Source organism: Pseudophryne corroboree, chromosome 8 (genome assembly GCF_028390025.1).
Source record: "Pseudophryne corroboree isolate aPseCor3 chromosome 8, aPseCor3.hap2, whole genome shotgun sequence".
NCBI classification, from domain to species: Eukaryota; Metazoa; Chordata; class Amphibia; order Anura; family Myobatrachidae; genus Pseudophryne; species Pseudophryne corroboree.
In genome coordinates this window covers 375361615-375505793 of record NC_086451.1, presented here as the reverse complement: position 1 = coordinate 375505793, position 144179 = coordinate 375361615, and the positions used below count along the sequence as shown (strand labels likewise).

General features: G+C 45.9%; 1 protein-coding gene and 1 long non-coding RNA gene across 3 annotated transcripts in view; both read right to left on the bottom strand.

The window, feature by feature from the left end:
* LOC134947825 (uncharacterized) overlaps window positions 1-45629 on the bottom strand; it is a 64279-nt gene extending 18650 nt beyond the window's left edge. The window contains exons 1-3 of one of the 2 annotated variants that reach the window (XR_010182801.1): window positions 45568-45629; window positions 22729-22778; window positions 21960-22012 (exon numbers count right to left, since the gene is read on the bottom strand). This is a non-coding gene — a long non-coding RNA (uncharacterized LOC134947825). Of the gene's footprint in view, window positions 1-21959; window positions 22013-22728; window positions 22779-34351; window positions 34512-45567 lie in introns of those variants that run through there. The other variant, XR_010182802.1, reaches the window with a different exon arrangement.
* Window positions 45630-66433: 20804 nt separating this feature from the next.
* On the bottom strand, window positions 66434-124916 carry LOC134949169 (zinc finger protein 614-like). Its single transcript, XM_063937591.1, has 8 exons — window positions 124639-124916; window positions 118648-118757; window positions 102459-102518; window positions 101936-102083; window positions 86906-86995; window positions 84922-85029; window positions 83705-83797; window positions 66434-69748 (listed from the first exon to the last, which is right to left on the bottom strand). Exons 2-8 carry the CDS (start codon window positions 118723-118725, stop codon window positions 68880-68882), a joined length of 1446 nt encoding a protein of 481 aa, XP_063793661.1. The 5' UTR covers window positions 118726-118757; window positions 124639-124916; the 3' UTR covers window positions 66434-68879.
* Between the last annotated feature and the right edge of the window lie 19263 nt (window positions 124917-144179).

The following is a 144179-nucleotide window of genomic DNA, read 5'->3' as shown; positions in this document are numbered from 1 at the left end:
GGGATCCTCAGACCTGGGCATTCGGTTTAAGAGCAGAGGATCCTGCGTTGTTGTCAGTAGACGCTTTCTTTAAATCTTTAGGGCTTTTGTATGATGACCCAGATAGAGAGGAGTCCGCTGAAAGGCTGCTGCGCGCTCTCAAACAAGGTAGAAATCCTGCAGAGGTTTATTGTACTGAGTTTCGCCGTTGGTCGAACGACTGTGGCTGGAATGACCCAGCCCTGCGCAGTCAGTTTCGCCTCGGCTTATCAGAGTCTATTAAAGACAGTCTCCTCCAGTACCCTGCTCCTGAGACTCTCGATAAACTCATGGAGCTTTCTATTAAGATTGATCGTCATCGTCTCAGAGAGCGGAGAGCTGAAAGAGGAACATCTGTAAGGTCAAATCCTTGTGTTTATTCCATTCCAGAAGACGTCGAGGAGCCCATGCAGATGGGTCTCTCCCGGCTGTCTCCTGAGGAAAGGACCAGAAGGCAAAATTCCGGTCTTTGTTTGTACTGTGGTGGTAAGGGACATTTTGCTCGTAACTGTCCGAACAAGTCGGGAAACGCTTTGACCATGTGAATTGTGAGGGGGTTCACCTAGGTCTGCAGCTTATCTCCTCGAATAACTCTCTTTTAGTCCCAGTTAAGGTTTCCTTTGACAGCCTCAGTTCTTTGGTGTCGGCTTTTGTTGACAGTGGAGCTGCAGGAAACTTTATGGATTTAACTTGGGCAAAGGCCTTAGGCATTCCACAGTTACCATTGGATATGTGTGTCACCATGCATGGCTTAGATGGGAGTCCGCTTTCCAATGGGGTTATTACCCACCGTACACCTCCCGTAGTACTTACAGTAGGAGCCTTACGTTCCGAAAATATCGAATTCTATCTAACACATTGCCCAGCATTTCCAGTTGTTCTGGGTCACCCTTGGCTGGCCTTTCATAATCCCACCATTGATTGGCGGTCCGGGGAGATTTCCCAATGGGGTGCATTTTGTGCTAAGGAGTGTATTTCGTTTCCAGTCAGAGTCGCAGCTATCATTTCAGAACTCATTCCTGGGGAATACCAGGAGTTTGCTGATGTATTCTCCAAAGGCAATGCGGACATTCTGCCTCCCCATCGGCCTTATGATTGTGCTATTGAGCTAGTTCCTGGTGCCGCATTGCCAAAGGGGAGATTATATGCATTGTCCGGGCCAGAAACTTCGGCTATGAATGACTATGTTCAGGAGAGCTTACAGAAAGGATTTATTAGACCAAAAAAATCCCCTTTAAGTGCTGGGTTTTATTTTGTGGAGAAGAAGGATGGCTCGCTTAGACCATGCATAGATTTTAGAGCCCTGAATAAGATCTCAGTTAAAAACACCTATCCTTTGCCGTTGATTTCTGTACTCTTTGATCAGTTACGTTCTGCTGTGATTTTTTCTAAAATTGACCTGAGAGGAGCTTACAACCTCATCCGAATTAAATCTGGAGATGAGTGGAAGACAGCTTTCAGTACTCAGTCGGGTCACTACGAATACCTGGTGATGCCGTTCGGCCTGTCTAATGCTCCAGCAGTTTTTCAAGACCTCATAAATGATGTGCTCCGTGACTTCTCAGGGAAATTCGTGGTCGTTTATTTAGACGACATCTTGATTTATTCTGAATCGATGGAACAACATATCACCCAGGTGCGTCTGGTTCTTCAAAAGTTACGTGAGAATCATTTATATGCCAAGCTGGAGAAGTGTGAATTTCACGTCACGGAAGTATCTTTTTTAGGGTACATAATTTCCCCTCAGGGATTTTCGATGGAACCTAAGAAGCTCCAGGCCATCCTTAATTGGGCGCAACCCACCAATTTAAAAGCAATTCAGCGCTTTTTAGGGTTTGCGAATTATTATAGGACGTTCATTCATTCTTTTTCTGGCCTGGTTGCTCCCATTGTAGCTCTGACAAAGAAAGGAGCGGATCCTACCAACTGGTCGCATGAAGCTGAGTTATCCTTCCAGGCCCTGAAACAAGCCTTTGTCTCAGCTCCAGTCCTAAAACATCCTAATCCGGAATTGCCCTTTGTTGTGGAGGTTGATGCCTCAGAAGTTGGAGTGGGGGCCGTCCTTTCTCAAAAGGATCCGGAGTCTCTGGAGTTACATCCTTGTGCCTTTATGTCCAGGAAATTCTCCTCCGCTGAATCCAATTATGACGTTGGTAATTGGGAGTTACTGGCGGTAAAGTGGGCTTTTGAGGAGTGGAGGCATTGGCTGGAAGGAGCAAAGCATACTATTTCGGTATTGACTGACCATAAGAACCTGCAATACATCGAATCAGCTAAACGGCTTAATGCCCGGCAGGCACGTTGGGCATTATTTTTTACTCGTTTCAAATTTATAATCACTTTCAGGCCTGGTTCCAAGAATACTAAAGCTGTCACGTAGCTTTCTTCCGGTTCACAATAACAATCCTGTTGTTACCCCAATACTTGCATCTTCGGTCATCCGGGCAGGCCTCACACAGGATTTATTTACCCAGTTAAACCAGCTTCAACATCAAGCTCCTAGATTTACTCCTGCTGGTCGTCTTTACGTTCCTGAATTTTTGAGAGCTACTGTTTTAACTGAATTCCATGACAACAAAGTTTCAGGGCATCCGGGAATCACTAAAACATTGGAGTTAGTCTCTCGCTCAGTATGGTGGCCTAGTATTTCTAAAGACGTTAGGGAATTTGTTTATTCATGTCAGGTTTGTGCACAGCATAAGGTTCCCCGTTCCTTGCCTATAGGGCAACTTATGCCCTTAAGTGTCCCTCTCAGGCCATGGTCTCATATTTCCATGGATTTTGTGGTTGACCTTCCCCTTTCAGCTGGATTCCGAGTCATATGGGTGGTAGTGGACCGTTTTAGTAAAATGGCTCATTTTATTGCTCTTCCCCGATTGCCTTCTGCTCAAGGGTTGGCAGTTTTGTTCCTCCGCCATGTGTTCAGGCTTCATGGGTTGCCCACTGATATTGTTTCTGATCGGGGTCCACAATTCGTCGCACAATTCTGGAAATGTTTTTGTGCTTCATTAAAGATGAAACTGTCGTTAACATCCGGTTACCACCCACAATCCAACGGGCAAACTGAACGAGTTAACCAGTCATTGAAACAATATCTGCGCTTGTATTCAGCCAAACTCCAGAATGATTGGTCCGAGTTTCTTCCTTTGGCTGAATTTGCTTACAATAATTCTTGTCATTCCTCCACTAAAGAGTCTCCTTTCTTTTCAGTTTTTGGTTTTCACCCCAGAGCTAATTCTTTTTTTCATCATTCTCCAGTCTCCTCGCTGGCATTGACCTCCCATCTCAGAGCAATTTGGAAAAAAGTGCACCTTGCTCTCAGAAAAGCGGCCTTTCGAGAGAATAAATTTTCTGACAGGCTCCGACGTCCTTGCACTTTTAAGGTGGGAGATAAGGTGTGGTTGTCAACTCGCAACATCAGGCTTCGACAATCCTCGGCTAGACTGGGACCCAAATTTATTGGACCATTTCTTATTATTAAAAGAGTCAACCCAGTTGCATTTCGGCTACGTTTACCAAGATCTCTCAAGATTGGAAATATGTTTCACTGTTCCCTGTTGAAACAATACGTTTCTTCCAGTAGATTTCCTCGGAGGATCTCTCAGGGTAGATCTCCAGTGGATGTACAGGGACAACAGGAGTTCTTGGTAGAGAAAGTTCTTGATTCCAAATTGTCCCGGGGTCGGCTTTATTTTTTAGTTCACTGGAAAGGCTATGGTCCGGAGGAAAGGTCTTGGGTCCTAGATAAGGATCTTCATGCCCCTAGGCTCAAGAGGGCATTTTTTCGGGAATTTCCTCAGAAATCTGGCTTTAGGGGTTCCTTGACCACCTCCTCAAGGGGGGGGGGTCCTGTTAGGCGCCGGGGTCCGCAATGTCCTCGCGGCCCGGCGCCTAGCAACTAGGGACGCCGTGCACATTCAGCCGCCAGCTTCCTAGCAACGCTAGACGCCGGGCGCGCTGAGCCGCACGGACCCTAGCAACGGGGACGCCACGGGCGGACCGCGTTTCCCGTTGCAGGGTCTAGTTACACACGCACACACACTTGTCTTCTGGCCGTGCAGCAAGGCAGCTGCACGGCATTAATACCAATCAGGCTCTGAACAGCTGATTGGAGGACTCCCTGCTAAATACCTTCTCAGTGCTTCTCACAGACGCCGGTAATAGCTTCCTGCATGCTGCTTTGGTTTGCTGAGAGTCTGTTCCAGTCCTGCTGTATCCGGTCATTCCTGTCCTAAGAAGTCCTGTATCCGGGAGTTGTCATCTCATCCCAGGAAGTAGTTGGGTCCCCAGTAGTCCTGACTGATCACCTTTGAATATCGAGTGGTGTTTCGTGAGTTGCGGCTCTGCCGTGTGTTGCGGCTCAGCCGCTTAATCTTTACATATTTTGTCTTTGGAGCATTTGCGGAGGGTTCCGCTTCCACAAGTCCTCTCTGGAACTCGGCGGTGCCGGGTAGGAGAAGTGGACAAGTGGATATTTTGGTTGTCCTTTTCCCTGGCGGTTTTTCCGCACATATTCTAGTTTTTATTAGCTTGTAGCCCCTGGCCTGGTTGTTTAGTCAGAGGGCCCCTTGTTATCACCCTGTCTCGGATTTCCCTTTGTCTCTCATTAAGACCTGGGGGGGCATCGGAGTTGGGCAGACGTAATCCGCCCTTCAAACGCGGCTGCCATGGGCTCAAGCAACCATAGTCTCGCAGGGGATTTCTGACAGCACGGGCAAGACAACGGAGTTAGGGCGCCAGGGGCTATTTTCCATTCCCGCTCCCTTCGCCAGCATTACGTTCCAGTGCTCCGGTCCTCGCAATAAGATCTCCCCAGACCAGAGTGCTGGAATCATAACAGCATGTTTAAAGTGCTCTACTTTCTTAGCTCTACCACATCTGATGGGAGGCTATTCCACTTGTCCACTACCCTTTCTGTGAAGTAATTTTTCCTCAAATTTCCCCTGAATTTTCCTACCTCTAGTTTCAGTGCATGTCCTTGTGTTCTAATACTTTTTTTTTTCATTTGAAGAATGTTTCCCTCCTGGACTTTGTTAAAACCTTTTGTATATTTGAAAATTTCTATCATGTCCTCCCTTTCCCTTCCCTGCTCCAAATTATACATATTGAGATTTTTTAGTCTTTCTAAATAAATATTGTGATGAAGGCCATGCGCATTTTAGTTGCCCTACTTTGTACAGTCTCTAATGTATTAATAGCCTTATGAAATATATAGTAAAAAAAAAGAGCCAGCACTTCCAATTTCAATTTAAAAAAAGTTTATATATATATATATATATATATATATATATAAACATCATTCAAATTCATTGGGATTCAGGACTGATTGAGCATGAGGACACCCATTTTTGACCACCTTGGCATTTATACCCTATTGTTGCTGATCATTTGCTCTGATTTTTCTAATTGTTTGCACTTTATTGATTTTTGATCATGATGGTTTTATATATATAAACCTTTTTTGCATTGAAATTGGAGGTGCTGACTCTTTTTTTACTATATATTGCAATGTGATTTTTATGTGCCTGGCACTCCTATGATGGATTGTATTATGCGTGCAGCTGGTTCTTTTGTAAATATCCTTATGAAGATATGGCCTCCAGACTTGAACAAAGTATTCTAGATGAGGCCGTATCAATGACCTATACAGTGGCATTATTACTTCTTTCTTTCTGCTGCAACCAAGCATCCAACTAGACTTCCTTATTGCTTTGTTACATTGCTTACCTGCCTTTAAGTCACCTGAAATAGTGACTCCTAGATCCCTTTCATCATCATTAATTTCCAATATAATTCCACTTTTCAGTTGTACAATCCACAATATTTCCAAATGTATCAGGGATATTTATTTTCTTTTTTTTTTTTTTCGAATTAATATTTGGTATCAGTTATCCCTCACTAATTTAGTTATAAACTACTCTTCTGCTAAACTAATGTGAACTGTAAAAGGTACTAGGCGAGGGTGTCCATTGTCAAAGGGCATATGAAACAGTGCTTTCAAGAAATACTCTTACATGGGGCACAGTATGATACACTTGATACTTTGATACTTTTTTTGTTTTTAGATATCTTTATTGAAGACTACAGAGGTAACAATAGCAATAAAAAAACATGTAAAGGCTGTTGAATACAGATGCACAGACATATTATCCAGAGTAAATATCAAGTGCATTCAAGTCATAGAGAAGAAGGTCTTCGTAGAATAAGAAGATTGGCGTAGAAGAGGAATATAAGTACGTTTACAATGTTCCGTATAATATATATAGACATTGACTTTGCATTCTAATAAATATTATATCGTCAACCATTGTAACCGGTATTTTCATTTTTTTTTTATAATTATTGAGTAATACATAAACAGTGAAAACTATGATGTGGAAAAGGGGGAGTGAATAATAGAAGTCAGGGAAAGATGGGTAAGGGAGGGGGTGAGTAGGGGTAAAGCACCATTTCAAAGAATAAGATCATTAAATGGGATCACACTCAATCTGAGTGTATTCAATGTTACCGTAAAATAACACATTTGTATATAGCATGAAATAAGAGCAAATCCTAATACATGCATATTCATGAGGCATGAGGAACTTCCATGCGTTTCAAAAATCTGACAAATCTGTGTCTGCATTGACAGAGATTTGGTAGAAATATAAGGACCCCACTTTTTAAAGAAGTTGTCCGAGCCTAGTCTGAAATCTTGAGATACACCATATCTATCGTAATACATACTGTATACTTCATTAATTGTATATCAAGTTTCCTAAGAGAAGGAGGATATTTTGACAGCCAAGAGATAAGTATGACCTTCTTTGCCAGCATGACTAAAATTGTAAGGAAAAGAATTAGCCGTCTCTTAGTGTTATCTAATGTCCAAGGATCAAAATTAGCAAACAGCAACATGCTAGGGTCTAAAGACACCTGTAAAGAGAACGAGAAGTTAATAAAATGAACAATTTTATACCAGTATCGTTTTATATGTCTGCAGGTCCAGGTAGTTGTAAAGAAGAGTTGCGGAAAATAACCACGTTTTGGGCAAATACCTGATTCAGCATTGTCAAAATGGCTCCTTTGACCTTGGGAGATATATGCCCTATAAATTACTTTTAAATGAACTTCCTGTAGAATTGAACATTGAACCGTACGCATTACAGTGTGAAAATGTTTAAATAATAAATTATCCTGGGATATTAAAGGAATATCATGAGTCCAGGCTTGCGTGGTTGCTTTCCATATCAGAACGATTGAGGGTTTTATCAACTCCACATAGACTAGCTTTGGTTTGTAGCGTTGAACTTGAAATTTGGACATAATTACCGTTAGGGGATCAGGATTCAAAGTGGGGGGAGTTAATGCATGTAAAGAGAAGATATAATGATATAGCTGAATATATACGACGTAACTGTTTTTAGAAAGACTGTATTGTTGTTGGAGAGTTGAAACTGTATAATCTGCCCTCCTGGATCAAAAACTTGTGCAATATCTTTTATACCCTTAAGCCGCAGATGATGGAAAGCAGTGTTCTCCATTCCCAGAATGAACATGGGGTTTCCCCATAAGGGTAAACAGGCAGACCTATAAGGGCTATGCCCTAATTGGATGTTTACAGACTTCCAGGCATCATAAGAATCTTTGAAGAAAACATTATTATAAAGTGGTTTAAGGATATTCGTTTTAGGGGTATGTAGCAAAGCACCTGGGGAATAAGGGGCAAACAACGCACATTCAGCTTCAGAATTTGTATACGAACTTGACTTAAGCAACCAATCTAAGGCATAACAAATTAACAAAGCACCTGGGTAATAAGGAGCAAACAATGCACATTCAGCTTCAGAATTTGTATACGAACTTGACTCAAGCAACCAATCTAAGGCATAACAAATTAAAATAGCTTGGGAGTATTTGGCCAGGTCAGGGAGGCCCAATCCACCATCTTTCTTTTGCAATCTCAATTTAGCTTGGGAGTGTCTAGGTTTTTTAGTTCTCCAAATAAGCACTGAGCATATCTTTGAAATGTGTGAAATATCTATCATAGATAAACTCACCGGGAGTATTTGCATAAAGTATGTTAATTTTGGAAAAAGTACAGTTTTGATCACCTCCACCCTCCCAAGCAGGGACAAAGGGAGGTCTTTCCGTTTGTCCAAGAACCTCAGAGGAAACAAGGTGAGTTTCCTGTAGGAAAATACGGTCCATATGTAGCATATTTAAATACAGTAGGATCTGTTTTCTTTTTTGGGGGGAGTTAATGCTTCCCACATTCCAACTTTCAACTTTTAGAGCCACTAGAAGCCATGGGCACTTTAAGAATTTGATAGTGTGCGCTGGCTCCTCCCTCTATGCCCCTCCTACCAGACTCAGTCTAGAAAACTGTGCCCGAGGAGACGGATATACTTTGAGAGAAGGATATAAAAGGATAGTGGTGAGATTCCGAACCAGCACACACAAAACAAGAGGAAAGCCATGCTAACCAAACTTGAAACCAGGAACAGCAACAGCTGAACCAAATAAGACTACTTAACCATGTAACAGTGCAAGAAGTACGAAGCACCGGGCGGGCGCCCAGTATCTTCTACGGACTACGAGAAAAGGATTTACTGGTAGGTAATTAAAATCCTATTTTCTCTTATGTCCTAGAGGATACTGGGAATCCATTTAGTACCATGGGGAAGTACCAAAGCTCCCAAACCAAACTGAAGGCCCTCAGAGGCCAAAGTGTCAAACTTGTAAAACTTAGCAAACATGTTCAAACCTCACCAAGTGGCTGCTTGGCAGAGCTGTAAAGCCGATACACCCCGGGCAGCCGCCCAAGAAGAACCCACCGACCTAGTAGAGTGTGCCTGTACAGATTTTGGAACCAGCAATCCTGCCGTGGAATAAGCATGCTGGATAGTGAGCCTGATCCAGCGCACAATGGACTGCTTTGAAGCAGGACACCCAATCTTATTGGGAACATAAAGAACAAACAGCGAGTCCGATTTTCTGTGATGAGCTGTTCGTTTTACATACACTTTCAAAGCCCTCACAACATCCAAAGACTTTGAAGTAGCAGAGGTGTCAGTAACAAACGGAACCACAATAGGTTGGTTGATGTGAAACGCAGACACCACTTTAGATAGAAATTGCTGACGAGTTCTGAGTTCAGCTCTGTCCTTACGGAAAATTAAATAGGGGCTCTTGTGAGACAATGCCCCCAGCTCTGACACACATCTTGCTGAAGCCAAGGCCAACAGTGTGATGGTCTGACACGTAAGATATTTTACGTCTACTTCCTGTAACAGTTCAAACCAGTCTGATTGGAGGAACTGCAGCACCAAATTGAAAACCTAAGGGGCCGTTGGAGGCACAAAGGGAGGTTGGATGTGAAGAACACCTTTCAAGAATGTCTGGACCTCAGGGAGAGAAGCCAATTGTTTCTGGAAGAAAATGGACAAAGCCGACATCTGGACTTTTGTGGAGCCTAGACGTAGGCCCACATCCACACCTGACTGCAGAAAAAGCAGGAAACATCCCAGATGAAATTCCACCACAGAATATTGTCTGCTCTCACACCAAGTGACGTATTTTTTCCAAATACGGTGGTAATATTTAGACATAACCCCCTGCCTGGCTTGGATCATAGTTGGGATGACCTTGTCAGGGATCTCCCTCCTGGCTAGAATCAGCCGTTCAACTTCCATGCCGTTAAACGTAGCCACGGTAAGTCTTGATAGACAAACGGGCCCTGTTGTAGAAGATTCTCGCGAAGAGGCCACAGATCTTCGAGGAGCATCTCCAGAAGGTCCGCATACCAGGCTCTTCTTGGCCAGTCCGGAGCAATGAGTATTGCTTGAACCTTTTCCCTTTTTATACTTTTTAGAAATCTTGGGATCAGAGGAAGTGGAGGAAACAGGTACACCATCTGACAGACCCATGGAGTCATCAAGGCATCTACCGCCACTGTCTGTGGGTCTCTCGACCTGGAACAATACCGGTTGAGCTTCTTGTTGATACGAGAGTCCATCATGTCGATCTGTGGATATCCCCACCGATGTGTCAAGCACTTGAACACCTCCGGGTGAAGGCCCCACTCCCCCGGGTACAGGTCATGTCTGCTGAGGAAGTCTGCTTCCCAGTTGTCTACCTCCGGAATGAAGACCGATGACAATGCCACAGCGTGTTTTTCTGCCCAGAGGAGAATTCTTGACACCTCTGACATTGCTGCTCTGCTTTTCGTTTCGCCCTGTGGCTTTATGTACGTTACCGCCATCGCATTGTCCGACTGGACCTGAATGGCCTGCTCTTTAAGAAGATATGAGGCCTGCATAAGGGCATTGTATATACTGTAGCCCTGAGTTCCAGAATGTTGATTGGAAGGACGACTTCCTGACTTGACCATCTTCCCTGAAATTGCACCCCCTAGGTGACTGCTCTCCAACCTCTGAAGCTTGCGTCTGTGGTTAGCAGAATCCAATTCTGAATCCAGAACCACTGACCCTTGATTAGGTGAGAAGTCTGAAGCCACCATAGTAGAGAAATCCTGGCTTTTGGCAACAGATGGATCCTCTGGTGCATGTGAAGATGCGATCCGGACCATTTGTCTAACAGATCGAGCTGAAAGGGTCTTGCATGAAACCTTCTGTACTGAAGTGCCTCGTGAGAGGCTACCATTTTCCCCAGAAGGTGAATGCATAGCTGCACCGATATCCGGGTTGGCTTCAGGACATCCTGAACCATCGACTGGATTACCAATGCCTTTTCCAACGGAAGGAACACTTTCTGTGATTCTGTGTCCAGTATCATTCCCAGGAATGGAAACCTCCATGTTGGCTCTAGGTGAGATTTCAGAAGGTTCAGAATCCACCCGTGATCCCAGAGTAGTCTGGTTGAGAGGCCAATGCTGTCTAACAACCTCTCCCTGGATGGCGCCTTTATCAGATGAACGTCCAGGTACGAAATTATGTTTACTCCCTGTTTGCGGAGGAGAAACATAATCTCTGCAATCACCTTGGTGAACACCCTCGGTGCCATGGAGAGACCAAATGGCAGGGCCTGGAACTGGTAGGGACAGTCCTGCAGTGCAAACCGTAGTTAAGCCTGATGAGGCAGCCAGATCGGAATGTGAAGGTACGCATCCTTGATATCCAGAGATACTAGGAATTCCCCTTCATCCAGACCTGAGATCACTGCTCTCAGAGACTCCTTAAATTTGAACACTCATAATTATGGGTTCAACAACTTGAGGTTCAAAATCAGTCTTACCGAACCGACTGGTTTTGGTACTACAAACAAGTTGGAATAATACCCCTTGTTGTGCAGATGAGGTGGAACTGGAACAATGACCTGAGTCTGTACCAGTTTTTGTATGGCGTCCGGTAAAGTTATACTTGCCTCCTGTAAAACTGTAAGTAGTAATAGTGTATCTGCACACACACAATTAATTAGATAGAAGTTTGGAACAAAAGTTCCACAGAGAACCCCTATAGATTGTTGGTACGTACCATTCTTAGTGGGGGTGCTACCAACTACAGCTATAATGGATGCAAGAAGAAGAGAAAAAAAGGGCTGTACTATCGGTGTGCACTGATAGTACAGCCCTTTTTTTCTCTTCTTCTTGCCTCCTGTAAAACTGGTAAGCCTGATTTGAAGAATCTGTGAGGTGGGAGCTCCTGGAACTCCAGTCTGTAGCCCTGGGAAATAAGATTTATGACCCAGGGATCCTGGCACGAACTTGTCCAGATGTGGTTGAAGAATTTTAGCTGGTCTCCCACCCACCAGGCCTTGCGGTCCACCGTCATGCTGAAGGCTTTAAGGAAGCAGAGCTTGAACTCTGTTCCTGAGAACCGGCAGTTGCTGGTTTGCGTGGTTTACCTCTAGCGCCTCTGGTGGCTGTAGAAAAACCTCTGGTTTTGCCCTTGAACTTTGCCGTCTGAAAGGACTGTAAATTGGAAGCTGAGTAAGCCTTCCGGGCTGGGGGAGCGGCAGAAGGAAGATATGTGAACTTACATGCAGTAGCTTTGGAGATCCATTTGTCTAGTTCATCTCCAAATAAGGCCTCTACTGTGACTGGTAGGCCTTTCATGCCTTTCCTGGAGTCTGCATCAGCAGTCCACTGGCATAGCCATAAGCCCCTGCATGCTGACACTGCCATAGTAGTGGCGCGTGCATCAAGCAAGCCTATTTCTTTTATGGCTTCCACCATAAAGTTTGCAGAATCCTGTATAAATTTCAGGAGTAAAATAATCTCCCCCCTAGATAAGGGATCTAACCCCTCAATTAGGTTACCTGACCATATAGCAATGGCTTTAGTAATCCACCCACTTTTTCCCATTTTTTCCTATCCTCGGGAGGAAAAGGAAAGGATGAGAGTAACCTCTTAGGGATTTGAAATTTCCTATCAGGATTAACCCACGGTTCTTCAAACAGGGTTTTCAGTTCCTTTGACACAGGAAAAGTGACTGAGGAATACTTTTTTATATTAAAATAAGATTACTCACACTCCTCTGTCACCTAGTCAGGGATCTGCAGAACGTATTTGATAGCTTCTATGAGAGCCTTTATTCCCTGTGACAGAGTAACCTCCCCTACCTCTGAGTCCACCTCTCCCTCCTCTATATCTGACCCTTCCTCATCAGAGTCAGACTGCAGGATATGGGCTAAAGTATGTTTTTGCGGACAAATAGCAAGGGTCTGAGACGCTGGTTTGGGAACTGAGTCTCTTTTCATAAACTCATCCATAGACTGTCTTAAGTATTGCATCTCTTTCTCATTGCGGGACAATTTAGTAGAAATATTGGAAATCATTCCCTTAATGGAGTCCAGCCATGCTGGCTCAGCTCTGCTAGCCTGGGAAGGTGCACTACACAGAGTACACAGTAATGAGCCCCCTGGGGAAGAGGAATACTCTGCCTTACATGAAACACACTCTTTGCCAGACATATTGTAAATGTGACAGCACACACACAGGAAAAGGTTAAAAGCACAATTAACCCACAAAGAGCCCTTCCAGAAAGACACAGAGATAGTATGGAGCCAGCACACAGTACCCTTACAGCTAATGCCAAGCTTAGCCGGGTCATAGTTACATAGTTTGTGAGATTAAAAAAAGACAATCCGTCCGTCGAGTTCAACCTATTTGTTCTCCTACTCTGTATTATTTTCAGGAGTAATTTTATATGTTGATAAAGTCGCCCATTGTGTTGTATTTCCTCATTTTATTAAAACTATGTTACGTGATCTATCCAGCATAACCCTGTATATCCTTATCCATTAGGAATGTATCTAGCCCATTCTTAAAAGTATTGACCGAATCTGCCATTACTACTTTCTCAGGCAGGGATTTCCAAACTCGTATTGTCCTTACTGTGAAAAATCCTTACCGCCTCTGTGTGCGGAATCTCCTCTCCACTAACCTAAGCGGGTGTCCACGTGTTTTCTGTGCTGGTCTTAACAAAAACAGATCTCCCGAAAGCTCTGTGTATTGTCCCCTTAAATATTTATAAATGTTGATCATGTCCCTTCTTAATCTCTTCTTTTCTACTGTGAACATGTCAAGCCTTGCAAGTCTTTCCTGGTATTCCAGCGTCTCCATCCCCTTAATTAGTTTGGTCGCCCGCCTCTGAACCTTTTCTAGTTCCAGGATATCCTTTTTGTAGTAGGGTGCCCCAAATTGTGCACAGTATTCCAGATGGGGCCTCACTAGGGCTTTATTTAGTGGGAGTATAACACTCTCATCCCTTGCATCAATACCCCTCTTTATGCATTCTAGTACCTTGTTTGCCTTTTTTGCTGCTATCCTACATTGGGTGCTGCTGCTAAGTTTTTTTTTATCTATGTGAACACCTAAATCTTTTTCCAGTATGGAGTCCCCTAAAATCACCCCATTAAGTATGTAGGTGTTATTTTTGTTCTTGCTACCAAGGTGCATCACCTTACACTTGTCTGTATTGAACCTCATTCTCCATTTTGCTGCCCATGATTTCAGTTTAAATTAATTGTTCTGAAGAGACTCAGCATCTGCCTCCGAATTTATAACCTTACATAGTTTGGTATCATCTGCAAAAATTTACACCATGCTCTCTAGACCTTCTGCTAGATCGTTAATGAAAATGTTGAACAATAGCGGTCCGAGTACAGACCCTTGTGGCACACCACTTAATACTTCAGTCCAATTTGAAAAAGTTCCATTTACCACAATGCACTGCTCCGTATTATCGAACCAGTTACTAACCCAAGTGTATATTGTGCTCCCTAGCCCTAGTTCATGTAACTTATAGATAAGTCTCATGTGTGGCACTGTGTCGAAAGCTTTAGCAAAGTCTAAAAATATTACATCCACCACCTTACCCTGATCAAGGTTCGCACTGTTTCATAAAAGCCTAGTAAGTTTGTTTGACATGATCTATCCTTCACAGATCCGTGTTGGTTCCTAATAATAATCGTTTTGGCTTCAAGGATTATCTGTACACTATCCCTCAGAATACTTTCTAGGACTTTCCTCACTATAGATGTAAGACTAACTGGTCTATAATTGCCTGGTTCAGCTTTACTTTACTTTTTGAAGATTGGCACTGCTTCCGCTATACGCCAGTCTTTGGGAACCATGCCTGATGTAAGTGAATCATTGATGATTAAAAATAGAGGTCTTGCTAATTCGGAGTGTAACTCCATGAGAACCCTTGGATGAATACCATCTGGACCAGGTGACTTATTAATCTTAATTTTTTTCAATCGGTCACAGACTTCCTGCTCACTTAAATAAGCACTAAGCAGTAAGCAGTAGGACATTATCCTCTATTGGAAATACCAATGAAAAAAACTTGTTTAATGTATCCGCTATGTCGTTATCATTTTTATTAAGCCTCCCAGTTTGTCCTTTAAAGGGCCTATGATCTCCTTCTTCAATCTTTTGCTGTTGATATATTTAAAAAAAAATTGGGGTTTGATTTACTTTCCTTTGCTACTAGCTTTTCAGATTCTACTGTACTTTAGCCGTTCTTATTTCTTTTTTACATATTTTGTTGCAGACCTTATATTACTGGAATGACTCCGCCTTCCCATCTGATTTGTATTTTCTGAATGCTCACCTTTTTCTGCCCATTAATTCCTTAATATTTTTGTTAAGCCACATTGGTTTGTAGTTTTTAGTCCTTTGTTTGCTGCCCATGGGAATACATTTATGAGTAATCTCATCGAGCAGTGATTTTAACACCTCCCATTTCTCCGTAGTGTTTTTTCCTTGAAACAAAATTTCCCATTCAGTATCCCTTAAAGCACTCATCATGTCAAAGTTGGATTTGCTGAAGTTCAGAGTCCTAGTTGAATCTATATAGGACTGCTTATGAAAATTGATATTGAATGTGACCATATTGTGGTCACTGTTTCCTATGGGCTCCCCTACTATAATATTTGATATCAAATCCCCATTGTTTTTCAATAACAGGTCTAAGATTGCATTGTACCTAGTTGGTTCCTCGATTAGTTGAAGTAAGTAGTTATCATTTAGTGTGTTTAAAAACATATTACCCCTAGCAGTATCGCATGAATCGTTTGTCCAATTTATCTCCGGATAGTTAAAATCTCCCATCACTATTACGTAGCCTGATCCTGCCGCTTTATCAATTTGCTTCAGCAACATTTCCTCATCAGATATATTAATGCCACGGGGCTTGTAACATAGCCTCACTACTATCTTTTTCTTTCCCTTCCCCCTGCATGTAATTTAAACCCATAACGTCTCAACGGTTTTTACAGTTTCCTCATGAATATCCTCCATACATCAGGTTTTAAAAACAGCTTTATGTAAAAACAAAACCCCTCCACCCAGTTTGTTTGAGCTGTCTCTCCTGAACAGCGTATAACCCTCCATACTGACAAGTCATGAGATTCACCCCACCAGGTTTCAGTAATGCCTATAATATTGTACTGATTGCTTGTGGCAAGGATTTCTAGTTCCCCCTTTTTACCTGTTAGGCTTCTAGCATCTACATACATACAATAAAGATAAGTATTTCTCCTTGCACTAGGGACATCATTTTCTGTATGCAGTAACGGTGACCCATAAACGTCACTAGTCAGTGATCTGGCAATACCCTTGGTAATACCCTTATTAGTACCCATATTAATGGCCGTGAAGTCTGCTCTTTCCCTACCGCCTTCTCCACCCCCATTTGGTTTACTACAACCATCTTTACTATTCTCACTGCTTGACCAGTAGTTTCTAGCTAACCCCTCCACCCCAGACACCTAGTTTAAAATCTCCTCCAACCTTCTAACCATCCTTCCCGCAGATGCAGACTAAGTACCCAGATTGGTACAGTACACTAAAAATCACTCCCCCCCTGCTATGACCCCCTGTTACCGCTGAGGTAATCTGGAGTCACTCCGGAGGAGCTGCTCATCCCTGTCAGTCAGCGTCTGTGTCCACTGCAGAGGGAAAATGGCGCTGGTGAGCTGCTGGATCTGCTCATAGAGAAGCCCCGCCCCCTCAATGGCGCACGGTCTTTGCGCTTTTTTTATACTGGCTGAGGTGATTTAGTGCTTAAAATGGAGTCAGTCCCCTTTTAAGTCTGTGGTTGCAAGTGTGGGTACTGTGTACAGTGTACTAAGACTCAGTTCACCCGCTCAGAAGCTGTGCATCTGCACTGTGTACTGAGTTTGGAGACCCAGCCACCCCATGTAGAAGCCATGCGTCTCCGTACCCTCAAGCCGCCATAATGGCCGGCGACCTGCTAACTGGGACACCGGCTTAGTACTCACCACTCTTCACTCTTCTGGCTCTGTTAGGAGTGGCAGCGTGCTGCAGGAATGTACGCTCGCAGTGGTGGGGCTTGCAAATAGTTCCCTCAGGAGCTAGTGTCCTATCAGCAGGGAACGGGACCATTAACCCTTCAAGAGGTTGGGCCATCCCCCCTCCTAAGTCCCATGAAGCAGGCAGGCTGGTGCCAACCAGTCCTGCCTGGAAATAACAAACAGATAAAAGAAATGTTGAAAACTCTTCAGGAGCTTCCATAAGTGTGACCGGCTCCTCCGGGTACATTTTCTAAACTGAGTCTGGTAGGAGGGGCATAGAGGGAGGAGCCAATGCAAACTATCAAATTCTTAAAGTGCCCATGGCTCCTAGTGGACCCATCTATACCCCATGGTACTAAATGGATTCCCAGTGTCCTCTAGGACGTAAGAGAAATACTGTATATATATCACCATCCTGAAGAGCGAAAACATGAGCAGAGTTAACATCAGTCACAATCAGACAAATTAGCCTCAGGAGCAGGAGTTACACTGCGTTCCCACAGGAATGCTTCCACATCATGCACAGATAGTAAGTCCCTATAGGAAATCCCGTTGTATAAGCGTAATCTAGCAGGGATCAAACTTTTGACCGTCCTGTATTAGATGAGAGAAGAGAGGTGCGAAATCCTTCCTTGCCTTGGTTAGTTCCACTGAATAGTATGGAAATAATAGTATTTTATGATTGTCCCATTTAAGATTCCAATTCCTGCGGGAAGCTGTCCAGATTAGTTCTTTGTAAGCAAAGTTAAGAGGTTTAAAGATGACTACCATGGGTCTGGCGCCCTCTTGTGGATGTTGGGGGCCTAATCTGTGTGCTCTTTCGATTACCAGGTCAGAAGTGTAATACGATTACCAGGTCAGAAGTCGAGGAAGTGTAATACGAATAAAGTCATACAGTTCTTGTCCCATAACTGATTCCGGAAGCCTCAAGTTATTTTGCTGTGCACGATTTTCCAAATCTTGGACCCTGTTATGAAGGGCATAAATATCCTTTTCTGCTTCTGCTTTATTTACTAGCAGATGTTTTTAAAGTAGGGACATATGCAAATGTTTCATCCAGTCTGTGTTCAGTATGAAGGATTCTTTGTGATAGTTGCAAGATCTGCTTATTTATGTCTGCAGTCTGAGCTTTGAACAGCGCACCTGTGGCTTCTATAACTGCGCTGACCATGTCCCTGTATGTGACTGGGGCATCCATTTGCTGTGTTACCTTGTCAGCAACTATGGGAAAATCCGGTAAGGAATCCCCTTCAGAGGGATCAGTAAAATCATGTTGTGATGAGCTATCATCAGGGAGCTCGGCGGCAGAGTCATGCAGTAAAGTGTTGGAGTTGGCGTCCAGCGCCATCTTGGATTCAGTGCGGCACCGGTCCTTCTCCTGCTGTGAGCGCAATGCTTACTACCCGGCATTACGGTGAAGTACTTGTCCATACAGCAGCCTTAATCACTGCACCAGTGCTGTGACTTAGGTGTGTGTGGGAGGCTCTGGGGAGCCGTGAGATCGCTGAGAGGGTGTCCAGTCAGCGGAACTTACACGCTCAGCTACCGCTCATCGGGCAGCCAGAACCGGAAGTCACACTTGATACTTATATAAATTTATATTGTATAATCAGTATGAGTAAAATAAAACATTCCATATACTCTTTTTGCAGCTGTTAAATCTCCAGGTAATATCCTGGCATGTACCAAAAGAATATATAGAAAACATAAAACAGCGCAATTGGTGTATATTACGTGTTAATTTATTTACATGAAAACTTATTTTACTAAAATATACCTAAAAAAGGTCACATATATAAAGTACATTGCAAATGTATATAAATCTTGAGCTGGATGATTAGTTCAAGTAAAAGATATTTCATAAAGAACAATGTGTCTCCTTTGGCAAGAGAAGGTTTAGGTTTCCATATCCCTATGATTCCTTATGAGCAGTAAAAGGGTATATTGTTGTCATCCTAACATACGGGATACTGGCAGTCAGAAGACCTGGCGCCAGAATCCCAACAGCTGGCAGAATGCTGTCGCTGGAATCCCAACAGATGACATCCCAAATGTAAGTTAGAGTTAGGCTGTACTGGGTTCGGTATGTAATACGGCCGCCCGGGATGCCGAATGTCACTATCTCAACATCGGCATCCCAAGCGGTGGAATGCTGGCAGAGGGGCAAGCGCAACAAAGCCCCTTGTGGGCTCACTGCGCTCGCCATGCTGCAGGCACGGTGTACGCTCACCACAGGTTCTATTCTCCCTCTATGGGTGTCGTGGACACCCATAGAGGGGGAATCACCTACCTCGCCGGTATACCAACGGTGGTATGGCGCCCCCTTTGGGATCTCTGCATCTGTGTTGTGACTGCCAGGATACCGACAGTTGGTATGCTAACCACATGCCAAAATACTTACCCTAACAGTGTCGGGATCCTGTACATCGGGATGCTAACCAAGTATAAGTATTGGGGGATAGCTAAATACTTCAGTTTTGTCCCGCTCAGTGTTAGGACAATTCACTGATGTTCACAAAGTACCTTTTCCATGTGGGTAACCGTGTGATGGTTTGGTAATAGCCAGGGTGAGTCTCCTGCAGTTTCTTTCAGACCTGCAGACTCCCTTTGCATTTCAGTGCAGTCCCGTTCAGTAACTACAATAAATTCACTGGTGTGCAGATCGAGTATTTGTCTACGTGGAAATCCGCAATCAATTAGATCTTTGTACTCGTTTGCACGATACTTTTACTGCTCATTAGGAATGCATGGGAGGGGGGGGGGGAGTAGCCTAAACCTTCTCTTGGCAAAGGAGACACATTGTTTTTAATTATATATTTTACTGAACTAATCATCCAGCTCCAGGATTTATATACATTTGCAATATACTTTATATATGTGATTTAACCTTTATATATATATATATATATATATATATATATATATATATATATATATATACACACTTCTCAAAAACATAAAGGTAACACTAGAATAACACATCCTAGATCTGAATGAATGAAGTATTCTTATTAAATACTTTGTTCTTTACATAGTTGAATGTGCTGACAACAAAATCACACAAAAATGATCAATGGAATTCAAATGTATTAACCCATGGAGGTCTGGATTTGGAGTCACACTCAAAATTAAAGTGGAAAAACACACTACAGGCTGATCCAACTTTGATGTAATGTCCTTAAAACAAGTCAAAATGAGGCTCAGTAGTGTGTGTGGCCTCCACGAGCCTGTATGAACTCTCTACAACGCCTGGGCATGCTCCTGATGAGGTGGCGGATGGTCTCCTGAGGGATCTCCTCCCAGACCTGGACTAAAGCATTCGCCAACTCCTGGACAGTCTGTGGTGCAACGTGGCATTGGTGGATGGAGCGAGACATGATGTCCCAGATGTGCTCAATTGGATTCAGGTCTGGGGAACGGGCGGGCCAGTCCATAGCATCAATACCTTCATCTTGCAGGAACTGCTGACACACTCCAGCCACATGAGGTCTAGCATTGTCTTGCATTAGGAGGAACCCAGGGCTAACCGCACCAGCATATGGTCATACAAGGTGTCTGAGGATCTCATCTCGGTACCTAATGGCAGTCAGGCTACCTCTGGCGAGCACATGGAGGGCTGGTCGGCCCCACCAAAGAAATGCCACCCCACACCATTACTGAGCCACTGCCAAACCGACCATGCTGGAGGATGTTGCAGGCAGCAGAACGTTCTCTTTGGCATCTCCAGACTCTGTCACGTCTGTCACATGTGCTCAGTGAGAACCTACTTTCATCTGTGAAGAGCACAGGGCGCCAGTGCGAATTTGCCAATCTTGGTGATCTCTGCAAATGCCAAACATCCTGCACAGTGTTGGGTTGTAAGCACAACCCCCACCTGTGGAAGTCGGGCCCTCAAACCACCCTCATGGAGTCTGTTTCTGATCGTTTGAGTAGACACATGCACATTTGAGGCTTGCTGGAGGTCATTTTGCAGGGCTCTGGCAGTGCTCCTCCTGTTCTTCCTTGCACAAAGGCGGAGGTAGCGGTCCTGCTGCTGGGTTGTTACCCTCCTACGGCCTCCTCCACATCTCCTGATGTACTGGCCTGTCTATTGGTAGTGCCTCCATGCTCTAGACACTACGCTGACAGACACAGCAAACCTTCTTGCCACAGCTCGCATTGATGTGTCATCCTGGATGACCTGCACTACCTGAGCCACCTGTGTGGGTTGTAGACTCCGTCTCATGCTACCACTAGAGTGAAAGCACTAACAGCTTTCAAAATTGACCAAAACATCAGCCAGAAAGCATAGGAGCTGAGAAGTGGTCTGTGGTCATCCCCTGCAGAACAACTCCTTTATTGGGGGTGTCTTGCTAATTGCCTATAATTTCCACCTATTGTCTATTCCATTTGCACAACAGAATGTGAAATTGATTGTCAATCAGTGTTGCTTCCTAAGTGGACAGTTTGATTTCACAGAAGTGTGATTGACTTGGAGTTACATTGTGTTGTTTAAGTGTTCCCTTTATTTTTTTGAGCAGTGTATATTAGTAAAGTAAATTCCCATGTAATCTCACCCCGTCTTTTATATGTTAACTGAATATACACCTATTGGGGGTGTCCACTGCCCTCCATTTTATGTTGCTTTTACAATTAATGTGAATTATTTCAAGTTGGAAGTCCAGTACTAATATGTATCTTATTAAGACAAACAGGCTTTATCCCAAAATTATTATTTAATTTAGAGATAAAGAAAACAAAAACAATTATCATCAGTATATTACTGCTAATTATTTCTCCAATTATAATGATAACATTCAAATCCTTTTTGTAGATATCTATCTATCTATCTATCTATCTATCTATCTATCTATCTATCTATCTATCTATCTATCTAGACATTCATGTAAAGTATCTGTGTATTTGGAGGAATCGCTGTTATTAAAATCTTTAGTAATTTAACTACTGGTTTAAATGTGTAATACAAGGGTTTCTGAATTGTGTTCTATACATATCTTGATATTGTATCATTTTGAAATGACTTTTTTTTTAAAAAGAAGATAGAAAAACATAGTGCTTTTGATTCAGATGCAGAACTTTATGAGATATACTACTTATTAAGGAATAGGTATATGATCCCCAAAGGTATTTATGTTAAATCAAAAAAGGGCTTTCAGAGCTTTAGCAATGATGCTTACCATGATGTGCCTCACGTGGTGGATCTGTATTTTCTTCCATAATTTCTTTATTGCTAAAAATTGTAAAAGTATACATATGACTACATGTGATGGAGAAACGTATTCCACAATGTCATTTAAGTTCGTTATGTTTATTTATGCATGTAAAAAATAAATAAAAAAATTTCTAGCTTAATTTTAAAATACTTCTTTTGACAATGATTTAAATATGTTATTGAACAAAAAACATGCTCTCACAATGCCATAGGCCACTCTCCATAGGCCCCCATTGTAATAGTAACTCCCAACCCTGAGGGGCAATAGAACCCCCAGCAGCACTATGTCCCAAGTTGCATTTCCCCACCCCCTAGTAGTGATAGATCCCAGAGACATTACCCCCATTGCCCTAAAACCCTGACCGAGGCACCTGCCCACTCCCAACCACCACTGGGGCCAATCATCCTGCACACACACTATCCAATTACCAGGCCAATTGGCCAATTATTCCCATTGGCCCGATAATTGGTAGTGTGTACCTGGCCTAAATCTCTAAATGTACATTTTACATCTGCCTTACCTGTAGAGCAACATGGTTTTGTCAAGGTGCAATGTTACTTGCTCCTTTTTGCTTTACTCCCAACTTAGAATCAGGCCCATAGTATGTCTGTGCTGTGCATAGTAAATTGTTTTATGGAAATTTGCATATTAAAGTTGCTAATCCTAATTGTGCTACTTAGATCATATGCACTAAAAGTACAATAAGTTTTCTGGAGCTATGAAAGTCTCTTACTCAGTGGTGGTGTTAAAGTTCTTCTCCTCAGGTACAGGTTCTGGAGACGCCTACAGTGCAGAGAAGAGAATCCAATTAATTTTAAGAGCAAAGAAGATCAGACCAACAATACAGCTATATATGGAATAATATAAGTTTACTATATTTAATTTAGAAGATAAAATTTATCCATAAAGGTAAGCTCTACAATATGCCAATACCATACAGAGGTGTTGGGTACCAATTATAGTCAGTGTAGGGGGAACCCAAACACTATTCTATTATTACATGGATTTCACTTTGCCACAGAATAGATAGACAGATAGATAGATAGACAGATAGACAGATAGATAGATAGATAGATAGATAGATAGATCCTAATGAAGTAGCCCTCAATTTGCCGGCACTCATGCAATTCCAGCAAGACAGGGACTACATGTGTAATACCCTGGAGTTATTTAAAAAATGGGGACCCCTTGTTTTATTTTGTTTTATTTTTACATTGTGGAACTACAAGTCCCAGAGTAGATCATGGGCTGAACTGTGATGTTCCCTGTCAGATTGGGACAGGGATTTTGCCGCCAATTCTCTGGTGTGTCACCTCTTACCCAGCAACATAAAGATTCCGGGAAAGTATGGCCCCAGCTGATTGGGTCCCCTGGGTTGTAGGGCAGAGTGACCAGGGGGTGGTCTGTTGCTGGGGCCCCGGGAGCCAGTCATCATAGAGGAGAGGGGAGGTGAAGGAGCACCAGAACCCTTAAAAGCTGATCCCCAGGGCAGGAGAGAAGCACCTGAAGGAATGGGAATATGTTCCTGGGGAAGTGGAACCATGTAGTGGCCAGAGCCTGAAGACTGGAGTATGCAGCGCTGGGAGGATCACTGCCAGAGGAGCCCGGAGGAATGGGACTGAGCCTACCTGGGGCTTATGTAGTGCCTCGCAGAAAAGAGTGCTGCCCAGATGCTGCAGTGTGGAGCCACTTACTGGGAGCCAGAACTCCGGGTGTGCCCGCTGGAGAACCAAGCTGCCCAGCCGCAGGTGAAATGGTGATGCCTGCCAGTTTGTGAGGGCCGTCTGCGCAGAGAAGAGCCGAGGGGAGAACCAGCGACCGCAGCACCAGAGCCAGGAGAATTCCAGAGACCCTGCCTGGGGAGAGGAGCAGGTCGTGTCAGTGCCAGCAGGGACGGAGCACGGAGATGTTCTGCCACTGGCTAAAGACTGGAGCGCTGAGCCGGAGAGACCACAGCCCATCCAGTGCAGCAGCGATGACCTCCTTCCCCTGGATCCCAAGGAGCGGCAGCTGGTGTCAGGTAGTGGGAGCGCAGGCATCATAGAGGACGTCCCTGGAAATAAGACCCCCGGCGTGGATCCCTGGTGGCTGGGAGATGACGGCGTGGACCAGAGCCTGCGGCAAGAAGAAGACCCCAGCGGTGAGAGAGGACAGCGCGGTGAGGAGGACGGCGCCGAGAGGAGGACCCGGTGATGGCTGCAGACGGAGAAGACCCTGGTGGCGAGGACAGTACAGAGCGGAGACCGAGCAGCGGACATCTGGTAAAGGGCGCATCCCCGGTGCAGTGCTTGGCATCCCGGGTGGTGCCAAAGATGAGGAGCAGTTCCGAGGTGGCAGAAGCGCAGCAGCCTCAAGGGTAAGATCACTCCATTCCCTTTCGCTGCAAGACCCTGTAATTCAACTTCCGCTGCCACAACTCTGTATATTGGGGACACATTGTTAAAAGGGGTTAGGCTCCCCTAAGTACCCCTGTGTCCCTCTATTTAACCCATTCCGCTGCCAAGACTCTGCAATATGGGGGTAATATACTGTATTCCAGGGGGAGAGGCTCCCCACTAGTGCTGTGCCCTGCATATGTATTGGGGGTTAATGAAAAGGGGTTATGCTCCCCTTAATTCCCCTGTGCCCCTATTTAAACCCCTTTCGCTGCAAAAACTTTGCATATTGGGCCACATATTGTTTAAAAGGGGGAAGGCTCCCCTTCATTGGTGCCCCGCAGGACATATTTAAGCAATTGTCTGCTGCGCTGAATTGTTAATGTATTTATCTGTTACTAAGGAATGCTGGTACTGATAGTTCTTTTATGCAAGCTCCGCCCAGCAGTGTGAAAGGTAATGTTAATGCATTTATCTGCTACTAAGGAATGCTGGTACCGATTTATTTTTATTATTATTATTATTATTATTTATTAACAGTTTCTTATATAGCGCAGTATATAGTATAGTAATGCGTGTGGATGAGAGACGTAGATCTTGTGCAGAGCGGAGAGGTCGGGTAAGGAGATATTTTGAGATGAGTGAAGAGATGTATGTTGGTGCAGTTTGGTTAATAGCCTTGTATGTGAGTAAAAGTATTTTATATTTAATACGGTAGAATAGCGGTAACCAATGGAGGGACTGACAGAGCGGATCTGCAGACGATGAACGTCTGGCAAGGAAGATTAGCCTCGTAGCTGCATTCAAAATGGATTGTAGTGGTGAGAGCCTATGTTTGGGAAGACCGGTCAGGAGACTATTACAATAATCAATGCGGGAGATAGTTCTTTTATGCAAGCTCCGCCCAGCAGTGTGAAAGCTAATGTTAATAATGAATTTATCTGCTATTAAGGAATGCTGGTACTTATAGTTCTTTTATGCAAACTCCGCCCAGCAGTGTGAAAGCTAATGTTAATGCATTTATTTGCTGTTAAGGAATGCTGGTACTGATAGTTCTTTTATGCAAACTCCGCCCAGCAGTGTGAAAGCCAATGTTGATGATTTATCTGCTATTAAGGAATGCTGGTACTGATAGTTCTTTTATGCAAGCTCCGCCCAGCAGTGTGAAAGCTAATGTTAATGCATTTATTTGCTATTAAGGAATGCTGGTACTGATAGTTCTTTTATGCAAGCTTCGCCCAGACTGTGCTCTATTTAGTAACCAGCTTGCTTACCTGTCCCTGCATTATACCTGCTGAACTGTTCACACTGGTTGTACAAGACTGTGCTTTACTTAGTAACCAGCTTGCTTACCTGTCCCTGCATTATACCTGCTGAACTGTTCACACTGGTTGTACGAGACTGTGCTTTATTTAGTAACCAGCTTGCTTACCTGTCCCTGCATTATACCTGCTGTGAATCCTGTAAATTTTTGTTAAAATAATAAAATGGAGTTGGATCCTGTATTTATGTGTTTGTCATTGTGTCTGAGGGGTAAAGCAGGTATGCCACTCTGATCACCCGAACCTGATTCATATAATCACCCGCACAATTAGTTTAAGTTTCCGGCACCGTATTTGTGGGGGTGTTACACATGTAAAGCAGCAATACGTTTTAAGGCACAACCAACTTGATTTTGCATTAAAACTTATCACCGCTTTAAATCTAGCAGCTATTTCACATCAATTACGTCAATGCCGGCAAAACGCTGGCTATTACATTTGGGAATTAGTTGGAAATTAATTTTATTCTGTGTGATGCAGTTCAGCAACATTTAGAACATGGGTGGTCATTCCGAGTTGTTCGCTTGGTATTTTTCTTCGCATCGCAGCGATTTTACGCTAACTGCGCATGCGCAATGTCCGCACTGCGACTGCGCCAAGTAAATTTGCTATGCAGTTAGGTATTTTACTCACGGCTTTTTCTTCGTTCTGGTGATCGTAATGTGATTGACAGGAAGTGGGTGTTACTGGGCGGAAACTGGCCGTTTTATGGGTGTGTGCGAAAAAACGCGGGAGTGGCTGAAGAAACGGGGGAGTGTCTGGGCGAACGCTGGGTGTGTTTGTGACGTCAAACCAGGAACTAAACGGACTGAACTGATCGCAGATGCCGAGTAAGTCATTCTCTTCTGGAACCTCCACAGGACATTTGCATATACTACCTCATCGGCTCTGGTTATATAGATATTCAGAAGGACAATATCACTACAGAGGTGGGACGCCACCGGTCTGAGTGTATTACAGAGTAATCACTGCAGTGTTTATCACTTCCAAACCTACTAAACAGTAATGTTTCTGTTATTGCTTTCCTCCCCTTAAACACTGCAGAAATTGTTTTTCTTCCCCCAAACCTCAAACCCCCCCATTTTTTCTTTTAAACTTTTCACTATATTCCTATATGCATGCATCAGGTGAATTTAATACACCACTTTTTTGATTAAAGATACGTTTTAATTCCTAAAAGAATACATTGTGTAGGTCATCATTTCAATTGATATTTATATTAATAATATATCATTAACAACACTCATGACAGTTATTTGTGTACACATTTATTATGATAATTGACTCAGGCGCAGTTGTATATCTCCACTTTGTATACTTCTAGAAGTTTGGGGTTTTACCTCCTTTACAACCTTGCTGCCATAACAGATATCCAGACAAGCAGGGCGCTAGATACGAACCTTATCGACTCATTACATGCCACGCTGGCTTTGGGCCCCTTGACAGTGGTGGGCACCAGTGCAAGGCACCACTTGCACTGGTGGTAGTTCCGCCACTGTCCATTCTAAATGAGCCCCCAAGGGGTTTAAAGTGGGTAACCGAGCATTTTACTTACATTTGCCTATCTTACTACCTTTCTCCCAAATTTACACAAGATTTTACATTCATAGTCTAAAATGTCTACATATAAAACTCTCAATCAATATATGTTTTTTGGAAGAATCACTGCTATTAAAATTTTAAATTACTTACTGCTTTAATTTTTAAGACAAATGTTTTTGAATTGCATCATACATATATCTTGTTAGAGCATACCGTCATGTTAAATAGAGTTGAAAAAGGAAAACAAAATGCAGGGCTTTTGATTCAGAAGAGGAACTTTAGAATGCTAACCAACATAAACGATCTAATAATACTCCTCTCACACATACGGCAAAAACTTTTGCCTGCCTACGCCATCCTGAAACGATGATTAAAAAGTCAGAGGCGAAGCGGAAAGCTTTCCATGCCTACAGGACTGGTACACAGTAAGAGGAAACAGCTGCTAGACGGCGGTACGAGGTAGATGAATTACACTGAGTGCTGAGAAGCCCTATTTAGGGCACAACAGGGCTAATCACTGTTCTATGAATAGACCCCTAAGAATAAGACTTTATCGCTTTGAGAGAGTTACAGTAATGGAGCAGATGTATTAAGCCTGGTGATGTAATAAAGCAGTGATAAGTGGAAGGTGATAACACACCAGCCAATCAGCTCCTGTCATTTTTCAAACCAGTAATGATTAGACGGTGCATTATCACCTTCCACTTATCACTTCTTTATCACTTCTCCAGGCTTAATATATCTGCCCCAAAGTACCAACCAATCAGCTCCTGTCATTTTTCAAACACAACCTATAAAATAACAATTACAGATGTGTCCTCATACATCATTGTCACAGTCACGCCAAACAGCCCCTCTTGGGCAAATGCAACTAGGACGTACTAGGAGACTGTGCTGATTAAGCTGATATATAGCACTTGTATATCTGTATGCAAAAGAGTCTCTGAATCTGTATATGGGCCCTCATTCCGAGTTGATCGCTCGCAAGGCGAATTTAGCAGAGTTGCTCACGCTAAGCCGCCGCCTACTGGGAGTGTATCTTAGCATCTTAAAATTGCGAACGATGTATTCGCAATATTGCGATTACAAACTACTTAGCAGTTTCAGAGTAGCTCCACACTTACTCGGCATCTGCGATCAGTTCAGTGCTTGTCGTTCCTGGTTTGACGTCACAAACACACCCAGCGTTCGCCCAGACACTCCCCCGTTTCTCCGGCCACTCCTGCGTTTTTTCCGGAAACGGTAGCGTTTTTATCCACACGCCCCTAAAACGCTGTGTTTCCGCCCAGTAACACCCATTTCCTGTCAATCACACTATGATCGCCGGAGCGATGAAAAAGCCGTGAGTAAAAATACTATCTTCATAGCAAAATTACTTGGCGCAGTCGCAGTGCGAACATTGCGCATGCGTACTAAGCAGAAAAACGCTGCGATGCGAAGAAATTTACCGAGCGAACGACTCGGAATGAGGGCCATGAAGTGCTACAATGTAGCAGCAGCAGATTTTCTGCTCTGTATACAGACTCAGTCACACACAATATACAAGTGTCATATCAAATGAATCAGTACATTCTCCTTGTGTGTCCTAGGGGTTAATTCAGACCTGCAAATTTGTTAGCAGCTGGGCAAAACCGAGGGCCTAATTCAGAGTTGATCGCAGCAGCAAATTTGTTAGCAGTTGGGCAAAACCAAGGGCCTAATTCAGAGTTGATTGCAGCAGAAAATTTGTTAGCAGTTGGGCAAAACCATGGGGGTCATTCCGAGTTGATTGCTAGCTGCATTCATTCGCTGTGCAGCGATGAGGCAAAAAAACGGCACTTCTGCACATGCGTATGTGGCGCAACGCGCATGCGCGTCGTACTATTACAAAGAATGATGTAGTATCACACAAGGTCTAGCAAAGCTTTTCAATCGCACTGCTGGCCGCAGAGTGATTGACAGGAAGAGGGCGTTTCTGGGTGTCAACTGACCGTTTTCAGGTAGTGTTCGGAAAAACGCAGGCGTGGCTGGACGAACGCAGGGCGTGTTTGTGACGTCAAAACAGGAACTGAGTAGTCTGAAGGGATCGCAAGGGCTGAGTAGGTATTGAGCTACTCTAAAACTGCACAAGAAAAGTTTGCTGCCACTCTGCGATCCTTAGTTCGCAATTCTGCTCAGCTAAAATACACTCCCAGTGGGAGGCGGCATAGCGTTTGCACGGTTGCTAAAAACTGCTAGCGAGCGAACAACTCAGAATGACCACCCATGTGCACTGCATGGGGGGGGGGGGGGGCAGATATAACATTTGCAGAGAGAGTTAGATCTGGGTGGGTTATTTTGTTTCTGTGCAGAGTAAATACTGCCTGCTTTATTTTTACACTGCAATTTAGATTTCAGTTTGAACATACCCCACCCAAATCTAACTCTCTCTGCACATGTTATTTCTGCCCCCCCTGCACGGAACATGTTTTTTTGCCCAACTGCTAACAAATTTGTTGTTACAATCAGGTCTGAATTAACCCCTTAGTCACATCACGTTGTGACTAAAACGCATTTTTGCCAGCAGAAGACGACCAACACTAGCAGAGATGGATGGAACCTGGTGGCTCGCTCACGCCAGGAATCTCATGATACATGGCATATTCAGGCTTGATGTATGAGGACACATCTGTAGGAGATAAGTGGGTTGGTACTATCAAACTTTGATAAATCTTTCCATGTATTACTAATTTGGAGATAATATACAAGTAAATATCAAAGTGAGCTAAACACAAGTAAAATAGGATTTTAATTACCTACCGGTAAATCTTTTTCTCGTAGTTCATAAGGGATATTGGGGAAGCTAGTATGATGGGGTATAGATGGGGTCCAAAGGACCCGGTGCACTTTACAGTTTCTTCACTGGGTGTGCTGGCTCCTCCCTTCTATGCCCCCTCCCACAAGCAGTTAAAGGTAAAACAGTGTCCGAAGGAGAAATTACATATATCAGAGAAGGAAATATAATAACATTTATACACCAGCACACCACAAACATAACACAACCAGCAACAGCTGCTAACAACAACAGCAACAGCTGAACATAGAATAACCAGCAAAGGCATTTCAGTGGTTACCTGTTCAGCTGTTGATGTTGTTGGGAACAACAACAGCAACAGCTGAACAGGTAACCACAGAAATGACAACCTGTAGAAAAGTCAACGCACTGAGGCGGGCGCCCAATATCCCTTATGGACTACAAGAAAAGGATTTACCGGTAGGTAATTAAAATCCTATTTTCCCTAACATCCATAAGGGATATTGAGGAATCTAGTACGATGCGGACGTCCCAAAGCTTCCAGAACAGGTGGGAACTTGCGGAGACTGCTGCAGCACCGCTTGCCTAAACTGGGCATCCTCTTTGGCCAGTGTATCAAACCTGTAGAATTTAACAAAAGTGTTCTTCCCCGACCAGGTTGCAGCTCGGCATAGTTGCAAGGCCAATACTCCACGGGCAGCTGCCCAGGAAGAGCCCACTGATCTCGTAGAGTGGGCCTTCAGAGACTTAGGAACAGGTAAGGCTGTCGACACATAGGCCTGTTGGATAGTAAGCCTAAGCCAACGAGCAATGGACTGCTTAGAAGCAGGACAACCCTTTTTCTGCGCATTATAGAGCACGAACAAGGAATCTGTTTTTCTGATCTAAGCCGTTTGCTTGACATAGATCTTCAAGGCTCACACAGCATCCAATGCCTCTAGAGGGGCAGAGGAGTCAAAACTGGATGGCACCACAATAGACTGATTCAGATGAAACGCAGAGACAACCTATGGCAGGAATTGTTGTCGAGTCCGGAGCTTTGCTCTGTCATCGTGAAAGACCAAGTATGGACTTTTACACAATAAGGCCTCCAATTCTGAGACACGTCGAGCAGAAGTCAGGGCCAGTAACATCAACGTCTTCCACGTGAGGTACTTGTCTTCTACCCTCATCAGAGGTACAAACCAGGAGGACTGTAGAAAATCCAACACTACATTAAAATCCCAGGGTGCCGTAGGCGGCACAAAAGGAGGTTGTATGTGGAGTACCCGCTGCAAGAAGGTCTGAACTTCCGGCAGTAGTGCCAATTTCTTCTGGAAGAAAGTGGAGAGAGCTGAAATCTGGACCTTAATGGAACCCAGACGTAAGCCCTTATCCACACCAGCCTGCAGGAAACATAAGAAACATCCGAAGTGGAACTCTGCAGGTAAATACGTGCGTTCCTCACACCAGAAGACATATCTTCTCCAGATATGATGATAGTGTTTTGACGTCACAGGTTTCCTGGCCTGAACAATGGTAGCAATAACTTTTTTAGAAAGACCCCTGTGAGCTAGGATGTTCTGCTCAACCTACATGATGTCAAACACAGCCGCCGTAAGTCCGGGTAGACAAAACAGTCCTTGTTGAAGAAGATCTCTTCATAGTGGTAGAGGCCAAGGGTCTTCGATGGACATGTCCAGAAGATCCGCGTACCACACCATCCAAAGCCAATCCAGGGCAATCAGAATTTCCTGGACTCCTTGATTTCTGATTCGCACCCTTGGGAGCAACGGAATTGGAGGTAATAAGTAGACCAGCCGGTAAGGCCAAGGCAACGTCAGTGCGTTCACTGCCCTCACCTGAGGGTCCCTGGTTTGTGAGCAATACCAGTGAAGCTTCTTGTTGAGTCGAGAAGCCATCATGACGATTTGTGGGCAGCCCCACCAGTGGAAGATCTGTTGTTGCTGGTGGAGACCCCACTCTCCCGGGTAGAGATCCTGATGACTCAGGAAGTCTGCTTCCCTTTGTCCACTCACAGAAAAAAAGATTGCAGACATTGCTCTTGCATTTCTTTCTGCCCGAAGGAGTATCCTTGACACATCTCGCATACAGGATCTGCTTTTTGTCCCTCCTTGTTGATTCATGTACACCACTGCTGTGGCATTGTCCAACTGTACTTGGATCGCGTGATCTTTGAGCAGAAGAGAGGCCTGAAGCAGAGCATTGTAGATCGCCTGAAGTTCCAGAATGTTGATCGGAAGGAGACTTTCATGGGCTGACCACCTGCGCTGCAATTGCACCCCTTGGGTGACAGCTCCCCATCCTCTGAGACTCACATCTATCATGAGGAGGGTCCAATTTTGAATCCCGAAACTCCTGCCTTCTAGGAGATTGGAGGACTGCAGCCACCACAGGAGGGAAATCCTGGCCTGAGGTGATAACCAAATCATCCAGTGCATCTGCAGATGCAATCTGGACCACTTGCTCAGGAGATCCAACTGAAAAGTTCTGGAATGGAACCTCCCATATTGTGTCGCCTCGTATGAGGTGACCATTTTTCCCAACAATCTTATGCAAAGATGAATGGACACCCAAGTAGGTCGGAGCACCATGCGGACCAGCTCCTGAAGTGTTCTCGCCTTGTCCTCTGGAAGGAACACCTTCTGGGTCACAGTATCCAGCAACATCCCCAGGAACAGGAGCCACTGAGTTGGCTCCAGGTGGGACGTCTGTAAGTTGAGGATCTACCCATGGTGTGACAGAAGTTGGATAGTGTGCTTGATATGGAGCAATAAAAGCTCCCTGGATCTTGCCTTTATCAGAAGATCGTCCAGATAAGGGACCACATAGACCCCCTGGACCTGGAGTTGGAACATCATCTCCGCTATCACCTTCGAGAATACCCTCGGAGCTGTGGACAGGTCGAAGGGTTGGGCCTGGAACTGGTAGTGATTATCCAGCAGGGCAAACCTCAGGTACGCTTGATGAGGTGGCCAAATAAGAATATGATATCCAAGGAAACCATGAATTCCTGTTCTTCCAGGGCCGCGATCACTGCTTGCAAGGATTCCATTTTGAACTTGAAAATCTTTAGGTAAGGGTTCAAGGACTTGAGATTCAAAATGGATCGTACTGAACAGTCCAGTTTCAGTACCAAAACCAGGTTGGAGTAATAACCCTTGCCTCGTTGTGCTATAGGTACTGGAACAATGATGTTGGACTGGACCAACTTTAGGATGGCCTGTTGCAATGTAACTTGTGTATCCTCCAAAGTTGGTAAGCTTGATTTGAAAAATTGTTGGGGAGGAGAAGCATCGAACTCCAGCTTTTAGCCCTGAGAAATAAAATCCCTGACCCAGGTATCCTGGGAGGAACGCTCCCAGACATGCCTGAAGTGGTACAGTCATGCTCCCACCTCGACATCCCCTCGGGGCGGGTGGGCACCGTCATGCTGAGGCCTTAGCGGAAGCATAACTGGTGGTCTGTTCCTGAGAGCCTGTGCTTGCAGGTTTTCTGGACTTACCTCTGGTGCCTCGATTCGCACTAGATCGAAAGGACTGTACAGACGGCCCCGGGTAGGAGCGTCTCGCCGGCGGGGCCCCAGAGGAGAGAAACGTGGATTTCACAGCCATGACTTTGGAAATCCACATATCCAACTCGACCCCAAAGAGCCATTCCCTGGAAAAGGGGAGGGATTCCACACTGCACTTTGATTCTGAATACGCAATCCACTGATGCAACCATAAAGCCCTGCGTGCCGACACTGCCATGGCAGAGGACCTAGCATTAATATTACCCATTTCCTTGAGCGAGTCACACAGGATGCGTGAAGTGTCCTGAATGTGCTTAAGGAGGGTCACCATAGAGACCAGGGGCATAGCCCCAGAGAGGCCCTCCTGAATTTGAGTAGCCCATGAGTGAATTGCATGGGTCATCTAGCAACCTGCTATGACAGGTCTTTGTGATACACCTGCTACCATGTAAAAAGATTTTAGCGTAGTCTCTAATTTCCGGTCCAAAGGATCCTTTATAGTAAAGGAGACCCACCTTTATATCTGCTATGGCCTGTACTATGATGACTATCTTAATCTGATCCTGGAAATGTCAACCTTTTTTCACTTGCTAGCGTTGATACCTGAATTACATTATTTAGTGTACACAGCCATCAGTATATAATTTACCTCTGTACTCCAGATATGTGTATCAGTGACGTGCGGTGAGATCATTGACTGGAGAGGCACTGGCTTCTGGCTTTCTGCACTACATGCATGTGATTGCTATATTCACCCGGGTGGCTGTAGAGGATCGAGGGAGAGTTACCCAGTCACTTCCAACCCAGCCCAGCTGCCCTCCCTTTCTCACCTTGGTGGTCCTGTTCAGAAGTACCCTGTGCAGGGCCGCCCGGTCCAGGAGAGTGCAGGCGCCGGTGATGCTGCCATTTCTGCTGGCTGGGAGGGCGGAGGAGGAGGATGGATAGGGAAGAGTGCCGCTGCTGCTGCTGTCATGCTCTCGCCACCATCACCAGGCAAGTCAGGGGAAATGAGGAGGAAAAGGGAGCTTAATCATTGTAGTCACCACAGGACACTGTCAGCCAGGCAGCTCCAACATTAGTTAGTGTTCACTTATTAGAGCAGGGTGCTGATCAGTGGGAGGTCATACTTTCAGCATGCATGCATAGTATGTCACAGTGTAGGATCCCTAATTCATAGTATTCCACAGAGTAGGCCCGACAATTCATTATTTTAAAAAATTGGTTCAAGTTGAGAACATGGAAAAGCATAACTAACTGCTTCAGAAAATCTTTAAATTTGCTCAGAACTAGAGATGAGCGCCTGAAATTTTTCGGGTTTTGTGTTTTGGTTTTGGGTTCGGTTCCGCGGCCGTGTTTTGGGTTCGAACGCGTTTTGGCAAAACCTCACCGAATTTTTTTTGTCGGATTCGGGTGTGTTTTGGATTCGGGTGTTTTTTTCAAAAAACCCTAAAAAACAGCTTAAATCATAGAATTTGGGGGTCATTTTGATCCCATAGTATTATTAACCTCAATAACCATAATTTCCACTCATTTTCAGTCTATTCTGAATACCTCACACCTCACAATATTATTTTTAGTCCTAAAATTTGCACCAAGGTCGCTGTGTGAGTAAGATAAGCGACCCTAGTGGCCGACACAAACACCGGGCCCATCTAGGAGTGGCACTGCAGTGTCACGCAGGATGTCCCTTCCAAAAAACCCTCCCCAAACAGCACATGTTGCAAAGAAAAAAAGAGGCGCAATGAGGTAGCTGTGTGAGTAAGATTAGCGACCCTAGTGGCCGACACAAACACCGGGCCCATCTAGGAGTGGCACTGCAGTGTCACGCAGGATGGCCCTTCCAAAAAACCCTCCCCAAACAGCACATGACGCAAAGAAAAAAAGAGGCGCAATGAGGTAGCTGTGTGAGTAAGATTAGCGACCCTAGTGGCCGACACAAACACCGGGCCCATCTAGGAGTGGCACTGCAGTGTCACGCAGGATGTCCCTTCCAAAAAACCCTCCCCAAACAGCACATGACGCAAAGAAAAAAAGAGGCGCAATGAGGTAGCTGACTGTGTGAGTAAGATTAGCGACCCTAGTGGCCGACACAAACACCGGGCCCATTTAGGAGTGGCACTGCAGTGTCACGCAGGATGTCCCTTCCAAAAAACCCTCCCCAATCAGCACATGATGCAAAGAAAAAGAAAAGAAAAAAGAGGTGCAAGATGGAATTGTCCTTGGGCCCTCCCACCCACCCTTATGTTGTATAAACAAAACAGGACATGCACACTTTAACCAACCCATCATTTCAGTGACAGGGTCTGCCACACGACTGTGACTGATATGACGGGTTGGTTTGGACCCCCCCCCAAAAAAGAAGCAATCAATCTCTCCTTGCACAAACTGGCTCTACAGAGGCAAGATGTCCACCTCATCATCACCCTCCGATATATCACCGTGTACATCCCCCTCCTCACAGATTATCAATTCGTCCCCACTGGAATCCACCATCTCAGCTCCCTGTGTACTTTGTGGAGGCAATTGCTGCTGGTCAATGTCTCCGCGGAGGAATTGATTATAATTCATTTTAATGAACATCATCTTCTCCACATTTTCTGGATGTAACCTCGTACGCCGATTGCTGACAAGGTGAGCGGCGGCACTAAACACTCTTTCGGAGTACACACTTGTGGGAGGGCAACTTAGGTAGAATAAAGCCAGTTTGTGCAAGGGCCTCCAAATTGCCTCTTTTTCCTGCCAGTATAAGTACGGACTGTGTGACGTGCCTACTTGGATGCGGTCACTCATATAATCCTCCACCATTCTATCAATGTTGAGAGAATCATATGCAGTGACAGTAGACGACATGTCCGTAATCGTTGTCAGGTCCTTCAGTCCGGACCAGATGTCAGCATCAGCAGTCGCTCCAGACTGCCCTGCATCACCGCCAGCGGGTGGGCTCGGAATTCTGAGCCTTTTCCTCGCACCCCCAGTTGCGGGAGAATGTGAAGGAGGAGATGTTGACAGGTCGCGTTCCGCTTGACTTGACAATTTTGTCACCAGCAGGTCTTTCAACCCCAGCAGACTTGTGTCTGCCGGAAAGAGAGATCCAAGGTAGGCTTTAAATCTAGGATCGAGCACGGTGGCCAAAATGTAGTGCTCTGATTTCAACAGATTGACCACCCGTGAATCCTTGTTAAGCGAATTAAGGGCTCCATCCACAAGTCCCACATGCCTAGCGGAATCGCTCCGTGTTAGCTCCTCCTTCAATGTCTCCAGCTTCTTCTGCAAAAGCCTGATGAGGGGAATGACCTGACTCAGGCTGGCAGTGTCTGAACTGACTTCACGTGTGGCAAGTTCAAAGGGCATCAGAACCTTGCACAACGTTGAAATCATTCTCCACTGCGCTTGAGACAGGTGCATTCCACCTACTATATCGTGCTCAATTGTATAGGCTTGAATGGCCTTTTGCTGCTCCTCCAACCTCTGAAGCATATAGAGGGTTGAATTCCACCTCGTTACCACTTCTTGCTTCAGATGATGGCAGGGCAGGTTCAGTAGTTTTTGGTGGTGCTCCAGTCTTCTGTACGTGGTGCCTGTACGCCGAAAGTGTCCCGCAATTCTTCTGGCCACCGACAGCATCTCTTGCACGCCCCTGTCGTTTTTTAAAAAATTCTGCACCACCAAATTCAAGGTATGTGCAAAACATGGGACGTGCTGGAATTTGCCCATATTTAATGCACACACAATATTGCTGGCGTTGTCCGATGCCACAAATCCACAGGAGAGTCCAATTGGGGTAAGCCATTCCGCGATGATCTTCCTCAGTTGCCGTAAGAGGTTTTCAGCTGTGTGCGTATTCTGGAAAGCGGTGATACAAAGCGTAGCCTGCCTAGGAAAGAGTTGGCGTTTGCGAGATGCTGCTACTGGTGCCGCCGCTGCTGTTCTTGCGGCGGGAGTCCATACATCTACCCAGTGGGCTGTCACAGTCATATAGTCCTGACCCTGCCCTGCTCCACTTGTCCACATGTCCGTGGTTAAGTGGACATTGGGTACAACTGCATTTTTTAGGACACTGGTGAGTCTTTTTCTGACGTCCGTGTACATTCTCGGTATCGCCTGCCTACAGAAGTGGAACCTAGATGGTATTTGGTAACGGGGGCACACTGCCTCAATAAATTGTCTAGTTCCCTGTGAACTAACGGCGGATACCGGACGCACGTCTAACACCAACATAGTTGTCAAGGCCTCAGTTATCCGCTTTGCAGCAGGATGACTGCTGTGATATTTCATCTTCCTCGCAAAGGACTGTTGGACAGTCAATTGCTTACTGGAAGTAGTACAAGTGGGCTTACGACTTCCCCTCTGGGATGACCATCGACTCCCAGCAGCAACAACAGCAGCGCCAGCAGCAGTAGGCGTTACACGCAAGGATGCATTGGAGGAATCCCAGGCAGGAGAGGACTCGTCAGAATTGCCAGTGACATGGCCTGCAGGACTATTGGCATTCCTGGGGAAGGAGGAAATTGACACTGAGGGAGTTGGTGGGGTGGTTTGCGTGAGCTTGGTTACAAGAGGAAGGGATTTACTGGTCAGTGGACTGCTTCCGCTGTCGCCCAAAGTTTTTGAACTTGTCACTGACTTATTATGAATGCGCTGCAGGTGACGTATAAGGGAGGATGTTCCGAGGTGGTTAACGTCCTTACCCCTACTTATTACAGCTTGACAAAGGCAACACACGGCTTGACACCTGTTGTCCGCTTTTCTGTTGAAATACCTCCACACTGAAGAGCTGATTTTTTTGGTATTTTCACCAGGCATGTCAACGGCCATATTCCTCCCACGGACAACAGGTGTCTCACCGGGTGCCTGACTTAAACAAACCACCTCACCATCAGAATCCTCCTGGTCAATTTCCTCCCCAGCGCCAGCAACACCCATATCCTCCTCATCCTGGTGTACTTCAACATCTTCATCTTCAATCTGACTATCAGGAACTGGACTGCGGGTGCTCCTTCCAGCACTTGCAGGGGGCGTGCAAATGGTGGAAGGCGCATGCTCTTCACGTCCAGTGTTGGGAAGGTCAGGCATCGCAACCGACACAATTGGACTCTCCTTGTGGATTTGGGATTTCGAAGAACGCACAGTTCTTTGCGGTGCTTTTGCCAGCTTGAGTCTTTTCAGTTTTCTAGCGAGAGGCTGAGTGCTTCCATCCTCATGTGAAGCTGAACCACTAGCCATGAACATAGGCCAGGGCCTCAGCCGTTCCTTGCCACTCCGTGTGGTAAATGGCATATTGGCAAGTTTACGCTTCTCCTCCGACAATTTTATTTTAGGTTTTGGAGTCCTTTTTTTACTGATATTTGGTGTTTTGGATTTGACATGCTCTGTACTATGACATTGGGCATCGGCCTTGGCAGACGACGTTGCTGGCATTTCATCGTCTCGGCCATGACTAGTGGCAGCAGCTTCAGCACGAGGTGGAAGTGGATCTTGATCTTTCCCTAATTTTGGAACCTCAACATTTTTGTTCTCCATATTTTAATAGGCACAACTAAAAGGCACCTCAGGTAAACAATGGAGATGGATACTAGTATACAATTATGGACTGCCTGCCGAGTGCAGACACAGAGGTAGCCACAGCCGTGAACTACCGTACTGTACTGTGTCTGCTGCTAATATAGACTGGTTGATAAAGAGATGTCTATGTAACTATGTATGTATAAAGAAGAAAGAAAAAAAAACCACGGTTAGGTGGTATACAATTATGGACGGACTGCCTGCCGAGTGCAGACACAGAGGTAGCCACAGCCGTGAACTACCGTACTGTACTGTGTCTGCTGCTAATAATATAGACTGGTTGATAAAGAGATGTCGTAGTAGTATGTATGTATAAAGAAGAAAGAAAAAAAAACCACGGTTAGGTGGTATACAATTATGGACGGACTGCCTGCCGAGTGCAGACACAGAGGTAGCCACAGCCGTGAACTACCGTACTGTACTGTGTCTGCTGCTAATATAGACTGGTTGATAAAGAGATGTCTATGTAACTATGTATGTATAAAGAAGAAAGAAAAAAAAACCACGGTTAGGTGGTATACAATTATGGACGGACTGCCTGCCGAGTGCAGACACAGAGGTAGCCACAGCCGTGAACTACCGTACTGTACTGTGTCTGCTGCTAATATAGACTGGTTGATAAAGAGATGTCTATGTAACTATGTATGTATAAAGAAGAAAGAAAAAAAAACCACGGTTAGGTGGTATACAATTATGGACGGACTGCCTGCCGAGTGCAGACACAGAGGTAGCCACAGCCGTGAACTACCGTACTGTACTGTGTCTGCTGCTAATATAGACTGGTTGATAAAGAGATGTCGTAGTAGTATGTATGTATAAAGAAGAAAAAAAAACCACGGTTAGGTGGTATACAATTATGGACGGACTGCTTGCCGAGTGCAGACACAGAGGTAGCCACAGCCGTGAACTACCGTACTGTGTCTGCTGCGACTGGATGATAAATGATATAAAAAATATATATATATCACTACTGCAGCCGGACAGGTATATATTATATATTATATAATGACGGACCTGCTGGACACTGTCTGTCAGCAGAATGAGTTTTATTTTTATAGAATAAAAAAAAAAAAAACACACAAGTGAAGTCACACGACGAGTGTTTAACTTTTTCAGGCAATCACAATATAAGTATACTACTAACTATACTGGTGGTCAGTGTGGTCAGGTCACTGGTCAGTCACACTGGCAGTGGCACTCCTGCAGCAAAAGTGTGCACTGTTTAATTTTAATATAATATTATGTACTCCTGGCTCCTGCTATAACCTATAACTGGCACTGCAGTGCTCCCCAGTCTCCCCCACAATTATAAGCTGTGTGAGCTGAGCAGTCAGACAGATATATAATATATATAGATGATGCAGCACACTGGGCTGAGCCTGAGCAGTGCACACAGATATGGTATGTGACCGAGTCACTGTGTGTATCGCTTTTTTCAGGCAGAGAACGGATATATTAAATAAACTGCACTGTCTGGTGGTCACTCACTATATAATATTATGTACTCCTGGCTCCTGCTATAACCTATAACTGGCACTGCAGTGCTCCCCAGTCTCCCCCACAATTATAAGCTGTGTGAGCTGAGCAGTCAGACAGATATATAATATATATAGATGATGCAGCACACTGGGCTGAGCCTGAGCAGTGCACACAGATATGGTATGTGACTGAGTCACTGTGTGTATCGCTTTTTTCAGGCAGAGAACGGATATATTAAATAAACTGCACTGTCTGGTGGTCACTCACTATATAATATTATGTACTCCTGGCTCCTGCTATAACCTATAACTGGCACTGCAGTGCTCCCCAGTCTCCCCCACAATTATAAGCTGTGTGAGCTGAGCAGTCAGACAGATATATAATATATATAGATGATGCAGCACACTGGGCTGAGCCTGAGCAGTGCACATAGATATGGTATGTGACTGAGTCACTGTGTGTATCGCTTTTTTCAGGCAGAGAACGGATATATTAAATAAACTGCACTGTCTGGTGGTCACTCACTAGTAAACTCTCTGCACTCTCTACACTTCTACAGTACTCCTCCTAGTCCTAAACTCCAGTAAATCTCTCTCTCTTATAATCTAAATGGAGAGGACGCCAGCCACTTCCTCTCCCTATCAATCTCAATGCACGTGTGAAAATGGCGGCGACGCGCGGCTCCTTATATAGAATCCGAGTCTCGCGATAGAATCCGAGCCTCGCGAGAATCCGACAGCGTCATGATGACGTTCGGGCGCGCTCGGGTTAACCGAGCAAGGCGGGAAGATCCGAGTCGCTCGGACCCGTGAAAAAAAACATGAAGTTCGGGCGGGTTCGGATTCAGAGAAACCGAACCCGCTCATCTCTACTCAGAACATTTGCTCGCCACGCTTAGGACACGGTGGCTCGCTCCACTCCATTTGTAACAGGTTACTATTCCCATTAGATGTTCACGTGGATAGTGAAACTGATAGCCCAGGGGTCCCATGTTCTATACTTGAGCCAAAAGATTTAATGCTGAAACCATCATGTACCCAGCATAGTGGCTGCACCGTGAGTGCAGGGTACATATGGCCAGGGATTGGGCTTCACTGTATATGTATACTGGGGGGGGGGGGCTGCAATATACATGTGCCCATTTGTGAGGCTGCATGGTAGAAGCACTATACATGTGCCCAGTGTTGTGTGGCACACTGGTATCTATTGGCATTTTCAAGGGAACACATCCATATACACCACACATAGGTGGTCATTCCGAGTTGTTCGCTCGCTGCTATTTTTAGCAGAATTGCTAATCGGCTAATATCCGGCAAGTTCTGCGCATGCGGTTGTACTGCAGGGCGCACGCGCTAAGCAATTTTACACAAAACTATGCTATTTTACTCACGGCAAACAAAGTTTTTCAGTCGCTCTGTTGATCAGAGAATGATTGACAGGAAGTGGGTGTTTCTGGGTGGTAACTGAGCGTTTTCTGGGAGTGTGCTAAAAAACGCAGGCGTGCCAGCAGAAAACGCAGGACTGCTGTAGAAACGGGGAGTGGCTGGCTGGACGCTGGGCATGTTTGTGACGTCAAACCAGGAACTAAACGGACTGAGGTGATCGCAATCTAGGAGTAGGTCTGGAGCTACTAAGAAACTGCAAGGAAATACTTAATAGCAGAATTGCTAATCTTTCATTAGCAATTCTGCTATGCTAAGATACACTCCCAGAGAGCAGCAGCTTTGTGTTTGCATTTCTGCTAAAAGTAGCTAGCAAGCGAACAACTCGGAATGAGGGCCATAGTATCACTCTAGTGGCTTGATTCAGAGTTGTACGCTATTGCTGACACAAGGACATGGCTGGGTAATACCGTACAGCTCATATGCAAATGCAGCAGGAGGCGTCTGGTGTAAATAGACACCTCCTGACTGCTTCTGTGATCCGCTGGTGCATCTCAAAATGCACCATTGGATCACTCTGCGTAACCTCAGGTCCGCAGCAGAGGTCCGTAAATCTGCATTGCTAGTCGCAGACACTGACCTAGGCACGTTTACAAAATGGAGGCAACATGCTTCCAATTTGAGGAACAGACCCGTCGCCACCCCAAACACCCTTAGCCTGTCAATCAGGACCCAAGACCCATTCTACACATGCACAGTGTCCCCACTATCGGACTTGTACGCTACCCTTTGGGTTAGTGTACAAGTCTAAATTAGGCCCAATAGTCACAATAAACATTACACACAGTATTATAATTAACCCTGCTTGCGAATACTGGCCACTAGGACCCATATAATGGACCAGCTCATCCCACAATAATCTCTGGGAGCTGTCATTTTAGGACTCTGTCCAAGCACAGTACATGATGCCAGCAGTACAGACCTTGGGGGGTATCCATTTAGAGGTGAAACAACATCGGATGTGAAAAACTGCTGTTTCTTGCACTTTTTTCTGATGTTTCACCAATATTTTTTTTACAAGCTATCCAATTTGGATCGCCCGTAAAAAAAAATAGCTTTCCTTCCAAAAACATACATGTTCAGTAAAACCCTTGTGTTTTGGGTTGAAAGTGGGTCTGTTTCCAGTGATTTGGTTTTTCCTTCCGCATCCGCTCTCCCCGGGACTCAACATCAGTTCCACAGCGCTGCTCTCGCACTGCTGCATCGTCCTTGTGCTATAGGACATGGTAGCAACATCAACTCCCTTGCGGTGAGCCTATTCCTATTGGGTGGAGCGGTGAAATACATCGCAGGCTAGGAAGTTGTAGGAATACTCCTCCAGGTGGATATCTTATTTATTTTCAAGCACGTTGACATTCATTTTTGAGAGGAGCACATTAATGCAGGGAGATCTGAATATTTCCTTCTCCAATAACACCTACTATAGATATCTGAGTGTGCACATATTCTGGGACTTTGTATTCCATTGTTACATAGGAGTATCTGGACATTACAACAAAATGTATATTGGGACTCTCTTGCCTTTTAGCTTATCAACTGTGTTGCTTAACAGAGTGATTGTCAGTAGGTTGGTATGTGGTTCTGTTTATATAGTGCAACAGTGTTGCCTGCACACCATTTTTAATGTTACAATAAATTGTTTTTATGTATGGTACTATATTTTGTGCTCTCTTATATAGTTTGCTTTCTATATTATAACAGTACAGAAAAACACTGAAAAACTGCAGCTCGTGACGGAAAACCAGGACTAATAGGATAGCCCTGAGCAATATCATTACCTGCGGTATACCCACTATATGATATCTCCCATAAACATTTCTCTACTCTCGCCAGGACCACTGTACTCTCACTGCGGCGCATTGCCCAAACTCCCTCTATTACCGCTAGGATGTGACAGCGCTGCTTTCCCTGCACACCCATACCTTGAGGTCTGCTCTCATAACGTAGAGACGCTCCTCCTCAACCACCCCTGCTGTCAGTACGTCCCACCAGCTGCTGCTCTTTGTGGTAACAAAGACTGTCTTCTTGGACCAAATGATACATGAGCTGGAGTCACTTGGTCCTGGGCACCTCCAGAGTCTGCACAAGAGTCTGTGTAGCCCAGCCCAGCCCCCTTCTCTCTTCCCATGTACAGGCTGCAGTGCCGACTTGTGAGGGGACGGACGGCGGGTCCACACCAGCAATATTGAGTGGGATAGCCAAAGATCTTACTCATGCTAAAGTGTGCAACCCGCGCTCCTGAGGGCTGGGCTGTGGATGGACACCCGGCACCTTGCGCCGCCTTGTCCCAGTCTTTAGTGGCTTACTCCTGGGGAAGAGTGCAGGTACAGGGCGCATATTGGCATTCAAAAATGGGCAAGGAGTAGCATAGTGCACTGTTTCTCCGCCATCCGACAGGTCACGCCGCATCTTCCCCCAGCCACGTATGTGTGATTGGTTAGTGGATCCAGCACTGGATCCACTGTCCAATCACATGTGCCTCGCTGACAGTGGCATTCTCTGATGAGGGCTGAAAGTCCGTTCCTGTCAACGAGGCACTTGTATATGTGCAGCTTTCAGTGTTTTTTTTAATGGGCTTTAACAGCCCCCTGATTTGCCCCGCCCCCTGATTTTTTTCCATTCCCATTATCAATGGGAGGCACCACTATCGGTGCCTCCCAAGATAATTTAATGTATTAAAATGATTAGAATAAAATAAAGAGGATATATATGACACAGAATGTGTCATAAATATCCTCTTTGTATTATTTTAATCATTAATGATAGGGAAGGCACTGCCTACCCTGACTGCACATCTCTGATGTGTCTCTCCTGCACCAGCACCCTGCAAAGAATAAGCCTCTACTACTGCATACACAAGGGCTGGGCTCAACCAAGTGCTGATAAGCAGGCAGGGCCGGATCTAGACCTTGTGGCACCCAGGGTGAAAAAATAGGGGCGTGGCTTCATGGGGAAGGGGCGTGGTCAGTTATGCCCCCTGTAGCTGTGCTCTCAGTAGTTGTGCCCCCAGTACTGTGCCCCCTGTAGCTGTGCCCCCAGTAGTATTGCCCCCAGTACTGTGCCCCCTGTAGAGTTGTGCCCCCAGTAGTATTGCCCCCAGTACTGTGCCCCCTGTAGAGTTGTGTCCCCTGGATGCACCGCTTACAAAAAAAAAATGAATACTCACAATCCCCGCTCCTGCTTATTATTGCAGAATAAAAATCCACTATATATGTCATTTGAATACATTATCCATGATTTATCCATGAGTCCAGAGTAACCTTTGTCTCCCTCTAACATTGCCATATTAACATCAACATTCTACTTCGCTAACTAATGTGTTGTCACACACACCGTGACAGCAGTTAGCTTCAGACCTGAAATGTGCTCAGGAGCTGCTACGTAGAGTTGAATACAGGTTTTGCTAATAGTTAATCATTATGCTACTAGTATTTTCTTTAAAGTTTTATATATTTATAATAATAATAATAATAATAATAATAATAATAATAATAATAATAATAATAAAAAAGTAACAGTATCACAAATGTCTGAATGGATCAATAATAAAGGTAGTACTATACCTCTTTCCAGGAGGATTAGTCTCTCACTGAGATGTAACAGCCTGGGGTTACTAGTAAGTACTATTATGCAGCATGACATCATAATGCTGATTTAGCCAAGTAAGGACAACCACTAGTTACTAATCACAGTAGCCCCAAGCAGAATGTGAGATCTGTAACAGGGCTCAAATGTGTCCCTGACATCATGACATTGGGGGTAATTCCAAGTTGATCGCAGCAGGAAATTTTTTAGCAGTTGGGCAAAACCATGTGCACTGCAGGGGAGGCAGATGTAACATGTGCAGAGAGAGAGAGATCTGGTTGTGGTGAGTTAAATCTGCAATCTAAATTGCAGTGTAAAAATAAAGCAGCCAGTATTTACCCTGCACAGAAACAAAATAACCCACCCAAATCTAACTCTCTTTGCAAATTTTATATCTGCCCCCCCTCCCCCCCACCTGCAGTGCACATGGTTTTGCCCAACTGCTAAAAAATATCCTGCTGCAATCAACTTGGAATTACCCCCATTGTGAGGATGACATCATTATTTCATGCAGAGGAGAAGGCAGGGCCAGCAGCATCGGTAAGTGCAGCGCTTACTGGAGCGTCCTCCTGAGGATGCTCCGATCAGTTATACAGGTTGCAAGATGCCTGTTTGTAATGCCTAAAGGACGCTTTAGCGGCACTGCAACAGAGATTCTGGCTGCTAACCAGAAGCAAGGGCCATGGGGCACCGGTGGTACACAACTGCAGGATGGTAACTGAACCATGCCATCTAAATAGTATAAACTTAATTATGGGAACGCATTGGCCGATTTATTATCCGTTCAAGTGAGTGGCCGATATATCGTGAGCCTGTCAGCGGATGTGTACCACCAATATGTCTGTGAAAGTCATCATTCACAGACATATCGGACCAGCTATATATATGGTTTATATAATTTTAGTAATCAGTGTTTGTATGCACTTGATTCGATTGGGTTCTATTAGCTGGATATTTTATTGTTTATACATGTGTATTATAATAGTGTGTTAAATAATATTTTGTCACACTATATATGTGGTTGGAAACCTGTAGGGGACTTCACTATATAGTACATTAGTAAACACTTTATACTAATGAGCATGAGCACACGGATGCTGTGTATACAGCATCTCTTAAAAACATATACAGTATATTCTTGTTGTTTACACAGATTGTTTACATGTTGTCATGATGATGTTTCCTGGAGTGCATCCCATCGTCACGGGGATGCGATTGATGTCACTTCCAGATCTGGAAGTTGCCGCAACCAGAAGTGCGGCATCCGGCGCCTGCAATGGCGAGGGGGAGGCTCCATGGACGGAGACACTGCTTGTAAGGTATAAATATTTTGTTATTTGCACTGTGTGGTTATCCTGATGAAGGGGGTTAAACCCCGAAATGTTGAGAAAAGATTAAAAGCACGTTTGTTTTACTGCTATCCCGGGGTGCCACTGTTTTCTGGAAAGTACACTGTGGGAGTGCTGTCCCCTATATGAGGACACCCAGGCAATACACAAAGTATGGTGGTGAGTGCCAGATACTCGCATGAACTATATATATATATATATGTATATATATATATATATAAACACACACAGATATATATACATCTGGCTGTGTGTTCGGATGGCCAGCCGACCACCCATACACTTGCTGAAGGGACCACCGGTGACTGACATTTCAACTGGGAGGGCACATTTAAATGCCCGCCCAATTGTGCCGTCAGGCACGACACATCAGACGGACAATTGGTAAGTGTGTATGCACTTACCAATTGTCAGGTACTGTAGGTCGTCGGATCGGCCGATCCGCCAGCCAGGTGTGTACCCACCTTAACTCTCACTCTACGACATTCCTTCACAGATTTCAATGTTTGTGCATTACATGTTATTGATTTACAAACTAACTACAATACTAGGACTAAACAGTTCTACTAGTAGCTCTGTAGGTTTTCCTGGTCCCACAGCTTCCTTATGGATCCCTAAGCAATGACAGTTTTTCTTATTATTTGACATATAAAGTTTACCTTCCAACATATATATCAGTCAATGAGGGACACTTCAGATGATAAAAGTTGCATAGTGTAATGAAGAGAGATGGTCTTTGTTTCTCAGGATACCTTTGCAAACAATAAAACACAGCTACTAAAAGCATAGATGGTGAAGTGAATGGCACTAATGTGGGGAAAAATATTAATATGGAGATGTAACTTTCACTGGTTTTACTAAACGTCAGCAAACAAGTATTTACTTTAGATCAGTATACAGTATGTTAGGGTGGTCTCCCTGCCTAACATTGCCATCACACAGTTATTAATATATCTAGATGATACAGTATATTTATTTATTACCAGTTATTTATATAGTGCACACATATTCCGCAGCGCTATACAGAGAGCTGGTGAACAAGTCCCTGTATGGGATTCTCCAGTTATGCTTCTGTCCAATGCTACATCTGTTATGACTGAAAACACTGCAAGTAGAAATGGAGTATTATTAAAACAGAATCTATATGGCACAGAAAGCACTGATTATCAGTTCTGAAAAATAATACTATTACCAGGCATATATTAGAACCTGGTGCTCTCCATTCCCTACAGGTTTTATGAAATGTCTCTGAATTTTCAAGTCAGGTTCTTAACTCAGATGAAGGCATGATCTATAAGCCAAAGCGTCTCATCTATGTGTTAAACTAAATGCAAGATTGCAGGTTCCAGTACTTTCTTTTGATGTTCCACAAGTAAAATTTGCAGCACTCAGTTAGGGGGAGGGGCTTGCGATGATGGGGTATGGAACTGGTCTCTTTCACTGCTGCCAACAGAGGAAAGAAGGGGTGGGATCAAATTCAATGACTCAAATGACAGCTGGCTCATCAGTTAATATATTATTCAACCCAACGCATGGTTTTACCTTTAATAAAATTGCTTTTGTCAAGTTGTTTGTTGTTATCACCTAATTTTGCACATTTTTATGGGAAAGTACATGGCTAAATGAGTTGGTGTGCTCTCTTTTGGCCTCTAGAATACACTATTCCATATACAGTATCACTCACCTGTGCTGGACTCTTGACAGAAATCCACCTGTCCTGTTTCCTTCTCACTCATCTCCTTATTACCAAGAAAAGTAATATTGAAACTGTCTTCGCATGGGCCTATGACTAGAATAGAATTATCAAACATGTTCCTTCCACTCAGGATAACAAAACATACAGTATATATATATAGGTGCCAATAATTACAGATGTCCTACTATAATTTTCAACAGTGGAGGAAAATTAGAGCTTGTTCACTTTGGCAATTTCAGAGAATATTCTAAGCCCACGTTCTGGATATAATGTCACACAAGAATTGATCTATGCACCTGCAGAAATGTTTCTCAGTGAACTCCAGTTCATACAAAAAACACCACAATCAGAGCACACACCACATAAACTGCAGTTTACATGTGAAATTCAGACTCAGAGATCTTTGGGCCAGCAGGGTTCTCAGAGATAACAGCATTCCAAAAGAGAAAAACAAAACTGGATTTATTAATAAAGGACATAAGCGTACTCCACAGCAAGTGACACAAGGCATGATTCATATTAGTATGTAAATCTAATGGTTTATGTACTAATATGATATTTTTGGGTCTGTGTAGAACGGGTCCTGCGGGTTCAAATGCAGCCCCCCCTCCCCCAATAGCCGCAGCATGATTGACATCGATCCTGTTTTCTAGGCGTGTCGAGCGCAGGGTCTACGTCGTCTGATGCAACTTCTTGGATGTGGCTGACTGGTTCCAATGGCCAGTCTGACTGAGCTTTGGCTTAGTCAGGCAGTGACTATCGCGACCTATGGTTGCAATTGTGATCCGATGGTGCGTCTTTGGGTACAGCACTCGGATCTTGCAGACGCATGCAGGAGGTGTCTATTTCCTACAGTCATCTCCTACTACATTTGTATTTTATTTGGACGGTATTGTACAGCCGCTTCCCTGCGGTTCAGTTATACCCTGCAAATCAGAATCAGGCCCTCATTTTCTAACGGCTTCTGTCTTGGGTACTGATTCAGAGATGGACGCAGTTAGCTAAAATATGTAAAAGCAGCAGGAGGCATCTGTAATAAAAAGGCAATTCCTGCATGTTTTCATCACCCACTGCGGCATCCGAAGACGCAGCAAAGGATCATCTGTGTGAATATCGGTCATCTTAGTAACTCTCAGGTTACTCAAGATGCCTGGGAAATTCACGCTACTGAAGCCAGTTAAGCTGAGTCAAAGGACGCAGCCACTAGTTTCAGCACGCCCATAAAACCGGCGCCAATACACAAGGCCGCTTGCCAATCATGCTACAACATTTGGGGCACTGCGATCGACATTGAGGTCTCTAAACCACACATGTGCCGTGCGGCTTCTGCGCAGATTCAAAAACATCCGAGATGTGCGGTTGCATTGGGTTTACGTACAGCTTTGAATTACTGTAGGCTCTTGAAGAAAATACCATTAACACATCTTACAAGGCTAAAAATTAAAAATCATAATGAATCTTAGGGTGAGACTCAGTTGTTTAGAAGGCCAGCAGCCAGTAGATGGCGCCCAACTGAGCTACTCAATTGTTGCTCTGTTTGGGCACTAACAGCTGCGGGCACTTGCATTTCCGCTTGGACCCCCCAGGGGGGTAGGGAGCTGAATTGTGTGAAAAATGACACATATCGGTGACCAAACGGAACTTTTCTCATTGCGCCCATTACTTTGGACGGGTTTGGCTGCTTTACTTGGCTAAACCCGACCTCTCTGGCGTAATAAAAAAAAAAGCATCATTGAATATCGCCTGCCCAATCTTCCGCCACTTTAGACAGGAGATCGGGCGCATTGAACAATTGAATCACGCCCTTAGTGTTACATACCTGAGCTTCTGTTTACTGGGATTTCTTTCTATACCACCACATTCTGGTAAAGGTCCTTATGTTCATACACAGAAACATAGTATACAGACAGGACATATACTTGATATACTATAAGTCCCCTATTAAGGCTTACCTCTCCAGTCAGCAGGTGAATGGCACTGTGAGGAGAATGTTTCTTCACAATGACATATTCCTACAATACAACAAGGAATAAACTTAAGAATTTGATGGAATGCATGTATTTAAAAAGGCTTCCCAACCTAAAGTGTTGGATGTAGCAAAAATGAAAAAAGGTGGGTTATGTGTAATGTCACCTCTTTATACTGTATTTATACATTTATAAATAGAAATATTAATACAGAAAAAATGCTAAGGTGTAGACTTCTATCTGATCGCAACACAGCAAAAAGTTGCTAGCGAGCGATCAACTCGGAATGACCCCCTTTATGTGTAAATTGTTGGAGGGTATGTAGTATGTGTCCCTCCAGCTGTCAGTGCAACAAATGCAACTTCAAACATGCCATGTTAGCAGCTAACAAGGCGTCCTCCATCCTGGTACTTGTAGTCCCACAGAAATATGTTGCTTTCTTTACTGGATAGTGTAATGCAGCCAGACTAATACATTTAAAAAAAAACTCAACTCCTCTATGTGTATGTACATTAATTGCAGGTCTGGGCGGCGGTACACATACACACCTTTCTACTATCAACTAACTTAAAACGATATATTCTGCCACTCAAATGTACCACACACGGCGGAAGTGAATGGGGGTGTGGCACAACAACATGTCAGCGCGGTACCTGCTGTAAGACCGTCGGTAACTTGTACAGCCCTAGATCACTGAATGACTACAACTCCCAGAATGCTTTGCCAGTCACGTGACTAAGTGTATGAGGGGGATCGTTTGACCTGCGGCTCTCTTATTTAGCTCACCAGTTTTATTTTTTAGTTGTACAAGCTATAATGCATTATCTTCTAAGTCTTATTTTACACTCTATGATACTATATGTACCCAGTGTCATTATACCTTACGCATTATGCTGTATGTACAGTGTCATTATGCACCATACAATACTATATTCACTCAGTGTTATTTATACCTTACACTCTTTTTATATATATATATATGTTGTGACAAGAACACTGGGATAGTGTTTGAGGGCAGGTATATTTGTCCCAGGTTCTTGTCTTACATGTTTTAGAAAATGTTAACTTCTAGGAAAAATGCTTTTTGTTTTGTCTGAACCTTTTCAGTTTGCTGTAAAAGCTGGGTAAAGGCTCTGAGAGAGAGATAAGGCGAGTTCTAGACATTGGGCCCAGTTCGGGTCTTTGGCCTCACAGAAGGCTAATCAGGGTTTCAGCTGTGTAAGAGTGTTATAGTGCTTCTAACCTGATTAGTATGGGCAGACTGCCTGGGAAGGCTGGAGGATCTGTGTGTGAGAGACACGTTTTCTGATGCAAGTTAGCTATACAGTATGTACTGAAGAACTCTGTGTTTTGTTTAGTGACAGTTAGGAATATCTTATGTTTAGTTAGTGCCGGACAGGCAAGGTATTTTTATTTTGGGGTTTGTTTTATTTTCTGTTTCAATAAAACTGGCCGGGGTCAGTTGTACCAGAAACTGGACTTGTGTTGTTCCTCAGCTGCTGCGTGCGGCCATATTCCCCAGGAAAAGGCGCCTTGCACCCCTACAGTGTTACAACTTGGCGGAGAATGCGAGCACACCGTTCTGCGCATAAGTGAAAGCAGCAGCTTTGTGAGGCCTGCAGAAAACGGTGGTTTATGCAGATACAGCCCAGTGTGAAGTTACTGAGACTCACCCCTGAGGGTTTGATATATGTCCTGGGTGAAAGCAGCTACAAAGCCGCCTGAAAAATCTGTCGACATGGAGGATCTGCTTAAAGCCTTGCTACAAGCTACAGCGGCTCAGCAGGAGGCCAACCGACAACAGCAGGTGGCAATGGAGGAAAATAGGAGACAACAGCAGGTGGCAATGGAGGAAAATAGGAGACTACAGCAGGAGGCCAACAGACAGCAGCAGGTGGCAATGGAGGAAAATAAGAGACAACAGCAGGCAGTTGTTGATGAACTTTACAGGCAACAGCGTCAGGATAGAGAGGCCTTAGCAGAAGTGGTGCAGAGACTTGCAGCTCGGGTTGGAGATGTGGCCGTCAGTGCTCCAACCAGCTCTAGTTCTATACGGGCCAGTCACTTCCTGCAGAAAATGACAGAGGCTGATGATGTGGAGGCCTATCTGACCACGTTTGAAAGGACTGCCGAGCGTGAGAACTGGCCGAAAGCACAGTGGGCCAGTCTGCTGGCACCTTTCCTGTCAGGTGAGCCCCAAAAAGCTTACTTTGATTTAAGCCCTGCTGAGGCTCGGGACTATGATAAACTAAAGACTGAGATCCTGACCCGCCTGGGAGTCACGCTGTCAGTACGAGCACAACGGGTGCACCGTTGGCTGTACGCCATGGAGAAGCCTCCGCGCTCCCAGATGCACGCCCTTATTCAGCTAACAAAAAAATGGCTACAGCCAGAGACATTAACTGGTCCCCAGATGGTGGAAAGAGTCGTCATGGACCGCTACTTGAGATCTTTGCCCATGGTCCTGCGCAAGTGGGTGAGCCATGGAAACCCGGGTACTGCTGACCAATTAGTGGACATGGTAGAGAGGTATTTGGCAGCAGAGGAACTACTGATGACCACCCAGCAACCCATAGATCCTCGACAGCGCCCTTCAGTAAAGACTGGTAAGACTGTTCCGTGGGAAAACGTTGCTGGGCGGTTAAGAGAACGCAAGGCTGGAGAGACTGTAAACACTGGCCCTGGAAACAGGCCAATGGGGCTAGAACGGTCTATGCTGCCCAAACGGGTTGATAATCGTGTGATTAAATGTTTTAGGTGTGGTATGCCAGGTCATTTTATTGCCAATTGCCCAGTCACGCAAGAACCCATGCAATGTGATGCTGCCTTTGAATGTCGCAGAATGTCTTTCTTTGCTAGGTTAGCCTGTACTGTGGTACCTTCACCTGAGCTGGAAAAACAAATGTGTGATGTGTTCTTAGAGGGTAACCGGGTAGAGGCCTTGCTAGATTCAGGAAGTTTAGTTACCCTCGTGAAAGCTGGGTTAGTGAACCCCTTAAAGGTCCAGCAAATACCTATTGGGGTAACTTGCATACATGGGGATACCCAACATTATGCCACTGCTGAGGTGAATATAGAAACTTGTTGTGGGTCAGCAATAGTTAAAGTGGGACTGGTCCCTACCTTGGTGCATGAGGCCATAATAGGGAGGGATTTTCCTCATTTTTGGAAACTGTGGGAATCACGGTTATCTACAGATGTGAGAAGTAAAAAGCCAGTTGATAATACCAGTGATTTTATGGATGTACGTGGGTCTTCGGAACTTTCTGGCCCTTTGCCTTTTGCTAGTTTGGCTGGGGAAGTGACAGATGGGGAGTCCAGTGAGGACCCTCTTGCTGGGAACAGAGACATAGTAGTTAGAACTGAAAGCGTGCCTGACCTGGAGGTAAAGAAGGATCTGTTTGCGTCTGAACAGTTAAAGGATCCTACCTTAATAAAGGCTAGAGAGAATGTTAAGATTGTTAATGGGGAACCTGTGGTACCAGGTGACAGGGTTACGTATCCCCACATGGCCATCTGTAATGAGCTCTTGTACCACATTGTCAAAAGGGGTGAGGATGTGGTGGAACAGTTGGTAGTTCCCCAGCCTTATCGGAGAACGGTACTAGATTTAGCTCATAGTCACGTTACCGCAGGACATTTAGGGGCAGAAAAAACCACTGAAAGAGTTTTACAAAGGTTCTTTTGGCCAGGGGTTTATAAAGAAGTGTCTGAATATTGTTCTTCCTGTCCTGAATGCCAGTATCATGCCCCTAGACCCCATTTCAGGAGCCCACTAGTTCCCATGCCTATTATAGAGGTCCCGTTTGACAGAATAGCCATGGATCTCGTGGGGCCCTTTTTAAAGTCTGCTCGGGGCCATCAGTATATCCTGGTAATTATGGACTATGCCACTCGATATCCTGAGGCTGTCCCTTTACGCACTATCACAACCAAGGCGATAGCTAGGGAGCTGGTGCAGGTATTTAGTAGAGTGGGAATACCAAAAGAAATTTTGACTGACCAAGGTACTCCATTTATGTCAAGGATCATGAAAGAATTGTGCAAGTTATTTAAGGTCACTCACCTCAGGACGTCCATCTACCATCCCCAAACTGACGGGTTGGTGGAAAGGTTTAATAAAACATTAAAAAGTATGTTAAAAAAGGTTGTTGAGAGAGATGGGAAAAACTGGGATTGTTTGTTGCCCTACTTGTTAATGGCCATCAGAGAAGTTCCTCAGTCCTCTACGGGGTTTTCTCCATTTGATTTGTTGTATGGTAGACACCCCAGAGGGCTGTTGGATATTGCCAAAGAGACGTGGGAAGGACAGCCCACTCCTTATAGAAGCGTTATTGAGCATGTAACACAAATGCAGGATAGGATTGCAGCCGTGGTACCTGTTGTCAGAGAGCACATGGAACAGGCCCAAAGTGCTCAACAGAGGGTCTATAACCGGAGTGCCAAGATACGGGAATTTGCTCCTGGAGATAGAGTTCTTGTTTTGGTACCCACTGTGGAAAGCAAATTCCTAGCTAAATGGCAGGGTCCATTTGAGATTAGGGAAAAAGTGAATGAGGTTAATTACAAAGTATACCAGCCGGGAAAGAGAAAACCCGAACAGATCTACCATGTTAACTTAATCAAACCCTGGAAAGATAGGTTGTCTCTGTCAGCGGAGCCTTGCCCTTCGGTGTCTTCACCCCGGTTGCTTCCCGCAGTGAAGGTGTCAGAGACATTATCAGCTGATCAGAACAATCAGGTTAAAGAATTTCTCATCCAAAATAGGGAGGTATTTTCAGAGCTGCCTGGCCGAACGACCATAATAAAACATGACATTGTCACAGAACCAGGGGTCAGGGTTCATTTAAAGCCATATAGGATTCCTGAAGCTCAGCGAGAAGCTATTTCTAAAGAAGTTAAAACCATGTTAGAACTTGGAGTCATAGAGGAGTCTAACAGTGAGTGGTCCAGTCCCATAGTGCTCATCCCGAAGCCCGACGGTAGCATACGCTTCTGTAATGACTTTCGTAAGTTAAATGAGGTGTCCAAGTTTGACGCATACCCCATGCCCCGTGTGGATGAGCTTGTAGAAAGGCTGGGAACAGCCAGGTTTCTCACCACATTGGACCTGACCAAAGGTTACTGGCAAATACCTTTATCTGATAGCGCCAAAGAAAAAACAGCCTTTTCGGTTCCGGAGGGGCTGTACCAGTATAAGATGTTACCCTTTGGGTTGCATGGGGCTCCAGCAACCTTTCAACGGGCGATGGATAAAATTTTGAGGCCCCATAGAAAATATGCAGCTGCCTATTTGGATGATGTGGTAATTCACAGTAAAGACTGGGGGTCCCATTTGGTTAAAGTACAAGCAGTACTGGACTCAATCAGAGAGGCAGGGTTAACTGCTAACCCAAAGAAGTGCTGCCTCGCAATGGAGGAGGTCAAATACTTGGGCTTCACCATAGGCAGAGGTCTGATTAGGCCCCAATTGAATAAAGTTGATGCTATTCAAAACTGGCCTCGTCCAGTGAATAAAAAACAGGTAAGGGCTTTTTTGGGAATTACTGGGTACTATAGACGGTTTATTCCCAATTTTGCGACCACAGCGGTGCCGTTGTCAGACCTTACCAAAGGGAAGCAGTCAAATGTGGTGAAATGGAACCCTGATGCAGAAAAGGCGTTCCAAGCGTTAAAAGTGGCTTTGTGTTCACAACCGGTGTTGATAACACCAGATTTTTCAAAAGAATTTGTGGTACAGACAGATGCCTCAGAGGTAGGGATAGGTGCTGTGCTGTCCCAAACCAGAGATGGGGACGAACACCCTATCATTTATTTGAGTAGGAAACTCAATGAGCATGAAAAAAGGTATGCCATTGTGGAAAAGGAGGCTTTGGCCATTAAGTGGGCACTAGATACCTTGAGATATTACCTCTTGGGTAGACAATTCAGACTAGTGACGGATCATGCCCCTTTAAAATGGATGTATGTAAATAGAGGCAAGAATGCTCGGGTAACTAGATGGTTTCTAGCGTTGCAGGATTTTAAGTTTACTGTTGAACATAGACCGGGAACACAATTGGCCAACGCAGATGCATTGTCTCGCATCTTCTGTTTGGGGGCTACAAGTGTTCCGGCCCCTAGGTCGAAACAGGGGAGGGGGATATGTGACAAGAACACTGGGATAGTGTTTGAGGGCAGGTATATTTGTCCCAGGTTCTTGTCTTACATGTTTTAGAAAATGTTAACTTCTAGGAAAAATGCTTTTTGTTTTGTCTGAACCTTTTCAGTTTGCTGTAAAAGCTGGGTAAAGGCTCTGAGAGAGAGATAAGGCGAGTTCTAGACATTGGGCCCAGTTCGGGTCTTTGGCCTCACAGAAGGCTAATCAGGGTTTCAGCTGTGTAAGAGTGTTATAGTGCTTCTAACCTGATTAGTATGGGCAGACTGCCTGGGAAGGCTGGAGGATGTGTGTGAGAGACACGTTTTCTGATGCACTGAAGAACTCTGTGTTTTGTTTAGTGACAGTTAGGAATATCTTATGTTTAGTTAGTGCCGGACAGGCAAGGTATTTTTATTTTGGGGTTTGTTTTATTTTCTGTTTCAATAAAACTGGCCGGGGTCAGTTGTACCAGAAACTGGACTTGTGTTGTTCCTCAGCTGCTGCGTGCGGCCATATTCCCCAGGAAAAGGCGCCTTGCACCCCTACAGTGTTACAATGTATATATATATATATGTATATCTCTCTCTCTCTCTCTCTCTCTCTATATATATATATATTCATCCAGTAAATACCGGCACTCACAAACATCTATGCATCTTCCTCCGGTGCCTGTCGGAATCCAAGATAAATGTCCAGCAATGACAGCACACGGAGAGTTTCTCAGCAGAAAAAAGTGTATTTAGAGCTATTGACGTTTCGGAGCAATACGCTCCGTCCTCAGAATATTATGTATTGTATGTGTTTATTCTGAGGACGGAGCGTATTGCTCCGAAACGTCAATAGCTCTAAATACACTTTTTTCTGCTGAGAAACTCTCCATGTGCTGTCATTGCTGGACATTTTTCTCTCTCTCTCTCTCTATATATATATATATATATATATATATATATATATATATATATATATAATATAGATGGCTGCTCGGCACTCACTGCAGACTCCTGGTAACCGGGCTGCCCTCCGTAGTAGATGATGACACATAAAAGTAAAAAATCAGCGTCACTCCCGGATTTGATAAAGATAAAGTGCTAAATAAATTAAAACATAGTTACTAGAACCAACGTTTCGGGGCCCGTAGCCCCTTTGTCAACACTTTGTCATATCATATATATGATATGCCCAGTGTTATATACCAGGGTTATTCAACATGTGGCTCTCCAGCTGCTGTAGAAATACATATGCCAGCATGCCATCATGCCACAGTTTTGCAGTTCCCTGTGACAGGGTATACTGGACTTTTTAGTTCCACAGCAACTCGAGACCAACATGTTGATTACCGCTGCTCTATACGATATATACCTAGTGTTAGCATATGCACTATAATACTATATATGTCCAGTGTTATTATATACTCTATAATACTATATATAACCAGTGTTATTATACTCTGCATTACATTATACATACTTTGGCATATTCGCTTTATCCGCTGTGCTATTTCTCTATAAGTCTGTCATTCCGTATGCTCTCAGGTACATTCAAAGTTATTAAATACTTTTACTAAAGTCTGGTAGTGCCATTTCAGGTGTATTCACTATACATGTTATTAAATTCTGTACTTCCTATTATATGTGTGTGCTGTGTTTATTGTTTTTTTTTAATTAAATCAATGATAATCATTTGATTTATTACATGATCCATTTATAACATTTTAGTGGCAGTGACTTTTTAAGAAAATGGTTTGATGTATTGGTAGAAGAGTTTCGAGACCTTCCATATGTCCATAAAATGCAATTTTTTATGCCTATTTGCATATACAGGTTGAGTATCCCATATCCAAATATTCCGAAATACGGAATATTCCGAAATACGGAATTTTTTGAGTGAGAGTGAAATAGTGAAACCTTTGTTTTCTGATGGCTCAATGTACACAAACTTCATTTAATACACAAAGTTATTAAAAATATTGTATTAAATGACCTTCAGGCTGTGTGTATAAGGTGTATATGAAACATAAATGAATTGTGTGAATGTACACACACTTTGTTCAATGCGCAAAGTTATTAAAAATATTGGCTAAAATGACCTTCAGGCTGTGTGTATAAGGTGTATATGTAACATAAATGCATTCTGTGCTTAGACTTAGGTCACATCACCATGATATCTCATTATGGTATGCAATTATTCCAAAATACGGAAAAATCCCATATCCAAAATACCTCTGGTCCCAAGCATTTTGGATAAGGGATACTCAACCTGTATATTGGTAGTTAAACATGCCCACATTAAATTGTATGTACATCTGCAAATACAACGTAATGCAGAATGCTGGGGGGTTAGATAAAATGGCAACCCATATATACTTAATGCCTATTTATAAGACATGAATTTTGGCTAAATCTGTGGTTGTGCATGAGCCCTTATAGAAAGTTATGCATCCTATCAGATGGTAAGTGTGAGCCTCCTGTGTAGCAATGTGAGAGCTAGGATTCATTACAGAAAGTTTATTTAATCCCACAATTTATATTTTTTATGCAGAATTTCTCATTTGTAATCCTAATATAGACAGTGGATAAGTAGAACTGGGACTTCTACTTTGAAAAAAATGTGCGGGGACAGCAACACGGCATTGTGGGGGAGTGGACCAGGAAACAAAGGCGTGTCATGGACGTTTTTCGGGATTGGATGCATTTCCTGCGATCAGAACCATGGTGGCGGTGCCATGCTGCGTAGGCAGGGGTCAACCTCTATTTGAGGATTTTTTGCCATTCGATAGCAATTGAATTGCTTAAATAACAAAATCTGCAACCACCTCTGAATAACCGTTGTTCAGAGTTGTTAGCAAACTAAAAAACTTAGCAATTGAGCAAAACCATGTTGCACTGCAGGTGGGGCAGATGTAACATATGCAGAGAGATTTAGATTTGGGTGGGTTATATTGTTTCTGTGCAGGGTAAATACTGGCTGCTTTATTTTTACACTGCAATTTAGATTTCAGTTTGAACACACCCCACCCAAATCTAAAGGGGCATACACACGGTGCGATTCTGGCTATTAATGATTTTGATTTAATTACTTCCCAAGAACTTCCCCAGAGTTCAGAACCAACGATATTGACTATACACATAGAACAACTTTGGCTATGAACGATTTTGACTATACATATTTGAGTCATGTTTGTTGCCAAAATTGTATGTGCATGCAGTCTGTTTTTAACAACGATGACGATCTGCTGGAGCGCGCATCATTGGTTATGGGGCCAATTCAGTAAGGATTGTAAAAATTACACATTTGCAAAAATTGCGAGCAATCGCAAAATTGCGAAAGCACGCCCAACCGGAAAAACTGCAACACTAATTTAATGTTACAAAAAGAAGGTGGGCTTGTGAAATGTTCAAATATTGTGAAGACCTAAAAAGATACGCATTAGTTGCGTATAAATTTACAATTTTACACATTTTTTGCATACAACTGTGTTTTAACCTCAAATATTGCACTACCTGCTTTCCGGGCCAAAAAAAAAAAAAAAAAATGGTGTTGGTTGCTTAAAAAGCATAAAAAAAAGCTGTTAGGAACCTAAAAGACAAAACAAAATGCTTGGAAATGTTAATTAACGTTTGCTTTTAAAAAATAGTGTGGTTGTCAAACCACGATTGTTAGTAGGTGTAAAAACAATTTGGTGACTAACCTATATTTTATAAAGAAACGTGTGTTACAGAGTTTAAAGCACCCTTACATGTTTAGAAGTTTCAATACAGCTGAATGAAGTGATTTGTGGTCTGAGGTGTGAGCTTCTTCAGCTGTGTGTAATGAAGCAATGATTGCAGTATACATCGAACAGTCTACAACTGAGGTCAGCTTGTGCAGATTTTAAGGTAAACCTGTAGTCACTCAGAAACTGCACACCATAAATGTGCGACATACTTGCCTACCTGACTCTCCATGAGGGAGAAAATGCTCTGTTCTTGGACTTTCCTGGTAAGGTATGATTGCCATCACCCAGTGGTGGATCCAGGGGGGGGGGGGCACTCGGGCCCGTGCCCCCCCTGTCACTTGTGGCCTCCCCCCGTCCCCCCCGCGGCGACGGCGCCGCACAGGGAGATGACGGGCGCCCGCTGAGATTGTTACCAGCGGGCGCCCGTCTCCCTGCACAGCGGCAGCCGGAGCTCAGTATTGAGCTCCGGCTTCCGGCGCTGTCACTGCGCCGTGCGCTATGGGAGAGACGTCAGTCATGACGTCTCTCTCATAGTACTGAGGAGAGGACGCCAGCCGGGAGGAGGACTACAGCGGCGCAGGAACGGGGCTCGGTAAGTATTGTTTTTTTCTTCGTTAATGCAGTGGGGGCATCTCCTGGGGGAAAACTACGGGGGGACATTACTACTGGGGGGGCATCAACAAGGGGCATTACTACTGGGGGGGGCATTACTACTGGGGGCATTATAACGGGGGGCATCTACTGGGGGCATCACTACTGGGGGGGACAGCTACTGGGGGCATTATTACTGGGGGGCACCTACAGGGGGCATTACTACTGGGGGTCATCTATTGGGGGCACCTAATGGGGGACATTTTTACTCGGGGACATCTACTGGGGGCATTATTACTGAGGGGCATCTACTTGGGGCATTACTACTGGGGGGTCATCTATTGGGGGCAGCTACTGGGGGCATTATTACTGGGGGGTATCTACTGGGGGCATTACTACTGGGGGGTCATCTATTGGGGGCAAAGTCCTAGGGGGCATTACTACTGGGGGCAAACTACTGGAGGACATTATTACTGGGGGGACATCTACTGGGGGCCAACTACAAAGGTGCTAACTACTGGGGGCATACTACAGGAGGGCATTACTACTGGCGGCTTAACTACAGGGGCATTACTACTTGGGGGCTAAACTACAGGGGCATTACTACTTGGGGGCTTAACTACAGGGGCATTACTACTTGGGTGCTAAACTACAGGGGCATTACTACTTGGGGGCTAAACTACAGGGGGGCCAAACTACTGGGGGCATAACTACAGGGGCCAAACTACTGGGGGCTAAACTATAAGGGGGGCATAATTACAGGGGCTAAACTACAATGGGGCAAACTACAGGGGGGCATTACTACTGGTGGCTAAACTAGTGGGGGCATTACCACTGGGAGGCTAAACTAAAGGGGGGAGGTAAACTACTGGGGTCATAACTGCAGGGGCATTACCACTGGGGGCATAATGAATGGGGGCATTACTACAGGCAACATTACTACTGGGGGCAATACGGGCATTGCATAAGGGACACCACTACTATGGGGTCTATATAAGGGGCACTACCAGTACAGTGGACATTGCATAATGAGGGCTACAACTGTGGGCATTGTATAAAAAGCGCCACCTCACATGCACCGAAGCCGCACGCAAATGTACTTGCCCCTTCCATGGTGCCCCCCCTATCATTTTTTTCTGGAACCGCCACTGCCATCACCTGTGGTGAAACACCTTTCTTATCAATTAACTAGCTCACCACAGGTGATGGCAATCATACATTACCAGGTAAGTCCAGGAACAGAGCATTTTCTCCCTCATGGAGAGGGTCAGGTAGGCAGGGATGATGTGCGATCAGTTGTAAAAATTGTGTATGCACCGCCCCACAGAACATCAGCATACGTCCACAACATGCCCCACAACACGCCCCTGCTCGTAGTTTTTGCGAGTCCAGACCTTTAGTACGCCCCCTACACCATACTTGCCTACCTGACCCTCTCCATGAGGGAGAAAATGCTCTGTTCCTGGACTTTCCTGGTAATGTATGATTGCCGTCACCTGTGGTGAGCTAGTTAATTGATAAGAAAGGTGTTTCACCACAGGTGATGGCAATCATACATTACCAGGAAAGTCCAGGAACAGAGCATTTTCTCCCTCATGGAGAGGGTCAGGTAGGCAAGTATGCCCTACACGCCTACTTTTCATAGTGCATATGCAGTTTTTGCTTCATCTCAGAAGTTGCATTTTTTTTCTCAGTTTTAGTGGTATATGTAGCAGATTTTGCGATTTTCCACATTTACTGCGATTTTTGCAGCTTTGCGATCCTTGCTGAATTATTCTTTATGGGGGTCATTCCGAGTTGATCGCTCGCTAGCTAGTTTTGGCAGCCGTGCAAACGCTATGCCGCCGCCCACTGGGGAGTGTATTTTAGCTTAGCAGAAGTGCGAACGCTTGTGCAGCCGAGCTCTGCAAAAGCAGTTTGTGCAGTTTCAGAGTAGCTCTGAACCTACTCAGCGCTTGCGATCACTTCAGCCTATTTGTGTCCGGATTTGACGTCATACAGCCGCCCAGCTACGCCTGCGTTTTTTCAGACACGCCTATGTTTTTGCAAACACTCCCTGAAAATGGTCAGTTGACACCCAGAAACGCCCCCCTCCTGTCAATCTTCTTGCGGCTGTCAGTGCGACTGAAAACTTCGCTACAACCTGTGCACAACCACAACGGGCTTTGTACCCGTACGACGTGTGTGCGCATTGCAGCCCACAGGCATGCGCAGAAATGCCGATTTTTCACCTGATTGCTGCGCTGCGAAAATCGGCAGCGAGCGATCAACTCGGAATGTATATACACACAGAACGATATGCACTAGTCTTTCTAATGATATAGACTATGTAGTACATATCGTTAGCTCATACCGATCTGTGTGTATGACCCTTTACTCTCTATGCACATGTTACATCTGCCCCACCTGCAGTGCAACATGGTTTTGCCCAATTGCTAACTTTACTGGTTTGCTAACAATTCTGAATAGCCCTCCTTTCAGTATTTAACAATCAGCGGTAAGCTTAGTTTACCTCTATTTGCCCCTGTACCACTTACGCCATCTATAGATGGTACGCATTGCCAGCAGTGGGGACCCAGCAGAGGCCTTTCCAGGCTTCAGTGAAGCCTTCCATGCATTGGGGCTCATTCCAACCCGTTCGCACACTGCTGTTCATCGCAGCGGTGTGAACAGGTTGGAACTGCTCATGCGCGGCGTCCGCATTGCGCAGGTGCATCGCCGGGCAGTGATGCCGTGTACGAAGAAAGCGGTCGCAGCAGCGATCGCAAAACGATTGACAGGAGGAAGGTGTTCCGGGGCGCCAACTCATTCCGAGTTGCTCACACGTAGCAACTTTTTGCTGCTCGTGCGATCAACTAGACGCCGCCTATGGGGAAGTGTATTTTAGCATAGCTGGGCTGCGATCGCTTGTGCAGCCCTGCTATGCTAAAAAAGTTTTGTGTAAAATAAGACTAGCCCTGCAGTTACTTACCCTGTGCGATGGATCCAGCAATGAAGGTCCCGGAATTGACGTCAGACACCCGCCCTCCAAACGCCTGTGTTCGGATCTCCATGCCCGGAAAAGGGTGAGTTGATGCCCCGGAACGCCTTCCTCCTGTTAATCGTCGCTGCAACCGCATTCTTCGTACGCGGCAGTCGCCGGGCAACGACGCACCTGCGCTATGTGGCCGCAGCGCATGCGCAGTTCTGACCCGTTCGCACCACTGTGATGAACCGCAGCGTGCGAACGGGTCGGAATGACCCCCAATGTCAGTAGTTTCAAAGCCCAATAATACAAAATGATAATTATTAGTAAATAATTATGGCAATAAATGGGAGTTGCAGACACGGCAAGTAATAACAAAAGTATTTATTGAACATAATTACAAGAACTTACACACATTTAAACATATTACAGATATAGGACAAATTAGCCCAAAAAATTTGGTATTTAGTGTTTTCCAGATAATTTTTTTATAGCACCCAACATATTACACAGCTTGTACTATAAATAATGTCCATTCATTTATATCAATCCCTACCCCATTTTAGTGCCTAAAATCTAGATTTCCTACCACAGGAAACACACACTATAGCCAAGTCAGCCAAAGAATGGTTTTCCCATAACTCTATCATTTGGATCACCATGCATGCCGTTATCAAATGAACCCCGTCTTTCCCCACCCAACTTCTGAATCTCCCTATCTAGCACTCTTCGCATTGGTTATAGAAGACACATGGGGCCGAATGTAACGAAGTCCAAGTTGGTCGGAGGTGCAGATTCCCGGCCAAACTCGGAGGGTTTTTTAAAGCGGTAGTCATTTACAAGTCATGGGTTTGCCTTTTACATGATTGCCGCATTGAAAAAAAAGTCCAAGTTCGGCTGGGAACCCGCACTTTCAGCCAACTTGGACTTGGTTACATCCGGCCCCTGGGGGCTGATATCACGTTGTATGTAAGGGTTGTGCATGCGTAACCGGTGGTCAGACCACTGGTCTGCATACCTCCCCCGGTATCCCAGCAGTGGGCACAACCCACTTGTGGGCATGCTGCGCTCACCACACTGCAGGCTCGGTGTTCTATTCCCACTCTATGGGTAGACACCCACGAGTGGGAATAGTCCCTGCTAGTCGGCATGCCGACTGTCAGGATTCTCAGGGGTTGGGATGTAGTGGAATGTGTTGTGACCGGCGGTCTCCTAACTACATCCCGTATGTAAGACTACTTTTTTGGCACTGCACAGCCACGTGTATGTAGTTTTGGCCACATTTTGCACTAATAACTCTTTATGCTTAAGTGGGACAGGGAAGACAGGGAGCATGCAAGTGCGTGTTTGCACATACTGTATGTGACCTTTGCCAGACTTCTATGTGCCTGTCAGGAGGCGTATAATGTGTGGGTGCTCAAGCACTGGTGCAAAGTACATACAGATAGTGATGGCGATCGGCAGCCACTGCTGAATTGCTGCCACCGATACATTTACTAATATTAGTGTGGCTGCTGCAATCTATTCACATTATGTAACGGATACATGCAATCGGTCCATAGCATAAACGCAGATTCCCAGTTTTATTTTATTTTTAAAGGGAAGGCATTGGATATCTATATCTAATGAACTTAATTAGCATTTTTATTTTCCATCAATATTTTACCTAGTTAATGCGACTTTAATGTTAATTAATAGCACTGCCTGGACACAAGGCCCGATTCAGAGGTGGACACAGATGCTTTTGCAAATTTGTACACAGTGGCTGTGTGAAAGTATCCAAATGTCGCAGCTGCCGGGATATGTACTGAGACGCCCAGTCGAGGCATTGCAGATCTACTGCTTGTGCAGTAAGACGCAACCACCAGACACCCATCGGTGACGCAGTCGCAGGCATTTACACGCCCCCAAAACGGCTGCACCATGCCTGCTATATTGTGTACAATTGAGTACTGCAACTCACATCTGCTGCCAAAAACCAATTGCATATACACTTTTCTCTAGATTTAAAACTGACCCATAAACTACTGTTTACTTCTGGCATAAACATGGTGCATATACATATCAGTGATCAGTGTGACATTATTCCAGAGCAGCAGCAGCTTACTTTTAATGTTTAATGGAACTTTCTCGATAATTGGTTTCCAGTGATGAATCCCTTACCTGTACCTTGCTGACTGTTCTAAAAACACTCAAAGTGCGTACACACTGGCCGATATTTCGGATGTTCGTTTGAACAACTGATATATCGTGGGTCCGTCGGCCGGTGTGTACCAATGATATGTCTGTAAACATCGTAGTTCATAGACATATCGTGTAAGCCAGGCATGTCCAAACTGCAGCCCTCCGGCTGTTGAGAAACTACACATCCCAGCATGCCCTGACACAGCTTTAGCATTCTCTGACAGCAAAACTGTGTCAGGGCATGCTGGGATATGTAGTTTCACAACAGCTGGAGGGCCGCAGTTTGGACATGCCTGGCGTAAGCCCTGCAGCACACATGATGACCAATATATCTACAGGTATATCTATATCTACAGGTATATTGGTGCATCGTTCTGTGTGTACGGGCGGTCAGCCGACCTCCCGTAAACTTCCTGCACAAGCCGGCAGTGATTGACGGCTCAAATGGGCGGGTGCATGTAAATGCCTGTTCAGTTTGTGGCGTCAGTCACAACGGATCGGGCAGTGTGTATGCACAACATACTGCCCGATCCACCTATAGATATATATGCAGATCCATTAATCTGCAGATACGTCTACCAGTGTGTACCCACCTTAACTGACTGCCTTGTGTTGTCTTTCCTGAATACTTCTATGTGGTTTGGGCTGGCAATCTGGGGCTTTTCATTAAAAATAAGCCAGAAATTATGCCAACAGACAACAATACTTATTTGTATAGGGCAATACTACTGCCTAATGTTTCCCACATAATCATTACCAAATCTGATTTATACCTCTTTCAGATATAAACCCCTGCTTTAACCCAGTGCAGACCCTGGTCACAGAACACCGCTTGAACCCGGAGTTTCAGTATTTACCCACGTTCACATCTGATTAATGGATCCAGGTTATTCCCTGGTTGTAACACTTCACACCGGACCTGGGTCTTCCAGTGACCCGGGTCTTCCTCCTTGAAGTGGATGCTTGGAGATAATGTTATCTCCAAGTGCTAATGTGGCCGCAACTCTTTTTAGCCATGACCCAGGTCATCAAGACCTGGGTAATACCTTTCACAGCTGGAACAGTGACCCAGGTTGCATGTCCCGGAAATAACCAAGGGTCACGGACCTAGGACTGTCAACCCAGGTCTGACCCTTTCAGACATAAGCAGGACTTGGGTAGACTCATCGTGCTCTGGCAAATTCCCAGGTTTTTGCTTATGTTTGAAAGGGGTATTAGTCTTCAGAAGAGTCCAGCTGAGCTAACTTTGTTCTGGAAGAAGTTGAAAAGCTGCAATCAGACACAACTTGACTAGAGGCAGCCATTGTATGGGTTCTACCATACCCTTGAAAAAAAAGCCTGTCAATTAAGTGAAATCTCTAAGGTATTTTATGCAGACAAGATATGTACTTTCAGACTCTTAAGTGGTATATTTACTAAACAGCATTTTTTCAAAGTTGACGATTTAGTTTTTGTTTGTAGAATTTAAAACAGCAATACTATTAAGCGTTTTAATAGATTTCTATTGAATTAGCAGCCAGACCTAAGATCCACCTAATCAGTCAAACAATAGATAATTGTCACAAATACAAATCATTGGCTTTCAATGAGCTTATGGTCTGCTTCTGAGTCGGATGCATTGCCATTTTCTATGTTGCACTGTTTTGCATCCAGATTCCGTGCGCACAGAGTTGCAGTTGCAATTGAGAGTCACGGTCTCAGAAACTTCTTGAAAATGTATTGGGCGCTCCTGAGCAGTGGCTGGGACATGGCTGAGTGGACACAAAAAGATAGTCCAGGTTATGTTCGTGTTATGGCAAAGTTGCAGGGGTGTCACTAAAGTGGTTGCACAACCATTCACACATAGAATCTGCACCTAGCATGGGGCAGGTGCAAGTTTCAATGGTGTGACCGATGGTTGCGTCTACTAAACTCCCAGCATGATTGCAGCATCTAAAGGTGCTCAAAGTGTGTGTCTCAGCCTTGTACATTCAGACGCTGTACACCAAGGAAGGGTTTGTCGACTCTTTTGCATAAAGTCGCAGAAGTGTGACAGGCAAAAGATGCAGCCACTTGCGCTGCTTTATGAGACTCCGAATCATCCCCTTAGTGTCTGTGGTAGTGAAATTCCAAGCTCCCCCAGGGTAGAAACTGATCTAGATGAACAAACATTCTCTGTAGAGCTGTATAATATGTTAACACTATATAAATATGAGTAATACTAAAACTTAGATGCGCAAAGTACTATTCTGTGTTGCATGGCTCTAGGATTAGTTCAGCACTGCCATTGGGTATTGTCGTAGGCATACTTCAGATAGAACCCAGACATGTAGGACTTACAAGTCACCAATTTACAAACCTAACTAGCATACATGTGAAGAACCTCTCCAGAATTTGGTGCTCTGACTGATGCTTTACAGCACATGAAATAAAGCACTGATTACTACATCTGAGTTTCCTTCAACAACATTTGATAAATACAAACTCTTAAGGGACAATGCAGTGCCAAACTCTTCCTTGAACTTACTTGACAAGCCATCTGTCCATTTTGTGATTTTTAAGATGAACCTGTCAAAAACATACAGTGAAGGCTGGCAATAACTGGGCTGAATCAGTGTTCAGTTGAGACATCATTAGTTGCACAGCATGGCAGCCTCCACTGTGCTATGTGACCGGTCAGCTTAAAGCATTTCTATTGGGTCATATTATTTAGTCTTTGATGCCAGATGCGTTCTCTGATGTGTAGTCAGACTATATTTTGAATTGAAATGTTTGCCACACTCCCGGCAGTCATATGGCTTGCGTTCTACGTGAGTGTTCTGGTGCTTGCGGAGGTTGGACTTGTCCGTGAAGCCTTTCCCGCACTGTGGGCAGACGTGGGGCCGCTCCCCTGAGTGTATCCTCTGATGAATGATCAGGTATGATTTGTAAGCAAAGTTCTTCCCACACAGGTTGCAGGTATGTGGCTTCTCTCCAGTGTGCGTTCTTTGGTGCATTGCAATTTGGGACTTGTACGTAAAGTGTTTCCCACACTCGTCGCATCGGTGAGGCTTCTCGCTGAGGTGTGTCCTCCTGTGGATAGTTAGATGAGACTTGGTAGCATAGCGCTTTCCGCAATCATCACAGGCATATGGTTTTTCACCTGTGTGAGTTCTCTGGTGCCTGATAAGGTTGGATTTGTAATCAAAGTGTTTCCCACACTGATTACAGTGATGCGACTTATCCTCTACTTGGGTTTTTTGGTCATCGGCACGAGAAGATAATTTACTAACTCTTTTAGGCCACTTTCTAACATTTGTCATCTTCTGCTGCTTGTTTCCCTCTGGCTTATCATGGTCAATAATGTCAACGCCCTCGCTGAGAAGGAGAGTGCTTTGTTCACATTCTTCAGAAGCAGATGTATATGTGAGATTGCCTATCTCATAGAAGGGTGGTTTGTCAGGTGAGCTTTCACCTTGGAGCCTATGAAAAAAACTGATCTCATGCTCCGCTGACTCGTGTGGTGAGCAGGTCACATTATAAGGGTCTTTTAAAATACTTCCATCTACGGATCCATCAGGTGGAACAGGATGCACTGGAAACAAAAGAGATCACAATAAAAGAGGCAAAACACAAACAAACAATGAGTTAAAAATAAAGTGAGAAAGTACAATCCACATCTAGATGTTACTGTGTAACTTAGGGGGTGATGTATCAAGTGGTGCAAAGAGAGGAAAAGTGGACCAGGCGAGAAAAATAAGAATTTACTTACCGATAATTCTATTTCTCGGAGTCCGTAGTGGATGCTGGGGTTCCTGAAAGGACCATGGGGAATAGCGGCTCCGCAGGAGACAGGGCACAAAAGTAAAGCTTTCCGATCAGGTGGTGTGCACTGGCTCCTCCCCCTATGACCCTCCTCCAAGCCAGTTAGGTACTGTGCCCGGACGAGCGTACACAATAAGGGAGGAATTTTGAATCCCGGGTAAGACTCATACCAGCCACACCAATCACACCGTACAACTTGTGATCTAAACCCAGTTAACAGTATGATAACAGCGGAGCCTCTGAAAAGATGGCTCACAACAATAATAACCCGATTTTTGTAACTATGTACAAGTATTGCAGATAATCCGCACTTGGGATGGGCGCCCAGCATCCACTACGGACTCCGAGAAATAGAATTATCGGTAAGTAAATTCTTATTTTCTCTATCGTCCTAGTGGATGCTGGGGTTCCTGAAAGGACCATGGGGATTATACCAAAGCTCCCAAACGGGCGGGAGAGTGCGGATGACTCTGCAGCACCGAATGAGAGAACTCCAGGTCCTCCTTAGCCAGGGTATCAAATTTGTAGGATTTTACAAACGTGTTTGCCCCTGACTAAATAACCGCTCGGCAAAGTTGTAAAGCCGAGACCCCTCGGGCAGCCGCCCAAGATGAGCCCACCTTCCTTGTGGAATGGGCATTTACATATTTTGGCTGTGGCAGGCCTGCCACAGAATGTGCAAGCTGAATTGTATTACACATCCAACTAGCAATAGTCTGCTTAAAAGCAAGAGCACCCAGTTTGTTGGGTGCATACAGGATAACAGCAAGTCAGTTTTCCTGACTCCAGCCGTCCTGGAACCTATATTTTCAGGGCCCTGACAACATCTAGCAACTTGGAGTCCTCCAAGTCCCTAGTAGGTGCAAGGCACCACAATAAGCTGGTTCAGGTGAAACACTGACACCACCTTAGGGAGAGAACTGGGGACGAGTCCGCAGCTCTGCCCTGTCCGAATGGACAAACAAATATGGGCTTTTTTGAGAAAAAAACCACCAATTTGACACTCGCCTGGTCCAGGCCAGGGCCAAGAACATGGTCACTTTTCATGTGAGATGCTTCAAATCCACAGATTTGACTGGTTTTAAACCAATGTGATTTGAAGAATCCCAGAACTACGTTGAGATCCCACAGTGCCACTGGAGGCACAAAAGAGGGTTGTATATGCAATACTCCCTTGACAAAGTTCTGGACTTCAGGAACTGAAGCCAATTCTTTCTGGAAGAAAATTGACAGGGCCGAAATTTGAACCTTAATGGACCCCAATTTGAGGCCCATAGACACTCCTGTTTGCAGGAAATGCAGGAATCGACCGAGTTGAAATTTCTTTGTGGGGCCTTCCTGGCCTCACACCACGCAACATATTTTCGCCACATGTGGTGATAATGTTGTGCGGTCACCTCCTTTCTGGCTTTGACCAGGGTAGGAATGACCTCTTCCGGAATGCCTTTTTCCCTTAGGATCCAGCGTTCCACCGCCATGCCAACAAACGCAGCTGCGGTAAGTCTTGGAACAGACATGGTACTTGCTGAAGCAAGTCCCTTCTTAGCGGCAGAGGCCATAAGACCTCTGTAAACATCTCTTGAAGTTCCGGGTACCAAGTCCTTCTTGGCCAATCCGGAGCCATGAGTATAGTTCTTACTCCTCTACGTCTTATAATTCTCAGCACCTTAGGTATGAGAAGCAGAGGAGGGAACACATACACCGACTGGTACACCCACGGTGTTACCAGAACGTCCACAGCTATTGCCTGAGGGTCTCTTGACCTGGCGCAATACCTGTCCCGTTTTTTGTTCAGACGGGACGCCATCATGTCCACCTTTGGTATTTCCCAACGGTTTACAATCATGTGGAAAAAACTTCCCGATGAAGTTTCCACTCTCCCGGGTGGAGGTCGTGCCTGCTGAGGAAGTCTGCTTCCCAGTTTCCATTCCCGGGATGAAACACTGCTGACAGTGCTATCACATGATTTTCCGCCCAGCGAAAAGTCCTTGCAGTTTTTGCCATTGCCCTCCTGCTTCTTGTGTCGCCCTGTCTGTTTACGTGGGCGACTGCCGTGATGTTTTTCCCACTGGATCAATACCGGCTGACCTTGAAGCAGAGGTCTTGCTAAGCTTAGAGCATTATAAATTTACCCTTAGCTCCAGTATATTTATGTGGAGAAAAGTCTCCAGACTTGATCACACTCCCTGGAAATTTTTTTTTTTTTCTTTGTGTGACTGCTCCCCAGCCTCTCGGGCTGGGCTCCGTGGTCACCAGCATCCAATCCTGAATGCCGAATCTGCGGCCCTCTAGAAGATGAGCACTCTATAACCACCACAGGAGAGACACCCTTGTCCTTGGATATAGGGTTATCCGCTGATGCATCTGAAGATGCGATCCGGACCATTTGTCCAGCAGATCCCACTGAAAAGTTCTTGCGTGAAATCTGCCGAATGGAATTGCTTCGTAGGAAGCCACCATTTTCTACCAGGACCCTTGTGCAATGATGCACTGTTTTTAGGAGGTTCCTGACTAGCTCGGATAACTCCCTGGCTTTCTCTTTCGGGAGAAACACCTTTTTCTGGACTGTGTCCAGAATCATCCCTAGGCACAGCAGACGTGTCGTCGGGATCAGCTGCGATTTTGGAATATTTAGAATCCACCCGTGCTGTTGTAGCAGTATCCGAGATAGTGCTACTCCTACCTCCAACTGTTCCCTGGACTATGCCCTTATCAGGAGATCGTCCAAGTAAGGGATAATTAAGACGCCTTTTCTTCGAAGAAGAATCATCATTTCGGCCATTACCTTAGTAAAGACCCGGGGTGCCGTGGACAATCCAAACGGCAGCGTCTGAAACTGATAGTGACAGTTCTGCACCACGAACCTGAGGTACCCTTAGTGAGAAGGGCAAATTTGGGACATAGAGGTAAGCATCCCTGATGTCCCGGGACACTATATAGTCCCCTTCTTCCTGTTCGTTATCACTGCTCTGAGTGACTCCATCTTGATTTGAACCTTTGTAAGTGTTCAAAAATTTTTTAGATTTAGAATAAGTCTCACCTAGCCTTCTGGCTTCAGTACCACAATATAGTGTGGAATAATACCCCTTTTCTTGTAGTAGGAGGGGTAATTTAATTATCACCTGCTGGGAATACAGCTTGTGAATTTTTTTCCCATACTGCCTCCTTGTCGGAGGGAGACCTTGGTAAAGCAGACTTCAGGAGCCTGCGAAGGGGAAACGTCTCGACATTCCAATCTGTACCCCTGGGATACTACTTGTAGGATCCAGGGGTCCTGTACGGTCTCAGCGCCATGCTGAGAACTTGTCAGAAGCGGTGGAACGCTTCTGTTCCTGGGAATGGGCTGCCTGCTGCAGTCTTCTTCCCTTTCCTCTATCCCTGGGCAGATATGATCTTATAGGGACGAAAGGACTGAGGCTGAAAAGACGGTGTCTTTTTCTGCAGAGATGTGACTTAGGGTAAAAACGGTGGATTTTCCAGCAGTTGCCGTGGCCACCAGGTCCGATGGACCGACCCCAAATAACTCCTCTTCCTTTATACGGCAATACACCTTTGTGCCGTTTGGAATCTGCATCACCTGACCACTGTCGTGTCCATAACATCTTCTGGCAGTTATGGACATCGCATTTACTCTTGATGCCAGAGTGCAAATATCCCTCTGTGCATCTCGCATATATAGAAATGCATCCTTTAAATGCTCTATAGTCAATAAAATACTGTCCCTGTCAAGGGTATCAATATTTTTAGTCAGGGAATCCGACCAAGCCACCCCAGCTCTGCACATCCAGGCTGAGGCGATCGCTGGTCGCAGTATAACACCAGTATGTGTGTATATACTTTTTATGATATTTTCCAGCCTCCTGTCAGCTGGTCCTTGAGGACGGCCCTATCTATAGACGGTACCGCCACTTGTTTTGATAAGCGTGTGAGCGCCTTATCCACCCTAAGGGGTGTTTCCCAACGCGCCCTAACTTCTGGCGGGAAAGGGTATACCGCCCATAATTTTCTATCGGGGGGAACCCACGCATCATCACACACTTTATTTAATTTATCTGATTCAGGAAAAACTATGGTAGTTTTTTCACATCCCACATAATACCCTCTTTTGTGGTACTTGTAGTATCAGAAATATGTAACACCTCCTTCATTGCCTTTAACGTGTGGCCCTAATAAGGAATACGTTTGTTTATTCACCGTCGACACTGGATTCAGTGTCCCTGTCTGTGTCTGTGTCGACCGACTAAAGTAAACGGGCGTTTTAAAACCCCTGACGGTGTTTTTGAGACGTCTGGACCGGTACTAATTGTTTGTCGGCCGTCTCATGTCGTCAACCGACCTTGCAGCGTGTTGACATTATCACGTAATTCCCTAAATAAGCCATCCATTCCGGTGTCGACTCCCTAGAGAGTGACATCACCATTACAGGCAATTGCTCCGCCTCCTCACCAACATCGTCCTCCTACATGTCGACACACACGTACCGACACACAGCACACACACAGGGAATGCTCTGATAGAGGACAGGACCCACTAGCCCTTTGGAGAGACAGAGGGAGAGTTTGCCAGCACACACCAAAAACGCTATAATTATATAGGGACAACCTTATATAAGTGTTTTCCCTTATAGCATCTTTTTTATATATTTCTAACGCCAAATTAGTGCCCCCCCTCTCTGTTTTAACCCTGTTTCTGTAGTGCAGTGCAGGGGAGAGCCTGGGAGCCTTCCCTCCAGCCTTTCTGTGAGGGAAAATGGCGCTGTGTGCTGAGGAGATAGGCCCCGCCCCTTTTTCGGCGGCCTCGTCTCCCGCTCTTAACGGATTCTGGCAGGGGTTAAATATCTCCATATAGCCTCCGGAGGCTATATGTGAGGTATTTTTAGCCAAAATAGGTTTTCATTTGCCTCCCAGGGCGCCCCCCTCCCAGCGCCCTGCACCCTCAGTGACTGCCGTGTGAAGTGTGCTGAGAGGAAAATGGCGCACAGCTGCAGTGCTGTGCGCTACCTTTAGAAGACTGAGGAGTCTTCTGCCGCCGATTCTGGACCTCTTCTTATTTCAGCATCTGGAAGGGGGCCGGCGGCAAGGCTCCGGTGACCATCCAGGCTGTACCTGTGATCGTCCCTCTGGAGCTGATGTCCAGTAGCCAAGAAGCCAATCCATCCTGCACGCAGGTGAGTTCACTTCTTCTCCCCTAAGTCCCTCGTTGCAGTGATCCTGTTGCCAGCAGGACTCACTGTAAAATAAAAAACCTAAGCTAAACTTTTCTAAGCAGCTCTTTAGGAGAGCCACCTAGATTGCACCCTTCTCGGCCGGGCACAAAAATCTAACTGGCTTGGAGGAGGGTCATAGGGGGAGGAGCCAGTGCACACCACCTGATCGGAAAGCTTTACTTTTGTGCCCTGTCTCCTGCGGAGCCGCTATTCCCCATGGTCCTTTCAGGAACCCCAGCATCCACTAGGACGATAGAGAAAATCCCATAGCTTCCAATCAGATTCTTTCTAGCATTTATCAAATACATGAAATGATAGGTAGAATATGATGGGTTGCTACGGGCAATTCTCCACTCTTTAGAAGGTATGATTCATCTCCACCCATCTCCCACTTTATTGATGACAAACTCATGCTGTCACTGTAGACCAATAAGACTGTGACCCACTTGACTGGTTCCACCATAATCTACACACAAAACTTGAAGTGCTCATATGCTAATCTCCTGCTGTTCCCATAAAACAACATAATAAAGTTTTGGCAGGTTGTGTGAAAAGCACAAGGCAGTCACATCCAAGAAATGATTTGCTACACTAAAACATGAAATTACATGGATGACTTGATTTCTCCCAAAGGACAAGATCAATCACACTTAATACCTGTACTTGCAATCCTTCTAGAATAACATGTCATAACCCTTTTACACCTATGTCCCAGGTCTGACCCGAGATTTGGAACATGGTTCCAAACAGGTTCAGGCCAGAGACAAAACCCTTTCACACTATGGCACCGGCCCCGATTATCCCCGGGTCGGCGCTGTTCAAACTGCACACAGGTGCAGTGTCGGCGTTTGGAGATGACATTATTACCTTGCGCCTGTAATGAGGCTTTCCCGATGATGTGGACAGATCCTGAGTCAGATAACCCGGGTTACCTGTTCACACTGCCACCTAACCCTTCCCAGGACCTACCATGCAAGCTACCCAGGTTGGATTCCCTGTTAATGAACCCGGGTTAACCCTTTTACGCCGAGATGCCATCTGGGTTAACCCAGCAATAATCTGGGCCAAAAGCTCGGTGTAAACACTAATTCACTTGCTATTTTAATAAGTTGTGCTGTCTATTATAGGCAATAACTATAGGCAAACTAGCCTCATAATACAGAAAAGGTATTTCTGGGTAATACTTGGAAACACCTTCAGTTACCGTGACACCCACTGGGTTTTAAGAACATGGCATAAGTCAGCAGTAACACAAAATGTCCTACAGACACAATGACACCGTGTCAAAAAGACATGGACATTTGTATAAACTGGTGCAATTAAAAATAAGATTTTAAACCTACCGGTAAATCTATTTCTCCTAGTCCGTAGAGGATGCTGGGGACTCCGTAAGGACCATGGGGTAGAGACGGGCTCCGCAGGAGATAGGGCACCTAAAAAGAACTTTGACTATGGGTGTGCACTGGCTCCTCCCTCTATGCCCCTCCTCCAGACCTCAGTTAGAGAACTGTGCCCAGCGGAGATGGACAATACAAGGCAGGATTTAGCAATCCAAGGGCACGATTCATACCTGCCCACACCAATCATACCATGTAACCTGGAACATACATAACCAGTTAACAGTATGAACAAAAACGACAGTAACCGTCCAAGACCGATGTCAACTGTAATATAACCCTTATGTAAGCAACAACTATGTACAAGTCTTGCAGAGTTTCCGCACTGGGACGGGCGCCCAGCATCCTCTACGGACTAGGAGAAATAGATTTACCGGTAGGTTTAAAATCTTATTTTCTCTTACGTCCTAGAGGATGCTGGGGACTCCGTAAGGACCATGGGGTTTATACCAAAGCATCCAATCGGGCAGGAGAGTGCGTATGACTCTGCTGCACCGACTGAGCAAACGCTAGGTCCTCATCAGCCAGGATATCAAACTTGTAGAATTTAGCAAAAGTGTTTGACCCCGACCAAGCTGCCCAAGAAGAGCCCACCTTCCTAGTGGAATGGGCCTTAACCGAATTTGGTACCAGCAATCCAGCCGTAGAGTGAGCCTGCTGAATCGTATTACAGATCCAGCGAGCAATAGTCTGCTTCGAAGCAGGTGCGCCAATCTTATTGGCAGCATACAGGACAAACAGAGCCTGTTTTCATAATTCTAGCCGTCCTGGCTACATAAATCTTTAATGCCCTGACTACGTCCAGGGATCTGGAATCCTCCAGGTCACTTGTAGCCACAGGCACCACAATAGGTTGATTCACATGGAATGAAGAAACCACCTTAGGCAAAAATTGCGGACGAGTCCTCAATTCAGCTCGATCCACATGAAAAATCAAGTAGGGGCTTTTGTATGACAAAGCCGCCAATTCTGATACTCGCCTTGCTGATGCCAAGGCCAACAACATGACCACCTTCCAAGTAAGAAATTTCAACTAAACCTTGTTAAGCGGTTCAAACCAGTGTGATTTTAGGAACTGCAACACCACGTTGAGGTCCCACGGTGCCACTGGAGGCACAAGAGGAGGCTGGATGTATAGCACTCCCTTTACAAACGTCTGGACTTCTGGAAGAGAAGCCAATTCCTTCTGAAAGAAAATCGAGAGGGCCGAAATCTGTACCTTAACAGAGCCTAATTTCAGGCCCATATCCACTCCTGTCTGTAGGAAGTGGAGAAGACGACCCAGATGAAAATCTTCCGTAGGTACATTCTTGGTCTCACACCAAGACACATACTTTCGCCAGATACAGTGATAATGTTTTACCGTCACCTCCTTCCTAGCCTTTATTAAGGTAGGGATGACCTCTTCCGGAATCCCCTTTTCCGCTAGGATTCGGCGTTCAACCGCCATGCCGTCAAATGTAACCGCGGTAAGTCTTGCAATACACAAGGCCCCTGCTGCAACAGGTCTTCCCTCAGAGGAAGAGGCCAGGGATCTCCTGTGAGCATCTCTTGTAGATCCGAGTACCAGGCCCTTCGAGGCCAGTCTGGGACGAGTATCATCTGTACTCTTCTTCGTCTTATGATCCTCAACACTTTTGTGATGAGAGGAAGATGAGGAAACACGTAGACCGATTTGAACACCAACGGTGTTACCAGAGCGTCTACTGCTACTGCCTGAGGGTCCCGAGACCTGGCGCAATACCTCCAAAGTTTTTTGTTGAGGCGTGACGCCATCATGTCTATTGAGTTCCCCAAAGACGTGTTACGTCTGCAAAGACTTCTTGATGAAGACCCCACTCTCCTGGATGGAAATCGTGTCTGCTGAGGAAGTCTGCTTCCCAGTTGTCCACTCCCGGAATGAAGACAGCTGACAGAGCGCTTACGTGATTTTCCGCCCAGCGAAGAATCTTGGTGGCTTCCGCCATCGCGACTCTGCTTCTTGTCCCGCCTTGGCGGTTCACATGCGCCACTGCTGTGACATTGTCTGATTGAATCAGAAATGCCCCTGAGTTCCAACACATTAATGTGTAGACTGGACTCCTGGTCTGACCAAAGACCCTGAAATTTTTTTCCCTGTGTGACCGCTCCCCATCCTCGGAGGCTCGCGTCCGTGGTAACCAGGATCCAATCCTGAATTCCGAACCTGCGACCCTCCAGGAGGTGAGCACTTTGCAACCACCACAGGAGGGACACTCTGGTCCCTGGGGACAGAGTTATTTTCCGATGTAAGTGCAGATGAGACCCAGACCACTTGTCCAGAAGGTCCCATTGAAAAGTTCTTCCATGGAACCTTCCAAAGGGAATGGCCTCGTAGGCCGCCACCATTTTCCCCAGAACTCGAGTGCATTGGTGAACTGACACCCTTTTCGGTTTTAGCAGGTCCATGTTCTGGATGTCTTGGGCTTTCTCTACTGGGAGGAAGACCTTCATTTGTTCCGTATCCAGTATCATACCTAGGAACGGTAATCGAGTTGTCGGAATCAACTGTGACTTCGGTAGATTTAGAATCCAACCATGTTGCTGGAGCACTCTTAGAGAGAGCGCCACACTGCTCAGCAATTTCTCCCTTGATCTCGCCTTTATCAGGAGATCGTCCAAGTATGGGATAATTGTGACTCCATGCTTGCGCAGAACCACCATCATTTCCGCCATTATCTTGGTGAAAATCCTTGGGGCCGTGGAAAGTCCAAACGGCAACGTCTGAAATTGGTAATGACAATCCTGTACAGCGAATCTCAGGTATTCCTGATGGGGGGCATATATGGGGACATGAAGGTACGCATCCTTTATGTCCAGAGACACCATAAACTCCCCCTCCTCCATGTTGGCTATTATCGCTCTGAGAGATTCCATTTTGAATTTGAATCTTTTTATGTACAGGTTTAGGGATTTCAGATTCAAAATAGGTCTGACCGAACCGGGACCACAAATAGCGTTGAATAGTAACCTCTTCCCTGCTGGTGCAGGGGAACCTTGATTATCACTTGCTGTATACACAGCGTTTGAATTGCAGCTAACACTACATCCCTTTCCGATGTGGCAGCTGGTAGGGCCGATTTGAAAAATCGGCTTGGGGGCACCTCCTCGAATTCCAATTTGTAACCCTGGGAAACTATTTCCAACACCCAGGAATTCAGGTCCGAACTGACCCAGGCCTGACTGAAAAGTCGAAGACGTGCCCCCACCGGTGCGGACTCCCTCAGGGGAGCCCCAGCGTCATGCTGTGGTTTTTGGAGCAGCCGGGGAGGACTTTTGTTCCTGGGCACCTGCTGAAGCAGGTGCTCTCTTGCCTCTGCCCTTTCCTCTGGCGAGTAAAGAGGATCCCCGACCTCTTTTGGACTTGTGCGACCGAAAGGACTGCATCTGATAGGGTGTTACTTACTTTTGCTGTTGGGGAATATATGGTAAAACATTTGATTTACCTGCTGTAGCTGTGGAAACCAGGTCCGTCAGCCCATTCCCAAACAATACATCACCCTTATAGGGTAGTACTTCCATATGTTTCTTGGAATCCGCATCACCCGTCCATTGGCGAGTCCATAAGGATCTTCTCGCCGAGACAGACATGGCATTGGCCCTAGAAGCTAGCAATCCAATGTCCCTTTGAGCATCCCTCATAAATAAGACTGCGTCTTTAATATGAGCTAGCGTTAGGAATATAGTATCCTTATCCATATTATCAAATTGATCTGTCAGCTCATCTGTCCAAGCTGCAACTGCGCCACACACCGATGCCGACGCAATTGTCGGTCTTAGCACAGCAACCGTATGAGAATAAATACACTTTAAGGTAGTTTCTTGCCTGCGATCTGCAGGGTCCTTAAGGGCCACTGTGTCAGGAGATGGTAGCGCCACTTTCTTTGACAAGCGCGTCAGGGCCTTGTCCACAGTGGGGGCTGATTCCCAAATCTCCCTGTCCTGTTTAGGGAAAGGGTATGCCATATAAATTCTTTTGGGGATCTGCGTTCTCTTATCCGGAGTCTCCCAAGCTTTTCCAAAGAATTCATTTAATTCATGATATGTGGGAAAGTTAATAATCTGTTTCTTTTCCTTAAACATGTGTACCCTTGTGTCGGGGACCGAGGGTTCATCCACAATATGCAACACATCCCTTATTGCCTGGACTCAGAATCCGTGTCGGTAGTAGTGTCTTGTGTTAAGGGACGCTTTTGAGACCCCGACGGGCCCTGTGAGTCGGTCCAATCTGAGGATTGACCCCCTGATGTTCCCCCTAAATCAGCCTTATCAAGCCTTTTATGTAAAGATGCCACACTTGCATTCAACATATGCCACATGTCCATCCAATCTGGAGTCGGCACAGCCGACGGGGACACACCACTCATTTGCTCCACCTCCTCCTTGGAGAAGCTTTCCGCCTCAGACATGTCGACACACACGTACCGACACCCCACACACACAGGGATTAACCTATAAGGGGACAAAACCCCAACCAGGTCCTAAGGAGAGACAGAGAAGGAGTATGCCAGCACACACCAGCGCTTAAAAACACTGGAAAAGTATGTCCAGATAGCGCTTTTTATATATATTATTCCAATTCTCACTCACTGCGTCGCCAATGTGCCCCATTCTCTTTTTTCCAGCCTGTGTAGTTCAGCAGGGGAGAGATCAGGGAGCCAGCGTTTTCCTCATGCAGCCTCTGTGGAGAAAATGGCGCTGGTTAGTGCTGAGGATCAAGCCCCGCTCACCTGACAGCGGGCTTCGGTCCCAGTGATTTTTCAATAAAATGGCGGGGATCGTGGATTTACTGCCTCCGCAGTCTAATCCAACTATATTTGTGCCCAAATGTGAGGTTTATTGCTGCCCAGGGCGCCCCCCCCTGCGCCCTGCACCCTTCAGTGCTGCTCTGTGTGTGTGTGACTGGGAGCAATGGTGCGGAAGATCTGATGTCTTCTGCCGCCTAAGATGTCTTCTGCCTTCTTTATCCGGCTTCTATCTTCGGCATCTGTGAGGAGGACAGCGGCGCGTTTCCGGGACGAACCCCAGGTGAGACCTGTGTTCCGACTCCCTCTGGAGCTAATGGTGTCCAGTAGCCTTAGAAGCAGTGCCCAACTCGACAAGCCAGCTCTGCTTCTCTCTCCTCGGTCCCACGATGCAGGGAGCCTGTTGCCAGCAGGACTCCCTGAAAATAAAAAACCTAACAAAATTCTTTTTCCTCAGAAAACTCTGGAGAGCTCTCTGCAGTGCACCCATTCTCCTCTGGGCACAAGATCTAACTGAGGTCTGGAGGAGGGGCATAGAGGGAGGAGCCAGTGCACACCCATAGTCAAAGTTCTTTTTAGGTGCCCTATCTCCTGCGGAGTCCGTCTATACCCCATGGTCCTTACGGAGTCCCCAGCATCCTCTTTGGACGTAAGAGAAAAGTGCAAAAAACATAGTTGGGAGAAACAATATATTTAAAGGGCAACTGGCTACTACATGCATCCCAGAGGTGCCCATATTAAGAGCCAAACCAATATTGGAGAGAAGGCAGATCATCAAATAACAAGAAACCTACACACAGACTGGTTCAAGCTATCACTGCAACATGCATTGCATACTTCTCAACTTTGTAGTTGTAGTTTGCAGAATCTGAATAAGCTAGCAGAAAGGCGACGTGGTCACACACCATAGGGGCTTCTACTCTCTATGCTGAGCAGCAATGAACGAAACACAGCACCCATCTGAGGTTCCAGTGCATGGGGGGGCAGGAGCAGTGATTATACTTGTTAGGATCACCACATGGTGTGTTACTGGCAGTCTAACTACGATTAGGGAAGAGAGGAATGGAGCAGAAAAGCTGTAGGCACACAACAACTTGTACAGTACACACGGAACTTCCTGTTCCTATAGAATAACACAACAATCACATGCTAGACTTGTTCTTTCACAGCAATATGACTGGCATACAAGAAACATGCGTAAGGCTTGCTATCCCCTAACAGCACCATATGCACGGTATCCGTTACCCACATAGCTAATCACACCCATACAGGTGACATTCATCTACAAATTAAGAGGGAGTGAGTAGCTATTACTGGAAAGAAGGATGGCAGACTCTGAATGTAATTTACATAACACTGCTGAAAGATACAAAGTGCCTGATTCTGAGCAACTGCTAGCATTCGGAATTCTGATGTGACTATCCGCCCATATTCTGAGTTGTATGGGACAGCGCTGCCCCATACCGTCCAGCAGTAAGAGCGGCTGACATCACGGCATAGACCTCATGCTTGGTACAGAATAAACGACTGACAATGGTGTGCATTCTGCATATGCACAACTAAGACAAGGTAGCAATACTGACTACACAGCCATGCCAAGCTTGTCTTGCATGCGAATGCCCCGTTACCACCCAATAATGCCCTTTCAACCATCAGTAAGAAGCAACTGAGATGCGTGCCACTCAGAATCGCTCTAAGGGCCTAATTCAGACCTGGTCGCTGCAGCGGCAGCGTACGCAGGCTAAAGGCCACTGCTCGAGCGTACACAGTGAGACGCAACGGCACTTATGTGATTGCCTCTACCTGACTGACAGGCAAAGGCGGTCGCGGGGAGGTCGGGGGCATGTCAGCGGTGTTAGGACAGCATTGCTGTGGCATTGGGGGGGGGGGCACGGTCCAGACAACGGAGGCGTGTCCGGACCGTTGCTGGGGCGGGTTGCGGCAGCTGTGTGTCGTCACACGCAGCTGCTGTGGCCAAAAACATGGCGGGTAGCCGTATGCCTTCGCAGCTAGGCTGCATAGGCAGAGAGCTACTCGGCAGGTGTGAAAGCATCGCCGCATGCTGGGTGTCCCCACACATGTCAAAGAGTTTGATCGTAGATCTGCGTTTTTTTTTCACACATCTACGATCAGGTCTGAATTAGGCCCTAAGTTGCATATGTCGGCTACGATGCATCCAGTCTTGTGTGCATCTCAGAATCAGGTCCAAAGTTATACTAAACCAATAACCAATCATCAATTTTCTTATATGGACTACATCAATAACAGTGAATTGATGATTGCTTGCTGTCTATGGTTTTAGTGCATCTTCAAATTGTACATTATGTTGTTAGACAGCCACATACATGTCATGTGCTTACCTGTCCAGGTATCACCATGAAGTTCCTGCTCACAACGCCTCGCAAACACCTCTGCTTGCCCATCATCAGATACATGGTTAGGGTAATATTCACCTATATAAAATATTAACTTCAAATTTGAAAACTGTACATTTATTTTATTTGCATACACAGTTTTAAAGACTATGGGGTAAATTTACTAAGGTGGGAGATTTTTACAACTGGTGATGTTGCCTATAGCAACCAATCAGATTATATCTACGATCTGCTAGAAGCAGCTTGATAAATGGTAAGTAGAATCTGATTGGTTGCCACGGGCAACATCACCAGTTCTAAAAATGCTCTGTTTCTAGGGAAGAGACGGAGCGTTGCGGGTCCGGAGCGACGCGAATGGTGGGGGCGGTGCGAACGTGTCGGGAACGTCACACGCAGCCGCCGCAATGGGTTCTTAAGCTGTTTCGGCAGGAGGCATCAAGATTTTTTACGATGAAGCAGAAATCGCGAGGCGATCGCAATTTCTGCTTCATCAAGGAGGGGAGGCGCCGTTCAGCATGTTGGGCGGCCTTGCCCAGCGATGGGCGGCCTCCAGTATGCAATCCAAAGGATAGCAAATTCTGCTGATTAGCAGAATTTACTATCCTTTCTGAATTAGCCCCTTAATCTCTCTCTCTAATAACTGCACATAGGCCGCATTCAGCTCCAGTCGCAGAAGTGGCTGACTGCATGCACAGGACCCATTCTGCGAATGTGCAGAACGGGTCCTGCGATCGCATCTGAGATATACGACTGCCTCTGCCTGACTAACAGGCAGAGACGTTCACGGGGCGGAGGCAGCCGGTGTTGGGGACATTAGGGAAGTGTCGCTCCCATTTTACGGATGTGGCGAGGCCAAGGACTGCGCCGCTGTTGCCGTTTCCTTAGGGTCACTAGCCTCCCTGCGACTGCAAGTCTGAGTAAGTCAATCGCAAATCCAGGAAGGTGGTCGTATGCGACTCCTCCTGCATTTGCATTGCCAAGGATCATAATACAAAACTGATAAGAGCAGCTTTGCAATTGCGATCCCACCTGATTAAGGCCAATAAACCCGAACCGTCCAGATATTTGTAAGACAGTCCCAAGTCCAGCATGCGACAAAGCTGATAGCTGCATGGCTTTAAAAGGAAATGTGTATTGTCTGGGCACATCAGGGGAATGGCTGATTTTTCCCAAATGCAGAGCCACATGTTACCACCACTTACCGGAATAGGTGTCTGAATCAATTTCTACTTGTAGAATGTCATTTTCATTTGTCTCCCAATGTACTTTCTCACTATGTGATGCAGTGCGCAGGTTGTCCATAAAAATGTCTGGTGTAGTAAATAATAAATATGTTACAAAATGAATTCTAGAGTCCTATTCAGACTGAGTACTACTGCCACCTACTGTCTCAAGTTAGTATTGGATTACATTTATTTATTTGATAGTTGAGAAATATATATGAGTAAACAAGATGGGGAAATTCTTTATAATCTCTCTGGTGGATGAAGAAACATCGTGCCCCAGTTACCTCCATGTGATGTCTTGCAACTGACGTGCAATCCAACCTTGGGATTGGAATTCCTGCACAGATTCAGACATGTTGCCCCTTATTTATCAAAGCTTAGTAAATGCAAAGGAGACGGCTTCTTTCTTTACTCTTCAGTATTGCAACTCCTTTGTGTCCTGAAAAAAGGTGGCTGAAGTCTATCTGAAATCTCGGCTTTGGATGGGGTATATATAAAGTTGATAATGGGAGCTATATTCCTGGGGGATGTAGTTACATTTCCGTCAGTCGGGATCCCAGCGGTCAGGATACCGACGCCGGAATCCCAACCACTGACAATGCCGCCAGCCGGAATCCCGGCTAACAGGGGCTATTCCCACTCGTGGGTGTTCACAACACCCATAGAGTGGGATTAGTTTTGCAAACAATTTAATGATACTATAATGGATTTTGCTGAAGAACATTTCTCTAAAATTCCCTTGAGGAGTCTGCATTACTTTAACTGTGGTGGTCATTCCGAGTTGATCGCTAGCTGCATTCGTTCGCTGTGCAGCGATGAGGCAAAAAAACGGCACTTCTGCGCATGCGGCGCAATGCGCACGTGTGATGTACTATTACAACGAACTATGTTTTTTCACACAGGGTCTAGCGAAGCATTTCAGTCACATTGCTGACCGCAGAGTGATTAACATGAAGTGGGCGTTTCTGGGTGGCAACTGGCCATTTTCAGGGAGTGATCGAAAAAACGCAGGCGTGCCAGGAAAAACGCAGGCCTGGCTGGGAGAACGCAGGGCGTGTTTGTGAAGTAAAAACAGGAACTAAACAGACTGAAGTAATCGCAAGCGCTGAGTAGGTTTTGAGCTACTCTGAAACTGCACAAAAAAACTTTGTAGCCGCTCTGCGATCCTTTCGTTCGCACTTCTGCTAAGCTAAAATACACTCCCAGTGGGAGGCAGCATAGCGTTTGCATGGCTGCTAAAAACTGCTAGCGAGCGATCAACTCGGAATGACCCCCTATGTGCTTAGTAATCTAGGCTCAGCAGGCTGAGAATGTGCAAAATACTGAGCCTGACTTACCCCAGTACTCCCATATATCATATACAAATGAATGCTTTAAATTTGTTAGAACAAACAAGTGCAATACACAATCATATTTCCTTCAGAGCAGGTCATATTTACTTTCTGCAAATATCTAGAACACATAATTGATCTTTCAAAAATTAAAACCCTACTTCCAGTGTTAATTTGTCTTAGTCGCTTTTTTTTTTGGTTTGTTTTAGTCAAGATTTAGCCAGTGAATCTCAGTTTTAATTTTAGTCTAATTTATTCATTTTAGTCCTACAATAGAACTGTCGTCAACGATTAACTAAGTTGAAATTTTCGTCGACAATATAAATGTTAGTTCCTGGCTACTGTCTGGTGAACAGAGACGAACTGTCAGCATTAATTTCTCAGAACACATAATACAAGGTGTGTCAGTTACTATTCTCAGTCTTTTACTACCTGGGGAATAGACTGTGATTACTGGCTGTAAGTACTGTGCTAAAATGTCTGATTTGTGAGAATGACGTTAAGACCTCTCACCCTGAGAGAGGGAAATCATTTTGTTTGGTTAGAAGGCTATCTAAACTAATTGTTTATAAAAGTTCTCACACCACTCCTGTCATAGTTAATAAAGTTAACAGATGAATGTCACTGACCTGCACAGATGTCTATCTCTTGACTGCCGTTCTGTTTTCCATCCATTTCTTCCTCAACAAGTGATACTGTGTCAAACATATTATGGCCATCTGTTAAGGCGAAGAAAAAGAATATTCAGAAATAAATTCCAGAGAATATAGAGGGACGTTTCTATAATTATAAAAATCATTTTTTGTTACATTTTTTTTATTTATTGATAATTAAGTAATGGAATACTGGTTAATGAACAGTAAATTCTATCATAGGAAAAGGGTATAAAAGCAAAGGACTTAAAGGAGTACTAAACTCAAAAACTGAAATGTTCTTATAGGCACCCCAAAAGGAACATACACTGCCCACTGTTAAATCGAGTGTCCACTGGGGTGGCCAATCCCGGGCTATTTTTTCAATCCCGGGTATCGGCTTTTTTCCTATGTGTCTACCCCCCCCCCCCCCCCCTCCGCCTCGCACCAACCCTCCCCACCAGCCCCGCTCCGCACACATAACTCCCCATACTATGGGGGCGGGCAGGTGGGGCACTTCCTTCGGGCGCGGTGGTGGACGGCTTACTGCGTAGCCTGACCTCTGACTTCACGTCACACTGCGCAGGGGGAGCCGGGAGGAGGGAGCAGGGCAGCATCTGAGCCTCCTGAGGACGTTCAACGCTGCCCAGCATTAAAACACAAAGGGCCGTCTGATCCCGTAATCCCTGGGATTGGAGCTTCCAATCCCGGGATTGAATCCCGGCCGATTTTTGGCCTTAGTCCCGGAATCTTGCTGATCCCGTTCCCGGGATTGGCCACCCTAGTGTCCACGATCTGTTAAAAATTTTTAGATTTAGTGACAGGGTTATATTCGCATCACTTATGGGTATATTCAGTGACCTGTCGGAAAGGATCCGACAGGTCAGTATTCAGTGCCGAGGCCAAACCCGACAGGTTTGGCCCATTCCTGACACTGACTTTTTTTATAGTCAGATTGACATTGTCGGAAACGGGGCTAAAACCTGTCGGGCTTGGCCGCGCTTCCGACAACACGCGCGGCTCGGCGGCTGAAGCTGCCGATCCGCGTGTATTCCGACAGGTTTCCGACAAGTTGGGTTTCCCGACTTTTTGGAAAAAATGGGGCCCTAATGAATAGGTCGGAACCCCTTCTGACCGAAAACTGTCGGAAGCTGCCATCTTTCCAACAAGACGGCAGCTTCCGACACTTATTGAATACAGCCCTATGTGAATAAGATATACAGTATGCACCTGGCATACAGAGTTTATATAAATATAAATGAAGGATAATAATAATAATCATAGAAAGTCATCACACCTTGTCAAAATCCTTACCTTTTGTCACATTACACTCTGGAAAATACATAAAATCTATTTTTTTCAGCTTTATTTATACAGTTCACCTTATATTGATGAATTACCTGTGTAATTCATGAGCGTCCCAGTTTAAAGGGATAATATAGTCAGCCTATATTACTCAACTAACAAAAAAGGCAACAGCTCTAAAAATTAAAGTTAAGGGGAGTGAAGCCGGGCTGTCTGATCACTGTGGCCAGCAATGATCAGGACAAATTGGAGGCAGAGCCGTGGGGGCACATGGACATGGAGGTCCCTCCGAGATTGGAGGCTGCTGGAGGCAGCTGCCCAGTGGGTGTCTCTGACTGGTCACATCATATCAGGGAAAGCCCAGTCTGGCTGCAACAATACTAAGCAAGTGGTTGAGAAGAGGCTTCCTTCTTGCCACCCTGCATACAGGCCAGCTTTTTGTAAAGCTTGTGAGATGGTTGTCGAGCATGGCCGGATCCAAGTAGGAGTGACAGGGGCTGTTGTCCAGGGGCCCCCACACATCTGGGGCCCCCACACTCTCCCCGAGTAGCAAATGCCGCTGGCACTGAAATCAGGGCACAGCATGATTCTGCTGTGTCTCCGATTTCCCCAGGACATGGCCGCGGTCAGCGCCGCCCGCCGAGGTGCTGCTGCAGCCTGCAGTCAGACTCTCGCAGGATTTCATACTCACTGCTGCAGCCACTGGGATTTGCGTGACGTCCCGGAGCTGAGAGTGAGGCAGCGTCATTTTACTCTCAGCTCCTTCCTCAGCAGCGCCGACAGTGTGTGTGACTGTCTGGGACTGGAGCTCTGTGTTGTGTGGCGACGGATCCCCCTACTGCTACCCCATGTGCTGCAGCGCTTAGGTGCCTGGGGCTGGACCTGAGGGGTACTAATGTTTTTATTGTTTTACTTTTTGTCACTCTCACATTATTAATGTAATTATCCATGAATCCGCACTCCAAGCTCCATCAGTTCACCACAAGGCGGTGCTCCACACAGGCTGATTTGACCCGTAATATAATAAACCAGAACAGTAGGCACTCACCGAAAGTAGCAGGTTTTAAATTTTAATTAGTTACTCACAAATACATTCCCCAGATGGTCTGTCAACGAAACATGACCTTTGTCAAGACATCACAAGATAGCACTGGGATAAGAAGCAAGTGTGCACCTATCGGATATGTTGGTGCCATACTCCATCCACTTCTTAAAAATGCTTTGAACAGTATTCAGAGGAAAAGTAAAAGCTTTTCACATGAATTCATGAATATGTAAATACAGCTAGAAAAAGTTTGATATCATTAATTTTATTTTCAAGGGTGTGACGGAAGGGAAGTATTTTGACAGGGTGTGATGTTTTTCTATAGGCTCTGTACATCATATACGCTTACAGTACTGTATGTCCCACTTGCATCAACAGAGGTGGTATAAGAGAAGAGAGGACCTGTCTGCAGACTCCTTGCTGGCCCCCTCCTGTCTAGAGGCACAGTAGACTTTGGCTTTGTGCCAGAGTCTACTACGCAAGCACAGGTCTTCGGTGCTATGGCGCCTATATCACATTCCCGGAGACTACACTATTGTACATGCGCAAATCACAAAAAAAAATGGCCGCTGCACCATTTTCCCAGCAATTTCTTGTGTTCTGCAGAACTGGCCAATGCGGAACTCCAGAAAGCAAAGAATAATTATGGGTGCAGGGGCATTTTAAAAGAGGAGGAGGCCCGTGTGCAGCCTCCGTTCGGCCACCTTCTCTCTAGCCGGTAACACTGTGTAGAGTCTGAGCACTAGAAGCTCAGACTCTAAAGGGCATACGCATATCTCCGTAAAAATAGGGCGGCAGGCATTTTTCCATCGATTTCTCTACCGCGTATGCACAAAACACCAAGAAAATGGCTGCCGCACCATTTTCCCGGTGATTTGTGGTCTGTTGTTGCCGCACAGCAAGGACTCTCTTACATATGAGAACATACTCTCATGTTTTGTTTGAACAAGTACAGAAAAACATAAACATATGGCAGCACAACAAAGAATGCACCAAATAATGTCAGTGGAGCATTCGCAAATAGCGTTATACAAGTGGTGTGCTAGTGCTGGTTGCCATCATTATCATCCACTATGTGCACCAGCTGCATATAGGGGGTCATTCCGAGTTGTTCGCTCGTTGCCGATTCTCGCAACGGAGCGATTAAGGCAAAAATGCGCATGCGCATGGTACGCAGTGCGCATGCGCTAAATATTTTAGCACAAAACTTAGTAGATTTACTCACGTCCGAACGAAGAATTTTCATCGTTGAAGTGACCGGAGTGTGATTGACAGGAAGTGGGTGTTTCTGGGCGGAAACTGACCGTTTTCTGGGAGTGTGCGGAAAAACGCAGGCGTGCCTGGATAAAACGCAGGAGTGTCTGGAGAAACGGGGGAGTGGCTGGCCGAACGCAGGGCGTGTTTGTGACGTCAAACCAGGAACAAAACGGGCTGAGCAGTGTAGGAGTAAGTTTCGAGCTACTCAGAAACTGCTAAGAATTTTCTATTCGCAATTGTGCTAATCTTTCGTTCGCAATTCTGCTATGCTAAGATACACTCCCAGAGGGCGGCGGCCTAGCGTGTGCAATGCTGTTAAAATCTACTAGCGAGTGAACAACTCGGAATCACCCCCATAGTACAGATGCGTCTTTGTCCCTGTCTGCATCTATCAACTAGCACATACGTGGCGCTTTCTCCTCTCTTAACATGCGCCCATGCGCCAGTGGCGTATCTATAATGGGTGCACTCACTTTTTCAAAACTTACCTCTCTGGAATCCTGGTGTAATAGTCAGCATTATCCAAAGTTTAGAAGATGGGGCATTTCTTAGCTCAACTTTAAATTCTAGAGGTAAATTAAAGCTGCCCAATATTTGAGTGATATGTACAAAAGCAGTTAGTATTTTTCTTGTATGGAAAAATTAAAAACACAAAATTGCATTTACACATGTTGCCCAGAAGCATTGATTGTTCAGGGGCATATCTGAATTTTGAATATTTAAATGAGACCCTGTGTTGAATTTCGGAAAATATAAAACAAATAACGTTAATGGCAGCCTTAGGACTAAACAGTGATTTCTAAATCTGTATCGTCTTTTTTTTCCAGACATAGAGATGGAGCCTCCCTCATTATTGCAGGTTCTCCACCTAAACGGAGTATTTGTCACACTTCTATATTTGTGTAATAAGTAGCACCTACTGCTTTTTTCTAATTTCGACTGTATATCTGTGTGCATGTCTAAAGGGCCCTACACACATGTCGATTTGTGTTAAAGATATGAACGATCTCGTTCATAAATGAACGAGAACTCGTTCATATCTTTCAGTGTGGAGGCTCCAGCGATGAACGATGCGCGGCCCCGCGCTCGTTCATCGCTGGTCCCCCGTCGGCTGTGCATGCAGGCCAATATGGACGATCTCGTCCATATTTGCCTGCATTTCAATGGAGCCGCGTGACGGGGGGGGAGTGAAGAAATTTCACTCCCCCCGTCACTGCTTCCCCGCCGCCGGGTCGCCCGTCGGCCGTAGCCGCCGTCGGGCAGCTCGGCGGTGGATCGGCCAATGTGTAGGGCCTATAAGACTGTATACAAAGTATGACGGGACTTGTTTTGGCAAAATTAGGAAAAAAAACAGTAGATGCAAATATTTACACAGATATGCAATACAAGTGTGTCCTTTGCAGGAATCGAACCCTAGCTCACGGGCATGGCAATCATCGGTGATACCACTATGCAATGCTGTGTAGAACTCTGAACTATGCTTTTCTTGTGTGCATTGGAGACGCTGAGCCAATCTACAGATGTGTCCTCTTAGATCCTTGTTCCAGTCACTCTAAACAGCCCTTAAAGTCACACCATGCCACAGCGAGACTCAGTAGCGCCAATCTACTTTGTTTGCGTTTTTTTCCCTTTGAAAATGTGTCTTAGACACAAAGTAATGTAATAGGACGCACAAGCAGCTTCTGCTGATTTAAATAATATGCAGCATGCCTATATTCTGTGTGTGACTGTCTGTATTTGCATACAAAATGCTCTGCTACAGTGCTTTCCTGGAAAACACTGTAACGTTTAATTTCGGATGCAGATAGAGCTGCTATTAAACACAGAATGGTGAAGTGCGTGGTACCCATTGGCAATACCATTAGGCCAACATAGCCACAGATATATACAGTAAAGAAGTTCTTGCACTATAGTGTATTTCAATGGAGACCTCACTCATGCACAATGGTGAGTCTTGCACTATAGTATTTTATTGGATACCTCACGCATGCGCAATGGTGATTTTCAAAAGCGACATCTGGTGGATGATCGCTGGTATTACACTCACTGGTAACGCCATACGCCGCACTAAGCTCTGTGCTCCACCCTGCGACCCGGCACACTGCTACTCCGTGATCGGGCCAAACGCCATAGACGGTATAGATGAGCGAGGCTCCATCTGTATAACCCTTCCATGGATTTTTTATGGACCTCCATGATGCTACTAGTTCCTAGGTAATCCAGTGCTGAATATAACATATACAGACCTAAACTGGCATATACCAGAAAATAAATATGACAGCACTTGGTTTTACTCATATTGTACAGTACATGGCACCAACTGCATGGCAATATTAATGCCATATACTGTATGTACAGTGCATCTAGAAAGTATTCACAGCGCTTCACTTTTTCCACATTTTGTTATGTTACAGCCTTATTCCACATTGGAATAAATACATTTTTTCCCTCAAAATTCTACACACAATACCCCATAATGACAATGTAAAAATTTTTTTTTTAGATTTTTCAAAATTTATTAAAAATAAAAAACTAAGACATCACATGTACATAAGTATTCACAGCCTTTGCTCAATACTTTGTTGATGCAGCTTTGGCAGCAATTACAGCCTCAAGTCTTTTTGAATATGATGCCACAAGCTTGGCACACCTATCTTTCGGCAGTTTCGCCCATTCCTCTTTGCAGCACCTCTCAAGCTCTATCAAGTTGGATGGGAAGCGTCGGTGCACAGCCGTTTTCAGATCTCTCCAGAGATGTTCAATTGGATTCAAGTCTGGGCTCTGGCTGGGCCACTAAAGGACATTCAGAGTTGTCCTGAAGCCACTCTTTTGATATCTTGGCTGTGTGCTTAGGGTCGTTGTCCTGCTGAAAGATGAACCGTTGCCCTAGTCTGAGGTCAAGAGTGCTCTGGAGCAGGTTTTCATCCAGGATATGTCTGTATATTGCTGCATTCATCTTTCCCTCTATACTGACTAGTCTCCCAGTTCCTGCCACTGAAAAACATCCCCACAGCATGATGCTGCAACCACTATGCTTTACTGTAGGGATAGTATTGGCCTGGTGATGAGCGGTGCCTGGTTTCCTACAAACATGACGCCTGGCATTCACGCCAAAGAGTTCAAGCTTTGTCTCATCAGACCAGAGAATTTTGTTTCTCGTGGTCTGAGAGTCCTTCAGGTGCATTTTGGCAAACTCCAGGCGGGCTGTCATGTGCTTTTTACTAAGGAGTGACTTCCGTCTGGCTACTCTACCACACAGGCCTGTTTGGTGGATTGCTGCAGAGATGGTTGTCCTTCTGGAAGGTTCTCCTCTCTACACAGAGGAATGCTGTAGCTCTGACAGAGTGACCATCGGGTTCTTGGTTACCTCTCTGACTAGGGCCCTACTTCCCCGATCGCTCAGTTTAGACGGCCGGATAGCTCTAGGAAGAGTCCTGGTGGTTCCGAACTTCTTCCATTTACGGATGATGGAGACCACTGTGCTCATTGGGACCTTCAAAGCAGCAGATATTTTTCTGTACACTTCCCCAGATTTGTGCCTCGAGACAATCCTGTCTCGGAGGTCAACAGACAATTCCTTTGACTTCATGCTTAGTTTGTGCTCAGAAATGCACTGTCAAGTATGGGACCTTATATAGACATGTGTATGCCTTTCCAAATCATGTCCAATCAACTGAATTTACCACAGGTAGACTCCAATTAAGCTGTAGGAACATCTCAAGGATGATCAGTAGAAACAGGATGCACATGAGCTCAATTTTCAGCTTCATGGCAAAGGCTGTGAATACTTATTTACATGTGATTTCTTAGTTTTTTATTTATAATAAATTTGCAAAAATCACAAACAAACTTTTTTCACATAGTCATTATGGGGTATTGTGTGTAGAATTTTGAGGGGAAAAATTAGTTTATTCCATTTTGGAATAAGGCTGTAACATAACAAAATGTGGAAAAAGTGAAGCATTGTGAATACTTTCCGGATACACTGTATATAAAACAGAAAGACTTTTGCTATCATTGCTAATGATAATATACAGCAAATCTGTGTGTCTAGTAAAAACACAGGGATTTTGTTAATGTACAATATTGGTAAAATTGAGCACAGGTATATTTCTTAACTGTTTTGTTTTACATTTTGCCAAACAATATTACGGCTTATTTTAATCAAGGCTATAAAAAGTCTAGTTGGGTGCGTCTCACAAGCCAGTCCCTGTATAGATGTTGCCCTTTGTATCTGACAGTGAGTGCATTTATCTGCAATGTGATGGTGTGCTGGGCATATATGACAGTGTAGGGCAGTGGTCCCCAAACTTCTTTGAGTCACAGTGCCCTAAAGCATCAGAATTTTTTTCACGGCACCCCTAGATTAAAAGTTCCTAAAGAAATTTAGAAAAATAAAATAGGATTTTAATACCTACCGGTAAATCCTTTTCTCTTAGTCTGTAGAGGATGCTGGGGATGCTTCAAGAACCATGGGGTATAGACGGGATCCGCAGGAGACATGGGCACTTTAAGACTTTAAAAGGGGTGTGAACTGGCTCCTCCCTCTAAGCCCCTCCTCCAGACTCCAGTTATAGGAACTGTGCCCAGGGAGACGGACATTTCGAGGAAAAGGTTTAATTAATATTTAAAACTAAGGTGAGATACATACCAGCTCACACCTCAAACACGCCGTACAACATGGCATTCAACAACAACGCATGCAACGGCATGACCAACATCACCCACAGACTGACTGAACTTAACTCAACATGAGTGTAACCATAACCAAACTGCAGATACAGCCCGCACTGGGACGGGCGCCCAGCATCCTCTACGGACTAAGAGAAAAGGATTTACCGGTAGGTATTAAAATCCTATTTTCTCATACGTCCTAGAGGATGCTGGGGATGCTTCAAGAACCATGGGGTTTATACCAAAGCTCTATAACGGGCGGGAGAGTGCGGATGACTCTGCAGCACCGACTGACCAAACAAGAGGTCCTCCTCAGCCAGGGTATCAAACTTGTAAAACTTCGCAAAGGTGTTTGAACCCGACCAAGTAGCAGCTCGGCAAAGCTGCAATGCCGAGACCCCTCGGGCAGCCGCCCAGGATGAGCCCACCTTTCTGGTAGAATGGGCTTTCACCGATTTCGGTAAAGGCAATCCCGCCGTAGAATGAGCCTGCTGAATCGTATTACAAATCCAGCGTGCAATAGTCTGCTTGGAAGCAGGAGCCCCAATCTTGTTGGGAGCCCACAGGACAAACAGAGCCTCTGTTTTCCTAATTTGCGCCGTTCTGGCGACATAGATTTTCAAAGCTCTGACCACATCGAGAGACTTCGATTCCGCCAAGGCGTCAGTAGCCACTGGCACCACAATAGGCTGGTTTACGTGAAATGATGAAACCACTTTTGGCAGAAATTGTTGACGAGTTCTCAACTCCGCTCAATCTGCATGGAAGATTAAATAGGGGCTTTTGTGAGACAAAGCCGCCAATTCAGATACCCGCCTTGCGGATGCCAAGGCTAACAACATGGCTACTTTCCAAGTAAGGAATTTTAACTCAACCTTACGTAAAGGTTCAAACCAAGGGGATTGCAAGAACTGCAATACCACATTAAGCTCCCACGGTGCCACAGGGGCCACAAATGGAGGTTGGATGTGCAGCACGCCTTTCACGAAGGTCTGAACTTCTGGAAGGGAGGCCAATTCTTTATGAAAAAAGATTGATAAGCCAAAATCTGTACTTTAATGGAGCCTAACTTTAGGCCCGCATCCACACCTGCTTGCAAAAAATGGAGCAAACGCCCCAGCTGAAAATCCTCCGTAGGGTCCTTCTTGGATTCACACCAAGACACATATTTCCTCCAAATACGGTGGTAATGCTTTGCCGTTACTTCTTTTCTAGCCTGAAGAAGTGTGGGAATGACTTCACTGGGAATACCCTTTCGGGCTAGGATTTGGCGTTCAACCGCCATGCCGTCAAACGCAGCCGCGGTAAGTCTTGATACACGCACGGTCCTTGTTGTAACAGGTCCTCCCGTAGAGGAAGAGGCCAGGGATCTTCTATGAGCAACTCCTGAAGATCTGGATACCAGGCCCTCTTTGGCCAGTCTGGAACAATAAGTATCACCTGAACCCTTGTTCTTCTTATAATCTTTGTCACCTTTGGAATGAGTGGAAGTGGAGGGAACACATAGACCGTCAGAAACACTGACGGTGTCACTAGGGCGTCCGCCGCTATTGCTTGAGGGTCGCTCGACCTGGAACAATATCTCTGAAGTTTCTTGTTGAGGCGAGACGCCATCATCTCTATTTGAGGAATTCCCCAACGACTTCTCACTTCTGCAAAGACCTCTTGATGAAGACCCCACTCTCCTGGATGGAGATCGTGTCTGCTGAGGAAGTCTGCTTCCCAGTTGTCCACTCCTGGAATGAAGACTGCTGACAGGGCGCTGGCATGTCTCTCCGCCCAGCGAAGAACTTTCGTGGCCTCGGCCATCGCCGCTCTGTTCTTTGTTCCGCCCTGGCGGTTTATGTACGCTGCTGCTGTTATGTTGTCTGCAGAATGCCGTTGTAAATGGCCCTTAATTCCAGGATGTTTATGTGCAGTCAAGCTTCCTGGCTTGACCATTTTCCCTGAAAGTGTCTCCCCTGTGTGACTGCTCCCCAGTCTCGGAGACTTGCATCTTTGGTCACCAGGATCCAATCCTGAATCCCGAACCTGCGTCCCTCCAGAAGGTGAGAACTGTGCAGCCACCACAGGAGGGAGATCCTGGTCCTGGAAGATAGGATTATTTTCCGGTGCATGTCCAGGTGAGACCCGGACCACTTGTCCAACAGGTCCCACTGAAACACTCTGGCGTGGAACCTGCCAAACTGAATGGCCTCACAGGCCGCCACCATCTTCCCCAGCAACCGAGTGTATTGAAGAATCGACACTCTTGCCGGTTTCAGAATCTGTTTCACCATGTTCTGTATTTCCAGAGCTTTTTCCTCTGGAAGAAAAAACTCTCTGTAATTCTGTATCCAGAATCATACCTAGGAACGACAGCCGTGTTGTCAGAACCAACTGTGATTTTGGCAAGTTTAGGAGCCAACCATGTTCTTGCAGAATCGTCAGTGAGAGCGCAACGTTTTTCAGCAATTGGTCCTTGGATCTCGCCTTTATGAGGAGATCGTCCAAGTACGGGATAATTGTGATTCCCTGCTTGCGCAGGAGAACCATCATTTCCGCCATAACCTTGGTGAAAATCCTCGGAGCCGTGGACAGACCAAACGGCAACGTCTGAAATTGGTAATGACAATCCTGAACAGCAAACCTCAGGTAAGCCTGATGTGGAGGATATATGGGGACGTGTAAGTAGGCATCCTTTATGTCGACCGACACCATAAAATCCCCCTCCTCCAGACTGGAGATCACTGCTCGGAGAGATTCCATCTTGAATTTGAATTTTTTTAGAAAAAAATCGAGGGATTTTAGGTTCAGAATCGGTCTGACTGAGCAGACAGAATCGGTCTGGCTTCGGGACCACGAACAGGCTCGAATAAAAGCCCTCCCCCTGCTGTGACGGGGGTACCGTGACAATGACTTGATTTTGACACAGCTTTAGGATTGCAGCGCATACTACCTCCCTTTCTGGAAGAGAAGCTGGCAAGGCCGGTTTGAAAAATCGGTGAGGGGGCACGTCTTGAAACTCTAATTTGTACCCTTAGGTTACTATTTCTAATATCCAAGGATCCAGGGCCGAGCGAACCCAGACCTGACTGAAGAGTTTGAGACGTGCCCCCACCGGTGCGGACTCCCGCAGAGGAGCCCCAGCGTCATGCGGTGGATTTGGTAAAAGTCGGAGAGGACTTCTGTTCTTGGGAACTTGCCACAGCCTTTGACCTTTTTCCCCTTCCTCTTCCTCTCGCAGCAAGGAAGGAGGACCCACGTCCTTTTTTGTATTTATTGGGCCGAAAGGACGGCATCTGATAGTGGGGGTTTTCTTTTGTTGTGTAGGAACATAAGATAAAAATTATGACTTACCCGCGGTAGCCGTAGATACCAGGTCAGTGAGGCCATCACCAAACAAGACACTACCGTTAAACGGTAGAGACTCCATAGTCTTCTTAGAGTCAGCATCAGCATTCCACTGATGAATCCACAATGCCCTCCTAGCCGAGACTGCCATGGCATTGGCCCTTGATCCCAAAAGGCCAATATCCCTTGCAGCTTCTTTTAAATATGCTGCAGCGTCCCTGATATGACCCAGAGTCAAAAGCACGCTATCCCTGTCCAGGGTATCTATCTCAGATGACAAGTTATCTGTCCACTTTTCAATAGCGCTACTCACCCATGCCGAAGCAACGGCAGGCCTGAGTAGCGAACATGTAGTGACATAAATGGATTTTAGTGTATTTTCCTGCTTACGATCCGCAGGATCCTTTAGGGCTGCCGTGTCAGGAGACGGAAGCGCTACCTTTTTGGGCAGAAGCGATAGAGCTTTGTCCACCGTGGGGGTTGACTCACACTTTTCCCCGTCCCCAGAGGGGAACAGATATGCCACCGGAATTCTTTTGGGAACCTGTACCTTCTTGTCAGGATTTTCCCAAGCCTTTTCAAAAAAAGAGTTCAGTTCATGAGAGGGAGGAAAAGTTACCTCAGGTTTCCTTCCTTTACACATACAGACCCTTGTATCAGGAACAGCAGAGTCCTCCGTGATATGTAATACGTCTTTTATCGCCACAATCATGTACTGAATGCTCTTAGCCAGTTTAGGATTTAATCTGGCATCACTATAGTCGACACTGGAATCAGAGTCCGTGTCGGTACCTGTATCTGTTATCTGGGTAAAAGCATGTTTCTGTGACCCCGTAGGGGTCTGAGCTTGCGACAATGCATCCTCCATGGATTTTCTCCATGTCTGGTTTTTAGACTCAGATTTATCTAATCTCTTAGTCAACCGAGCCACATTTGCATTCAAAACACTCAACATATTTACCCAATCCCACAGCCTTTTCTGTCCCCACTCCAGCCTCCTCCTGGGAAGAACACTCAGACATGTCGACACACGCGTACCGACACCCACAACTACACTGGGGCTATAGGGGAAAGACCCACAGTAAAGCCTGTTAGAGAAACACAGAGGGAGTTCTGCCAGCTCACAACCCAGCGCCTATCCCGGTTCTGAAGCGTGTAATATAATGCCCAGACCTGTTAGCGCTTTTAAATTCAATAAAATAGCACCAAATCACTTGTGCCCCCCCCATTTTGCACCCTGTTACTTGTACAGTACTGTGGGAGGCCAGGCTCAGCGGCTCTGCAGCTGTGAAGAGAAAATGGCGCTGGTTAGAGCTGTGAGAGCTAAGCCACGCCCCCTTAATGGCGCGCTTCAGTCCCGCTTATTTTTATATATTTATACTGGCGGGGTTCTGTATTCAGTGCCCAGGTACTGTATACTCTTGTGCCAGTCGCTATTGAGGTTTTATGCTGCCCAGGCCGCCCCCCCCCCCCCTGCGCCCTGCACCCTGTAGTGCCGTTTTGTATGTGGGAGCATGGCGTGCAGCGCGCCCGCTGCACGGTACCACAAAAGCCGTCACTGAAATCTTCTGCCGTCACTGAAGTCTTCTGATCTTCTTCTACTCACCCTGCTTCTGACTTCTGGCTCTGCAAGGGGGTTGACGGCGCGGCTCCGGGAACGACCATCTAGGCGTACCTAGCGATCAGACCCTCTGGAGCTTATGGTGTCCAGTAGCCTAAGAAGCAGAGCCTTGAAACTCACAGAAGTAGGTCTGCTTCTTTCCCCTCAGTCCCACGATGCAGGGTGCCTGTTGCCAGCAGGTCTCCCTGAAAATAATAAACCTAACAAAAAGTATTTTTTCCGAGAAACTCTGGAGAGCTCCTCAGTGTGCATCCAGTCTCACTGGGCACAGAATCTAACTGGAGTCTGGAGGAGGGGCATAGAGGAAGGGGCCAGTTCACACCCCTTTTAAAGTCTTAAAGTGCCCATGTCTCCTGCGGATCCCGTCTATACCCCATGGTTCTTGAAGCATCCCCAGCATCCTCTAGGACGTATGAGAAATTATATTAAGTAAATTGTGTTTGTATGTCATCCTTAGGTTCCGTTATGTGGTGAGGGAAAAGATTCGCTTCTGTGTGTCCACATATTTTATGATTAGCAGTCACCAGCGCTGGTTTTGCCTATCACATTGACCATAAATAAGTTGAATTAACTCTGGACCACCAATCCAAGGCACCCCTGCAAGTGTCCTGAGGCACCCCAGGGTGCCGCGGCACACAGTTTGGGAACCACTGGTGTAGGGACTTGCAGAGTGTTATGTTCCCTTGACAAGCTTAAATGTTTTGGTCAATATATGGACAAAATTCCCATGTTTTAATTTGCTAGATGTACAGATCTGCAGCATATTTTTTGTTAGCAAAAGTCTTTCTGATTTCTAAACTGGCACATGCCTTTTCCAGCACATTAGCCAGCGCTAAGGCCTAGGCATATTAATGTTATTTACTTTAATTTTTTATCTTTGTTATTTGGTCTTTATCGAACACAGATTTTCCTCAAAAGTAGTGTAGAGGATGTTGTATGATATGGCAGCAGCCATTATGTCAATACTCATCATGTCAACATGATCATAATGTCGACATATCATCCCTGGAGGCCCAGTGGTCACTTACTTGGTCCTGGCGCATGCAGCAGCTTCCGAGTCCCAGTGGTCGTATACTTGGTCAGATCTCCAAGTATTATTACCCTATCCCTAATCTACCCTCTAGTTCCTAACCCTAAATAGCCCTACCCCCGCAGCCTAACCCTAATCTCCCCCCCTGCATCTTAAACCTAACCCACCTGACTCCACCCCACAGCCTATCACTAACCTCCCCTTGCAATCTAACTCTAGTCCACCCACCCACAACCTAACCCTAATTTCGTCATTCTGGCATGCCAACTTCGTAACTGTCCAATTAATGGTATTGACATTATGACTGTTAACATTGTAAATGTTGACATTTTCATTAAATCCCAGTGATGGAGAATTGTACATAAGCACAATTCTTCATTCACCTTACTAAGGGCAGGGACATAGGGGGCAATTCCAAGTTGATCGCAGCAGGATTTTTTTTAGCAATTGGGCAAAACCATGTGCACTGCAGGGGAGGCAGATATAACATGTGCAGAAAGAGTTAGATTTGGGTGTGGTGTGTTCAATCTGCAATCTAATTTGCAGTGTAAAAATAAAGCAGCCAGTATTTACCCTGCACAGAAATAAAATAACCCACCCAAATCTAACTCTTTCTGCACATGTTATATCTGCCTCCCCTGCAGTGCACATGGTTTTGCCCAACTGCTAACAAAAATCCTGTTGCGATCAACTTGGAATTACCCCCATATCTGCATAAAGTCCTGGCCCTGCATTCCTTTGTTCAGTGTGGAGGTAACTCACCTAGGTTAATATCTTCCAGATTTCCAGAAGAGCGAAATATCTTTTGATTCTTCAACGTCACTTCTTGGTATAGGTCCTTATTCTCCTCTATAAAATCCCACTCCTCCATAGAGAAATAGATTGAGACATCCCCACATTTTATAGGCACCTGAAAAAAAAAGAGAAGTCCTATTTCAGACTCCAGGGGGTAAATTTACTAAGGTGGGAGTTTTATAGAACTGGTGATGTTGCCCATAGCAACCAATCACATTCTGTTATCTTCTAGAAGCAGCTAGATAAATGTTAAGTAGAATCTGATTGGTTGCTATGGGCAACATCATAAGTTCTAAAAAAAACCTCCCATCTAAGTAAATTTACCCCCAGTTACAGACATAAAAGGCAATGCTTAATAATTATCCAGGCGGGACAAAACAGACAATGAGAATCTGCAGGAAGTGAGAAAGAAAAATAGGCACATATGGTGAGTAAAAGTATAACTGTGTATTATATCCAGGATAAGGTCATCTTTTCCAACAGTACTCACCTCTCCGGTCAGCAGGTGGGTGGCGCTGTGAGGAGAATTCTTCTTCACTATCACATATTCCTAAACAATGACAAAGTGGGACATTTTAGGTGTTAAATAGATGCATCAGATCAGCGCACCAGCCACTGTGAATAAATAAGATTTTAAACCTACCGGTAAATCTTTTTCTCCTAGTCCGTATAGGATGCTGGGGACTCCGTAAGGACCATGGGGTATAGACAGGCTCCGCAGGAGACATGGGCACTCTAAAGACTTTAGAATGGGTGTGCACTGGCTCCTCCCTCTATGCCCCTCCTCCAGACCTCAGTTAGAGAAACTGTGCCCAGAGGAGACGGACAGTACGAGGAAAGGATTTTTGTTAATCTAAGGGCAAGATTCATACCAGCCCACACCATCCACACCGTATAACATGGAATATACGAACCAGTTAACAGTATGAAACAAAACAGCATCAGCACGAGACTGATCAAAACTGTAACATAACCCTTATGTAAGCAAAAACTATATACAAAAGTCTTGCAGAATTTAGTCCGCACTGGGACGGGCGCCCAGCATCCTCTACGGACTAGGAGAAAAAGATTTACCGGTAGGTTTAAAATCTTATTTTCTCTTACGTCCTAGAGGATGCTGGGGACTCCGTAAGGACCATGGGGATTATACGAAAGCTCCAGACCGGGCGGGAGAGTGCGGATGACTCTGCAGCACCGATTGAGCAAACATGAGGTCCTCCTCAGCCAAGGTATCAAACTTGTAGAATTTAGCAAAAGTGTTTGAACCTGACCAAGTAGCTGCTCGGCAAAGTTCTAACGCCGAGATACCTCGGACAGCCGCCCAAGAAGAGCCCACCTTCCTAGTGGAATGGGCCTTTACCGAATTTGGTATCGGCAATCCAGCCATAGAATGAGCCTGCTGAATCGTGTTACAGATCCAGCGGGCAATAGTCTTCTTAGAAGCAGGGGCGCCAACCTTGTTGGCTGCATACAGGACAAACAGTGCCTCTGTTTTCCTGACCCGAGCCGTCCTGGCTACATAAACCTTTAAGGCCCTGACTACATCAAGAGACTTGGAATCCTCCAAGTCCCCCGTAGCCACGGGCACCACAATAGGTTGGTTCATATGAAACGATGAAACCACCTTAGGCAGAAATTGAGGACGAGTCCTCAACTCTGCTCTATCCACATGGAAAATCAGATAGGGGCTTTTGTGAGACAAAGCCGCCAATTCGGACACCCGCCTCGCAGATGCCAAGGCTAACAACATGACCACTTTCCAAGTGAGAAATTTCAACTCAACTGTTTGAAGAGGTTCAAACCAGTGTGACTTAAGGAACTGTAACACCACGTTAAGGTCCCACGGTGCCACTGGGGGCACAAAAGGAGGCTGGATGTGCAGCACTCCCTTTACAAAAGTCTGGACTTCTGGGAGAGAAGCCAATTCCTTCTGAAAGAATATAGATAGGGCTGAAATCTGTACCTTAATGGAGCCTAACTTCAGGCCCATATTCACTCCAGTATGTAGAAAGTGGAGAAAACGGCCCAGGTGGAAATCTTCCGTAGGAGCATTTTGGAGATGGGAGGAAGAGGAAGGAATACATAGACCTAATGAAACACCCATGGTGTCACCAGGGCGTCTACCGCTACTGCCTGAGGATCCCTTGACCTGGCACAATACCTCCGAAGCTTCTTGTTGAGGCGTGACGCCATCATGTCTATTTGAGGAAGTCCCCAAAGACTTGTTATCTCTGCAAAAACTTCTTGATGAAGTCCCCACTCTCCTGGATGGAGATCGTGTCTGCTGAGGAAGTCTGCTTCCCAGTTGTCCACTCCCGGAATGAAGACTGCTAACAGAGCGCTTACGTGATTTTCCGCCCAGCGCAGAATCCTTGTGGCTTCCGCCATTGCCACTCTGCTCCTTGTCCCGCCTTGGCGGTTTACATGAGCCACGGCTGTGACGTTGTCTGATTGAATCAGAACCGGTAGTTCGCGAAGAAGATTCTCCGCTTGTCGTAGGCCGTTGTATATGGCCCTTAATTCCAGTATGTTGATGTGTAGACAAGCCTCCTGGCTTGACCATGTTCCCTGAAAATGTCTTCGTTGTGTGACTGCTTCCCATTCTCGGAGGCTCGTGTCCGTGGTCACCAGAACCCAGTCTTGAATGCCGAACCTGCAAACCTCTAGAACAGGGGTGGGGAACCTTTTTTCTACCAAGGGCCATTTGGATGTTTATAAAATCCTTCGGGAGCCATACAAAAATGATCAACTTAAAAATTAGCCTGCTTCCAGTAGATATGCCCCCAGTCAGTTGTTATGCCCTAGTAGATACGCCCCCAGTCACTTGTTATGCCCCATTAGATATACCCCCAGTCAGTTGTTATGCCCCAGTAGATATGCCCTCAGTCACTTGTTATGCCCCAATAGCTATGCCCCCTAGTAGCGCCGCTTACACACACACATTAAAAGAAAAAACCCCACAATACTCAGCAGCCCCGCTCCTGCTTCCAGACCGTTGCCCTCCATCTGGCTCCCCGTTCCTCAGAACTATTGGAGAAACGTCATGACATCTCTCCCATAGCACAGCCGCACATTGCCAGAGCCAGAAGCCGGAGCTCAGGAGTGAGCTCCTGCCTCCGGCTGCTGCTTAGGGGAAGAAGCCGGGCGCCTGCTTGTAACAAAATCTCAGCGGGCACCCGGCATCTCCTTCGGGTAGGTGAGCCGTGTCGGATCAAGTGGCTCTGCGGGCCTTATACGGCCCGCGGGCCTGAGGTTCCCCACCCCTGCTCTAGAAGGTGAGCACTCTGCAGCCACCACAGGAGAGACACCCTGGCCCTGGGTGACAGGTTTATTTTCTGATGAATTTGAAGATGGGACCCGGACCACTTGTCCAGAAGGTCCCACTGAAATGTCCACGAATGAAACCTGCCGAAGGGGATGGCCTCGTAGGTTGCCACCATTTTTCCCAGTACTCGAGTGCATTGATGGACTGACACTCTTTTCGGTTTTATCAGGTCTCTGACCATGTTCTGGAGTTCCTGGGCTTTTTCCATCGGGAGAAAAACCCTCTTTTGTTCCGTGTCCAGAATCATGCCTAAGAAAGATAGCCGAGTCGTTGGAACCAACTGTGACTTTGGTAGATTTAGAATCCAGCCATGTTGCTGCAGCACTCTCAGGGAGAGCGACACGCTTTTCAGCAACTGATCTCTCAATCTCGCTTTTATCAGGAGATCGTCCAAGTACGGGATAATTGTGACTCCCTGCCTGCGCAGGAGCACCATCATTTCCGCCATTACCTTGGTGAAAATCCTCGGGCCGTGGAAAGCCCAAACGACAACGTCTGAAACTGGTAATGACAGTCCTGTACAGCGAATCTCAGGCACGCCTGATGAGAGGGATATATGGGGACATGAAGGTATGCATCCTTTATGTCTAGTGACACCATAAAATCCCCCCCTTCCAGGCTGGAGATAACCGCCCGGAGCGATTCCATCTTGAATTTGAACTTTTTCAAGTACAGGTTTAGGGATTTTAAATTTAAAATGGGTCTGACCGAGCCATCCGGTTTCGGAACCACAAACAGGGTTGAATAGTACCCCTTCCCCTGTTGAACTAGGGGAACCTTGACAATCACTTGCTGTTGATACAGCTTTTGAATTGCAGCTAAAACTATCTCCCTCTCTGGGGGAGAAGCTGGTAAAGCCGATTTGAAAAATCGGCGCGGAGGCACGTCTTCGAATTCCAGCTTGTAGCCTTGGGATACAATTTCCATCGCCCAAGGATCCATGTCTGATTGAACCCAGACGTGGCTGAAGAGTCGAAGACGTGCCCCCACCGGGGAGGACTCCCTCAGTGGAGCCCCAGCGTCATGGGGTGGATTTAGTAGAAGCTGGGGAGGACTTCTGCTCCTGGGAACTAGCCGTAGCAGGCATTCTTTTCCCTCTACCCTTACCTCTGGCGAGAAAGGAAGAGCCCCGACCTCTTCTAGACTTATGCGACCGAAAGGACTGCATCTGATATTGTGGTGTTTTCTTTTGCTGTGGGGGAACATAAGGTAAAAAAGTAGATTTACCCGCGGTAGCTGTGGAAACCAGGTCTGCGAGACCTACCCCAAATAAAACCTCACCCTTGTAAGGCAAAACTTCCATATGTCTCTTTGAGTTGGCATCACCCATCCATTGGCAGGTCCACAGGGCTCGCCTAGCAGAAATCGCCATGGCGTTGGCTCTCGAACCTAGCAGCCCAACGTCTCTCTGAGCGTCTCTCATATATAGGACTGCGTCTTTAATGTGACTTAAGGTGAATAAAATGGTATCCCTATCTAGGGAAGAAAAAATCTACAAAGAAATATGAGTAGGCGCTGGTGTACTGACTATGAGACACTGATGATATCAATACTGACTGCAGCTTCACTTATTTGAGGTGCTGAGCCTCAAAAAACAAAAATTAATAAAAACCACAGAGAGAAGCGCTGTCACTAAAGTATTAATATGTTTTATTAAAAATAACCTTATTCATATATAAAAATTATGAGAAAGCCTAAACATCCTGTGACTTTAAAAAATCTTTTAGCAGCAACACATCAAAACATGTAACAATTTGTATTCCTCACTAAGGTCTCCTTTGGAACAATGTGTCAATCTACCCTTTATATAATGTATGGTAACTCTTGTGATTAACAGGAATTCCTTAGAATAAGCTCCATGCGTGGGCTGATTGAAACACTTGAAACCATATATTGGTAGAGGGTTTAAAAGTTCATCCGTGATGTATATAGGGATTATTCACATTGATGTCATCCGCTCCATTATTTGTGAAATCCCTATTTAGCTCTTATTTCTCAATAATGCCGTCCAGAATTGACCAGCTTTTCTTATGAAGCTTATAATAGCACAATAACAGATTAAGCATGTGACGCTATTTTGGAGCCTGTTATTATACTTAACCCAATTTATGCAATGGGCAACAATTGTGTTATGTCCGTAGGGCGCCGGCTGCCCGCTCTGGGACACTGCATTAGAATGTGCAGGGCTTGTGGGAAATAATAGATATAACGCTCACAGTCTCATTCAGAACGGCATGAAAATTCAAAGGCTATAATGCTCTCTCACCACTTTCCATCAAGCTTCACCTGGAGCACACTGCTAGCTGTCATAAGCTGAACCTCAAGGTGCATACACACGGAGCGATATAGCAGAGCGATTTTGACTATATAGTCAAAATCGCTCAGAAAGTAAGTGCATATCGCTCCGTGTGTACACAGGCAGCGATAGCGATGCGCGTCCCCGCCAGGTCGCTATCGCTGGTAAAAATAGACTGTGCAAGCAAGTCAATTTAGACTATGTCGCTGTAAAAGTTAGTTAAAATCGCTCATATTTTGTTTGCACAAGCGATTTTTCCCAGCGATAGCGATCTCATTAAGCAAAGCCACTCCCCGCCGCCCATTTAGTTACCTCAGTCACAGTGCGCGGAGACGAGGGAAGAGCCAGCAGCACAGCAGCGTTCCGGAGCTCCAGACACTCCTAAATACGTTAAGTATGAACACGGCTCCAGTCTGTCCGGGAGGTGGGGAGAGGGGGAAGATGCTGCTCTGTAGTGTCAGCACCGGGGGGGTCCCTGTAGCCGGGCGGGCGGCGCACATTTTAGTATCAGGTCCGTGGGGGAAAGATGGCCCGGGTGCGTCCCTGTAGCCGGGCGGAGGGCACACATTAGTGTCAGGTCCGTGGGGGAAAGATGGCTGCACAGTGGGAGATGGCGCCGGGTGCGTCCCTGTAGCCGGGCGGGCGGCACACATTAGTATCAGGTCCGTGGCTGCACAGTGAGGGGGTGCCAGTCACGTCTGCTGGGAGCCGCTGCGTGTGGGGGGAATATTTTAGACAGCATGTGCAGAGCTGTTGTTTAAAGTGTGTGTGTGTGTGTGTGTGTGTGTGTGTGTGTGTGTGTGTGTGTGTGTGTGTGGGAAGAACTGGCTGGGTATGAAGTGCTGGCTGTCGTAATGTGTACAATGGGTGCGCTGTCTGCCGTAATGTGTAAAAAGGGGACGCTGTCTGGCGTAATGTGTAAAATGGGTGCGCTGTCTGCCATAATGTGTAAAATGGGTGCGCTGTTTGCCGTAATGTGTAAAAAGGGTGCGCTGTTTGCCGTAATGTGTAAAATGGGTGCGCTGTCTGCCGTAATGTGTAAAATGGGTGCACTGTCTGCCGTAATGTGTAAAATGGATGCGCTGTTTGCCGTAATGTGTAAAAAGGGGACGCTGTCTGCCGTAATGTGTAAAAAGGGGATGCTTTTTTTTTTTTACAGGTACTCCTATTGGATTCTACTGGACAAGGGGACGTGATTGGCGGCGTGGGGTGTAGGTAAGTATGTGTGAGTGTGTAAGTGTGTTTAAATAAAGTTTTACTTTCACGGTGTGTGCGTTGTGTTTTAATTTGGGTATTTCTTTTGTTGTGGAACTACAGGAACCAGCGGGTCCGTTATTTCCCCGCATGCTGGTACTTGTGGTTTTCCAAGTACCAGCATGCGGGGGAGGCTTGCTGGGACTTGTAGTTCCACAGCAAAAGACAATATTCTTTTTATGTCATTTTCAAAGGCTATCAGCCTCCCATCCACCGCCCACGGATGGGGGGGGACAGCCTCGGGCTTCACCCCTGACCCTTGGGTGGCTGGAGGGGGGGATCCCTTGATTTAAGGGGTCCTCACTCCTCCAGTGTACCCCGGCCAGGGGTGACTAGTTGGGGGGGTAATGACACGGCCGCAGGGACCAATATAAAAGTGTCCCCCGGCTGTGGCATTATCTCCCTGGCTAGTGGAGCCCGGTGCTGGTTTTAAAAATACGGGGGACCCCTATGTCTTTTGTCCCCCGTATTTTTTAAACCAGGACCGGACGCAGAGCCCGGTGCTGGTTGTCTAAATATGGGGGAACCCTACTCATTTTGTCCTCTGTATTTTAACAACCAGGACTGGCTCAAAGAGCCCGAGGCTGGTTTTACATAGGAGGGGGGACCCCACGCAATTTTTTTTTTTTACTTTTAGCTATTTAAATACCAGCCACCCTGTAAAATCATCCTATATATGACACTCCCCCACTCATCCCCTTATTTAAATGAGATAGTCAAAATCTCCCATAGCCAAAATCTCCCATAGCCAAAATCTCTTGCATAGTTAGACAAAATCTCTGGTAAAGTTAGTCAAAATCTCCTACTGCCAGTTCAAGGGAAATCTCTCAGTCAAAATCTCTCATAGTCAAAATCTCTCCGTGTGTATGCACCTTTAGTGAGGAATACAAATTGTTACATGTTTTGATGTGTTGCTGCTAAAAGATTTTTTAAAGTCACAGGATGTTTAGGCTTTCTCATAATTTTTATATATGAATAAGGTTATTTTTAATAAAACATATTAATACTTTAGTGACAGCGCTTCTCTCTGTGGTTTTTCCCTATCTAGGGTACCAATGTCAGCTGACAAGGTATCTGTCCACGCTGCTACAGCGCTACAAACCCAAGCCGACGCTATTGCCGGTCTGAGCAAGGCACCCGTATGTGTATAAATTGATTTTAAGGTAGTCTCCTGTCTGCGATCAGCAGTATCCTTGAGGGCCGCCGTGTCTGGAGACGGTAGCGCCACCTTTTTGGATAAGCGCGTTAAAGCATTGTCCACCCTGGGTGAGGATTCCCACCGTAACCTGCCCTGTGCCGGGAAAGGATACGCCATAAGAATTCTCTTGGGAATCTGCAGTTTCTTCTCTGGAGTTTCCCAAGCTTTTTCAAATAACTCATTCAGCTCATGAGATGGGGAAAGGTTACCTCAGGTTTCTTTTCCTTAAACATGCATACCCTCGTGTCAGGGACAGAGGGGTCATCCGTGATATGCAAAACATCTTTTATCGCAATAATCATATAATGAATACTTTTGGCCACCCTTGGGTGTAACCTCGCCTCATCGTAGTCGACACTGGAGTCAGAATCCGTGTCGGTATCAGTGTCTGCTACTTGGGACAGTGGACGTTTCTGAGACCCTGAAGGGCCCTGTGACACAGTCAAAGCCATGGTTTGACTCCCTGTTCTATCCCTGGACTCTGCTTTGCCCAATATCTTATGTAATAAAGAGACATTTGCATTTAAAACATTCCACATATCCAACCAATCAGGTGTCGGCATTGCCGACGGAGACACCACAATCATCTGCTCCACCTCCTCCTTAGATGAGCCTTCCGCTTCAGACATGCCGACACACACGTACCGACACCCCCACACACACAGGGATATATCTATATGGAGAGAGTCCCCCAATAAGGCCCTTTGGAGAGACAGAGAGAGAGTATGCCAGCACACACCCAGCGCCACCGGACACCGGAATAAAATCCCAGTAGTACAGCGCTTTTATATAATAAGAATTTACTCACCGGTAATTCTATTTCTCGTAGTCTGTAGTGGATGCTGGGACTCCGTAAGGACCATGGGGAATAGCGGCTCCGCAGGAGACTGGGCACAACTAAAAGAAAGCTTTTGGTCTAACTGGTGTGCACTGGCTCCTCCCTCTATGACCCTCCTCCAGACTTCAGTTAGGATACTGTGCCCGGAAGAGCTGACACAATAAGGAAGGATTTTGAATCCCGGGTAAGACTCATACCAGCCACACCAATCACACCGTATAACTCGTGATACAATACCCAGTTAACAGTATGACAACAACTGAGCCTCTCAACAGATGGCTCAACAATAACCCTTTAGTTAAACAATAACTATATACAAGTATTGTAGACAATCCGCACTTGGGATGGGCACCCAGCATCAACTACGGACTACGAGAAATAGAATTACCGGTGAGTAAATTCTTATTTTCTCTGACGTCCTAAGTGGATGCTGGGACTCCGTAAGGACCATGGGGATTATACCAAAGCTCCCAAACGGGCGGGAGAGTGCGGATGACTCTGCAGCACCGAATGGGCAAACTCTAGGTCCTCCTCAGCCAGGGTGTCAAACTTGTAGAATTTAGCAAACGTGTTTGACCCCGACCAAGTAGCTGCTCGGCAAAGTTGAAGAGCCGAGACCCCTCGGGCAGCCGCCCAAGAAGAGCCCACCTTCCTCGTAGAATGGGCTTTTACCGATTTAGGATGCGGCAGTCCAGCCGCAGAATGTGCAAGCTGAATCGTACTACAGATCCAGCGAGCAATAGTCTGCTTTGAAGCAGGTGCACCCAACTTGTGGGGCGCATACAGGATAAATAGCGAGTCAGTCTTTCTGACTCCAGCTGTCCTGGAAACATAAATTTTCAGGGCCCTGACTACGTCCAACAACTTGGAAGCCTCCAAGTCTTTAGTAGCCGCAGGCACCACGATAGGTTGGTTCAGATGAAAGGCTGATACCACCTTAGGGAGAAATTAGGGACGAGTCCTCAATTCTGCCCTATCCATATGGAAAATCAGATAAGGGCTTTTACATGACAAAGCCGCCAATTCTGATACACGCCTGGCCGAAGCCAAGGCCAACAACATGACCACTTTCCATGTGAGATACTTCAATTCCACGGGTTTAAGTGGCTCAAACCAATGTGACTTTAGGAAATCCAACACCACGTTGAGATCCCAAGTTGCCACTGGAGGCACAAAAGGGGGCTGAATATGCAGCACTCCCTTAACAAACGTCTGAACTTCAGGTAGTGAAGCCAGTTCTCTCTGGAAGAAAATCGATAGAGCCGAAATCTGGACCTTAATGGAACCCAATTTTAGGCCCATAGTCACCCCTGACTGTAGGAAGTGCAGAAAACGGCCCAGCTGAAATTCCTCCGTTGGGGCCTTCCTGGCCTCACACCACGCAACATATTTTCGCCATATGCGGTGATAATGGTTTGCGGTTACTTCTTTCCTAGCTTTAATCAGCGTAGGAATGACTTCCTCCGGAATGCCCTTTTCCTTCAGGATCCGGTGTTCAACCGCCATGCCGTCAAACGCAGCCGCGGTAAGTCTTGGAACAGACAGGGCCCCTGCTGCAGCAGGTCCTGTCTGAGCGGCAGAGGCCATGGGTCCTCTGAGATCATTTCTTGAAGTTCCGGGTACCAAGCTCTTCTTGGCCAATCCGGAACAATGAGTATAGTTCTTACTCCTCTTCTCCTTATTATCCTCAGTACCTTTGGTATGAGAGGAAGAGGAGGGAACACATAAACCGACCGGTACACCCACGGTGTCACTAGAGCGTCCACAGCTATCGCCTGCGGGTCTCTTGACCTGGCGCAATATCTTTCTAGCTTTTTGTTTAGGCGCGACGCCATCATGTCCACCTGTGGCCTTTCCCAACGGTTTACAATCAGTTGGAAGACTTCTGGATGATGTCCCCACTCTCCCGGGTGGAGGTCGTGCCTGCTGAGGAAGTCTGCTTCCCAGTTGTCCACTCCCGGAATGAACACTGCTGACAGTGCTAACACGTGATTTTCCGCCCATCGGAGAATCCTTGTGGCTTCTGCCATCGCTGTCCTGCTTCTCGTGCCGCCCTGACGGTTTACATGGGCGACTGCCGTGATGTTGTCTGACTGGATCAGTACCGGCTGGTTTTGAAGCAGGGGTTTTGCCTGACTTAGGGCATTGAAAATGGCCCTCAGTTCCAGAATATTTATGTGTAGGGAAGTCTCCTGACTTGACCATAGTCCTTGGAAGTTTCTTCCCTGTGTGACTGCCCCCCAGCCTCGAAGGCTGGCATCCGTGGTCACCAGGACCCATTCCTGTATGCCGAATCTGCGGCCCTCTTGAAGATGAGCACTTTGCAGCCACCACAGCAGAGACACCCTGGTCCTTGGAGACAGGGTTATCAGTTATCTGAAGATGCGATCCGGACCACTTGTCCAACAGGTCCCACTGAAAGGTTCTTGCATGGAACCTGCCGAATGGAATTGCTTCGTAGGAAGCTACCATCTTTCCCAGGATCCGCGTGCAGTGATGCACCGACACCTGTTTTGGTTTTAGGAGGCCTCTGACTAGAGATGACAGCTCCTTGGCCTTCTCCTCTGGGAGAAACACTTTTTTCTGTTCTGTGTCCAGAACCATCCCCAGGAACAGTAGACGTGTCGTAGGGACCAGCTGTGACTTTGGAATATTTAGAATCCAGCCGTGCTGTTGTAGCACCTCCCGAGATAGTGCTACCCCGACTAACAACTGCTCCCTGGACCTCGCCTTAATCAGGAGATTGTCCAAGTACGGGATAATTAAAACTCCCTTCTTTCGAAGGAGTATCATCATTTCGGCCATTACCTTGGTAAAGACCCTCGGAGCCGTGGATAGACCAAACGGCAACGTCTGGAATTGGTAATGACAATCCTGTACCACAAATCTGAGGTACTCCTGGTGAGGATGGTAAATGGGGACATGCAGGTAAGCATTCTTGATGTCCAGTGATACCATGTAATCCCCCTCGTCCAGGCTTGCAATAACCGCCCTGAGCGATTCCATCTTGAACTTGAATTTTTTTATATATGTGTTCAAGGATTTCAAATTTAAAATGGGTCTCACCGAACCGTCCGGTTTCGGTACCACAAACATTGTGGAATAGTAACCCCGTCCTTGTTGAAGTAGGGGCACCTTGACTATCATCTGCTGGGAATACAGCTTGTGAATTTCCTCTAGCACTGCCTCCCTGCCTGAGGGAGTTGTTGGCAAGGCAGATTTGAAAAAACGGCGGGGGGGAGACGTCTCGAATTCCAACTTGTACCCCTGAGATACTACTTGAAAGATCCAGGGATCCACCCGTGAGCGAGCCCACTGATTGCTGAAATTTTTGAGACGGGCCCCCACCGTACCTGGCTCCGCCTGTGGAGCCCCAGCGTCATGCGGTGGACTTAGAGGAAGCGGGGTGAGAACTTTTGCTCCTGGGAACTGGCTGTATGCTGCAGCTTTTTCCCTCTACCTCTGCCTCTGGGCAGAAAGGACGCCCCTTTAACCCGCTTGCCCTTATGGGGCCGAAAGGACTGTACCTGATAATACGGTGCTTTCTTTGGCTGTGAGGGAACATGGGGTAAAAATGCAGACTTCCCAGCTGTTGCTGTGGAAACTAGGTCCGAGAGACCATCCTCGAACAACTCCTCACCTTTATAAGGCAAAACTTCCATGTGCCTTTTAGAGTCTGCATCACCTGTCCACTGCCGAGTCCATAACCCTCTCCTGGCAGAAATGGACATTGCACTTATTTTAGATGCCAGCCGGCAAATATCCCTCTGTGCATCTCACATGTATAAGACTGCGTCTTTAATATGCTCTACGGTTAGCAATATAGTGTCCCTGTCTAGGGTATCAATATTTTCCGACAGGGAATCTGACCACGCAGCTGCAGCACTGCACATCCATGCTGAAGCAATAGCTGGTCTCAGTATAATACCTGTGTGTGTATATACAGACTTCAGAATAGCCTGCTGCTTTCTATCAGCAGGTTCCTTTAGGGCGGCCGTATCCGGAGACGGTAGTGCCACCTTCTTTGACAAGCGTGTGAGCGCTTTATCCACCCTAGGGGATGTTTCCCAACGTGACCTATCCTCTGGCGGGAAAGGGTACATCATTAGTAACCTTTTAGAAATTACTAGTTTCTTATCGGGGGAAGCCCACGCTTCTTCACACACTTCATTTAACTCCTCAGATGGAGGAAAAACTACTGGTAGTTTTTTCTCTCCAAACATAATACCCTTTTTTGTGGTACCTGGGGTAACATCAGAAATGTGCAACACATTTTTCATAGCCTCAATCATGTAACGTGTGGCCCTATTGGAAGTTACATTAGTCTCATTGTCGTCGACACTGGAGTCAGTATCCGTGTCGACATCTGTGTCTGCCATCTGAGGTAGCGGGCGTTTTAGAGCCCCTGATGGCTTTTGAGACGCCTGGGCAGGCACAGGCTGAGAAGCCGGCTGTCCCATATTTGGTATGTCGTCAAACCTTTTATGTAAGGAGTCGACACTGTCACGTAATTCCTTCCACATAACCATCCACTCAGGTGTCGGCCCCGCAGGGGGTGACATCACATTTATAGGCATCTGCTCCGCCTCCACATAAGCCTCCTCATCAAACATGTCGACACAGCCGTACCGACACACCGCACACACACAGGAATGCTCTGACAGAGGACAGGACCCACACAAAGCCCTTTGGGGAGACAGAGAGAGTATGCCAGCACACACCAGAGCGCTATAATAATACAGGGATTAACTGAATTATTTCCCCTTATAGCTGCTATATAAATTATACTGCGCCTAAATTTAGTGCCCCCCCTCTCTTTTTTACCCTTTGTAGCTTGATACTGCAGGGGAGAGCCTGGGAGCAATCCTTCCAGCGGAGCTGTGAGGGAGAAATGGCGCCAGTGTGCTGAGGGAGTTAGCCCCGCCCCTTTGTCGGCGGACTTCTCCCGCTTTTTTCAGGAATTCTGGCAGGGGTAATTTATCACATATATAGCCTCTGGGACTATATATTGTGATGATTTGCCAGCGAAGGTGTTTATATTGCTGCTCAGGGCGCCCCCCCCCCCAGCGCCCTGCACCCATCAGTGACCGGAGTGTGAGGTGTGCATGAGGAGCAATGGCGCACAGCTGCAGTGCTGTGCGCTACCTTGTTGAAGACCGAGGTCTTCTGCCGCCGATTTTCCGGACCACTTCTTGCTTCTGGCTCTGTAAGGGGGACGGCGGCGCGGCTCCGAGACCGAACGATCGAGGTCGGGTCCTGTGTTCGATCCCTCTGGAGCTAATGGTGTCCAGTAGCCTAAGAAGCCCAAACTATCTCCAGTCAGGTAGGTTCGCTTCTTCTCCCCTTAGTCCCTCGTAGCAGTGAGTCTGTTGCCAGCAGATCTCACTGAAAATAAAAAACCTAAAATATACTTTCTCTTCTAGGAGCTCAGGAGAGCCCCTAGTGTGCATCCAGCTCAGCCGGGCACAAGATTCTAACTGAAGTCTGGAGGAGGGTCATAGAGGGAGGAGCCAGTGCACACCAGTTAGACCAAAAGCTTTCTTTTAGTTGTGCCCAGTCTCCTGCGGAGCCGCTATTCCCCATGGTCCTTACGGAGTCCCAGCATCCACTTAGGACGTCAGAGAAAAATATATATAATTTCACTCACTGCGCCAATTAAATGTGCCCCCCCCCCCTCTTTTTTGCACTCTGTAACCGTGTTCAGCAGGGGAGAGTCCGGGGAGCCAGCTTCTCTGCAGTGTGCTGTGGAGAAAATGGCGCTGGTTAGTGCTGGAGGATCAAGCTCCGCCCCTTCAGCGGCGGGCTTCGTTCCCGCTCAAATCAATTATACTGGCGGGGTTTTTTTTAATATACGGCCTCCGCCGTATCTAATCTCTATGCCAGTGTCCCTTGAGGTTAATCTTACTGCCCAGGGCGCCCCCCCCATCCCCCCCTGCGCCCTGCACCCTTACAGTGCCCGCTGTGTGTGTATATGTGGGAGCAATGGCGTTACCTCAGTGAAGATCTGAAGTCTTCTGCCGCCTTTGAAGTCTTCTTTCTTCTTAATACTCACCCGGCTTCAATCTTCCGGCTCTGTGAGGAGGACGGCGGCGCGGCTCCGGGACGAACGGCGAGGGTGAGACCTGCGTTCCGACCCTCTGGAGTTAATGGTGTCCAGTAGCCTAAGAACCAGAGCCTATCATTTAAGTAGGTCTGCTTCTCTCCCCTCAGTCCCACGATGCAGGGAGCCTGTTGCCAGCAGCGTTCCCTGAAAATAAAAAAACTAACAAAAGTCTTTTTCAGAGAAACTCAGGAGAGCTCCCCTGCAGTGCACCCAGTCTCCTCTGGGCACAGGATCTAACTGAGGTCTGGAGGAGGGGCATAGAGGGAGGAGCCAGTGCACACCCATTCTAAAGTCTTTAGAGTGCCCATGTCTCCTGCGGAGCCCGTCTATACCCCATGGTCCTTACGGAGTCCCCAGCATCCTCTAGGACGTAAGAGAAATAAACAACGAGGTTTGTTTGTGATACTATATTGAGTATAGATGCGCCAGTTGCTCACCACTGCATCATTCGTTAGCTGTTTGATGGTTCCTCTGTGCAGATACTTTGACTGACGTGCATACATGCAAGAGTAAAAATAACTTCACAGTACTGTATGTTATCATCTTTCTACAAGCCCTTCATTCATTTCAATATATAGTTAACAGTTAACATATTGCTTGTAAAATAGACCCCTACTGTGTATGGGTTGGGGCTGTGAGAGCGGCAGCATACCGACCCCGGGATCCCGATCACAGAGTGCCGACGGGCTCGGAGGTTCGCCACAGAATCTATTCACACTCTATGGGTGTCTTGGACACCCACGAGTGGGAATAGCCCGTTAGTCGGCATGCCGACTGTCCGGCGTTTGATCGCTCGGGATCCCGGCGGCGGCATGGTGACCGCTGGGATCTCTAGCGGCGGTCACATGACCGCATCCCCTGTGTATATATAACAATTCTCTATCATGTAAGGTCTGTCCAATCTCTAACATGCATAAGTAGTGGCAGCCGGCTCCCGCTGCTAGGGAAAAGGGACAGACCCTAGTCTAGCAGGAGAGAAGGAGGACCAGGGTAGGCATGGACATCAGAAATCGATGGTTAGCAACCATCAAAGTTCCCAATCCGATGGAATTACTTTTTATATCGAATAGCTGATTTGCAATGGTTGCCAGCGATTTGATGCATCAATAAAACTGCTAAAGTGGGCTACTTCCGATGCCTGTTTGAATTCAGCTTCAGACGCCAGAAAGTGGTGTCTGCAGCTCAGTTTATTTGCGCATGCACGAAGCTCCGGCTAGTTCTGCTTCTGTGCACAGTATACCCATCAATGATTATACCATGGTATGGTCATGATGTGATGGTTAGTTGCCATTCAATCACATTATTTAACGTTGGAAATTCAGCAACCATTCAATGGCGGTCTTCCAATGTTCATCCCTAGACAGACCAGGGTCGTTGATAACATGGTAAGGGGAACAGAGGTGGTGGCTAGAGGGTGGAGCAGGACAGAGGAGAAAACTAATAGGGGGCCGGAACGGGACAGCAGCAGACAGAGAGTGGACAGAGTAGCAGGAGTAGGGAATAAAGAGGGTAGCAGAGCAGATAATAAGATGACCGATGTGCTGTAGACTTTAAACTCCAATAGGGCAGGGTCTGGTGATGTGATATTACAGGAAACTAAAGTCACTTGTCACATTTGTTACAATCTGATCCTGCAAATGAGACTGGAGTCTCCAGAATTCTCACCTCTCCTGTAAGCAAATAGATGATGCCCAGGGCATGATTAAGGATCCGCTCGGTCAGGTGCTTCTTTTGCTTTTTCATCTTGTTAGACTCAGAAACTGCAAGTATGAGACCTATAAGAAACAGTACATGTCAATATATAGAGACGTGTAAGTGCAGCAGTGAAGAACACGTTCTTGTATTAGCAATAGATAAATATATAGAGAATATAATAATGTGTTTTTTTTATGTAAAAGGCAAGTCCATGTGCCTAAATTAAAGCAGCAATTCAATAAAGAGGTGGGGGTTTATTTCTGTTTGTCTGTTTGTTTTTTCAACATCACTTTATAAGACGCTTGATAATTAACCTTTTCTGGTTACACAAGATGGCCGGTCTGTTCATGCTGCTGGGGCCAGGAAATCTGCATGGCAAGACTCAGACCCTGACCTCTGCACACCCTCAAACAACCTCTTTTTAGTAGAACACTGCCCGCCGCCACCCTCTGCCCATCCCCAAACAACTGTTGCCAGTCAATCAGGCTGCGGATTGCAGGCCCTGCGTGCGATCATGCAGAACTCATTTTGTACAACACAGAGCGGGGTCTTGCACAAGCACAGTCCCACAAACATTGGAGATGTACGTAAACCACCGGGTTTACGCAGGGCCGGATTAAGGGCCACGTGGGCCTGGAGCTGAAAATTTTTAAGGGCCTATACTGAGAACGGAAGGAGTTGTGACCAGTGCTGTGTGGGTGTGGCCAGAGCCATGTGGGCGTGTACACCCTATATACACTATGAGCACCAATGTCTCCCTAAATCCATAAATATGGAAACATTGCATAATTTTGTGAGAAAATTACAAAAACTATTTTAATACTTATGATTTATTGTTTGGCCAGCCGTGCAGCTGCTGCCAGCATGATGGGCCTATTTTTATGTGGAGGCCTGGAGCTGGAGCTCCATTTTCCCTATTGTTAATCTGGCCCTGGGTTTACGTACATCTCTGAATTAGGCAAAAAATACATCATGGCATGATGAGAAACTTGGTGATAACACCATAAATGCGCAACGCTTTTTGGAAAGTGATTCTGTTCCCTTTCTTCAGACATTTAAATGAGGACAAACTTTTCCGTGGCTATTTCCAGCTACTGCACTCTCCGCTCATGTCTCCAGGGATAGATTAATCTCAAAGGACAAATAGTAACATTCGCGGAATGATGCGGTAGCGTTGTGACTGAGTTTTGCATTGATGTCACAACGCAACTGTGTCATTTTGTGAAACTCTTCCTCCCGAGCGGAGTACTATGTGCAAGAGGAGGGGGAGTAGGATAGCAGTGCTGGCGGGCTGGCACCTGCCAGTGGATGTACACCCTTAGCAACGAACATTACCCTTGGCAACGAGCATCGATCCCAGAGTATAAAACCCCCAGCGCATGAAACCCCTGGCAATAAGCATGACACCAAGCGCATGAAACCCCTGGCAACGAGCAGGTAATTTAAAAGTAATTAGACGCTTTACTGTAGGGCATAATGTATCACAGGCATAGCGGTGTATGGCATAATATGGTGCAGGGGGCATAATATAGTGTAAGAGGCATTACTGTGTGGGGCTTAATTTGGTGGAAGGATTTTTTTTCCTGTGGTGGCCGAGGTCTGTTGTTGCAGGGTCAAAAACTGGGATGTAAGGTAATCTTTTCCTGCAAAACTACATCCATTTCAGCGATGCCAAGCCCCCTCTTAGGGAGCGCGCACGCAAAATAGGGTTTTTTATGTCTATGGGGGGGGGGGGGGGGGGCGCATATTTGAATGTCTATGATAGGGGGGACCGCATTTTTTTAATGCTCGCACTAGGAGCCAAATTGTCTAGAAACAGCCCTGTCCATGATTCAGCATAGATGGTTAAATCCAAATAATTTTGGTACTAAATAAATCACCGGTTCTCAAGCCACTTGGCCCATCTAGTCTACCTTAAGCAGATGTACAGTACATGGACACACTAGGGTAAGTTTTTTTTTGTCCGGAGCCAATTAACCTACAAGTATATTTTGGGATTGTAGGAGGAAACCAGAGTACCTAGAGGAAACCCACGCCACACAGTTAGGGCCATTGTGGGAATCAAACTGTGGACCTCAGTGCTGTGCGGCAGTAATGTTAACCATTACACCATCCGTACTCGTATTTGTGTGAACTGTGTAGAGGGGGTTGTAAACAGGTAGAATAATGTTGGGATGTTAAGGTTTGTATTCTAGAACAGTCTTGTTGAGTTCCACAGAGTGAGTGCAGTCCAAGAAAATGGGAGCAGGTAATGACTGTAGATGAGGGACACATATCTTGTGCAGAGCAGAGGGGTGAAAATGTACTTGAGACAAGTAAAGAGATGTATGTTGGTGTAGTTTTATTGATAGCCATTTTATATTGTTATCAGTAAAATACAGGCTTTTACCGATTCAAATAAAGAGCGGCAGACGAATGGGGCTATTCAGAGGTGGACGCAGACGTCCAAGAATCGCACATTTTCAGACATCTGCGCACGCGTAGCGGTCGCAGTGTGCGTGTGTGAGCTATCATGATGCGATCACATCCCGGAAGGACCAGGAAATGCAGGCCTGTCATGGACGTTTTCCGGGTGGCCCGATGATGTCGCCTGCGTTTCCTGTGATCGGAAACATGGCGGTGGTGCACCTGCATATGCAGCCAGGCAGGTGTCAATCTCTATTTGAGATTTCTGCAACGTGATCGCAGTTGAATTTGAGATTGCATAGCTGGGCAGCACCACACATGCTGGGCCACAGAATGCAATTTAGTGGTTGCAGTTTTTGCTATTTTAGCAAAAATATGCAACCATCTCTAAATAACCCATGAAGAACGCTTTGTGAATAAAATCAGAATAGGTACTGTGCTCAAAATACTTAACAGGGGGCATATATAATAGGGTCCGAGTTTGCTGGAGGTGCGGGATGCCGGACGATCTCTGGCGGGTTTTTTTTTTAAAAGTGGCAATCATTTACAAGGCATGGTTTTGCCTGGTAAATGATTGCCCCTTTAAATAAACATCAGCGATCGGCCTGCATCCGGCACCTCTGGCAATCTCAGACCCTATTATATATGCCCCTAGTGGTGAAAGTCTGGTTAGAATAAGACCGAAAGGAGGCTATATTATATAGGAGCTAAACGCTTCCTAATGGCAAAGCTTATACATTTAATGTTAGAGATGTAAGGCTCACACATTAAAGTTAATAATTGTTCCTTCTGGTCCCCAATAAGTTTAGACAGTTATTGTCTTGTAAGTGTAGGTTCTTCAGGAATTTAACATATGAGAAAAAGAGTACTGAGCATTTGGAATTGGACTGCAAATGCAATCCGCTATGCAAATTGGCTGTAAAAACCCGGCTTGCAGGACCGAATGTGCTCCTAATTCAATATACTCCATATTGTATTTTACTGGCACATCTGCTTGAAAGAACATGTTGAGAGAACAATGGCACATCTAATCAGATCATACTTGACAACTTTTTACAGGCCCCGAGTGAGAAGTCGGGGAGAGGAGGCCCTAGTGCCATCTCATGCGCCCCCATTTTCAATGCCACAAGACGTAAGACACTGGTAATAAAGTGATCCAACCTCTGCACCGCCCATTTCTTTGAGGAAGTGTGTAGAGCAGAAGGCTGGCCTATTTGCTCGGGAGAGCTTCCCAATTCACAATCCGGGAGAGAAGGCGGGTATGAATTAGATGTTTTTGGGATAATCCCACCTTCTCTAACAATTCTCCATGCAGCACATATATTATTCACAAACTGGATTTCTCCATTCTGCAGATATGCCAAGTGACAAAATTGTGCCGTATGACACGTTTTTAAATCAGTCTCATGATAGCAGGTCATCACCATTCTTGTTTGCTTTTTTCAATGGGTAAAGGGGAGGTTTGAGAAGGACCAGCCTATTGTCCGCATTATGGGCTTAATTCAGGTTTGTACACAAATGCATAGCAGCAGTGTTTCTCTAGGTTATGGACTTGCCAATAATCACAAGTGAAGCTGCCGCCCAGAAAATAAGACAGACGCCCACCAGAGCCATGGCTAAGCCATCCACAGTTGCATCCTCATATGCAGCACTGACACAATAACAAGGAACATCGACCCCTAGAGGTGACCTATGGTAATGCAGACAGGGCGCAGCAGTAGTGACGCTGGTGCCATGTTGCTCTACTTACATGGCAGATGTACGCCTCAAAACATGCCTGCGTTTTTGCTACCACTCCCACATTAACTTCCCCAAAAGGTCCCTTCCTGTCAATCAGTCTGCGTATAAAGACTATATATACAAGGTATATATACTTTGGTGTACACAGTGCGATCGCGGCACATGCGCAATCTACTAATAATTGCTCTTTTGCGAAAACATTGGCATTGCGTACAAACATGAATTAGGCTAACCGACCCCCCTAGTGCCTAACTCCCCTATAACCCCCATTCTACATATACTCTACTTTTATAATAAGCTAGGTCAGGGAAAGGGGGTAGGGAAGGAGCCATGGGTCAGTGTTGATGCTGCCACTGCTGCTAACAATCACACCTGGATAATCTGTGCCATGAAGGGGATGAATTAAATTAACAGAATGACACTATATTGTATAGTCTAATATCTCTTAATATGAAGCATATAGCTATATAACTGCATGTGGGGATATGGGCATACTGAATAGGGAAGGGATGTGAGGCTATACAGATATATCTGCTATTTACTAGCATGGGAGGCAAGATGGAGATATTGTACTTGTTGGTTCGGTATGTAATACCGGCGGTTGGGATGCCGGTGGTCACATGACCAACAGCGGCATCCCAAAACTGAAGATCCCAACACCAGACGGGGTAAGAATTTTAACCGTCCCCTACCCTAAACCTCCTGGGGGTGACAGCTACGGCTAGCCCTCGGAGGGTTTGGGTAATGACTAAAAAATCCGCCTAGTGCCTAACCCATCCACGGGCACTAATCTTAACCCCGATACTTACCATCAGGATGTCGGCTGTCGGTGCCGAATGCATCCCGTACTTGGTTATCTGAGAAATATCAATCACAGTCTAATGGGCCCTACACACTGGCAGATAAAACAGAACGATATGAACGTTCTCGTTCATAAATGAACGAGAACTCATTCATATTGTTCTGTGTGTAGGCGCCAACGATTAACGATGCGCGGCCCCGCGCTCGTTAATCGTTGGTGCCCCGTCGCTTATGCATGCAGGCCAATATGGACGAGATTGTCCATATTAGCATGCAGTGCTATGGAGCCGGGTGACGGGGGGAGTGAAGAAACTTCACTCCCCCCGTCACCTCCCCACCGCCGCCGGGTCGCCCGTCGGCCGTATCGGCCGTCGGGCAGCTCGGCGGCGGATCGGTATGTGTGTAGGGCCCATATTTCATTATATAAGTCTGTAATATTTTGCAGTAGGCTTTGGATGGTCCAATTATTTATCTATTACTTAGCAATAAACAAATAAGGCATTCATAAATGATGACTTCACAAAAATTATAACAATTTCCACACATAAATTATTACTATAAAATGCATCAAATAGGATAGATAGATAGATAGATAGATAGATAGATAGATAGATAGATAGATAGATAGATAGGTAGATAGTACAGGCATTTTTACATTTGCTAATGTTAGCATGCATGTCATACTGTATGTAACATTTCTTGACTCACTGAAATACAAGCTATATGTAAATGACAGCTTCTCTCGAAGATAAAACATTATTAAATGTAGTTAAGACCAGTAATATAAAAAGACAATTCTACAGTACACAGATTCCACATCCTTAGTAATGTGCATATATGAATGAAAGCAACTAGCTTATCTTTGCAAATATAAAACATTGCAATATTTTTTTTTCATGCAGAGTAGGAGATATGGAGTCACATTATGTAATATAACAGTGCACATGTTTGCACATACAAATACATATACTACACGCAGATAAAGCTCATCTAACAAAGCAGTTCAGCCCATACCTTGCAGTCAAATAGGATTTTAAGAGGAAGTGATGTTGAGTGTTATCAGTCTGAGGATTCTGGGATTTGCAGTAATGTAGCCAGATGAAAACAGAGACAGATACACCAGCAGGACTGCAATTCCCAGTGTTCTTCAAATGGGAGATCACACAGTGTGTGCCAGCCAATCACAGTCAGAGTATCAGGAACAGGCATCCAAAGAAACTTTGTGTTTTATTCTCCTTATATCCAAATGTATAGTAATCTGTTTCATCTCAAAAATACAGGGACATATTTATTATCTGTACAGTAAAGAGAAAATAACTTATTAAGGTAAATTGTGTTTCTCCTGCAGCTTTGGAATTACAGTATGTCATTACATGCTCTGCAAATGGCATCCTGAAACTTGTAGTTCCACAAATGCTAACACGGTAACCACTTTTTTATATGATGAACAGATTTCAAACTATCATGACTATGGGGGTTATTCAGGTCACATCGCTACTGCAATAACCCCCTTCCTGGCAGCAATGCGCACGTGCAGGTCCCGTCCTGCAAGTGCGCAACCAGCTAATGTAATCAGATCACATTGGCTGCAAACGCCTCTCGGGTTAACAGGCAGAGGCATTCGCGGGGGCGGCGACGGAGCACTGCGGGGGCGATGCGAGGAAAACGGATGGTACGGCTGCGTTTTTGGGGAGGCTGTGTGATGTCACACACAGCTACTCCAATGAGAAAAATGGCGACTAACCGCCTGCATACGCAGCCTAGCTGCGGCTGAAGGGGGTCGTCCACAGTTGCTGCGACCGCAATTAAATTGCGGTCGCAGCTGCTAGACAGGCCATTCTGCATGCTGGGCGGCCTTGCCCTGTAATGGGCGGCCCCCAGCATGCGAGAGAAAGATTTGCAGATTCTGTTTTTTTAGCAGAATCTGCAATCCATACTGAATAACTCCCTATATTTGTAAAATTAGTTCTCATTAAATGTTGCAATAAAAACATACTTTTAGTTGCATTTAGTATTTTATAACATTGCCTCCATTTAATTTAGAAAGTGACATTACCTTCTCATGGCATGAAGATGTCACTATTGCATACCTCGCACCCACGATCGCGAGCCACGCCCCCATTTTAGTCACTGAGGGGGCATGCCCAGCGCTCTGTGAGCCACTGGCATGCCCCCTCTCCCTTTGACTCCAGTGAATAGACGCTGTGCGCATGCGCACAGCGTCTATTCACAGCTGCTCTGCTAAGCAGGGCAGCGAGTGCATGAGCCTCCCAACTGCCACCCCCCCACCGCGGGACACTGCGGCCCGTGGGTGGGACAGCGGGACAGTCCCCAAAAAACGGGACTGTCCTACAAAAATCGGGACAGTTGGGAGGTATGCTATTGGTAATACTGTTTATAAGATGTTTTACTAAAAAACAAGGTTGGGGAAAAAACACGCTGTTTTTGGTTTAAACAAGTTTTTTTTTTAAACCAATTTTTTGGGGGGTATTAATGTTTTAATGGAAAAAAAATTAGATTTTACTCACCGGTAAATCTATTTCTCGTAGTCCGTAGTGGATGCTGGGGACTCCGTAAGGACTATGGGGAATAGACGGGCTCCGCAGGAGACTGGGCACACTATAAGAAAGATTTGGTACTACCTGGTGTGCACTGGCTCCTCCCTCTATGCCCCTCCTCCAGACCTCAGTTAAGGAAACTGTGCCCGGAAGAGCTGACATTACAAGGAAAGGATTTTGGAATCCAGGGTAAGACTCATACCAGCCACACCAATCACACCGTATAACTCGAGATAAACTTACCCAGTTAACAGTATGTACAACAAACAAGCATCACTCAACTGATGCCACATAACATAACCCTTTAGTAAGCAATAACTATATACACGTATTGCAGAAAGTCCGCACTTGGGACGGGCGCCCAGCATCCACTACGGACTACGAGAAATAGATTTACCGGTGAGTAAAATCTTATTTTCTCTAACGTCCTAGTGGATGCTGGGGACTCCGTAAGGACCATGGGGATTATACCAAAGCTCCCAAACGGGCGGGAGAGTGCGGATGACTCTGCAGCACCGAATGGGCAAACTCAAGGTCCTCCTCAGCCAGGGTATCAAACTTGTAGAACTTTGCAAATGTGTTTGAACCCGACCAAGTAGCAGCTCGGCAAAGCTGTAATGCCGAGACCCCTCGGGCAGCCGCCCAAGAAGAGCCCACCTTTCTTGTGGAATGGGCTTTCACTGATTTTGGATGCGGCAATCCAGCCGCAGAATGAGCCTGCTGAATCGTGCCACAGATCCAGCGAGCAATAGTTTGCTTTGAAGCAGGAGCACCCAGCTTGTTGGATGCATACAGGACAAACAGCGAGTCAGTCTTCCTGACTCCAGCCGTTCTGGTCACATAAATCTTCATAGCCCGGACTACGTCAAGCAATTTGGAATCCTCCAAGTCACCAGTAGCCGCAGGCAGCACAATAGGTTGGTTCAAATGAAAGGATGACACCACCATTGGCAGAAATTGCGGACGAGTCCGCAATTCTGCCTTGTCTATATGGAAAACCAGATAGGGGCTTTTACATGACAAAGCTGCCAATTCTGACACACGCCTAGCCGAAGCCAAGGCCAACAGCATGACCACTTTCCACGTGAGATACTTTAGCTCCACGGTCTCAAGTGGCTCACACCAGTGGGATTTCAGGAAACTCAACACCACGTTAAGATCCCAAGGTGCCACTGGTGGCACAAAAGGGGGCTGAATATGCAGCACTCCCTTAACAAACGTCTGAACCTCAGGCAGTGAAGCCAGTTCTTTTTGGAAGAAAATGGATAGGGCCGAAATCTGGACCTTTATGGACCCTAATTTCAGGCCCATAGTCACTCCTGACTGTAGGAAGTGCAGGAATCGACCCAGCTGGAATTCCTCTGTAGGGCCTTCCTGGCCTCACACCAAGCAACATATTTTTGCCATATACGGTGATAATGCTTTGCTGTCACATCCTTCCTAGCCTTTATCAGCGTAGGAATAACTTCATCCGGAATGCCTTTTTCCGCTAGGATCCGGCGTTCAACCACCATGCCGTTAAACGCAGCCGCGGTAAGTCTTGGAACAGACAGGGCCCTTGTTGTAACAGGTCCTGTCTGAGAGGCAGAGGCCACGGGTCCTCTGTGAGCATTCCTTGCAATTCCGGGTACCAAGTCCTTCTTGGCCAATCCGGAACAATGAGTATTGTTCTCACTCCTCTTTTTCTTACAATTCTCAGCACCTTTGGTATGAGAGGAAGAGGAGGAAACACATAGACCGACTGGAACACCCATGGTGTTACTAGTGCGTCCACAGCTATCGCCTGAGGGTCCCTTGACCTGGCGCAATATCTGTTTAGCTTTTTGTTGAGACGGGACGCCATCATGTCCACCTGTGGCAGTTCCCATCGATTTGCAATCTGCGTGAAGACTTCTTGATGAAGTCCCCACTCTCCCGGGTGGAGGTCGTGCCTGCTGAGGAAGTCTGCTTCCCAGTTGTCCACTCCCGGAATGAACACTGCTGACAGTGATAGTACGTGATTCTCCGCCCAACGAAGAATCCTGGTGGCTTCTGCCATTGCCACCCTGCTTCTTGTGCCGCCCTGGCGGTTCACATGGGCCACTGCCGTGATGTTGTCTGACTGAATCAGTACTGGTTGGTTTCGAAGCAGAGGCTCCGCTTGACTCAGGGCGTTGTATATGGCCCTTAGTTCCAGGATATTGATGTGCAGACAAGTCTTCTGACTTGACCACAGCCCCTGGAAGTTTCTTCCTTGAGTGACTGACCCCATCCTCGGAGGCTTGCATCCGTGGTCACCAGGACCCAGTCCTGTATGCCGAACCTGCGGCCCTCGAGGAGGTGAGCACTTTGCAGCCACCACAGAAGAGACACCCTGGCCCTGGGGGACAGGGAGATCAGCCGATGCATCTGAAGATGCGATCCGGACCACTTGTCCAACAGATCCCACTGAAAGATCCTTGCATGGAACCTGCCGAAGGGAATGGCTGCGTATGACGCCACCATCTTTCCCAGGACTCGCGTGCAGTGATTCACCGACACCTGTTTTGGTTTTAGGAGGCCTCTGACCAGAGTCACGAGCTCCTGAGCCTTCTCCTCCGGGAGAAACACCTTTTTCTGGTTTGTGTCCAGAATCATGCCCAGGAAGGGCAGACGCGTCGTAGGAATCAGCTACGACTTTGGAATATTCAGAATCCAGCCGTGCTGTCGCAACACTTCCTGAGAGAGTGCTACACTGATCAGCAACCGCTCCCTGGACCTCGCCTTTATGAGGAGATCGTCCAAGTATGGGATAACCGTAACCCCTTGCTTCCGAAGGAGCACCATCATTTCCGCCATCACCTTGGTAAATATTCTCGGTGCCGTGGACAGGCCAAACGGCAACGTCTGGAATTGGTAATGACAGTCCTGTACCACAAACCTGAGGTACTCCTGATGAGGTGGATAAATGGGGACATGCAAGTACGCATCCTTGATGTCCAGAGACACCATAAAATCCCCCTCTTCCAGGCTTGCAATGACCGCTCTGAGCGATTCCATTTTGAACTTGAATCTTTTCAGATAAATGTTCAGGGATTTTAAATTCAATATGGGTCTGACCGAACCGTCCGGTTTCGGTACCACAAACATTGTGGAATAGTATCCTCTTCCTTGTTGAAGGAGGGGAACCTTTACCACCAAGATATAACTTGTGAATTGCCGCTAACACTACTTCCCTTTCTATGGGGGAAGCTGGCAGGGCCGATTTGAGGTAACGGTGAGGGGGCATCACTTCGAATTCCAACTTGTATCCCTAAGACACAATCTGTATAGCCCAGGGATCCACCTGTGAGCGAACCCACTGGTGGCTGAAATTTCGGAGACGCGCCCCCACCGCTCCTGGCTCCTGTGGAGCCCCAGCGTCATGCGGTGGATTTAGTGGAAGCCGGGGAGGACTTCTGTTCCAGGGAACTAGCTGAATGGTGCAGCTTCTTTCCTCTACCCCTGCCTCTGGCCAGAAAGGACGCACCTCTGACCTTCTTGCTTCTCTGTGATCGAAAGGACTGCATTTGGTAATACGGTGCTTTCTTAGGCTGTGAGGGAATATATGGCAAAAAGTTTGACTTCCCAGCCGTAGCTGTGGAAACTAGGTCCGAGAGACCGTCCCCAAACAATTCCTCACCCTTGTAAGGTAACACCTCCATGTGCTTTTTGGAGTCGGCATCACCTGTCCATTGCCGAGTCCACAGGACCCTTCTGGCAGAAATTGACATTGCATTTATTCTAGAGCCCAGTAGGCAAATGTCCCTCTGGGCATCCCTCATATATAGGACAGCGTCTTTTATATGCCCCAGGGTCAGTAAAATGGTATCCTTGTCTAAGGTATCCATTTCCTCAGACAGATTATCTGTCCATGCTGCTACAGCACTACACATCCAGGCCGACGCAATAGCCGGCCTCAGTATAGTACCTGAGTGTGCATAAACAGACTTCAGGATACTTTCCTGCTTCCTATCTGCAGGATCCTTTAGGGCGGTGTTAGGGTCTCCTGCCCTGTGCTGCCACGTCGTCATGGCAACCGGGAGACAAGTGCTAGTGGAGTAACCTGAGCGCAGCTGATACTCCGGTTCGGGTCTTTTGCTGTGCAGTGGTTATAGGCTCTGTGCACGGCAGGGGATCCGGTGCTGGTTTTTGTGCTCACAGTCTGTGAGGTCTGAGTGGGGCGTGGACAGCACCTGCTTTATAAGGCCTCTTTTCAGGGTAAGCAGATGCTGCTGAATCTTTGTTGGTTAGTCGGTTCATAAAAGTTAGCCAGTACTGTGTAGCTTTGTATTTGTTTGTTGCTTACTGCAAATAGGCCTGGGGATTTGGTATTACACTCTGCCAATCCAGACCTAGCAGTAAGACTGGAGTCAGTCGTTTAGCTTGCTGGGGTTCTGTTACTACTCTGTGAACTTAGCAAGTTTGCGGCTGTATTCTAAGACTTGCCTGTCTAATCCTGTCTCACTGTGCTAGGTGTCAGGGGTCAGTTTAGTGGCAGTAAGCTAAAACCTGTGCACTGCAAGTGAGAATCAGGATTGTGGAGACTCTCCTTGTGTCTATCATTCCATCTCTGACCAAGGAGTTTACTGCCACACCCGTTGGTAACCCTTTAGGGTTTTGCTGTTGCCCTTAGCAACTGCATTTCGGGTTCTCTACGTATTAAAACACAACATCTTGCTTTTTACATCTGAGCAGTTCTAATACAAGGGAGATACCCAGTTCCTTAGCCTCTGGGCTTCTCTGTTCACTTTGTGTGTATTTTGTTACCCTATCACCTTCTGTGTACGTTATGTCATATTCCCCAGTTTGTCTGTGAGTCCATTTGTTTTGCATAACAGTTCAAACACCAGTACATTCCTGCAGACACTGGAGTGCATAACAGTTCTGACACCAGTACTTTCCTGCAGGCACTGGTGTGCATAACAGGCGGCCGTATCCTGTGACGGCAGGGCCACCTTTTTAGATAAGCGTGTCAGAGCTTTATCTACCCTAGGGGAGGATTCCCAGCGCATCCTGTCCGTTGGCGGGAAAGGGTACGCCATAAGTAACCTTTTGGAAATCAGCACTTTCTTATCGGGGGAATCCCATGCTTTTTCACATAATTTATTTAACTCATGTGAAGGGGGAAAAGTCACCTCTTGCTTTTTCTCCCCATACATATACACCCTTTTGTCAGGGACAGGGTTTTCCTCCGATATGTGCAATACATCCTTCATTGCTATAATCATGTATCGGATGGCTTTAGTCATTTTAGGCTGCAACTTTGCATCATCGTCATCGACACTGGAGTCAGAATCCGTGTCGACATCTGTGTCAACCAACTGGGATAGTGGGCGCTTTTGAGACCCTGACGGCCTCTGAGCTGCAGAATCAGACACGGGTTGAGACCATGACTGATTATCCAACCTTTTATGCAAGGAGCTTACGTTATCATTTAACACCTTCCACATATCCATCCAATCAGGTGTCGGCGCCGTCGGCGGCGACACCACAGTCACTTGCACTTGTTCTGCCTCCACGTAACCGTCCTCGTCAAACATGTCGACACAAACGTACCGACACACCGCACACACACAGGGAATGCTCTAATTGAGGACAGGACCCCACAAGGCCTTTTGGGGAGACAGATAGAGAGTATGCCAGCACACACCCCAGCGCTATATAACCCAGGGATTACACAGTAACTTAGTGTTTACCCAGTAGCTGCTGTTTATGATAATTTGCGCCTAAATTTATGTGCCCCCCCTCTCTTTTTACCCTTTTTCTACCTTGATACTGCAGGGGAGAGCCTGGGGAGCTTCCTCTCAGCGGAGCTGTGAAGAGAAAATGGCGCTGGTTAGTGCTGAGGAAGAAGGCTCCGCCCCCTCAGCGGGGGGCTTCTGTCCCGGGTCTGTGTAATAAAATGGCGGGGGCTCGTACATATATACAGTGCCCAGCTGTATATATGTGTCTTTTTGCCAAGAGGTATCCTAATTGCTGCCCAGGGCGCCCCCCCCCCCCCCTGCGCCCTGCACCCTACAGTGACCGGAGTGTGTGGGTATTGTGGGCGCAATGGCGCACAGCTGCAGTGCTGTGCGCTACCTCATGTGAAGACAGGAGTCTTCTGCCGCCGATTTCGATGTCTTCTTGCTTCTGCCGGCTTCTGACTTCTGGCTCTGCGAGGGGGACGGCGGCGCGGCTCCGGGAACGGACGACAAGGTCAGGTCCTGTGTTTGATCCCTCTGGAGCTAATGGTGTCCAGTAGCCTAAGAAGCGCAACCTAGCCGCAGTTAGTAGGTTTGCTTCTCTCCCATCAGTCCCACGTAGCAGAGAGTCTGTTGCCAGCAGAAGCTCTCTGAAAATAAAATAAAAAAACCTAACTAAAATACTTTCTTATTAGCAAGTAGAGCTCACTAAAAGCACCCAGCTCTGGCCGGGCACAGATTCTAACTGAGGTCTGGAGGAGGGGCATAGAGGGAGGAGCCAGTGCACACCAGGTAGTACTAAATCTTTCTTTAGAGTGCCCAGTCTCCTGCGGAGCCCATCTATTCCCCATGGTCCTTACGGAGTCCCCAGCATCCACTAGGACGTTAGAGAAAATTAATTATGTATTAGAAACCTCAATCAACCATATTTTAATGCGTTCTAACATTAATAATGTTATTAGCCTTTGATTTTATTTATTTTACATAATTCAATAAAACCAATTTTGTACAGCTTTTTATTATTCCTATTACATCTGAAAATATGTAGATAGACTAAACATATTAATACATACAAAGTACACTCATAGATAGATACAATTAAAAATAAGAACAAGTTAATTTTAAGAATTAGTCTTATTATAATTAAATAAATCGCAATAGTAATACAAAATGTAAAATGCAAAAGCACTTTTCAGAGAACACACACACATACACAAAAAGGAGGAGTTAATCATTAGCACTAGGCATATCACTGGGATTAAACATTTTGAATAAAATCACAATTTTTTAAAATTATTATTATAATAGGTTTTTTTTTTAATAAGTCATGGCACCGTGTCTGTACAGGTTCAGTATCCCATATTTAAATATTCATATACACACGGAATATTCCGCAATACAGAATTTATTGAGTGAGACTGAGATAGTGAAACCTTTATTTTCTGATGGCACAAACTTTGTTTAATACACAAAGTTACTTAAAATATTGGGGGTAATTCCAAGTTGATCGCAGCAGGATTTTTTTTTAGCAATTGGGCAAAACCATGTGCACTGCAGGGGAGGCAGATATAACATGTGCAGAAAGAGTTAGATTTGGGTGGGTTATTTTGTTTCTGTGCAGGGTAAATACTGGCTGCTTTATTTTTACACTGCAAATTAGATTGCAGATTGAACACGCCACACCCAAATCTAACTCTCTCTGCACATGTTATATCTGCCTCCCCTGCAGTGCACATGGTTTTGCCCAACTACTAAAAAATTTCCTGCTGCGATCAACTTGGAATTACCCCCATTGTATTAAATTACCTTCAGGCTGTGTGTATAAGCTTTATATGAAACATAAATGTATTCTGAGCTTAGACTTGGGTCTCATCACCGTGATAACTCATTATGGTATGCAATTATTCCAAAATACAGAAAAATCAGATATACAAAATACTTTTGGTCCCAAGCATTTTGGATATGGTATACTCAACCTGTACTAACAGCATAATAAAAAACCAGAATAGTTTTTATTAAAAAAAAACAAAAACATTTGGTTTAAACCATGGGCTCCCGTGTGTCCCAGTATGACTTGTTTGTTTGTTTTTTGCCAGTGGAAATAAACATGAATATTCCTTCCATTGCAAGGACACTGGAGTACCACTGGCTGTCTGTTTGGAAAGTTTTTTCCTGTGTGAATCTGTATGGACAGCTTACCCGTATCTGTATTTCACGTTTGTGTTTGACACATGAGGTCCATTTTTGGCAGGATCTTGCTGTTTTCACCTTCCTTTTGAAAGTTAGAAACATAGGAAATAGCTGAATTCTGATCAATCGAATATATGAGACTGGCTTGAAGCTTCAGCAGTCTCCTTTTTGATGTTTTGAAGTTATTCTTTGAAAAATCCTGAGTGTCCATTCTGATTGATCACATTTTGATAAATGTTAATACCAAAAGACATACCCCTGATGAAGTCTAGTTACTAGATGAAACGCGTTGGGTTGTTATATTTGATGTTATCTCTGAATAGCATATGAGGAAGATTAAAGATATTGCACTAAGTTGCCGATATTCCTCTATCAACTTCAAAGATGGAGTATTCGAAGAGAAATTACTTCATTTTGTCTGTGTAATATGATTGACATGCTTCTTTGCTTCTGTACATTTTAATAAATTTTTATGAAAGAACAGTTCATGTTTATGTTTTAAAATCAATGTTAATTGTGAAACCCACTGGGTTCCCTGTATTTATAGGTTAAAATAACCTTTGGGCGCCAGTTTCCTTTCTTTTTATATTTTCTGTATCCAGTCCCTCCTAACAAGGGACTTAGTGAAATAGGCAGCCCCTCCCAAGGAGCACTGTATCTTATTGTATCTAATTAGCCTTAGAACAGTGCAGAAGGAGAGTATTTGGTTGATGAATATTCCTTCACCTGGAATTCAGACATGTGATGAGTATGGAATCATGGCTATAGGTGATTAGTAGGAATAGACATATAAACACATCATATTCATGGTCAATCTGCCACCAAATCTTAGCCATATACAGTATACACTATAAAAATTTTACGTTACAGTCATCTCCCAGTGGTCTTAAAATAAAAGTGAAATCCTTAGAATACATATATTATATTGTTATGAAACTGTAGAACATATAGTGTAAAGCGAACATTTTTCCTGAAGTGCAATATTAAATTATTTTGGACAGAGGGTCACTAAATCGCAGTTTGCCTCCCAGCAATTAGGTAAATGCTTTGCTGCGTAAATCTTTTTCTAAGAAACAGTAAAAATAAGAATTTACTTACCGATAATTCTATTTCTCGGAGTCCGTAGTGGATGCTGGGGTTCCTGAAAGGACCATGGGGAATAGCGGCTCCGCAGGAGACAGGGCACAAAAAGTAAAGCTTTAGGATCAGGTGGTGTGCACTGGCTCCTCCCCCTATGACCCTCCTCCAAGCCTCCGTTAGGTACTGTGCCCGGACGAGCGTACACAATAAGGAAGGATTTATGAATCCCGGGTAAGACTCATACCAGTCACACCAATCACACTGTACAACCTGTGATCTGAACCCAGTTAACAGTATGATAACAGCGGAGCCTCTGAAAAGATGGCTCACAACAATAATAACCCGATTTTTGTAACTATGTACAAGTAATGCAGATAATCCGCACTTGGGATGGGCGCCCAGCATCCACTACGGACTCCGAGAAATAGAATTATCGGTAAGTAAATTCTTATTTTCTCTATCGTCCTAGTGGATGCTGGGGTTCCTGAAAGGACCATGGGGATTATACCAAAGCTCCCAAACGGGCGGGAGAGTGCGGATGACTCTGCAGCACCGAATGAGAGAACTCCAGGTCCTCCTTAGCCAGGGTATCAAATTTGTAGGATTTTACAAACGTGTTTGCCCCTGATTAAATAGCCGCTCGGCAAAGTTGTAAAGCCGAGACCCCTCGGGCAGCCGCCCAAGATGAGCCCACCTTCCTTGTGGAATGGGTATTTACATATTTTGGCTGTGGCAGGCCTGCCACAGAATGTGCAAGCTGAATTGTATTACACATCCAACTAGCAAAGTCTGCTTAAAAGCAAGAGCACCCAGTTTGTTGGGTGCATACAGGATAACAGCAAGTCAGTTCTCCTGACTTCAGCCGTCCTGGAACCTATATTTTCAGGGCCCTGACCACATCTAGCAACTTGGAGTCCTCCAAGTCCCTAGTAGGCGCAAGACACCACAATAAGCTGGTTCAGGTTAAACACTGACACCACCTTAGGGAGAGAACTGGGGACGAGTCCGCAGCTCTGCCCTGTCCGAATGGACAAACAGATATGGGCTTTTTTGAGAAAAAAACCACCAATTTGACACTCGCCTGGTCCAGGCCAGGTCCAAGAGCATGTTCACTTTTCATGTGAGATGCTTCAAATCCACAGATTTGACTGGTTTTAAACCAATGTGTTTTGAGGAATCCCAGAACTACGTTGAGATCCCACAGTGCCACTGGAGGCACAAAAGGGGGTTGTATATGCAATACTCCCTTGACAAACTTCTGGACTTCAGGAACTGAAGCCAATTCTTTCTGGAAGAAAAATCGACAGGGCCGAAATTTGAACCTTAATGGACCCCAATTTGAGGCCCATAGACACTCCTGTTTGCAAGAAATGCAGGAATCGACCGAGTTGAGATTTCTTCGTGGAGCCTTCCTGGCCTCACACCACGCAACATATTTTCGCCACATGTGGTGATAATGTTGTGCGGTCACCTCCTTTCTGGCTTTGACCAGGGTAGGAATGACCTCTTCCTGAATGCCTTTTCCCTTAGGATCCGGCGTTCCACCGCCATGCCGTCAAACGCAGCTGCGGTAAGTCTTGGAACAGACAAGGTACTTGCTGAAACAAGTCCCTTCTTAGCGGCAGAGGCCATAAGTCCTCTGTGAGCATCTCTTGAAGTTCCGGGTACCAAGTCCTTCTTGGCCAATCCGGAGCCATGAGTATAGTTCTTACTCCTCTACGTCTTATAATTCTCAGTACCTTAGGTATGAAAAGCAGAGGATGGAACACATACACCGACTGGTACACCCACGGTGTTACCAGAAAAGTCCACAGCTATTGCCTGAGGGTCTCTTAACCTGGCGCAATATCTGTCCCGTTTTTTGTTCAGACGGGACGCCATCATGTCCACCTTTGGTAATTCCCAACGGTTTACAATTATGTGGAAAACTTCCCCATGAAGTTCCCACTCTGCCGGGTGGAGGACGTGCCTACTGAGGAAGTCTGCTTCCCAGTTTCCATTCCCGGAATGAAAAACTGCTGACAGTGCTATCACATGATTTTCCGCCCAGCGAAAAGTCCTTGCAGTTTTTGCCACTGCCCTCCTGCTTCTTGTGCCGCCCTGTCTATTTACGTGGGCGACTGCCGTGATGTTCTATCCCACTGGATCAATACCGGCTGACCTTGAAGCAGAGGTCTTGCTAAGCTTAGAGCATTATAAATTTACCCTTAGCTATATTTATGTGGAGAAAAATCTCCAGACTTGATCACACTCCCTGGAAATTTTTTCCTTGTGTGACTGCTCCCCAGCCTCTCGGGCTGGCCTCCGTGGTCACCAACATCCAAAACTGAATGCCGAATCTGCGGCCCTCTAGAAGATGAGCACTCTGTAACCACCACAGGAGAGACACCCTTGTCCTTGGATATAGGGTTATCCGCTGATGCATCTGAAGATGCGATCCGGACCATTTGTCCAGCAGATCCCACTGAAAAGTTCTTGCATGAAATCTGCCGACTGGAATTGCTTCGAAGGAAGTCACCATTTTTTTTACCATGGCCCTTGTGCAATGATGCACTGATTTTAGGAGGTTCCTGACTAGCTCGGATAACTCCCTGGCTTTCTCTTCCGGGAGAAACACCTTTTTCTGGACTGTGTCCAGAATCATCCCTAAGCACAGGAGACTTGTTGTCGGGATCAGCTGCGATTTTGGAATCTTTAGAATCCACCCCTGCTGTTGTAACAGTATCCGAGATAGTGCTACTCCGACCTCCAACTGTTCCCTGGACTTTGCCCTTATCAGGAGATCGTCCAAGTAAGGGATAATTAAGACGCCTTTTCTTCGAAGAAGAACCATCATTTCGGCCATTACCTTGGTAAAGACCCGGGGTGCCGTAGACAATCCAAACGGCAGCGTCTGAAACTGATAGTGACAGTTTTATACCACGAACCTGAGGTACCCTTAGTGATAAGGGCAAATTTGGGACATGGAGGTAAGCATCCCTGATGTCTCGGGACACCAGATAGTCCCCTTCTTCCCGGTTCGTTATCACTGCTCTGAGTGACTCCATCTTGATTTGAACCTTTGTAAGTGTTCAAAATTTTTTTAGATTTAGAATAGGTCTCACCTAGCCTTCTGGCTTCAGTACCACAATATAGTGTGGAATAATACCCCTTTTCTTGTTGTAGGAGGGGTAATTTTAATTATCACCTGCTGGGAATACAGCTCGTGAATTTTTTCCCATACTGCCTCCTTGTCGGAGGGAGACCTTGGTAAAGCAGCCTTCAGGAGCCTGCGCAGGGGAAACGTCTCGACATTCCAAACTGTACCCCTGGAATACTACTTGTAGGATCCAGGGGTCCTATACGGTCTCAGCGTCATGCTGAGAGCTTGTCAGAAGCGGTGGAACGCTTCTGTTCCTGGGAATGGGCTGCCTGCTGCAGTCTTCTTCCCTTTCCTCTATCCCTGGGCAGATATGACTCTTATAGGGACGAAAGGACTGAAGCTGAAAAGACGGTGTCTTTTTCTGCAGATGTGACTTAGGGTAAAAACGGTGGATTTTCCAGCAGTTGCCGTGGCCACCAGGTCCGATGGACCGACCCCAAATAACTCCTCTTCCTTTATACGGCAATACACCTTTGTGCCGTTTGGAATCTGCATCACCTGACCACTGTCGTGTCCATAAACATCTTCTGGCAGATATGGACATCGCACTTACTCTTGATGCCAGAGTGCAAATATCCCTCTGTGCATCTCGCATATATAGAAATACATCCTTTAAATGCTCTATAGTCAATAAAATACTGTCCCTGTCAAGGGTATCAATATTTTTAGTCAGGGAATCCGACCAAGCCACCCCAGCTCTGCACATCCAGGCTGAGGCGATCGCTGGTCGCAGTATAACACCAGTATGTGTGTATATACTTTTTATGATATTTTTCCAGCCTCCTGTCAGCTGGCTCCTTGAGGACGGCCCTATCTATAGACGGTACCGCCACTTGTTCTGATAAGCGTGTGAGCGCCTTATCCACCCTAAGGGGTGTTTCCCAACGCGCCCTAACTTCTGGCGGGAAAGGGTATACCGCCCATATTTTCTATCGGGGGGAACCCACGCATCATCACACACTTCATTTAATTTTTCTGATTCAGGAAAAACTACGGTAGTTTTTTCACATCCCACATAATACCCTCTTTTGTGGTACTTGTAGTATCAGAAATATGTAACACCTCCTTCATTGCCCTTAACGTGTGGCCCTAATAAGGAATACGTTTGTTTATTCACCGTCGACACTGGATTCAGTGTCCCTGTCTGTGTCTGTGTCGACCGACTAAAGTAAACGGGCGTTTTAAAACCCCTGACGGTGTTTTTGAGACGTCTGGACCGGTACTAATTGTTTGTCGGCCGTCTCATGTCGTCAACCGACCTTGGCTCGTGTTGACATTATCACGTAATTCCCTAAATAAGCCATCCATTCTGGTGTCGACTCCCTAGAGAGTGACATCACCATTACAGGCAATTGCTCCGCCTCCTCACCAACATCGTCCTCATACATGTCGACACACACGTACCGACACACAGCACACACACAGGGAATGCTCTGATAGAGGACAGGACCCACTAGCCCTTTGGAGAGACAGAGGGAGAGTTTGCCAGCACACACCAAAAACGCTATAATTATATAGGGACAACCTTATATAAGTGTTTTCCCTTATAGCATCTTTTTTATAGATTTCTAACGCCAAATTAGTGCCCCCCCTCTCTGTTTTAACCCTGTTTCTGTAGTGCAGTGCAGGGGAGAGCCTGGGAGCCTTCCCTCCAGCCTTTCTGTGAGGGAAAATGGCGCTGTGTGCTGAGGAGATAGGCCCCGCCCCTTTTTTCGGCGGCCTCGTCTCCCGCTCTTAACGGATTCTGGCAGGGGTTAAATATCTCCATATAGCCCCCGGAGGCTATATGTGAGGTATTTTTAGCCAAAAAAGGTTTTCATTTGCCTCCCAGGGCGCCCCCCTCCCAGCGCCCTGCACCCTCAGTGACTGCCGTGTGAAGTGTGCTGAGAGGAAAATGGCGCACAGCTGCAGTGCTGTGCGCTACCTTAAGAAGACTGAGGAGTCTTCTGCCGCCGATTCTGGACCTCTTCTCGTTTCAGCATCTGCAAGGGGGCCGGCGGCGAGGCTCCGGTGACCATCCAGGCTGTACCTGTGATCGTCCCTCTGGAGCTAATGTCCAGTAGCCAAGAAGCCAATCCATCCTGCACGCAGGTGAGTTCACTTCTTCTCCCCTAAGTCCCTCGTTGCAGTGATCCTGTTGCCAGCAGGACTCACTGTAAAATAAAAAACCTAAGCTAAACTTTTCTAAGCAGCTCTTTAGGAGAGCCACCTAGATTGCACCCTTCTCGGCCGGGCACAAAAATCTAACTGAGGCTTGGAGGAGGGTCATAGGGGGAGGAGCCAGTGCACACCACCTGATCCTAAAGCTTTACTTTTTGTGCCCTGTCTCCTGCGGAGCCGCTATTCCCCATGGTCCTTTCAGGAACCCCAGCATCCACTAGGACGATAGAGAAACTATAAACTTATCTTGAAATAAACATCTTTTGAATTATTTTTGTTCTCAGTTTTGTTTATTGTGACAAGACGTGTAATATGCCATACAGCATGTCCCCAATTAATAATATGCCACATAGTAGTGCTCTCAGTATTATACCACACAGTAATTTCCCAATTGATAATATGCCACACTGTAATACTAATAGATAAGATGCCACACGGTAATGCCACCAGCTGGTATTAGGCTACACAGAGACCCTTCAGTCATGTTCTCTATATGCCTCAGTCTTCAGAACACACTTATATCTTCATATGCTGGCTCAGAGCCCCCTTTATGTGCTCTATGCCAGCCCAAAGACCCCACTTGAGTATATACCAGTCCAGAGCTCACAATTATGGGCCAGTCCAGCGTTCTCCCCTTAGGTGCCAGCCCAGAGTCATCCCCACTTAGGTGCCAGCCCAGACCTATCTCCCCCTTAGGTGCCAGCCCAGAGTTATTCCATCCTTCGGTCCTAATCCAGAGTTCCCCCTCCTACAGGTGCCAGCCCAGAGTCATTCCTCCCATATGTGCCACCGCAGAGTTTCTCCCCATAGGTGTCAACCCAGAGCTCCCCTATTAGGTACCAGTCCAGAGTCTCTCTTATATTACCTCTTGTGTTCAAGTCTTGTCTCTAGTGCCACCCTGTCCTTCTGCTACCACAGCCGTCGAGTCTTCATCACTCCCCACTGCACAGTCTGCACTCCATCCAGTCAGGTGTAGCTGTAGTGGAGCCTGTGACATCACTGCTAAACTACCTCTGGAGTACAGACAAAGATGTATGGAGCTCTGGAGGAATCCTGGATGGAGCGGTGGCTGGAATCAAGCAGGGGGCGAGCCCTGTATGGCCTGCAGGCTGTAGTTTTTATGTGCCTGGTGTAGAGGATATTGGGGGAGACATATCAAGCCTCCTACAGAGTAGATGAGTTGCCCAGTGCAACCAATCAGCTTCTAGCTAGCATTTATCAAGTATATTCTATTAAATAATATGTAGAAGTTGATTGGTTGATATGGGAAACCTCTGCACTTGACCACTCTTTAGAAGACTTAATACATCTCTGCATTGAGCACTACTGTCTTTCCTTCCATGAACTGTCAGAATAACTTTTATTTGAACATTCAATGTTGATAATTAATCAAGAAAAAGAAAACTCTTTTTGCTAGGGCACTTTATTACCACTTTTTCAAATCAGGTCAGACCTGGGACAGACCCCTTTTCCATTGCAGCGCCTATCCAGGTTATTCCCGGATTGGCGCTGTTCCAATGGCACATTGGTACAGTGCCTGTGCTTGGAGATGACATCATCTTCTTGCGCTGGAATGAGGCTCATCCCATGCTGGAAACGGGTCCCTGGTTGGATGATTCATGATACCCGTTTCCACTGTAGCTCACCCTGGACCACTGGCGTATCTATAATGGGTGCAGTGTATGTGGTGCACACGGGCCCCTGAGTCCAGAGGGGTGCCTCACCGCACACGCAGCGCCATTTTCCCGGTGATCTGCGCATGTGCTGTAGAGTCGGCGCTCTCTAGTGCTCAGACTCTCCAGCGCTCCCAGAGGAGGGGGTCCGAACGGAAGAGGCAGCAGGCGGGCCTCCTCCTCTCTTAAAGCGCCGCTGCCCTGGACCTTCCTATGTAAAACCCTGCTCTGTACCCAGGAAGGATACCCAGGTGACTGGACCCGGGTGAAGTCATTTCCACTGACAAAAATCCTGGGTTCATGTGCGCTCATGTGCAATAACCCAGAATTTTTAAGTCAGTAGAAAGAGGGTATTAGACTTATGGTAAAACTTAACTTTTATTAGTTATAAGCAGGACTCATATTGCAACAGATAACACAGACATTAACATAATAATAAGCCAGGTTCTAGTTTTGTTAGTACTTCTAGAACCTTAGAAATACTGAATCCCAGGCACGGCTAGAACGGCTTCCTAGGGATTCCTGTTGTGCGCAATTAGGGTCACACCTCCAGGCCATAGAGATAACTAATTATATTGTATCATGCAGGTATTACTCTGAATGCCTTTATCACCGACAGAAGGCGCACACTGCGCTCCTGAAGGATTTGTCATCGGACTCTCTCTGGCCATCCGATGTCTTGTGATATGATGGCCAAAAGCAGAACTTAGGCATACCTATGAAAGAGCACTCCCTTTCATTCTTTCCTATCATCGTGGGATATATTTATTAAGGATTATACAGAACATATAGAATTATACAACTAGTAGTGGTAAAGTGGCATTGAATATTCAGATTAAAGCCCCCATTCAGCTTCAGCTGTAGTTTTGCTAATATAGCAAAACTACAACTGCGACCAGACGCATGCTGGGGGCTGCCCAGCATGCTAATGGTGGGCAGCAATGCGATCACAATTCAATTGCATATAAATAAGAGAAGCCACCCTGCCTCTGCAGTCTGGCTGTGTGTGACATCACGGGGCTGCCTCGAAAAAGGCCCAGAACCTGCCCCTGTTTTCACTGTAACGCCGTGTCGCCTCCCTGCTTACACCTTTGCCTGTCAATCAGGCAGAAGCATTCACATTACTGAAATGTGATCGCATCTACCTGCCCGTGCACACGCAGTGTGGGCCCTGTGCGTGTGCACTGGCAGTGACACCGGGAGAATGTGGTCGTATCTCAGTAGCAATGGCTACTGAATTAAAACCCAAGTATCAATACTTCTAATTATGTGAATTACTTTAATATTTTACAGGTTTTTTTTAACTCATTGTATCCCAGCGGATCCTCAATAGCATTTCATCTGTACTCTCATTAACCCCAGATGTTGCCCTTGGGGGCTATGTGGGTTAAAAACAAATACATAAATCTTTTATGCATATAAAGGTATATCTCTTAGGTACTCTCATTGGCCGTTCAATGTCACACGTCAAACGTCCAACAGTAAAAGAATGACAAACGCTATATACATACTTTCTCTATCATCCATAAGGGATACTGGGGACACTTAGTATGATGGGGTATAGATGGGGTCCAAAGAAGCCAGTGCACTTTAAATTTCTTCAAACAAGGTGTGCTGGCTCCTCCCCTCTTTGCCCTCCCCAACAGCTCAGTTTAGAAAAATATGCCCTTAGGAGAGGATGCACATTCTGGAGCTCCAGAGGTTTTTGTCTTCTGTAGGAGCTGGAATCTACTACTGAGGTGGATGATTCCTCTCCTGCGCAGGGAGCCATGGGCTACTACTGACAAGAAATTCCAGGTATCAAAGAAATGGGTTGCCGCCTTTCCTTTTGCTCATGAGGGGTGGAAGGTCTGGGAAACTCCCTCTACTGCTGATGCTTCAGTATCACGCCTGTCTAACAAGATAAGGGATAAGTCCCTGGCTGAAATGGGGATAACTCCCTGGCTGAAATGGTGACGCTAGTTCAGCATATCCAGGAATCTGCCCATTTCCTCTGTGACAGAATCAAAGGAATTGGCATTATAAATGCCCGTACCTCTACCATGGTGGATTCTGCACGCAGGGCGTT

Bases quoted from the DNA above. Each gene is read 5' to 3' on its own strand.
- LOC134949169 (XM_063937591.1), bottom strand. From the start codon at position 118,725: ATGAAAAAGCAAAAGAAGCACCTGACCGAGCGGATCCTTAATCATGCC. The intron at 102,084-102,458 runs GTGAGTACTGTT...TTTTTTTTTCAG, and splicing joins CCCACCTGCTGACCGGAGAG to GTGCCTATAAAATGTGGGGA. The intron at 69,749-83,704 runs GTAAGCACATGA...TTTTGTTTCCAG, and splicing joins TCATGGTGATACCTGGACAG to TGCATCCTGTTCCACCTGAT.